General features: G+C 40.9%; 3 protein-coding genes across 5 annotated transcripts; 1 reads left to right on the forward strand and 2 right to left on the reverse strand.

Moving 5' to 3' along the window:
- The first annotated feature begins 9,907 nt into the window (after positions 1-9,907).
- On the forward strand, positions 9,908-11,010 carry LOC121978498 (60S ribosomal protein L7-4-like). The gene is made up of 6 exons (XM_042530839.1): positions 9,908-10,027; positions 10,110-10,207; positions 10,305-10,362; positions 10,438-10,517; positions 10,596-10,698; positions 10,795-11,010. Exons 1-6 carry the CDS (start codon positions 9,908-9,910, stop codon positions 11,008-11,010), a joined length of 675 nt encoding a protein of 224 aa, XP_042386773.1.
- A 2,602-nt stretch (positions 11,011-13,612) lies between these two features.
- Positions 13,613-42,175, reverse strand: LOC121975853 (galacturonokinase-like). The gene is made up of 15 exons (XM_042527745.1): positions 42,098-42,175; positions 25,067-25,151; positions 24,757-24,870; positions 22,945-23,016; positions 22,639-22,682; positions 22,191-22,299; positions 21,587-21,649; positions 20,030-20,109; positions 18,729-18,828; positions 18,020-18,201; positions 16,522-16,562; positions 16,404-16,432; positions 15,399-15,468; positions 14,995-15,084; positions 13,613-14,028 (listed from the first exon to the last, which is right to left on the reverse strand). Exons 2-15 carry the CDS (start codon positions 25,097-25,099, stop codon positions 13,784-13,786), a joined length of 1,272 nt encoding a protein of 423 aa, XP_042383679.1. The 5' UTR covers positions 25,100-25,151; positions 42,098-42,175; the 3' UTR covers positions 13,613-13,783.
- On the reverse strand, positions 41,818-49,571 carry LOC121975851 (YTH domain-containing protein ECT4-like). Of its 3 annotated transcripts, none has more exons than XM_042527744.1 (11): positions 49,422-49,571; positions 47,464-47,540; positions 47,340-47,372; positions 47,090-47,267; positions 46,364-46,440; positions 45,954-46,284; positions 45,743-45,858; positions 44,173-44,697; positions 43,783-43,995; positions 42,554-42,950; positions 41,818-42,197 (listed from the first exon to the last, which is right to left on the reverse strand). In XM_042527744.1, the coding sequence occupies exons 2-10, from the start codon at positions 47,509-47,511 to the stop codon at positions 42,576-42,578; spliced, it is 1,896 nt and encodes a 631-aa protein (XP_042383678.1). In that variant the 5' UTR covers positions 47,512-47,540; positions 49,422-49,571; the 3' UTR covers positions 41,818-42,197; positions 42,554-42,575. The 3 variants fall into 3 exon arrangements, with proteins under 3 accessions (XP_042383678.1, XP_042383677.1, XP_042383676.1); XM_042527743.1 differs by having other exon boundaries at positions 41,968-42,185; positions 49,406-49,571; XM_042527742.1 differs by having other exon boundaries at positions 41,968-42,197; positions 49,406-49,571.
- Positions 49,572-144,179: the final 94,608 nt, after the last annotated feature.

Consider the following 144,179-nt stretch of genomic DNA (forward strand, 5'->3'; position numbering starts at 1 on the left):
GTTCTAATGGCCTTATAGATAGTTGACTCAAACTTAATCCTAAGTTCATCTGTGGGAAACCTAGGGTCTGTGCTAGCATTGGAGGGTCCAGCACCAGTGTTTGTTCGTTTCCTACTGTATATATAAGAAAATATTCTAAGAACACAATAGGAGGACAAATTCTAATAACATTTTAGGAGGGAAAGAAATTTTACCGAGGAGCCATCGACAAATAAAGATATGACGACCTCGGTTGAATCGCAACAGCGTCTTCACCGCTAGAAAATTTTAGTTAAAATACTTCCGCGCGGAGGTTCGGAGTGAACCTTAGCAAAAGAGAAAAGTTGGTGGTGCAAAGGTTGGGGGCGCCTGCTGCCCCTTATTTATAGGGGATTCCGGGCGCCCGGGATTCCGGGCGCCCGCCCCTGGTTTTTGATTTTTTTTTTTTTTTTTTTTTTTTAGGTTTGAAGTTTAAGTTTGAATAAAATTTTGAAATTAAGTTTAAAGTTAAAATTTTGAAATTAATTTTTAAATTAAAATTACAAATTTTGAAATTAATTTTTTAAGTTAAAATTTTGAAATTAAAATTAAAATTTTGAAATTAATTTTTAAGTTAAAATTAAAATTTTGAAATTAATTTTTAAATTAAAATTAAAATTTTGAAATTAATTTTTAAATTAAAATTTTGAAATTAATTTTTAAGTTAAAATTAAAATTTTGAAATTAATTTTTAAGTTAAAATTAAAATTGAAATTAATTTTTAAGTTAAAATTTTGAAATTAATTTTTAAGTTAAAATTAAAATTTTGAAATTAATTTTTAAATTAAAATTAAAATTTTGAAATTAATTTTTTAAGTTAAAATTAAAATTTTGAAATTAATTTTTAAGTTAAAATTAAAATTTTGAAATTAATTTTTAAGTTAAAATTTTGAAATTAATTTTTAAATTAAAATTAAAATTTTGAAATTAAGTTAAAATTAAAAATTTGAAATTAATTAAAATTAAAATTTTGAAATTAATTTTTTAAATTAAAATTAAAATTTTGAAATTAATTTAAAAAATTTTGAAATTAATTTTTTTTTTTGAGTTAAAATTAAAATTAAAATTTTGAAATTAATTTTTTTAAATTAAAATTAAAATTTTGAAATTAATTTAAAAAATTTTGAAATTAAATTTTTTTTTTTTAAGTTAAAATTAAAATTTTGAAATTAATTTTTAAATTAAAATTAAAATTTTGAAATTAATTTTTTTTTTTAAAATTAAAATTAAAATTTTGAAATTAAATTTTTTTAATTTAAAATTAATTTTTAAGTTAAAATTAAAATTTTGAAATTATTTTTTTTTTTTAAGTTAAAATTAAATTTTTTAAAGCTTTATTCATCTCACCCGAACTATATTATCAATCAGGAAATCCTATGATTTTGTGAGATGAAATTGGTTTGATTACAGACTTTTGGTTTAACTTGTGTTAGATTCAGACTTAGCTTTGGTTTCCACAAATAGGCATTCTTCGGATAAACTTCTAAGCTTGGTGAGTCACAAGGACATCATTAGGAGTAACCAACCTTTCGAGGTTTTCCGAATAGTTCTATCCACGGAACTTAGTACTAAATCTTGGTCTAACTGGTTAGGATTCATTTAAGGGTAGCTTCGGTTAGTTCCACTTGGCCAAATGCACCAGATCGAAACCATATCTTTCTAGACATGCGATGCCCAAGTTTCCCTAACGTACTATCATCCAAAAATTTCACCAATACCATGATTCAAGTTAAACTTGGTCTCTAATTCTAATTGCCCTGCCGGGTTTGTTAGTTTTGGGTTACCCTGTCGGGTAAGTTAGTTTTGGAGGTGCCAGCTATTCTGGAGCCTCCCCCTGAATTATTGGCCATTAATTTAAGTTTTAATTTTAGGCTTGTGTCGATTCTTTTTATAGTTATAGTTAACTTGGTGATAATTTTGTTGTTTCTTAAACTGTTTAGATTTTGAATTTGATTTAGGTTTGTATTTTGGATTTTGGTTTGATTTATTTATAAAATGTATTTTTTTCTTTAGGTATATAGAATTGATTAAGTCCTACTTGCGTGGTTAAGCACGCTTTCGGGACCCAAGCTTGTTTAGTTGCTTTGTGTTGGGTTAATAATGATTTAAAGGTTTTGTTTGAGTTTGACTTATATCCAAGTCCAGTTTTATTATAGCATGCCTTTTGGTTATTTAGAATTAAATCTAAATTTTTAGATCTTGTTGTGAATTTTTCCAACATTTCCTTTAACTTATTAAGTTCATTTTTTAATGATAAATTCTCCTCCTCAAGTGTTCGATCTTGAGTTGGATTCGAATTTTTTAATTGTTCCTTGAGGTTTTGATTTTCCTCAAGAAGCGATTTATTTTTATTTTCCAATTTAACTAATTTTTTATTCAAACACGAGATAATTCTAAAGAATTTACGATTTAAGTTTAGGTATACCTCTTTGGAACCTTCGGAAACGAGTACGGACTCGTGGCTCGATTCGGGTTCGGACCCGTCTTCCGATTCCTCTGATTCGTCTTCCGTTTCAGCTTCGCGAGCCATCAGCGCGAGGTGACTTTGGTGCTTTTCTCCTTCCGATTCGTCTGAGGAGGAATCGTCCCATGTTGCTTTGAGGGCTTTCTTCTTTGTTGACTTTGGTTTGTCAAGTTTCAATCTTGGGCATTCGTTCTTGTAGTGCCCCTTTTTGTTACATCCGAAACATGTGACATTTCTTGAGTCGGCTGGCGAACTGATCTTCTGAAGATCCTGTTTGCTGAAGCTTCTCTTTTTCCTGGTGAACATTTTCCTTACCAGGTTCACCAGGTGTTCTTCGTCTTCAGAGTTTTGATCGGAATCTTCTTCGGATTCGGGCTTGTTCTTCTTTTCTTTAGAGGAACCTGCAAATAAAGCTACACTTTTCTCGACCCCGGCGTTAGTTTGCTCATGAAGTTCTAATTCACAAAAGAGTTCGTCCAATTTTAATTTAGATAAATTTTTTGAAATTTTGTAGGCATCTACGATTGATGCCCACAAATTGTTTCGCGGAAAAGCATTTAACGCGTACCTGATTAAGTCTCGGTTCTCCATTTGGTGGCCTATCGCGTGGAGACCGTTGAGGATATCTTTGACCCTTGCGTGGAGCTGACTTGCCGTTTCTCCTTCCTGCATTTTTATATTAAAAATTCTATTTAACAGCAAATCTCTCTTTGTTACCTTCGCGTCGCTTGTTCCTTCGTGCAGCTCGATCAGTTTATCCCAAAGCTCCTTAGCGTTTTGATGCGGTCCGACCCGGTTCAGTTCTTCTCGTGTTAGTCCGCAGTGTAGTGTATTGATGGCTTTGTTTTCAATTGATGCCTTTTTCTTCACATCATTTGTCCAGTCTTCAGGGTCTAGTACGTTCCCGGAGTTGTCTACTGGAATTTTGTAAGCCTTTGTGACGCTCATCCATTGGTCGTAGTCTGTCTTCATGTAGACCTCCATTCTCCTCTTCCAGTACGAAAAGTCATCCCCGTTGAATAGAGGAGGACGTACTGTGCTGAAGCCTTCTTGTTGAGACATTATAACCTACACACACGAAATTAACTGGAAAAATATCCCAAGACTTCGTCTTGGATTAGCAGTGCTGGAGAAACAGAAACTCTAAGTTGGTGTTGCACCAATTTAGATTTTAAATGAAAAAAATCTTCCAAAAAGATAATAATATCAGTTTTTAAAAAAAAATTCACCCCCTATCTGTTTGGTGGTTGCACCAAATCAGAGCAGAACCTTGCTCTGATACCACTTGTAAGACCGTTGAATTCGATAGAGGGGGGGGGTGAATATCGATTCGAAAATCTCGAGTTAAAACGCAGCGGAACAGTAAAGTAGATACACGGTGATTTTACTTCGTTCGGAGCCTGTGACGACTCCTACTCGAAGGCCCGTACTCCTTGAGTACTTTCGTTGGGCAATTCACTAGCAATTCGGATAATTACAATTTACGTACAAATATTGCTAATGAAAGAAAAACAAAGCTATACCGACAACTAATGAATTAAAGGAAACCGGAGTGAGTCGTCGAAGCTTTGTGAACGTCGTTAGAGCGCAGAGTAGCAGAGTGATTGAGCTCAGAGTTCTCAGAAAGCAGATATATTGAAGCTCCTGCCTGGGGCTTCTTTTATATGCTGCTCCGGGCGCCTGAAATGTGACGTAACACTCCCAACCAGCATGCTCCAAGTGTCAACGTCGTCCTGGGGATAAAACTTGCCTCCGGGCGCCCGGATCCCCTCCGGGCGCCCGGACCCCTCTTCTCTAGAAAGTCCTTCTCCTGCAAGAAAAGGTTAGTCCGAGGCAAGATGTACCCTGCAGCAAAGATTGTTAGCACAGTTTTATAGATAAGCAAAGTATGACTTAGATTCCGTCTTTCCGAGACCGAAATCTAGTCACGATCTCGACTTAGATATCCGAAATGGATCTAAGCCGGATCGACGCCTAATGTTCCCTTCCCGGGAACGCGTCCTCGCAGTCACTCCCCTCCAGTGACTTACCTTACTTACCTGCCAGACGTCCGGTCAGCCCTTCGACCCGTCTGGACTTCTCACCGTCGACCTAGCTGGACTTCTCGCCAAGCGTCCGGTCAGCCCGTCGACCCGCTTGGACTTCTCGCCAGCTATCCGGTCAGCCCGTCGACCTAGCTGGACTTCGTGCCAAACATCTGGTCGGCCCGTCTACCTGTCTGGACTTCTCCTGCGCACTTTATCAAAGTGTCAGACAACAACAGACTAACTTAACCTGATTTGTCATTCATCAAAACCTGGGTTAAATCGTTAGTGCTAACCGCACCAACACAAGTAAGGTTCTATTTTTTCTTTCTACAATCCCATTTTGTTGGGGGGTTTTAGGGCACGAAAATTCGTGATGGTAGCCATTTTCAAGACAGAATTTGGTAAAGTTATAATTTTTAAACTCTCCCCCGTTATCACTTCTAATTCTTTTAATTTTAAGGTCCTTTTCATTTTCAACTTGTTTGCAAAAGTTTGAAAAAAATTCAAAAGTTTCATCCTTATTTTTTAAGAATTTTACCCAAGTGAACCTAGAGTAGTCATCTATTATTATTAGACAGTATAAGCTTCCATTTATTGATTTGACTCCATGGGAGTCAAATAGGTCTAGGTGTAGAAGTTCCAAAATTGAGTTGGTTTGTGGGTGGATTTTGTTTGCTTACCTTGTTGACAAACATTACATATGGTTGAATCTAAGTTAGCTAATTTTGGTAATCCTTTAACTAATCCATTTAGTCTGCTTATATTTCTGAAATTCGTGTGTGACATTCTTCTATGCCATAACTAGGTTTCTTCTTTTTGTGTTAAATAGCACTTAATTGAAGAAGTGGTTAAGTTGATTGCATAGATGTTGTCTTTTCTAAACCCTTTCAGGCTTATGTTAGGGTTATCTATGTGTTTGATTAAGCATTCTGTAGATAAGAACCTAATCTTATATCTAGTGTCACACAATTGACTGATACTTAGCAGATTATACTTGAAATTTTCAACGAGTAATACATTTGTAATGATAAAGTCAAGTTGTAGTTCAATATTACCTATGCCAATTACCTTTAGTTTGCCATTATTTCCAAAGGCAACTGTTCCTAGGCTTTTGTAAGTAAGCTGAGTGTTTACCCCGCCATGCGCCTATGGCCTGTGTACCTGCATGAACCTCCCTCCATATCCGTGGGGCCGGCACTAGGGGGGCCGCTAAGGTAGCGGATCTACCTTTTTTGTAAGTAAGCTGAGTGAACTTGGTGTGATCTCCAGTCATATGTTTGGAGCAACCACTGTCCAAGATCCACCTAGTTCCCTCTTCGGAACCTTCGGAAATGAGTACAGACTCGTGGCTCGATTCGGGTTCAGACCCATCTTCCGATTCATCCTCTGATTCTTCTTCGTGGGCCATCAGCGCGAGGTAACTCTGGTTCTTTTTTTCTTCGGCTTCCGATTCGTCCGAGGAAGTGTCGCCCCACATCGCTTTGAGCGCCTTCTTTTCAATCAGCTTCGGTTTGTCGTTCTTCAGTTTCGAACACTCGTTCTTGTAGTGACCCTTTTTGTTGCATCCGAAGCACGTCATGCTCCTTGATTCGGGGGAGTTGATTTTCTGAAGGTCTTTCTTGCTGAAGCTTCTCTTTCTCCTGGTGAACATTTTCCTTACCAAGTTCACCAGGTGCTCTTCATCTTCAGAGTCCTGGTCAGAATCTGCTTCAGGCTCAGGCTTGTTCTTCTTTTCTTTGGAGGGACCTGCAAACAAAGCAATTCCTTTCTCGGCCCCGACGTTAGTTTGTTCGTGTAGTTCTAATTCATAAAAAAACTCTTCTAATTTAAGTTTCGATAAATTCTTAGAAATTTTATAGGCATCTACGATAGATGCCCACAAGCTATTACGTGGAAATGCGTTTAATGGATACCTTATCAAGTCCCGGTTCTCCATTTGGTGGCCGATGGCGTGGAGCCCATTGAGGATGTCCTTGATCCTCGCGTGAAGTTGACTTGCAGTTTCTCCTTCCTACATTTTTATATTAAATATTTTATTTAATAATAAGTTTTGTTTTGTTACCTTAGCATCGCTCGTTCCTTCGTGCAGCTCGATCAGTTTGTCCCACAGTTCTTTGGCGTTCTTATGTGGTCCGACCCGATTTAGTTCTTCTCTGGTCAATCCGCACTGTAGGGTGTTGATTGCCTTGTTTTCTGTTGACGCCTTCTTCTTTAGGTCTGACGTCTAATCTTCTGGATCCAGTAGATTTCCGGAACTGTCTACTGGTATTTTGTAGGGTCTGGTGATGCTCATCCACTGGTCGAAGTCCGTTTTGAGATAGACTTCCATTCTGTTCTTCCAATACGGGAAGTCATCCCCGTTGAAGAGGGGAGGACGCACTGTGCTGAATCCTTCAAGCTGTGACATTTTAGTCCTGTACACAAGTAAACAAATAGACACAAAGTCCCAGGACTCGGTCTTGGATTAGTAGTGCGGAAAAAGAGAAAAAAAAAATAGTAGAAAGATCTAAATTGGTGTTGCACCAATTTAGATTTAATTGCTAAAAAAAACTTTTCAAAAAAAGGCAATGATATTAATCGTAAAAATGAAAGCCGAAAAAAAACTAAAAAATATTTTACCCCCTTTTCTGATTGGTGGTTGCACCAAATCAGAGCGGTACCCGCTCTGATACCACTTGTTGGATTGTGATGTTTCGATAGAGGGCGGGTGAATATCGATTAAAACTTTCGTTCGAAAAGAGTTAAGCGCACAGCGGAAATAGAGTAAAGACAAAGTAGGAAATCAAGGCAAGGCTAACACAGTTCGGTTTTACTTGGTTCGAAGCCTGTGTCGACTCCTACTCCAAGGCCCGCACTCGTCGAGTGCTTTCGTTGGGCAATCCACTAGCAGTTCGAATATTTGATTACAGTAAGTTAAGTACAGAAGTGCTAATGAAAAATAAAACCAAGCTATACCGACAAGGGAGGAAAATTAAAAGAACAGGAGCGAGTTGTCGGAGCTTCGTTAGCGTCGCTGGAGCGTAGAGCAGCAGAGCAAGCAGTATGAGAGTTCTAAGTTGTGTTTTTTTTGTGCTCCGCCTTTGACCCTCCTTATATAGGAGGCTTGGGGCGCCTGGATCCCTTCCGGGCGCCCTGGTGGGACGTGGCAGGTCCAACCAGCAAGCTCCACGTGGCGACGCGCGATCAGGATGAGTTTTGCCTCCCGGGCGCCCGGACCACCTTTCTCCAGAAACCAGCTTTCCTGCAAGACAAGGTTAGTCCGAGGCAAATAAATGGTGTATATCCTGCAAAACAAAGTGTTAGCACAGTTTATAAGTTTGACATAAAAAGTATGACTTAGATTTCGTCTTTCCGAGACCGAAATCTAGTCACGATCTCAACTTAGATATCCGAAATGGATCTAAGTCGGATTGACGCCTAATGTCCCCTTCCCGGGAACGCGTCCTCACAGTCACTCCCCTCCAGTGACTTACCTTACTTACCTGTCAGACGTCCGGTCAGCCCTTCGACCCGTCTGGACTTCTCGCCAAGCGTCCGGTTAGCACGTCGACCCGCTTGGACTTCTCGCCAGCTATCCGGTCAGCCCGTCGACCTAGCTAGACTTCGTGCCAGACATCTGGTCAGCCAGGCGACCTGTCTGGACTTCGTCTGCACACTCGGTCAAAGTGTTAGATCACAACAAACCTAACTTAACCTGATTTTTCATTCATCAAAACCTGAGTTAGACCGTTAGTGCTAACTGGACTTCGTGCCAGATATTTGGTAAGCCCGTCGACCTGTCTGGACTTCGTCTGCACACTCGATCAGAGTGTTAGATCACAACAAACCTAACTTAACCCGATTTGTCATTCATCAAAACCTGAGTTAGACCGTTAGTGCTAATCGCACCAACAGGTCTAACCCAAATTGACGGCTCTAGTAACAATGATGAAGGCTTTGTGAGAGTTATTTTACTAAAATCACAAAATTGAGAATAGTAAGCTTAAATTATCCAAAAAGAGGGTTAATGAAAGTTTTCAGATAATAGATCAAGCTCACTTAGTAAAAACTAAACTTAAGTCTGACTCAATAAGACCTAAGTGGATGTCAAAATAGATGAGTTAGAAAGATTACATTATCTATGTTGCAAGTGACTAAGAAATTGAGTCAAGTGATGTATACTAGGCATTATCATGGTCGGCACTCCAATCAAACGACTACAGCTATGATTCAACAAGATTGAAAGACCAAGTGATGTATACTTCTTGAGTCGAGTATCTCTAGAAGAGTAATACAATCCTGCTCAGGACTTCAATCAGATGACCGCAACTTTGGCTCGATGAGATTGGAAGATCAAGGGATATATACTTCTTGAGTCAAGTATCTTTCAAAGAGTAATACAATCTTGGTCAGCGCTTCAATCAAACGACTGCAGCTTTGGTTCGATGAAATTGGAAGCCCAAGGGGTGTATACTTTTTGAGTCAAATGTCTCTCAAAGGATAATACAATCATGATCATCACTTTAATCAGACGATCACAATCATGACTCAACAAAATTGAAAGGCCAAGGGATGTATATTTCTTGAGTTAAGTGTCTCTCTAAGAGTAAATACAATCTTGGTCAGCACTCCGATCAGATAACCACAGTTTGACTCGATAAGATTGGAAGACAAAGGGATGCATACTTCTTGAGTTGAGTAAATGCAATCCTGGTCAACATTCTAATTAAATGATCATAACTCTAGTTCTATGAAATTGGAAGACCAAGTGATGCATACTTTCTAAATTGAGCACTTTTTTTTTTTAGAACAAGTGTAATTGTGATCATCATCTTGATTAGACAATCAGAGTTTTAACTCGTTGAAATTAGAAGATTGGAATTATAGAGACTTGCTTTTAAGCAAAATTGAGGCCGTTGAAGTGTTTTAAATAACACTAGAAATGTGGTTGGAAAAATCAACCAAGCAAAATCATCTTTGGTATTGAGAGATAGAATGAAGGATATTGCTTAAAGAATGTTTCTCAAGGATGAGCAACATTCAATAATCGACTATATCACTTTACTTCAATTCAACAATGGTGATTTAAACATTGAGAAGATGATAAAAGATATATTGATAAGTTTTGGATTTATTCTAAAAGTTGTGGAGAAGTTGTCCTATCGATAAACCACAAGCCCCAGTGAAACAGAAATAAAAAATCCCTATAACGCATTGAAAGGTCACAAACCTTCTAATAAAAAAAATATAGATTCGCTACATTAACGACCCCCCTAGTATCGGTTCCACGGAAATGGAGGGAGGTACATGTAAGTACACATGCGTCAGACGTATGGTGGGAGTTAACAACCTTCTAATAAAACTTATAAATGTAGGAGTTAACCAATAAATGTGGGAGTATTTGGATATAAATATGTAAATGGAGGTGCAATGGGCTATGGTGAAGCACCAGGAGCTCGCTGCCAAGAAGAAGTCCCAAGCGAACCGGAAACTAATCTTTGCCCGTGCCCAACAGTACTCCAAGGAGTACGAATCCAAGGTGCAATTTTTTTATTTTGGGAAAAAAAGACATGTAGTAATCTTCTTTTGTTCTAAATATTCGATTTTTATCTATTGGACAGGAGAAGGAGCTCATCCAGTTGAAGAGGGATGCGAGGAAGAAGGGTGGGTTCTATGTCAGCCCAGAGCCTAAGCTTCTGTTCATCATCCGAATTAGAGGGTATATGATCTATGACACCATTAGAGAATCAATTATTTGATTTGCAATGCTTCTTAGGCTGTCGATGACAATAATGTCTATTGTTATTCTTGTTTAGTATTAATGCTATGCATCCGAAAACACGAAAGATCTTGCAACTTCTCCGACTAAGACAAGTAAATACCGATAACCCTATTTACTATATTCTAGCAATTTTCTAGTGCATACATTTACTTAATACTTTGGCGCAGATCTTCAACGGCGTGTTTTTGAAAGTTAACAAGGCCACAATTAACATGTTACGAAGGGTGGAGCCCTATGTCACATATGGGTATTGACATATTCCTTTACTTTAGGAATGTGAGACCTTCAATACTTCATATTGTACTTGTAGTTAGTATTGTTCTAGGTATCCTAATCTCAAGAGTGTCAAAGAATTGATTTACAAGAGGGGATATGGAAAACTAAACAAACAGCGGATTCCTTTGACCGATAATTCAATCATTGAGCAGGTACGTATTGAGTGGCATTCTTTCACTTTTTATATTTGTTTCATTCATGTTGTCCTGATCATGTTCGAGTTATATTTCAATATTTGTGTGTTTCAGGGTTTGGGTAAATATGGTATTATCTGTATTGACGACCTCGTTCATGAAATCGTGACCGTCGGCCCTCATTTTAGGGGAGCAAACAATTTCCTCTGGCCCTTTAAGTTGAAGGCACCTCTGGGTGGCCTTAAAAAGAAAAGGAATCACTATGTTGAGGGAGGAGATGCAGGGAACCGTGAGGACTACATCAATGAGCTAATTAGGAGGATGAACTAAGTAAGCATCATGAGATGAGAGAGGTCATGTTAATCTTGGTGCAGTTCAATCAAAATTTTTGGCTTGTAAATATGTCAATACCTGCATTTTTTTGTTTCCTCCATGATGAGTTTTTCTTTCACTCTGCATTATGTTTTGCTATAACACAGTTGGTATGAAGTAGTAGAATTGGCTTATTCTCTCTTTGCGTGAGCCCGATATGAACATCTGAGGGGGTATTTAGTTGATAAGTTTGGAAATGAAGGAATGGAATGATAGTAAAAGATAGTGTTTAGATTGTGAGTTTGGGAATGACATTTTGGAAATGATTACTAGATTTATGGGAATCAACCAAATCTATATAACTTGATGAATTTCATTTCCATTCCTATTCCTATTCCGTCCTACTATCAAACTCATACCCATAGTCATTTCCATCATTTAACCAAACACCCCTTGAGTTTAACAAGTGTATGATCTCTTGAAGAAATGATCTTTTTGATGGTCGTAGATGAATTAGACACTCCTGTGTCAGGCGTTTTTCGTTGGCCTTGAGCTCATTCGACAAAACTTCAACATGAAGGTGAAGTTGAGGATAATCAATTGCAAATTGTCACCATGTCACTTGGACAATCTCCATCCTATTTGACCTATACCTTCATCTCGAATACTTCGCACGTCTCAACATATCGAAGAGAACCTCCAAGTTTCGGTTATTATCGAGCAAGGCAGATATTTGACACTGGACCGTTCTGGTCTGGTTCACATTTAAATATGCACCATGTGCTTTGAGGTCCTTCGGTATGGAACCTCTATTATGAGGCCTCCCCTAAGCATCTAAACATGCCCAGGATTAATGGCGTCATTTTATGAGATTTATGAATTAATTCGTCATTTTAAGGGATGAAATGACGAATGGACGGTTGGTTAACTACATTGCAGATCTCGTTCCTTGTCAGACTTATCGTACCTTAATTTTCCGTTCAAGTAAACGGACCTCCTCAATGCCCAACAAAGTCTGATAGAGTTGCTCTCTTAATGCTCATGGAGAGAGGATTCTTCTCAAATATGACACCTAACTCATCTCAACTATAATTCAACAAGTAAATCAAAATTTGTGATAGTTTCATCAACATCTATAGAAACAGTGCATATGAATTTTAGAATGTGTCATCGCTAACCAGACAAACCGTGATCACCATCAACATGGCTTTGCATGAGAAGAAGAGAGCCATATATAGCCAAGGACAAACTCGCCGACAATGAGATGAGCTTGTTGTAGCACGAATGCACATGTATATGCCGGCAAGTCATCCTTGGCTGCACACCACTCTCTGCCTCATCAGGCAAAGCCCTTGCCGTGCGACTAGTCACCGTCTGCCATTCACATTTCTGCTCTATTTTTCTGGCTTCATAGAACTTGGTATATATAGGCAGCGCCTAGTTAAGACATCAAACAAGGTGGAGATTTTTTTTCGCACCTTCATATTTCAGTGCCAAGTAGAATCTTTCCTATTGCACTATGATGATGAATGAGCTTCAAACAAAGAAAAAAGAAAGTGGGAGTGTTTGTGATGATGATCTGTTTAAGAGATTTAGTGCTCATTGTAAACTACTCTAAACTCAGATTTTTCTTTCTATTGTCACTGTTTGGAAGAGAAAAATATGTTGAGAGCTTGTAGATATGTTCCAAAAATGATCAATTATGAAAAGAGAAGTTTGAATTGATGAAAGTTAGCTGCACAAGAAGAGAAAACATATTAGAAGTTGATTAGGTAGTTCAATATGATCAATTAAAGAAGTCATATAGATAAGAGGCCCAAAGGACATTTAATCTAGTGTAGTAAAATATGACTCAGTCAATTTTACTACTGTTATATAGAATTTAAGGGAGAAATAAAATCTATGTAATTAAATTTAAAGTAAGTGGAATAAGTAGTACAATTTGAATTTGATGGAAGGAAAAGAATCCTACTGTTGACTGGCATTGACTCATTTCAGGCGATTTATTCTTGCCAGTTTGCATGCTTTCTAGGTGCATTGCACTTGTCTTTTTCAACTTAATAATGATGGGGCTATGACTGCTAGTCAAAGTATAATGTCATACCAGTAACTAGATTCTTGATTTGTGTTTCTAAAAGAGATGGAAGAACTGCAACCAAAGAACAGATGGAAGATTTTACCTTCTCTCTTTATTTGAGATGTGCCTGTCGAGTTTTTTATGAGGTATCTGGTTCTGTGGAAGAAAAATATAACTGGGAGGTCCACCCACCTAAATGTTCCACCAGATGTTGTTCATAAGCTTATGTTTTCCCAAATAGCATCACAAATGGAGGAGAGGAAAGTTCAGTTGGTAGTGCTAATGATGATTTCTGTATTCTAATTTATTCAAAAGTTTCATCAGTATGTACCTGGTTTTTCAGCAGGTTCTGGAAAGACTGATGGCAACTAATGGAATGACCATTGGCATGGTTCATGATCTTTCTATTACCAACCTGGTAGGATCTTCAACAAAAACAAGTGAGGTTTAAAATGAATTGGAAGCTGTAAATTGCTTCAATTTAATTTTCATTCGATACACATATAAGCATGCACATCAGAGTTTATGAGAAAAATACAACTATTGGAAACCTCAGTCTGTGATCATGCTTGGATCTTTTTATTCAAGGTAACAAACAATGATACATTGCAAAGCTCAAGGGAATAATGAATTGAATGTGTCCGTAGAGACAATGAAATAATAGGATGTAGACTCTAGTTAGTACAAGCCAGACTTCCAAGGGTTGAATTTCATCTATATGACATGAGCAGCATCTCCTGGTTCACATATCAGTACAAGCCTGGCTGGCGAGATCTTGCTGGCAAATGCGGGTTGAACCTTCTTGTATTCCTGTTTAACAAAAGCAGCAGCTTCCTCAGCACGATCAGCATCAACCAGAGCGAGACAGCAGCCTCTAAATCCAGCACCACTGAAGCGTGCTCCAAATACACCAGGAGCCTTCAAAAGGATTTCATACAGATCTATCATCTCTTGGCACCCTGCAACAGTAAGAGTTTGATTATGTTTGGTTCTGTTAAACTCGAAAATTTAAAAAAATCTAATATTTTCTATTGCATTCATTATGTGATAATCATTACATGGGTATAACATAAGAGTCATGATTGAGCTCCAAATATAAAGTACGAACATGGACCTAGACACAACTACACCATCTAACCCATTAACTCTAGTATTCTTCAACACTTCCTTGAGCCAGAAGATAAATACTATGTGTCTAATTGATTACATAAATTAGAAAAGTAAACATAAAAAGAATAACATTGACTAAGAATAACTATCATACACAACTAAGTAAAGTTCTGGAAATTATTGATACAGCACATAGGCGATGAATTTTCAACCTCAAACATGCATCGATATAGAGGAAGAGAGATATCTCAACAAAAATCTTGAGTTTCTCCCTCAAGCGGCACATAAAAGAGCATGCAGTAGATAGGGGGAAAAGGTAAGCCCTAAAGGATCCCAGAGGAAAGACCAATAGCACAGCTTAGCTTAATTCTTTCTCTGGTTTGGTCTTCATTAGAGATACATAGCATAGCTTGGCCCTTGGCTAAAAGCTCCAGTATCATGTCTGTTTTCTACATCTATCCTATGCTAAGTATTACTTTTTCAAGCACATTAAATATTTCTGGTTCCAGCTAGTTGCAGCTAAATCCTACTTGTGTTCAGAATATGTTTTTTCACGCAACGCATTATCCTTTTATTTTCACTTCCTCTTTTATTTTAATCCGACACATCTTTTCTCTGAAAGAAATTAATCAGATTTACCTATCCATTTTATGCCACCAATACGTAAAGAAGGTGAGGGCTACAAGGATATCTTGGTGTACATCAAATATTCTTAATAGTTGCATACTGAGAAAGCAAGCATAACAGGCAAGAAATATTGATCAGCAAAGAGTTGAAAATAATACAAGTTGGTATCAATTTAAGTATTTAGTTACCACACTCGTAATTCTTAATAGAACTGCGACCAGAAGCAGACACAAGCCTCCCAAAATCTTCCAAATCTCCAGAAGCCCATGCCTCAAGTCCTAAAATTAACAAAAATGAGTAAAAATTGCTAAAATGCCCAAAAATATATTGCAGACATTACTGCAACTGCAACAGGTAATGCATAGCTATAGGAAGTTCAGTTGTACTGCAATTTCATGTATCAAGTACCATATTGCATCTTCACTCGTTGATTTCACTTAATCAAGTTTATAAATTGTCTCTTTTATCTTTTAGTTCATTATGACGATTTTCATTAATTGCATAAAATAAGTTCTAGGATCTCATGAATAATTATTTGGACAATACTGCTACGCCAAAGAAAAACAAGGCAGACATGGGTAAGAGAAACAACCTTGTTTAACCCGCTTATTTTCTGAGAAGTAGTGAAGAGCTCTTTTTGCCTGATTAGGCTTTAACAAATCCTGAAAATGGATAAGAGAAGTAACTTTAAAAAACCATAAGAAAACACTAGCTTATCATATCAAACAGTTTATTCTCTTTTTTTTTCACTTCCTAAGCAAACTAAGAGTAACAATGCAAGTTGCCTTAAAATGTTTTTTTTGTCCAATCTGCCATAAACTACTCAGTTTCTGATTTATTCTGAATGCCAAATATTAATTTATCAATTAAAAACCAATCAAATAGACTGATTATTGATAATATGGAACTATGGGGAGATACCAAACAAAAGGCAAAACTTGGATATATTAGATTCAAAGAATAAGAACTTTACCTTCTAGGAAACAGCAATTGTTAACTGCTTCATATTATTAGAAGATGTTAGATTAGTAATTAGGGAGAAGGAAATAAAAGTGACCATGGTTATTGATTGCTAAAATACCAGAGTTTTAGAATATTGAGAACAGATTTTCAAAAGTAATCAGATACTCAATGACTGTAAAGGTTAAAAAGAGCCAGTTGAATAACAACAGCAATGACAATAAACCTTATGTGATGAGTATTTGAACAGCTGCATGGAGAATTTTCCCATTGTGATGTTGAACTAATACCACTAAACATTTTTTGTTTAGCCAAGTTTTATATGCAATCAAAATATGCCATAGCACATTATGAGAAAAATGCTTTGGCAAGATTATAAAGAACAGTGGACCACTAGTCACAACCATCTGTGCTGCCTGTATGAATTTTATGACACCATTGAACTCTGCATAGGATTATACCTCATGTGCTATGCAGCTCTTTTAATTTAATTTAGGTTTTCTTTTAATTATGTTAAGAAACTTAAGAATGATGTCAATTGACTTAATGAAATATCTCAAGAAAAACAGAAATTGCAGCTGTCAGGAATAATTATTAATGACCAATATGATATTATCGTACAAAAAAAGGAGCATACCTTGTGTGCTTCAAAGAAGACTGGATCAACTGTAAAAAGCAAAATCAGCTAATATTATTTGATATATTATATTCTCCAGGTAAATAATCCACCCCTCCCTAAAACATTATTTTCTTACCGTTGCAAAGAAGAGGTTCCATGTATCCATTACCTGCAGCACTGTAAATGTGGAATTAACACTGAAACATATGACTTCCAAAGAATTAATGTTCATTTGAACTGCTGTAAGTTTAATTAAATATTTTAGATTCTTCTGCAAGGATTTGTTGTCTCATTCAAGAACATTTACAACACAACATGGAACACCATGCTAATGCTAGGATGTCTGTCATGTATGTATGCATACTACCAGATCAAGGATACAAATTGCATGTCTTGTGTATGGTAACATACTTATCCAACTTCACCATCAATAATTGGAAGTATACCCTTCATCAAGATGCCCATATATATTCTGGTATAGAAAAGACCAACAACTGAAGTTGACTAAAGGACTTCACGAGGTTTGCATTTAAAAATTTGTTGCATAAGTTGGGTGATGGAAAATGAAAGAGAAAGCTTTAATGTGGCTTTGAGCTTTCCTTATTTACATAATTCCAGAAAGATATTAAAACTAGCTCTTAAGACAGCAAATTTCAAGGGCATGACAAGCTAAGTAATATTATTAGGTATTTCTTGCTAACCTTTAAATACAGCATCATCCACTGAAGGAATTATCAAACAAATAATGTCATCCTGTGGAACTCTAAAGAGGATAAATTTTTAGGCCATACTCGACTAGGAAAAATTGACAAATTTGTCAAGTATAATCAATGAGAATAAATAAATATAACAAAGTTCATAACTTCATTGATCTGGTCTGGTCTTTGATGAATCTTCAACTCTTACATTTTGGCAATAAAATACAGCCTTCAATCCAGATGCTAGGAAGATGAAACTTCTTGGATTAACAAATATCTTCCATCAATATACAATGCAAGTTCAAGGATGCTTTCATACAAACTAATCTTGATGTTGTGCATGTTCAGATGCACCCTTAAAATAAGACAAGAACCTAAATTGCAATGAGGACTACAAAGTGTGGAAATCATGATGCACAGAACCGTGCCCAATGGAAGGAGTTGCTTTTTGTTATTGCTGGGGTACCAAACATCACTGAGATTGTCTCAATGGTACTTCGAGGAGCCAATAGGATGGGACACTCATGGGGAAGAAGCTTCATTTGTTAGAACATAAGAGAGAAGATAGCAAAGGAAGAAGGAAGAAAAGGATGTAGGAGAGAGACAAGGAAATAAGAGAAGAGGAAGACTCAAGCATCAGTTGATGAAAATGGTCTTGTGAGCAAAGAGATGAAAGAAGGGGAAAGAGAGGACACATTTAATAATAGGTTACTGACAATACAGAAGCCTTCCAAAACACTAAGAAATTCCTCCTAAATTGCTAAAAGTCAAATTAAGGGCACATGAATATATGCAAGTAGAATTTTCCTTTGAAAACAATGTATCTTTCTGCAGAGAAAAAGGAATCATGTAGAACTAAGATACTTTATGAAATAAACCCAACATCCACATTCACATGGTGCACAATACCACATAATGCTTGGCAAAGTATCTTACTCTAAAAGAATTTCTGCTGCTTCCTTGCATTCTGAAACGCGAGTATTGTATCCAGAATTTCTTATTAGAGGTTCCTTTAAACCTGAAAATGCCAACAAAATCTTGTATGTAGCTTGTCCGTGAGATCGCTGACATTGTCCATTTTGCAGATTTGAGAAGTAGACAATGTCGTGTTTCCTTGTCTATTCCAATAAAAGCAGTTAGCAGATAAAGCCATTGAAACAGAAATGACTTCAATTAGTATCAAACAAAGTTGTTTCAAGAAAATGTTGAACATACTAGTTTAAAAAAAATCAATATTAAACTAGGTATCAAAGGGTACAATATGCTAATTTTGTTCTAAATACCTAGTTGTTGTGTATACCCACAATAGTAAGAGTAAGAAACGATAGGATTGTTGATTTCAAACTCCACTAACCAAAGCTGACTACTTAAAACTAACTCCAGGTTTTGAGAGAACATAAAGACAAATCCCTTATTTCTCCTGTTTCTGTGGCCTCCTATGCCCTCTTCTTTAACTTTTTACTCCCTCACTTTACCCTTCTGTTTACTTTCCAAATGTCTGCCTAGAGAAAATGTCATAATTTGAGGACTCATATAATAGGAAAAGTTCATCCAGCAGAAAACTAAGTTGCATCTAGTACTGTAAAACTATAACAAATATATACTCAAACAAAAATAGAGCTCCATTTGCCCCACTTGGACTTACCTTACAGTCAATCCATGTAAGATGCCCATACTTTGAAAGCAAAATGGCTGACTGATCCAGAATTCCATTTTGCAATAGTAAATATCCATTCTCAATTAACCTGCATGATGTAAGTTACCAAGAGCTTGTTATGGCACAAATCAAAAAGGTTCTAAAATCAATTACATGTGTGCATTTTGTGACTATAGCCAAAGTCTAAAAGACCAGCACATAACCGCTTAAAGTCCTAGACCGGAACAGTTCTGTAATGGGACAGTGGCACAAGTTGACACTAATCAGTTTGTGTCAATATAGCAGCAGGGGAGGAAGAGGAAGAATAGAATATGAGGGGGAGGGGAAGGAAGAAAGAGAGGGAAAGGGAGAATAAGAAGACTTACCTCCATTGATCATCCACCTACCTCCTAGAGTTAGCAATTTTAGAGAGAGATCATAAAAGAGATTGGATTGCCCAACATTCAAGTTCATTGATTTGTGAAGAAGTTTCTTCATTGATGAGGGCTTTGATGTATGCCCACCTTGCGCACTTATCGATGATTTGAAATAGGGCTACAATGTCATGAAGTTGTGACAACTTGTTCCATATACCAGGACTGATTCAGAACTGTACATCTTATCCGTATCATGCAAAATGGGAGGAAATTTAAAAACTTCACCATAGATTTAAAAATAAACACATTGACAAATGTAAATTTATAGGAAGTGTTTTCATGATTTGCATCTTCTAAGCATGACAAAGGTAGGTGATGCAAATAATATGATAAAATAAAGCAGATCATGGTTTAATTTAAATTTTAATTTTCTTTCTTTAAAAAATATTAGTATGTTCATATTTTATACTTTGTCTATAACATCTAATCCATGCTGCATCAAGTCTTAAAGACTGGGGCTGGGCTACTGAAATGCTTATCTATAAGTCTGCTTCTCTGTAGTTATTTGTTCTTCCTTGCCAGACTGGTGTAGGCACACAACCTTGTGAAATTGTGAGATTTGCCGACTGAGGCACATAGACTTATCTCATCCAGCTCATGCTGTATCAGCAGATTTTCATGATTTCCATTCACCAATTAGCTCTGTGCTAAACCTATTGCTAATGCTTTTGATGTTGTAGAACTTTTGTCCTAGAGAAAAACATGACTCTGTAGTAAAAATAAAATTGAAACTACAGAAATCAGTAGAAAAATTTTAACTCTCAAAGAAGTCTGTCCACACATTAAAACCAAGAAATCATAACTGTAACAGAGAAACTAACCATTACAAAATCTTGAATTCAATTTTAAATACACTATTTTGGAAGAGCTTACCGATCAAGTTCAATGTTATCTTCAGGGGATATAGTGTTACCATTTACACTTTCTAAAGCTAAAAGGTAAGCAATGCCAACCTGTTCATAAAAACAATGCAAATATATTAGCTAACAAAACATGCTTTAAGACAAGGAATATAATTAAAAAAAATGCAGTACCTCTGGTTTATAATACATATCACACAAGACAAAATTAGTTTGCTTTATATGTCATGCTGCAGGTCAAACAATTTAATTGTTGCAAAAAACTGTAAAGCAACACATTCTAGCATAAGTAGTACAGGCGTTATCCAACTCTAAATTTACAACATAGCTTGTTCAATGGCCTCTGGCAGACATATAATTGAAATTTTCACCTTGAAAGATGGTTTACATGCAAAGTTTCAAATTGATAAATTTACAAGTGCATGTCCGTATTGCACACTAAAGTTTAATGCTTCTATCTTCATGGGATCATGCTTAAAACTTAAATGAAAGATAAAATCGACACTGTTGACTTCCTCAATTGCAATGGTAACCAGCAGGTTAACTCTGCCTATTATCATGCAAAAGACGAACAACTTAAATGAAAGGCAAATCCGCACTGTTGTTCATCCATTCATATCTTGCATGTTTGCTCTGTATGGATGGTCTCAATTACAATTTACGAAGGCCTCCAACTTGGTAAATGTTCTCATCTAAATGGCCAATCCACTGCTGCACCTGCATGAGCTCATGGTCTCTTCAATGGAAGGGCATGTGTAATAATTGAATATTTTGTCACACATGCTCACTCTCCTTAACTAACCTTTTCTAGTATCTCACAATGAGAAAAAATCAATGTTAACTCTTCTAGTATCTCATGAGTCAAAACACTAGGGATTCAGTGCATCATAAAGCATAATCTTAGTATTTCTAAAATCTAACTACCAGTCTCTTCAATGGAAGGGCATGTGTAATAATTGAATATTTTGTCACACATGCTCACTCTCCTTAACTAACCTTTTCACACTTCCGCAATGACACCTCTTGACGAATAACTACTTGAAATTTGATATATTCACCTTTCTGGGACTGTCCTATCAACATAATGTTGTCTATCATTCCTCTCTCTTCCTTTGGATATAGTACAACTGTGTAAAGGCTTGTGGTTTTATCACTACCCTGCCCTTCAAGTTTCCTTTTGTATCTAAAAAAAGTGTGCTTGCATACTTCTTAGAGATATAATGTATACCAATAATCAAATTGCAGTCTGACTACATGATTTCTAGCATGTTATTAGTATTATCATAGTAGAAACAATCACAAAATATAATCCAAGCATTTTGAACCCTAACCATCAAGGATTAGAAACATAATTAGAAATAATATGTTGGACAACACTAGCAATAATCATGTATGAATAGATTTTAACATGCAAAACATACACATTTAGCTTTGTTTCATCATGATAGATTGATAGTTTTAAGCTATGTACTAATTATATGAAATTGTAGAAGGTGCACTTGTTCTCTTTCAAAACACAAGAAATTCAAAAATACAAGGAATAATGATATATTTATACAAGTTAACATACAGCTGCTGAAGAGCTAAGTCCTGAACTGTGTTCCTCTGAGCCACAAATGAAGCCGATGAAACCCTGGTGCACCAAATTACAGTTCAGTTACTTCAGGGACAGGAATTTCAATCATAAAAAATGCAACAAAAGACAACGAAATAAGATGCTTAATCACATGAAAAGGGTCTAGCTAGTAGCAGTCCACAGTCGTCATTTATGAATCCCTTCTACAAGAAAACATCACTGGCTAATGAAAGAGTAGATTGCAGCAACATCATATGAAGATTTTTGATGGATAAGATGAGAGATCGAGTAATCCTTCGAAGCATTTCAAAATTTAACCTGTATTCCAATAATTGCATCGCATAAAAATATTCAGTTTTGGCTCCACAAGATCCACTAGTAAATACATGGACTAGCACATGGTCCCCAATGGTATCCTCAACACAAACAAATAAGAACAAGCACTGTGTGTCAATAGAGGCATATTGGTCTGAAAAGCAATGTCAATTAAGATTTACATCTGTATTGCCAGAGAAAAATATACATTTTATGATCACATCCTGCTAAGCCAAAAACAAATCCATTAACACATAAGAATGAGTGTTGTATAATTTTTGACCTTAGTCAGATGATGTCCTTTATTTTGCAATGCATAAAGTGCACCTCTTGGGTAACGTGCCCAATCTGGTTCCTCACGCACTTTATTGGGGCATTGAACTTCATCAACACTGCAATAACCAGGAGCTACAATATTGCTTACTCTCAAAACAAGTTAGAGGAACTACTACAGAAATAAGTTACTCAAGCTTAGGTGGAGCAAAATGCACGAATAATCTGGCAACAAAGATAAAAAGGTACACAAAAACATAGTAAAACATTTTTTATAATTGGACAGTTAGAAATTTAGAGAATCACTACAGTTAATGTTCCTAATGCCAATGTTTTAAGAAGTAAATTGATATATTTATTAATTATTTCAATAACCAGATTTGACAGAAAAAATAACAATAATATCAATCTATTTTATCTCAGATATTTTATCAGCAATATACTGAAAAGTCCCTCACCTGAACTTAACTTCTCCATGGAACTGAGCCGACTTTACTGATACCTATAAGTAAATTCAGAACATCAAGATCAACGTAAACAATAGCATTGAAGTTCTATGCTGTTAGACATTCTCCTAAAGTAGTTGCAATAAACAACCAATCAATGTATCAAATGCAGAAAAATATGGGGCAACAAAAATTGTAAGAATAACATGTTAGTAGAAACTCTCAAAATTACATAAAGTATTTTACTTTTATAAGCAGAAAGAGAGATGTACTCTGCACTAAAATAAACCACAATGACATCAAGAAATTTTCTCTTACCTGAGCATCACGTGACGGAACAAAGCCCAAAAGTAAGCCCATGTTGATGGTCATGGCTGTAACAATTCCTCCCTTAAGAAATTGAAATAATCACATTCAGGTTCTCAATATCAAAGAAAAAGATCCCTTCAAGCACCCTTACTATTGACAGAGATTGAGCAGAAAATTAAACAGAAGCTTCAGCAGCTATTAATTGCATTGTTTGCAAAATGTTGAAAATCTATGAGAGAGAGGAAACCCATTCACACATCAGTTCTATATATTATAAAAAAAAATACTAGCAATGGGAATATTTCCCAAATGAAAGTTAGGAAAGTTCGAGAATTGTTGTTATAAGAGGAAAAAAAAGACCACCTAGACGATTATTGTAGTGCAGTGAGTTTGGAGGAGCTTCATGCATCGGGCTGCCCTTATTTAGTGAGTTTAGAGGAGAAAAAAATTCTAGTAATTATATTGATCTCACATGTATGATAATGTAATCAATTGTGTTAGAGCTTCTAAGAGTGCATCAAATGATTTTTTAACTATAGGTTTCGATCAAGGGTCAACCTTAAGTCATTATTCTGCTACATTGGTACTAGATGATCCCAACCATAATTATATGTAAGATAAACTTCTATAATGCTGTAATTATAGGTTTCCATCAAAGGTCACCCTGTGTCATTGCAGATGACACATGGAGCAAATTGAAGATGCCCTTGAATCCAAGCGAACAGAGCAGGTACAGTTGAACGACATGTAGGGATTTATTGGTTATTTATATATCTTGGATACGTGAGGTTGAGACCATGGTTGTAGCTCTTAAATCTTGGCGCCGGCCAAGTACTCTACTGACATCGACCCTATTGCATACATATTATGGCACTGGTCTATAGCATGCATGAGTGTGTCACACTTGGCGCTAGTTGAAACTTGTACACATGGATTGGATGGCTACCCATATGCATTTCTTTTCTATATGGTTGCATTGTTGCATGGAAGCACTATCATGTTCGTGAATGCTTATATTATTTCTATATGGAGAATTAATCACTATTGTGTTGTTTGATGGTTTTATTTTAATGTTGCTAGAATTACTTCTTGTTCACATTCTATATTTATTGTCATTGGTTTTGATGTATTGTGGATTGACACTCTCCTTATTGTTGTGTGGTCCCTAGATCCCCAGATAGGGAGTGCTCACACCCATGATCAACTCAGAGGGGTCTATGTGATGCCAGATTAGTTTCTACTCATGGAACAAAATTTTGAGACCAAGGTAAATCATGTATACTGGTACATGTAAGAAAGTAAAATTAAATATATTATATGATGAATTTCAATTAAAAAGTTAAAAAATAATATAAATTTTTTCATTAAATTGAAATAAAATGAATTGGGTTGGACAAGTTTTGGGAGCCAATCAATTCCAATTTTAGTTAAATTTCAGCTTGGAATTTTTTAACTTCGAATTTTCAGTTTTGTTCAGTCCATGGTACATCAGTAAAACAGAATTATATCAATTATAGTGAGCACGCATATATATGAATGTGTTTACATGTGTACATACATTCATGAAGACAGTAAATTTTAAAATATTATACGAGACGTTTATGTTTAAAAGTCACAACTAGATGGGTCCAATTTCAGTTAAATTCCAATTTGAAAATGTTCAACTTTAAATTTTCAGTTAGTTTTTCAACTTATAATGAGTATAATTCAATTCTAACACAAATACAATTGAACAAGCCCCCATCATCATGGCTCACATCTATTCCAGCACAACACAGAAATTTCTCAGAGAAGCAGAAAGAGCAGAGAAACGCATCGAACCTGATGATCAATGTGCGCTCCAAGCGGGCAAATCCTATACGGCGAGACCACAACACTCACATCCTGAATGTCCGCTCCACTCATCTCCACCACCCTTTCCTTCACCGCATCAATCTGAACAAATAAAACAACAGAAAAGAAAAACAAAAACATAACTATCACCCTACTAATACAAGCAAACCAACAACAATGATCCGCAATGGCGAAGCCCAAACACCCCCCAAAGACAATCGAAACAGAAAAAAAAAAAAGTGAAAGATGATTAGGAGAAATCGTGATCCAGAGCGAGAAGATGAGATTCGAGGATTACTTCCTCCAGAGATGGCCACGAGGAAGCCCCCATCGTCTGTCGTCGTGGTAGCTCTCCCAGGCGTCGACGAAGGCGGAGAGGAGATCTGCGAGAGCGAGTGGAGACTTACTTGAAACGGGAAGCTGTTAATTATATCCGAGCCTTACAGCTATTCATTTGTCCGTGCAATCAGGGAAACTTTTGGCAATTAGGGAGGTTTTTTTAATGTAATTTTCAAAATGCACCCCACCTACCACTCCATTTTACCAGTTGTATTAAGGTAATTTTCTAAATACCTTCCTATAATATCATATATTATTGATTTATATTGTAATTAGAAGGTAATAAGTATTTATAAATAAATAAATAAAATTTTCTAAGTGAATAAAATTAAAAATAATCAATTGATCTAATATAATATGTTAATTCAAATCTTAAATTTAAATTTAGCATATTTGTAATCGGTAAAATGATAATGTAATATTGATGTCCCATATCTCACATTTATATAAATTAAGACTTGATTATTTTTAATAATCAAAAGTTTAAGCAAAGCATTTTAATATGCATGTAGCGTAATATCATTTTATTATTTTAATAGTTAAATATGTGAATTCAATGCATTTGAACCTGTGAAGATTATCCGATATTAATTAATAAAATTGTCGCTTATATGAGGTGATTATATTCATTCCCACTTTGTTTGTGCTCCGCCGTCCGATCTGCCTCAAAATTCGTGTTCTTCTTCGCCGGTTGGTGGTCCATGCCTGGATAAGAATAGTACGCTAGTCACATCGCGTCGTACCTCCTTATTTATACTTCTTGTTTGGTAGTTGGGGTGTTACTGGTAGAACGTCAATGGAAAGGACCAAGTCGAGGTGTATTCGGGCTTTGATTATTATTATTTTTACAAAAACAAAAAAGGACGCCTTGCGTTAAATGAAGGGAAAATTTACCTATAGTCCCTATTACCAAATAAATTAATGCATATAGCTTCCATTCATCAAATTTTTATTTCCACTCCCAAAACAAATATATTTATCTAATTATTCATCTTATATGCTAGTCACTATTCTAAAAGCTAGTAACCACCCATGATTTACCTCCTCCGTATTGACCCTGGGACGGATTAACGGGGGCGCTGGGAGCGAGCGTATTCACCTTTTACCACCATATTTATCTAATTATTCATGATACTTTTAGATATAAAAAGTCCAAAAATCATTATAATTCATCTTAAATTCAATACATTAAATTAGAATCTAATATATTTTCTATCAAATTTAGTACGATTTTTTTTCACCTCAATTGGATGAAAAATATACTAGATTTTTGTTAAATGATATTCAATTGGATGAAAATATATTAGATTTTTTTTTAAATAGTAAATGATGCTGAATTTATAAGGAATTATATTAAATAGGAAAAAAAAATCTCAATTTAATAACAAATATACTCAATTCTAGTTTAATGTACTGAATTTAATAGGAATTATACTCATTTTTAGATTATTTGTATCGAAAAAATATTAGGGTTAATTTTAATAGAAAATATACTCGATTCTAACATAAAGTACTGAATTCTAGTATAAAGTGCTGAATTTAACCGGAAAAATTCTGAATTTAATCAGAAATATACTCATTTTTAGACTTTTTATACCTAAAAAATCTGAGGGGCAATTTAGGTAACGATATTTGCATGAAGGAGTTGAAACAAGTAATACTTTGCATGCAGGGAGTGGAAACAAATTTTTTATAATTGGGGATTACATGCAAAATTATGATTATGATTAGGGATTTTTCTCTACTTTACCGTTAAATGAACGGACCCTTTATAAAAAATATTTTTTAAAAAAATAAATCATTAAATATCTTAATTTGTACCTCTAATAATTAATTTTTAATACAGTGATCAGGGGTCCACCTAGTTCCGATCAAGGAAGGAGATAGCAGGCGGCGTAAATGTCAAAATCAAAATGATCAACGCAGAGAACCAACGGGCTCACCAAAAATGGCCTGAGTGGAGGTCGACTTCAGCTGCCGATCGAGCTTGAAGGGTCTGATCGGCTAGGAAACTCATCGAGGTAGATCGCTCACTTGGACAGGATCATATAGAAAGAACATCAGATGGCGCACAACTGACCGAATGAGCGTAGGTCGACCAGAGTTTGTGTCCGGTCAGACAATAAATAATCTACTGAACCGAGGTACTACGAAGAAGGCAGCTGCAGTCGACCGAGCGAGGTGCCCTGGTCGAGTGACTACCCCACTCGGCTACACAGTGGGCCCTCTCATATCTCTTGATATCCTTCCAGGAGGTAATACCGCTGACAATAGGGCATGGTCAACGTGCAAATCGTACGTCGGGAGCTTCTACTGTCATGTTAAAGATTGGTATGCCCTGTTAAGGTATGGTGTCAAAGACACTTTTCTGACATGTCCTTTTATTGGACGGTTTGGGGAACGTGTCCACACCTTGGGAAGCGTACATGTCGCCTACTGTAGCATTATATAAAGGGAGGTCCATGCACCGGCGAAGGTATGTGCTATTCAGTATTCACGCTTGTGCTTTCGCTGCTACTACGTTGCTCCGTCTTCTTCTACTGTTTTAGTGACTAACTTGAGCATCGGAAGACCAATGTCGGGGACCCCTTTCCTAGCCCGGCACTGACGTTTCTTGTGTTGTAGATCGAAGCCGAATCTTCACACGGACAGCTAAGGAGTCACATCTCCATCCAACCTTCTTCACGATTTTCAGACAGGATCATATTGGAGTTGTTTATGGAAACATATCATGTATTCGAGATGTGGAGATGGAGGGCGCTGGATGACTCATGACGGTGACACTGACGCGGGAGGAGTTGGATATGCTGATACAAGCCCGGGCGCCCAAAATGCTGGAGCAGCAACAACAGGCGATGGCCGAGCGACACGTAAATGAACCTAGGCATCAGCAATGGGACAACAAGTCAGATATAAAGACCGAGCGGAGAATATATCCATTCAGGGGAAGAATAAGAAGTTAACCAGCACACACGGGAATGTGCCGAATGCGTCGATCCCTTTTCATTCGGCATTGTTCCACACGCCCTCACCGGGTAGATAGTGATCAAGGATCTTCCTCGGACGACGCACCTATGAGGGACGCACGGAAAGGAAAAGCACCAAGAACCGATGATTTCCCCGAACAGATCAACCAGCAGTTTTCTCAGGGGATTCTGAACAACTCGCTACCCCAACATTATACCACATTGACGATCAGATAATACAATGGGTCAACCGATACGGAGGACCATCTGGTCAAGTTCGATAACGCGGCTACACTCCATCAGTACACCAACGGAATGAAGTACCGGGTCTTCCTCACCACGCTCTCTAGATCGGCACAGCGGTGGTTTAGGCACTTGTCGATCGAATCAATCCGCAGCTTCATAGACTTCCGGATGATATTTCTACATCATTTTGCCAGCAGCCGCCGCTACTAGAAGACGAACGTTAATTTGTTTGCTCTGAAGCAAGGGCCCAAGGAGGCAATAAGAGCATATATCAAGAGGTTCAACCAAGTGGTCATAGGCATACCATCGATCTCTTCGGATTTATTAGTAAGCGCCTTCTCCTAGAGACTTTTAGAGGACGAGTTCTTTCACTCGCTCATCCAAAGCCCGCCGAAAAACTTCGACCACCTGCTAAGCTCGCCAACGAATACATCAATGTGGAGGAAGCCCTGGCGACACGAAGGAAGGAGGCACCCACTGAACTTACCGCCGCCCCCGAACAACGATCGGACAGAAGCCATCAACCCCCAAAGGGCCCCCAAGCGAGTGTAGCACAGCCGCACCAGGAGCCCTGAACACATGCCATGCAACACGTAGCAGTAGATCAGCCTAAAGCTGCTAAATGCAGGACTTGGACGTCGTTGTTTTGCTCATTCCATCAATCGACGACACACAACACCTGAGATTGCTACGACTTGAGGCCAATTTCAAGTTGGTCACCTCCTCCAAGATATCGTTGTCGGTCACTATCTCCCGATCAGCATCATCACCGTCAATCAGACGGGCGGCGGGAAGAAGAAAATGTTAGGACCCTTGGCGGTCGGCTAGAAGGGGAGTGAATATCCCCTGCATAAATCAAACAAAACAACCTTTCTCGGACAGTTGCATATAAAAATAATTAAGAAACTAAAAGACAGAGACTCAGCGGATTTACTTGGTTATAACTAGGGAGGTTGTTAATCCAAGATGAAAAAGCGCACTCACAATTCTCCTTCAGACGGAGAAGCCTCTTTAAAGTAAAGAACGCTCAGAAACAGAAAGTTAAACAGAAAATGAAGTGCATGCAAGTGTTGTATTGATCTTTCTTGTTATACTAAAGCTTTGGGAGCAAAGCTGCTTATATAGCTTTGCTCGGGGCGCCTGGAAGGGTTTCAGGTGCCTAAAGGGGGATAAAATTTTATCCCCTTCGCAACGGATTGCGGTTAAACGCGATCGGGATAAACTTCGATTCCAGACGCCCGGAAGGGTTCCGGGTGCCCGGACCTGAAAAGTCAACCATGTTGACTTTTTCAGTCTGGGCCTTCCGCTCCAGTTTCGCTCGCCTTGGTCTAGGTCTCCTGCTCCGGTTCCTCTTGCTTGGGTGATCTCGGCCATCCAAAATAGGGCTCACCCGAACCCAACTTCCAGCCTTCTCGAGCAAGCTTCCGCTCCTGGCTTTTCATCCCTCGGAAACGTCGCGCGCCTCCTTCTCGTTCGCCCGCGTACTATTCCGCAGCACCTTGTACCTAAGACACTCTGAGCCCATCGACCCTCTCCCGTGCCGTCCTTCTCGCTAGCTGCGCCTTTTGCTAGACGCCCTGTGCTCCTAAGTTCCTGTACACTTAGACACAAGGTTAAACACAACAAGACCTAACCTAACTTGTTTGATCATATCGAAACAACCTTGGAGTACCAACAAAAAGAATGACGGTCGAGCGACGTTAGCGTCAGCCTCAACGGAGAAGTAACACAGGTCCTGCCCGAGCTTCCGCTAAGCAGACTATACCCTCGGCTAGGGAGGAGGAAAATCGAAGCAACGCCGCTCAGGGTGAAATCGGAATGATCACCGGGGGCCAACCGACGGTGATTCCAACCGAGTAAGGAAGTCACACGACCGTCAACTAGAGATATATGCTGTGGGGTGCAACAAAGAGAAGACCGAGGGACCAGAGATCAGTTTTGGCCCTTGGAACCTAGAGGGAATGGAGATCCCTCACGACGATGCCTTGATCATCCGAGCGTTAATAGCTAATTATATTATTCACCGAACTTTTGTGGACACAGACAGTTCGGTGAATATCATTTTCAAGAAAGTGTTCGACCAGCTCCAGATCGATTAGAGCTAGTTGCAGCCCATGACGACCTCGCTGTATGGGTTTACAGGCAATGAAGTATTACCGATAGACCAGGCTTGGCTAGCTATATTGCTCGGAGAAGAGCCTCTCAAGAGGACAAGGACCACAAATTTCATCGTGGTTGATGTGCCGTCCCCCTATAACGTAATATTAGACTGACCGGCCCTAAATGAGTTCTATGTCGTAGTGTCCACCTTTTTCCAGAAGATCAAGTTTCCGGTGGACAATGCGGTAGGTGAAGTCAATGGCGACCAATTGGCCATTTGGCGGTTCTACGTCGAGATGGTCAAGTCAGAAGCAAAGGTCGCTCGAAAGACTTAACGTCTGAAGGTGAACACAATCATAGAGGAACTGCCGACGTTGGTCTACGATGAAAAAGATGAGGTTTAGATACGTCATTGCCAATCGAAAGCCACAACATTTGTCGCCGCCGATCTGACGGACGAGAAGAAGACATAGCTGGTCGCCTGCCTTAGGCAAAATCATGACATGTTCGCCTGATCAACGCACAAGCTCCCGGGCATCTCGTCAGGCGTGACTCAGCACGAGCTTCATATCCGACTGGACGCTCGGGCGGTGAAGTAGAGGACCAGAGACTTCAGCTCAGAACAGAATCAAATTATCTAAGTGGAGATAGAAAAATTGCTAGAGGCCAGTCACATTCGTGAGGTACAATTTTTGAGCTGGCTGGCCAACATCGTGTTGGTCTCCCAGCCGAGTAATAAGTGGCGAATCTGTATCGACTTCCACAATTTAAACAAAGTCTGCCCGAAGGACTTCTATCCCCTACCCTAAATAGATCAAATGGTGGGATCCACGACAGGCTGTGAGCTGATCTGTATACTCGATGTGTATCAGGGCTACCACCAAGTGTCACTCACTCGTGAAGATTAAGAGAATGTCAGCTTTATTACGATCGACGGGACCTACTGTTACAATGTCATGTCATTCGGACTGAAGAACGTCGATGCCACTTATCAAAGATTGATGAATAAGGTGTTCCGACAACAGATCGACCGCAACATGGAGGTATATGTCGATGACATCTTGATAAAATCTCTCCGAGCCGCTGACCTTTACACAGATATTGAAGAAACTTGACGAACTCTGAGGGCATATGGAATAAAGCTGAATTTGAACAAGTGTCTATTTGGAGCAAAGAGTTGTCACTTTCTTGATTATAACGTCACCGAACGGGGAATCGAGGCAAATCCGAGCAAAGTGAAGGCATTGCAGGACATGCCCCCACCCTACAACTTGAAGGAGGCCCAATGACTGACCGGACGGATTACTGCATTATCAAGATTTATCTCCAAATCGTCTGACCGAAGCCACCTGTTCTTCAAGGTATCGGGTCATGCAACGAAGTTCCAATGGGACGCAGAGTGTGACAAGGCGCTGGAGGAGCTTAAGAAATACCTTATGTCCCTACCTGTATTGGCAAAGCCCAATTCCGACGAGGCGCTCTGGATTTATTTGTCATCCACAGAGCATGCGATTGGCTCGACGTTGGTGCGGCAGAATAGCTCTGAGCAACTGCTGGTATACTTTCTTAGTCATATATTGAAAGATGCAGAATCCCACTACACCTGTCTCGAAAAATTGACGTATGTGTTGGGGTTGCAAGTTGCAAACATAGTCCCATATTGGAAACACATGGGAAAGATCATGGGTTTATAAGAGAAAAGATATCTCCATTGGCATGAGGCCTTTTGGGGAGAGCCCAAGAGCAAAGCCATGAGGGGCTAGGCCCAAAGTGGACAATATTATGTTATTGTGGAGATATCTAAATTCTTTTCGATCCAACAATTGGTATCAGAGCCCGGACTGCCAGAAGGTTTAACCGCCGACTGTGCACAAGAGCTATGGTCTAATTGAGCCATGTGACTACAATATTGACCTCGAACAAAGAAAGTGGGGGCTCCTATGTTCGGATCAAGAGGATCAGACACCAGGCAGGAAGTCCTAGTTGCGACTAGGCAAGGAAGTCCTAGTAGGTCGGGTGGACAGAGGGGCAGGAAGACCTGGTGGGTCGAGGATCGGACGTGGGAAGCCTATGGTCCTTTGTTTGAGGGGGGGATTGTTGGGGTTGCAAGGTTGCAAACATAGTCCCATATTGGAAACACATGGGAAAGATCATGGGTTTATAAGAGAAAAGATATCTCCATTGGCATGAGGCCTTTTGGGGAGAGCCCAAGAGCAAAGCCATGAGGGGCTAGGCCCAAAGTGGACAATATTATGTTATTGTGGAGATATCTAAATTCTTTTCGATCCAACAGTATGCGCTAGTACTTGCAACCCGGAGGCTTTGCCCATATTTTCTCTCACATCCAATCGTGGTAATGATTAACAGTGCATTGGGAAGGGTCCTCCTCAACCTAGAAGCATCCGAATAGTGATCAAATGGACCACCGAGCTGAGCGAGTTTGACATATAGTATCAACCGCGGACAGCGATCAGGGCCCAAACCTTAACTGATTTTATCACGGAGGTCCAGAACGCTGAGCTTGACGCAACCTGGAAAATATATGTGGATGGTTCATCCACTCGGTAGAGTAGTGAAATCGGCATCCTCTTAATATCACCGCGAGAGGATATGATGCAATTGTCCGTACGGCTAGATTATTGGGCCACAAACAACGAAGCAGAATATGAGGCCCTGATAGTCGGCTTGCAGGCAACTCGGCATGTAGGAGCCACAAGAGTCCTCATCTACTCAAATTCTCAACTAGCAGCTTAGTAGTTATCAGCCGCATTCGAGATAAGTAACGCCCGACTCAAGCTGTATGCCGAAGCTTTCGAGAAATTGAAGATAAGTTTCCAGGAAGTGATTATACAGAAGATCCCCCGGTCGGACAACTAGGCTGCGGACGAGCTGGATAAGTTAGCCAGTGTATTATCGCCGATCATTATAGATAAGTCGATCGAACATGTCTCATTGGTGGCCCACATCGACAGGAAGGAATACCCTTCCTGAGCAACTAGAGGGCTCCACTGATAGAGTTCCTCCGATCGGGCGTCACACCAGCCGATCAGGAAGAAGCTCGCCTGTTAAAAAAGAGGGGTAGGCAGTTCATTCTGATTGGAGACTAGTTATATAAGTGTTATCTCAAGGTCGCTGCTCAAATGCATCGAATCGGAGGACATTTAGTACATATTGAAAGAGGTTCATCAAGGCTCCTGCGACAGTCATCCAAGCGGCAGATCACTGGCCTGAAAGATCTTGCTGGCGGGTTACTTTTGGCCCACATTGCAAGATGACATCACTCAGGCTATGACCACTTGCTTGTCATACCAGAAGTATCATAACATCCCGCACCGATCTACTGAAAAGATGAAAGCATCCACGGTGTCCTGGCTATTCGACCAGTGGGGCATGGACATCGTTGGACCATTTTCCATAGCGACCGGTCAACGAAGATTCCTACTCGTAGCAGTAGATTATTTCTCAAAGTGTGTGAAGGTCGAGTTGTTAGCCATGATAACTGAGCATATGGTTATCAAATGTATATGGCAAAACATCTTGTGTCGGTTCGAGATCCCTCGCCGACTCATCTTGGACAACGGAAGACAATTTGTAGGGTGGAGGCTCAAGGAGTGATGTGAGGACTATGACATTACACATGCTTTCAATTCAGTGGCTTATTCGTAAAGCAACGACTGGGCAAAAGTCACCAATAAGGAGATCCTTAGAGGACTCTAAGCTCGGCTCGACCACGCTGGAGACAGTTGGGTCAATGAACTGCCCAGTGTATTATGGGCTCATCGTACCACACAAAGAGAGGCAACCGACATAACCCATTCCATCTAGTGTACGGAGGTGAAGCTGTGGTTCCGGTGGAAGTTGGAGTAGAGGCCGACCAGGTGCAGCTTTATGACGATGAAAACGCCGACCGGAGGCTAATGGAGCTCAACTTGATAGATGAAGTGCGAGATAATGTCATTGTTTAACTGATAGCATACTAGCAGCGCATGAAGCAGAGCTACAACCCAAGGGTGATCCCAAGGTCATTCCAGGTCGATGACTTGGTATGGAAAAGAGTAAAGTCGGTCGGCGACGTCACTAAGCTAGAAGCCCCGTGGGGGACACTATAGAGTTATTCAGAAGCTTTGATCATGAGCTTACTATTTACAGGACGGAGATGGGAGAAAGCCCGAGCGGCCCTAGAGCGCAAACCACCTCCAACCCTATAAGGTTGGGTGAGAGGTGCGTGGTTAAATTTAGATACATTTGTGTAAACATACATCCTGTAAATGCAGGGGAACGATAAATAAAAATCCCAAGTGTCCAGACTCTTGCACCTATCGGCCAAATTAAAAGTTGAACGATGATTATAAACCCTTAATACGAAATTACTCAAGAAAAGTACAACAACCGAGCAGCGGCTATAAACCCAAGAGTCTACGCCAAACAAAGTCAAGCGGCGACTATAAACCCTTGTGTCGACGCAACAATCGAGCGGCGGCTATAAAAAAAAAGTCTACGCCAAATAAAGTTGAGCGGCGTCTATAAACCCTTGAATCTACAAAATCAACAGTCGAGCGACGACTATAAACTCTTGAATCGACAAAATCAACAATCGAGCGGCGACTATAAACTCTTGTGTCGACGAAATAACAGCTGAGTGACGGCTATAAACCCGAGAGTCTATGCCAAATAAAGTCGACCGACGACTATAAACCTTTGAGTCGACGAATTCAATAGTCGAGCGGCGACTATAAACCCTTGAGTCGACGAAACAAAAAGTCGAGCGGTGGTATAAACCCGAGAGTCAACGAAACAACAATCAAGCGGCAACTATAAAACCCTTGGATCTACAATGCAAAAGCCGAGCAGCGGCTATAAACTCGAAAGTAGACGATAATAAAAACCAAGCGCCGACTATAAACCCGAGCAAAATGTTATAAGAAAGTCGAGCGACGATTATAAATCCCGACTCCACCAAGCGACGGATAAGGTAGCCAATAAAGAGAGCAAACTGGCCATTCGACCTGCGCTTAGATGATCAGTGGGATGGTGAAGCAACCGATCACGAGGAAGATCAGGAGCGCAAGGATTCATACTTAGAAAACTTCCGCAAAGCGTTAAAAGATGGTACAACGCTGGACAACCTTAGGAGCTGAGCAACGTTGCATGGAAGGATACTTGGAATATTTAATAATATGACTTAGAACAAAAGCTAGGAAACCGCTGAACAAGAGCATCTTCATTGATACTTAGAAAATTTTTACAATCAGGGAAGTACGAGAGGCAGCTTAAAGAAGCTAAAAAGAAAGTTACTCGAGATAGTCGAGCACGTCGTCCGACAACGACTCGGTGAGCTTCTCTCTATTTATGATCTTATTGGTCAGAACAGGAGAAAGATAGTCGTTGTCTTTCAGCTGTTGAAAAGTCCTATCGATGCCATAGTTGAATAAGCGAAGAGCCCGATCGGTAAGCCTATCGTTGAAAGGGCCAAAATAGAGATAGTTGTGCTTGAGCACTTCAAACCGTCCAGGCTCTTCCTCTTGGTAGGTTTTGAAGGCCGCTCGGGACACCTCCAATTCAATTTTCAACGAAGCCAGCTCAGCATCTTTGGTGTCAAGCTGGAGTTTTGTTGCATCTTGCTCCGCGGATCGGCTATCCCGTTCAGTCATCAGAGCAGCCTCTGCCTCCTTCAGATTTTGGGCTAAGACCCGAGCCTCTTTATTTTTTATGTCTAAATTTTTGATGGCTCAGAGCTTTCTGGCGTTGGCAGAGTTGATCTTAAATTCAAAACTACTAGCATGCTTGGTGAGCCGATCGATCTATAGGACTTAATCATTATTCTTGCCCCTCTCTGCATTGAGTGCCCATTCGAAGCCCATTAGCCACTCGGAGCTCCTTTCCAGGTCGTCCTTTAGCTGAGTCATCTCTGTAGTTAGCTGCTCAAAATGAGCCCGGGAGGCCTCTGATGGGTCGCTTGAGGCACGCAGCTGTTGCACTTCGTGCTCCAGAAAGGCCAACATCTAGCACATGGTCAGACTTTCAACCCAGAATTGCATTAAAAATAGGTTAAGGAGTGCCGAGCGGGGAATACGCAAGTGAACACAAGGCTGATATACATACCCCAGTGGATTTCTGAGTGTAGACATCCGCAAGCTCGCCAGGAGGAATGGTCGCCGCGCGGGCCCTAGCATCAACCTATACTTGCGCCAGCGGTCCTTGAATTTTGACCTGGTGCTGGGGGAGTGCGGCTCGGTGTCATCCGGATGGCACCACTCGTCCGTAGGTAGATGGATGATGGTCGTTATGTGCTTACGTCCGCTCGGCCTAGATGGCTCGGAGGTAGCCTGTTTCGTGTACCTGGACATGGGGGAAGAGCAAATGGTGGATACCTGGGCAACTGGCAAGGACGATGGAGGGGGAATGAACACGACAAGCGACGTGCATATGGTCCCCAGGGGTAGGGCGGACAATGAGGGTGTCTGGTCGGATGATAAAGGAGTGGAAACAATGGCAACATCTCGCTCGAGAGAGGCAAGAGAGGGGGTTTCGCCCAGCTCGAAAGGTGGACGAATGACAGTAGGAACAGAGGTTTGTAGGGTAGAGGTTGCCAAACGAGACGATCCTTCCCCTCGGCGCCTCTTGTGTAGGTTCAAGATATGCTATAAATATGTTAAGTTCATGATATGCTATGTCCATACTCATGTATGTCCATGTATATGCTCATGATAAGGTTTATTCTTATGTATATGTTTATATCGTGCAAGTATGCTTATATATATATGCTCATGATAAAGTCTATTCTTATGTATATGTAATATGTTTATATCATGCAAGTATGCTTATATATATGCTCATGATTAAGTCTATCCGTATCCCCTTGGGACGGTCTAGTGGCTACCGCATGAGGTGTTGCCACCATGAGATCTGAGGTTCAAATCTCGACAAAGCCGAGGTAAATGTCTCCCTTATATACTAGTTACTATTCCAAAGGCTAGTAGGCGCCCGTGATTTACCTCCTCCGTGTTGGCCCTGAGACGGGTTGGCAGGGGCACTGAGGGCGAGCGTATTCGCCTTTTGCCACCATGATTAAGTCTATCCGTATGTTCATGTTTATGCTTATGTTATGCTTGTGTACATGCTCATGATTATGTTTGTTTATATGCATGCTTATGTTTATTCTCTCTTGCTTATGTACGATGACAATGCTTACATTCACGGTATGTTAGTAGGAATGCCCTAAGTTACCTGGCATGGGTTTCTCTTAGTACACTAGATTATAAATGCTAACTATTGCATGACATGGTTTTGAATATATTGAGTCTCTCGACTCACAGACTTTAACCTTTTTTTTTTTTTTTTTTTTTTCAGAAAATGGAACAATCGAGACAGGAGGCGTTGACTAGTGAATCAGCTCGGAACCATGACAGTACAACCTGAAGACCTTCCAATTTAAATTCCGCATTTAGTTATGTTGTTTTTGAACTGTCTATATAATTTTATTTGAACTAAAAAACAGCTATGGAAGTATGAGAAAGTGACGTCCGTAATTTTATTTATGAATTGTAAGTAAAAAAAACTAGGGGTGTTACAGTTTATGTAATTTTATCAAAGGCTCACCCGAGGTGGCCGACTCTGACAGTACCACAATTAGTGCCATTGACGCTCGCTCAGGAGGGAGTTTGGTTGTGACGGCTTAGGCATCGCTGGCTGCCGTTCGGCTTCCGCCCACCTCACTCGCTGCTGCGTGGCTTCCTCCAGCTTCGCCTATCGGATCGTCGGATTGGTCGACCGACAATAGGCCCCTACTCTCCATCTCGACAATGCCCTTGGTATTAATCTTCGCATCGACGATTCTGCTCTTGTCGCTCAGTCTTGCCCTCAACATGATTTGAATTGCAAGAAAGAAGGAAAAACTAGTTAGATTCAAAGATGAGGAAAAGAAAGAGTATACCTAGAGTAAGGAGTAGTCGCGTGCAGATCGAGCTAAACTCGAACACATAAAGGACACTCTCCAATAGCAGTCGGTGGATATGATATTTCTAACTGGATAGACTGGAAGCTGCTTGGAGGTAATTCGATTGTCTTTGATATCTCCCGAGCAACAAAATCTTCATCACTTTGCCAGCCGGTCGGGAAGTCTCGCCGAACGGGAAAGCGAACAAAAAAGTAATGCTCTCTCCAATACTTATTGGAGGATGACATTTTGTCAAAAAAGACAACACCCACTCGGGCTTAGAACAGAAACGTCCATGACTCGGACAACTCAGGGTAATAAAAGTAGTGGAACACCCGAGGAACTAAAGGAATGTCGTGCAGATGAAATATCATGATCACCCCGCACAGCAACCTAAAGGAGTTGGGCACCAATTGGTGTAAGGATATATGCAAATATTTACACACGATGGAGAAGAAAGGGTGAATAGGAAAGCGGAGGTCGGCGCAAAATTGCTCCTTGAAAAAGGGTAAAAAAATCATCGGGAGGTAAATGAGGTCAATCGTATGCAGAGAGGATAGCGATTTGATAATCGGAGGGGAAACAGTAAGTGAGTTTCAGCTGATAGATTTCATCCCCATTGAACTTGGACCCGATAGAAGTATACCAAAGCCCGGGATGGACACAGGAGGTTGAGGAGAAACGACCATAGAAAACAGGAAGAGAAGAAGATCAACGACGCGACGAGAAGGAAAAAGAGAGCTTACTGATAGAGATTGTCGGTGATGAAGAAGAAGGAGGAAATCGACAAAGTGTGTGCACAGAGGAGGAGGCTGACGAAGTAGGAGAACGACGATAGTAAGGGCCTATAAACCCAGTGAGCGATCGCGTTCGAACGAGGGTTAAGGGAAACGAGCCCAAGATCTGGCCGTTGAATTCGAAACAGCGTCTGTCACATCAACCTCGGATATCCGCCTATCACATCAGGCATGTGACGGTAGAGGGTGAGACACGTGGCGGCGGCAACAGGGGAGCATTAATGAGGCTTAATTAAAAGGCATGGCGTGCTCAGCAATAATGACTAGAGATTTGCACAATCTTCCAGAAATTGAGAGCACGTCAGCAACCAAGAAAAGGCACTCGTCCGAGAAAGCGACGAGGTGTGGAAAAATTTTTAAGTGTTGTCGCCAACCATCCCGACCAACACAGATCTCTAACTAAGTGATAGCCAGCGACGCCATTAATCCAGGTCGGTAATTAATTAGCCGAGCGGTGGCTCTAAACCCAAGTGCGTAAAGGATAGTCGAGCGGCGACTTTAAACCCAGGTGCCTAATTAGTCACCGAGCGACGCCTCTAAAACCATGGGAGAATCAACGTCAATGTTCACCATAACCGAGATGTGGCTCTAAGCTCAGGTCAGTAAGATAAAGTAAAACGACGACTATGAAAATGATATGAGCTGATCAACACCTCTAGAACAGAGAGTGCCCATTTAGGGGAAGGTCAACGAAGACACTGCTCGTCCAGTCAGTCGGACTTACAGTCACCTTCAACTAGACTTGAGGGGAAGGTTTGTGATGCGGTGATAAGGGAGTCCCACCAAGTGCGGGTCAAGGGTGGAGATAGCAACCGACGTAGAGGTCAAAGTCAAGGCGGTCAACAGCAGGGGACCAACGAACTCACCAAAAATGGCCCGAGCAGAGGTCAACTTCAGCTATTGATCAGGCTTAAAAGGCCCGATCGGCCAGGAAGCTCATCGAGGTAGATCGCTTGCCCGGATGGGATCATATAGAAAGAACATCAGATGGCGCACAATTGACGGAACGAGTGCAGGCCGACCAGAGTTCGTGTTCGGTCAGATAATAAACAATCTGCTGAACTAAAGTACTACAAAGAAGGCAGCTGAAGCTGACTAGGCGAGGTGCCCTGGCCGAGAGGTTACCCTGCTCGGCTACACAGTGGGCCCCTCCCATATCTCTTGATATCTTTCTAGGAGGTAATACCGCTGACAACAGTGCATGATCAATAGGCAAATCGTGCGTCGGAAGCTTCTACTGCCGTGTCAAAAATTGACATGCCCTATTAAGGTATGGCGCCAAAGATATTTTTCTGACATGTCCTTTCATAGGATGATTTGGGGAACGTGCCTACGCTTTGGGGAGCGTGTACGTCGCCTACTGTAGCACTATATAAATGAGGTTCATGCATCGACGGAGGTATGCGCTATTCATTATTCACGTTTGTGCTTTCGTTGCTACTGTGTTGCTCCGCCTTCTTCTACTATTCCGGTGACTGACTTGAGAGTCGGAGGGCCAACGCCGGAGATCTCTTCCCTGGCCCGGCACTGACGTTTCTTATGTTATAAATCAGAACCGAGTCTTCACATGGTCAACCAAGGAGTCGCATCTCCAGCCAACCTTTACGATTTTTGGACATGATCAATTTTGATAAAATTTAAAATTAAATTATGTTAATAATTTTATTTTTTATGTTAAAAATAAATTTAATACTTATTAGCAACTTTCTCAGGTCATTTTTATATAAATAATATACACTACCAAGATTATGAAAAACTTCTCTAAATACCTTGGACCAACGACAATATAAAATATATCTTTCTCGGTCTTATGACTAAATTCAAGTGTAATATAACAATTTAACAGCTACTGTAGCATGAAAAATTAAATTATTTTATTTCAATTAAAATTAATATATAAAAATATTATTATATTAAAATATTCTTTATTAACTTCCAAAATTACTTAAATTTTTTAAAATCTCTCAAGTCCATCAAAATTATTTTAAAATAATTATAATAACTATTTAAGTATTAAAATAACTATTTAAGAAATTATTATGAGAAGAGAGCCTACGATGAAATTATTATTTTATTACTTAAAAGTCACGAATTCAAATTTTAAAAATAATCTCTTATAAAAAAAAACATTCTAGAACTAACTGCATTTATCATTATAACTACCCATCATTTAATGATTTTTACAAAAGGTCAACCCATCAACCTTTTGATTTTTTATAATTTTTTTTTCTAAAAAGCAGCAAACTAAATCCAATAAGATTATAAATTGAATTAAAAATTCAAATCAAATAAACCCAAACCGGACTGACTCGGCTATTCATTATCAACCATGACATTGAAAAAATTAATTAATTCAATAACTGATTAAATTAATCAATTTTATATCGATTCAATTTGTTCAATTTTAAAAACAAAATTGGATCCGTTCGGTTTATCCAAAAAAAAAAAAAATTAATTTAATTTTGATTTATTCGTTTGTTTTTTTTTAAGTAATGTTCACCCCTAAACACGTGTGATGTAACATATTGTAAGCTCTTCAATATCAAAAAAATTATCCAATTCGATCAAAAACACAGTAGCAGCTTCACAGGGTGCTCCACAATAAGAAGCTTCCAAGGGATTTCACAAAGAATCACACTTGTTTCTAAGAAAAATTGCTTTCGTATTGAAGGAAGATATTTATTCCATTTAAACATGTACTCAGCTTAATCACATTTTCCTTGCTTTGGTAGATCATTTACCATGATAAGAAAAAAGAATAGACTTGTATATTTTTTCACCATTCTAGAGTATCATAATCCTACGAGAAACGAGATAATCCTCAAAAAATATGAAACTATGTCAACCATAGGCATGTACACATCAATGTGTTGTTTAACCAATTGCACAATGTGTAACGAGAAACAATGTTATACAAAGTAAATCTATGGGAAATGAGAATTTACCTCTTGGCGAAGCACAAAAGAATTGAACATAGATAGGCTCGGCTCAGCTTACTTTCGTCCCTACTCGAGCCAACAAATTTAGGCAAACCTGAAAAGCAACCTTCAACATACAAAAATTAGGATTATAACTTAAGCAGCAAAAAGAGCCTCTTGAAAATATCAATATGAAAGAACTTTCATCTAAAGCTTCTTCGAAGTAATTAATGTACTGTAATTGCAAGTACTAGGATCAGGAGGAATTGCAACTAATACGAGCCAAATTATTATTCTCTCATTAGAATGACTTTACAGAGGCTGGCAGACGTCTGCTCATGGTTGCAGTAAAAGAAAATAAATAACAGAAGGGAGGGAAATGGACAGCTGATGTACTTATTTCACCCTTTTTCTTTTTTTATTCCTTTTCCATTATCAATGACCGATGAAATGTACAGCTGCTTAAGCAATACTATAACTTACCTACTCAGCAGCTCATCAATTCCTACTTCACTGAACCAAGGCTTGTAGTCACAATGGCAGTTGCTGGTTTTATCATATCATCAGACTTTGGAGCAATGCCAATGCTCAGGGAATTATTTTTATCTTTTGACAGATCAGCGTCACCTCTTTCTTCCAATCTCAGAGCATGAGCAAAGTTTTTTGAAAATTGATTGATAAGGCTGCTAGGGTTCCTTTGGTCATCCCTAAAAGCTGCTGGAACAGGCCTTGCTGAGTTAGATAACCGATGCTGGAGGGCCTTCCTTTCCTGCATGGCTTTCTCTCTCTCCTCATAAAACTCAAAATCATCAAGAATTGATGCTTCATATTCGTGCTTCTTAAAAATACTTAGCATCTCTAAACCCTGTTCCAGTTTCACCTGTGTATATTAAAACAAACTAGTCTTACTACTAGAGCAAAAGTGTGCATAATTCGTGCAAAAGATAAACAGCTATAGATAATGCAGAAGGAAACCTAGATTAAGATTTAAATATGGAAAATTAGAAAATGACTTACAGCAGAAATTAAGTGTCTACAAGACCAGTGTTTTGGAGAATCACAGATTATGTGTGGGTGTGCTTTTCCTACACAAGGTTTCCTTGTGAACAAAAATTATGTCAACTAAGATTTTAAATTGCAGTATTTGATTCCACCCAAGCAATGTCACTGAGTTACATTACAAGCAATGGGTATTGGAGCAAGCAATACATAATAAATCAAAAGAACACTCTCAATTACTCACTCCCCTTAAGAAACATACTAGATTTCAGCTGTTTTCTCTAAATCTTATGAACCCTGTCTCAGCATCTTGATCAGACCTTTGCTTGTGTTGAAGAACTCTAATGGAGTATGGATTATAAATATCTACAATGAAATGCTTGACAACTCCTAACATGTTACTATATTTTTGGTCTCAACTACGAGGTATCCTCGCACCATATTGGATGTGACACCCAGTTCAGCGAGGTTACACCTTCTCAACAGTGCTATTATACAAATTTGAAACCGCGACCTTTGGTGAAAAGTCATCCGGATCTAATTCACTTAGCACCAGATCAAACAACTGTTGCTAAAGTGTTTCTATATTTAATGTATATAATAAATAGCTTTGCTAAATTTAATACTTTCAAATATACTTTGCACGAATTTTGCTTGATTCGAGTACCTAAAAATTAGAGTTGGTGGTTGTTTAGCCAAAATAAGAATCTTACCTCTTGGGTGTCTCTGCTGTTGGTGACAGGCTTATTGTCATTATTTTCAAGGGTAATATGTCGAAACAGATTGTTCGCAACATCTTTCACAATATGCCACTTGACTGGGAATTGACCATTCCACTTGTCTTGTTGCCAGTAATCCACACTTTTTTCAAAATCAACAGGTCCGATCATTTCAGCTACCCCACAGAATTGTGCACTTGCATTTACCTGTTTATGATTGGCAATTTTGTGCAACAAGAATTAGAATTCAGCAAATATACTAAATAAAAATAAGTTATTTGATGGAAAAAGTCACCGCAAGGAGTTAAGCAAGGAGTCACTGCATAATGAAAATATTTAATAAAGAAATTTAATAGAGTAAACAGGACATAAGCAAGGAGTTACCGAGAAAAAGAAGAAAACTGGGCAAGGGTCTTCTTTATTTTTTGCTTCATGGTATGAGGAATCTAACTTTCTGTTGCCATTGGAAGAACTAGCCCAAACACCATATTTGATGCTTTTGTGAACATTATCCTCAGTGTAAGATTTAATTATAAAAAATTTGGCATCCTTGTATTCTGTAACAAAGTCAGGACTATTATATAGATTATGATCAATCCCTCCAGAACTATTATTTGGATTCTCCAACAAAGGAATCTTTTCAGTCATCTGATTCTTTGTCCTATTAGCCCGTGGCCCTCTATTTTGTTCATTAAGAAAATCAAGAGTGCCATTGCAACTGCACAACAAAGCATTTCCTAATCCTTGCCTCCTACCTTTCTGGACAGCAACAGCTCCTTGATCCTTGATCTCTGAGTTGGGGAAAGATGTACCATATCTGTTACTGTGATGTACTCCATGAGGATAACCTCTTTCAAGAGAACCCACAGAAGACCCAAAACCATATGAAGATTTCTGTTGCAGTGAACCCTGGAAGTAAAGAGAAAATAAAGTGAGTATGCCATAAAGAAAGTCAGTATCCACAAATAGTTAGAAGAAAACACAAACTACTAGGTGTTCCATAAATTTAGTTTGAACCAGCTTGAGGCCGAGCATTAGAACATATGTAAAAATATGGAGGGGATATTTGTAATATTTTTTATGCAATCAATAATATATATATGTGTGTGTGTGGTGATATGCTACGGACCGTTCACTGTGGAACGGTCCGCAACCAGTTTTTCATGCGCCTGGAATTAATCCAAGCACCCTTAATTTTTTTTAAATATTTGGTCATGGCACCTGGATTTAATCCAAGCGGCTCGATTCTCTTTTTTATTATTATTTTTATTTTTAAAAATAAAAAAAATTCTTAAATCTTTAATCCAAAACATCCTAAATACATATATTATACCCCGTGAGCACCTAAAATTGTTTATCTGAACACTATAACCCAAGAGGGAAACCTGAACCCTAGAGGAAAATCTTATTAACTTAAATCCATTATAACCAAACTCCTAAATTCTAAAATCTTAAACTCTAAATATATATAATATACCCCGTGAGAATCTAAAATTTTTAATCTTGAGCACTATAACTCAAGAGAGAACCTGAATCCTAGAGGGAAATCTTATTGACTCAAACCCATTATAACTCAACTTCTAAATCCTAAAATTTTGAACCCTAAATATATATAATATATCCTAAAATAAAAAAAATAAAAAATTACTAAAGGAGTCCAGGTGCCTGGATTTATTTCACGTGCCTAGACCATGTCACCCACGGGCGCCTAGATCAATTCCAAGCGCCCTGAGTCAAATCCGGACAAATCCGCAGGCAAAAGTCTGCAGTGTATATATATATATATATAGATAAGGCAAAATCAAATAGGAACAAAGGTTCAACCTGCAATACATAGTACAAGAAATGTGACACAACACAAATAACTGAGATATCATAATATGCTTTCAAACACAATGGTATAACTATATAGTTTCCATCTTATCCAATATGACAAAGAATGAGAAAACACTACCAATCCAAAAGGCATGGTACTTTGTCCAAAAGAGAGAGTAGCAATGGCTTGTGGTGATGCAACTGATGATAATAATGGAGTTGCAGACCCTATACCTTCCGAGAATCTCAAACAATCTGAGCAGAACCAAACAAGAGTCAAAACATTAGCCCTCAATGAAGATTAATTTTTAAAACATATATATTATCTATATATATATCAATAGAACTACCTCCACCAGAAGAGTTGTATGACAGATGATACCCAGGTGTTGGAGTGAATAGGTTAGCATTGAAATTCAGTGTATCAGCAGGGAATGATCCTTGTTGATCAATTGACATTGTCCAATCAGCCTGTGAAATTGGAGTTGCAGAAGAGATATTGGTAGGAGATGGCTGTTGGTAGTATGCGCCTGAGAACTGGAATTGTTGAGTGGAATAAAGCTGACCATCTCCACTAATAGAAGGGAGTGCGGTCATGACAGGCGAATATGAGCCATACAGCATCTGAGGGCTATAACCATAACCAGGGTATACCAGTGAAGGGTTCTCATTATAGACACCCTATTTAGAAAGAAAGCTTCATTAGAACCAAACAAACAAAACATAGAGATAGGGTCATCATTTGGTAATTCATACTCACAGTTTGACCAACATCCAGGCTTTCAAGATTTAAAAGGTGAGAGTGGCCTTCCCAGTCAATAGCTGGGTTCTCATATCCTGAAAAAAGCATGAAACTATTGAAACTTTTGTGCCTGAATTCAAATTCATAATCAAGCAATATGATTTTTGATTGGGGCAAAAATGTGTTTGTATCCAATTTCAATTTCATAGTCAAACACCAAGGAGTTAGATTGGGACAACACAAACACAAACACGGAAAATAAAGATAAAAGTAATTAATAGCATAAAAGTACTATTGTGCTTCTTAATAATAAGGTATTAAGTACTGCATGCATTGTCTTATTCATCCTCCAAATAAACTAACATATCCATCATTTTACTATTTAGAATGAAACAAATGTGCACATCTCATATAGGTCAGATAACAACATCTGCACAACTATAATGAAGAATAAGAAACATTTTACTATTGTGCTTTTTAATAGTAAGGTATTACGTATTGCATGCATTGTCTTATTCATCCTCCAAATAAACTAGCATATGCATCATTTTACTATTTAGAATGAAACAAATGTGCACATCTCATATAGGTCAGATAAGGACATCTGCATAACTATAATGAAGTATAAGAAAACAACAAAAAATAATGTGGTAAAGCTTTGAGAATCTAGACGGTTCAACTTAGAATCAACTTATCATGATAATGCTAAAACACTCAAAAGTTGATAGTTTAACTAAAACTAACCTCCATAAAAGTATTGTGCTTGAGGAGAAAAGGTAACTTGTGGATACACCATGTTATTGTCACCAATTGCATCAGATAAACCCAAATTCCCTTGCATATCATCTTTTGTGATATACATGTTACTTGGATTATGTGAAGCATCAAATGTTGTCACTTTCTCATCTTTAATAGATGGCGACTGATAGAAGATTAAAGTTATCAGTGGCTAGAAATTGTAAAAAGACAAAATAAATATTAATGAAGAGGCTACCTGCTTCCTTGCAATGTCAACATTGACCGGCTTCTGTATGATGTTTGTAATTAACAGTGTCAATGGTTATATCAGTAACTAGAAGTTGTGAATGGAAAGGAATAAGTGCTAATAGAGAGTTTACCTGTCTACTTGAATTATCGATATCAACTGGTTTTTGTTCAGTGTCCATGGTCGATAATGATAGTGGCTCTATTGAGTCTATTAAATAAGCAAGACAATATATTAATTACATTCTAGCATGTTATGGAAGAAGGCAAATGCAAACTACTATAAATGCGCACATGTGCACAATTCAAAAGTTAAAGAATTGTGCCACAACCATACATGTGTGAGAGATATGCATGTAAAAACAAGTTCACAAATAGATAGGCTGTAGATTTCAATATGTCCCAAACCTCAAAGATTACATTACATCTCCAACATCAAATGTTGACGATACATACAAATTTCAAATGAAAGGTGACACTTGTTTAAAACTAGAATTTACTTTAGCTTAGTAGCTTAATAATGTGGCATCTTCATTGTATACTTATCTAAAAAATATTATAGGAATTGTAATGATGAAGTTACATTTTCAAAAAGATTCGAAAATTTATACTTAAAGAGAGTAAGATTGTGTTCCCTCTTATAACTAACTTTTCTAACAAAATAACAAGCAAGTTATATATGTACTCCATTTTGGAATAATTAAATAATATATTTCCACATTTATTTCACTTAATAATTTTGCTAAGCTTTTATCATCGAGTATGGTATACATGGTATTATGATTACATATTTGACCTCTATTTTTTTTAGAAAAAAAATGTGTATGCCATGTATCAGGCTTTATTCCAATTGCATTGAGCAATGTATCAGTCTTGACATATTATCTAGTCAGTATGTCTCATATGCATCACCCAAGGCGACAAAAGATTTAAATTTAACAAAGAATTGTGATGTTTCCACATATTGTAAAGTTTATGACTAACCAATGTTTAATTCAGATAGACTCAAATAGGTAAAACCCCTGTCATTTGAAGTAAATAGTACCTAACAATCTCAAGATAATGCATAACACTCTTGATCAGAATGGACGTTTTGATAAATAAAGAATTCAATTTATCCTAAATATTATTACTAGAGACCCAGTGAAACAAGGGTTTGGTGCCTAGTAAATATTTTTAAAATTTCCTAGTTCTTTCCTTCTATAAGTCTGAATGACAAACTCAATCCATAAGTAAAAGAAAAATTAATGGTCTGTTCCTGAGTTAAGAATTCAATATTCAGCGTGCAATTATTTGATATTTTATGTATCACAAAATTATATAGCTCATTGAATATGTATCCAAAATATTATCAAATTAATCAAATTGTATCTCTCAGTATTATGCATATTTTATTATATAACAATGGCGGACATTATTTAATATCTATATTGTTGTCCATCAGAACAAGTAGGCAAGCCATTATCCCATACAATCGTTGCCCTTGAGTTTCAGCCTCTCTAACAGGTCAAATAACAGACTCACATGATTCGTTGCAAACTATTCTGTCTCAAATAGTTACTGACACGTGGAATTCAAACTGAAGATTGATCGTCTACATAATCTCCAGAATTATGCAAATAAATTGCGGGCTTGTATCATAGACGATAAGTAAAACAGATTCTTCACACCATAACCGTATATCCAAGTCATAGCACCACCGAAACCCAATCATGATCACAGATCTCTCTTCTACCAATTAATCTCCTAAATCTAAAATACAGGGCAAAACTTAAACAAATAATACGAGCATTCAAAGGGAGATCTACGAAAACTCCCAAAAGGCAAACCGGATTACTCAACTATAAAATCCACCAAGTTACCCAAATCCTCAGATCGCACTATAGCAATAGCAAACAAAATAAAATCAGAATACGGAAACACAAAAAGGAAATCGTTTCCCACGTAGTTTAAACCGAAATACACAAACCGAACCCCAGAAGTAGCAATCTTTCAGAATCAAACATGCAAAAGATGCAAATTTAACGGACATGAAGACCCTGAAACCCATGAATCTGGTGAAAGAATAGGAGGTACCAACGCGATCCGGCACCTGTTGCGTCGCCGTCATCACGAACATCGATCTCCAGGCTGGTCTCCCTCGTCGATCCCTTCGCTTACGATCTCGTCGCAGGGACCAGCGGGGAGAGGGTTTTGACACGATGGAAGCGGATGAATCCAATAAGCGTTTTTTATTGGGAGAAAGGATAGTGAACGGAATCAGACAGTTATATTTATCGTATTTCGGCATAATATTTAACATGGCCCCTGAAGTTTAACAATATTTTTAAATATTTTATTAATGTAAAAATACTCGTAAATTTTTATTTAAAAACTATTTATTGTTAATTGATAAAGGCATTTTAATAATAAAATAAGAATTTCAAGAAATATTTTAGTATTAGTAAAATTTAAGGGTTTTTTTTTAAAATCTTCCTTAATATTTGTAAAAGATAAGGATAATTGACCAAATTGATATATTTTATGTTCAAAAATTATATTTTTGAGATGATAATGATTCTAACAAATTTGTAATTTTGATTTGTAAACATATTTACCAATAAATTTTTTTGATGAAAATATATAAAATCTATCAAAAACTATTTTAATTCATCCCAATTGTTAAATGTGTAATATTTTTTATATCTCTGCAATGCCGATTGAACGACAATTTACCAAAAGGCGTAGCTTGGATATTATATTTACCAATAGATGTATAGTAGTTTAGATTATACCAAAAGATGCAGATTTAGAAATTTAATTCCCAAATTACCCCTCTAGCTACATGGCAAACACCTTTTTCAATCACCATTATCCATGCATCCAAGCCACAAATAGAATTGAAAATTATATTGTGCTTCGGATGCACGTCCTCTCACCGTCTCTCTCCCTTCATCCCTCTGCGTGGTGTTATAAACACGAAAGAAAAATGAACCTCCTGCGCTTGTCATTCTTGCTCGTGTTGGTTGGCGGGATTGCAATAGACGAGTTAGGGTTTTGCGATATTACCGTAAGAGTTTCAAGAGGAAACCAAAGGACAACTATAGTTAAGAACGCCAACCGAGAAGGACAAACTTCTAGCAAGAGGGAAATTAGTAGAAGAATACATGTAAAGATTTAGCCATGTATGTTATAGATTTATTACTGAAAAATAGGGTAGTGATGGTAAAAAAAAAAAATACAATATTGTTGTAAAGGGTGATGGGAAAAATCGTTGTTATGGTTTCTTTTGGTTGTGTGGGAAATAAATATTCAACAACGCCTGCAATATGATGTAATCAAAAACGTAATTGATTTAAGTGTTGTTAGTTTCTGAGGTTGTTAGTTAAGTTGAGCTAACCATTTTTTATTTAGGCCTCGCATTCTGTCACTGGTGGTCCAAGTTTAAAGCAAGAATTGTCTGCTTCAATAAGGGCCCGATATCATTGATATCGGGCCCAACGTGATCTTTGGTTAAAACTTCGCTTTTATATCATATAGATCTTTTCCTCGCTCAACCCTTCCTAGTGGGTTGAATTGAGCAAAATTACAAATTAACAACAGCACCTGATTATGTAGTTATAAATTTTCTAAATTACTTTGTATTTTATTTATCAGGGACGATCATATAACTGAAGAAATTCTCTCTGAGATATGGAATACACTTGATACAAATTGTAGCATTGGACATGGAGCTAATGCAGGAGAATTATCCAGAACAAATAATCCATCATCTTCGCAGTATAGTTGTGTGTCTAACACAAATAGAAATAGAAGCAGTAATTTCACATTTGATCTAAATGAAGAAGCTAGTATTCAAGAAGATGATGTTCTGAATCCTTGTGCAACACTTGGTGATTACTTTGAGCCTACTTGGAGTGAGGAGGAAGGGTATTATAACCGAATTGGAGAGGAATTGCTATGTAATACAGATATACAAGAATTCTTAGCTGATGATATACAGATTGAACAATATAAAATATCTCCAGAGCAGTACAGTGACTTAGAGTTGGAGTTTCCAATAGCTGATGATCCATATATTCCAAATTCTTGATTGCTCTAAAGGTCAATTGAAGAGGCAACAGATGAGCATGAATTTTTTCTTGGACAGAGTTTTCCTTCTCGACAAGAGTTCAAGAATGCTCTTGTGAAACATGCCATGGTTAAACATATGAGATATAACCCAGTTGACACTCGAAAAAATAAAGTAAAAGTCGTCTGCTTTAATCAATCGTGTAAATGGAGAGTAGTTGCCCGGGGTGATATAGAGTTCATTGTTACGAAATATATAAAGGAACACCAATGTAGCACCATTAGGGAAAGTGCTGATCATCAAGCATGCTCTTCATCCTTTGTAGCTTCTTTTGTTGAAGAGCAATTTCTTGCTAATGAACAATACAAGCTAAGTATGATTATAGCAGATATAAAAGCTAGGTTTGGAGTGACCATATCATATAGAAAAGCATACATAGCTCGAGAGAAAGCGATGAAGAAAGTCGTTGAAGATTATGACCAAGCATATAGAGATCTTCCACTATATCTGCGTGAGTTAAGAGTCAGGGATCCTGAAACCTATATGGTACTACACAGGAATGAGGATAATCAGTTCCAACGATGTTTTTCGGGTTTTGGAGCTTGTAGAAGAGTATTCAGGTCTTATCTTCACAAATTGATTGGAATTGATGCCACACACCTAAGAGGCAAATATCCGGGTATGTTGTTGATGGCTACATCAATTGATACTAATGACAATATCCTCTCAGTAGTCTTTGGAAGCGCTGAAGTTGAATGTGGGTTTGTATGGGAGTGGTTTTTGGATCATTCGAAGAAATTCTTTGATGTTGAGGCAGAGTCAATGAGCATAGTATCAGATAGACATCGCGGCATTATATCAGTAGTTAGGAAAGTATACCCTACCGCCCATCATGCTTTCTCTTGCCACCACATATCTTGCAATATGGTAACTGATACTTGCAATAGGTCAGGTTTAGGCCTGTTTTGGGCTGTAGCTCGAGCAAACACAACACTTCAATATGATCTCATAATGCATTCCATGCTTGGAAAACATCCAGATGCTCAGAACATTGAGCCTAAAAGATGGGCTAATGCACACTTTAGTGGCAGAAGGTACATAATGCTAACCACCAATTGTGTAGAGAGTTTAAATGCTTTGTTCAAGGAGACACGTGTGTTGGTGCAAGTTGCACCAGAATCAAACCTAAGTTTTGATGTTGTCAAAGGTTCAAGTTAAGTCTTGTTATGATCTAACAAGTTAACTGAGTGTGCAGGATGTTTACTCAACCGGGAAAAACTTAGTTGGAGGCTAGGCAGGAGAAATCTTAGCAGATCGTGGAACCCAGGTGCAAGTCCAAGTAGGTCGAGGGGACCCGAAGCTTGGCAGTGTGATCGAGAGGTCTGGAGGACCGAAGATCAAGATAAAAGTCCTGGGGAGCCGATCAAGGCTGAGTGAAAAGTCCAAACTAGATCTGGAGGATCAAAGTTTGGCAAGTAGGCTGAGGTAAACAAACTGGAGGAGCGATAGTGAGGTCGGGTTCCCGAAGGGAACAACCTTAGGTCGCTGATCCAACTAAAGAAATCGAGAAATGTTTCCAAGTTGAGATCAAGACAGTTCTACTATCTTTCATATTACTCTTGCTTTATAATATTATTGTTCTAACATCTGTTTTGCAGGAGATATTTTGTCTTAATACTGTTTTATAGGTTCGGCTGGATCGGTCGACCGAACAGTAGTATCGGTCGACCGAACCAGGCAAAATCAGAACAACATTCAGATTAGACCAGAACAGATCAGAGTCCGATCAAAGTATGATCGGTCGACCGAACAGTAAGATCGGTCGACCGATCCATGGTGACTCAGCATTGGCCAGCTCATTAGCACCGATCAGAAGAAGAAGGAAAAAAGGTTGATCGGTCAACCGAACCGGAGGACCGGTCGACCGATCCAATCAACATTAAATACATCATTAAAAGAATACCTCAGCTAATTGTGACGAACAGGGAAAAGATCCTGTTCGATCGACCGAAAGGCATGATCGGTCGACCGAACCCTTAAAGAGCATTGATTGTCGGAGATCGAGCCAGCGTCAGACTCCAACCAGGAAGGAAGGGAGCGGGTTTGGTCGATCGAACAGAGGGATCGGTCGACCGAACGCCCAAGGCACCTGTAAAATGAGGCTCAAAGTTTCAGGCCAGAACAACTCTTCTGATTATCTAAAAAGCTCTTCTTCGCGTACGGATTGTGCTACACATCTTCAACAGCTCAGCAAGTCACTCCGTCCGGAAGTACCGACCAAGCTACATCCTACGCATACGATTGTCGGTATATTTATTTTCATATTGCACTTAAATTAAAATAAGATAGTAGGAGTGTTACTATCTTATTTCATTGTACTTGTACGATCTGCTTCTTTCCGAAGATTTCGGAAAGAAGGGTTTTAGTGCTTTGCCCATCGATGTGGTCGAGGGCCGCGGGCCTTCGAGTAGGAGTCGAGCTAGGCTCCGAACGAAGTAAACGACTTTGTCTCTTTTCTTATTTCCGCTGCACGATTTTGATTTAAAAAGTAAAAGAAAAGTTTTAAAAGAAGCGATATTCACCCCCCTCTATCGCTCGCATCTGATCTATCAATTGGTATCAGAGCCTCGTTAGGTCTGAAGTAACTTAACCGTTTTTCAAAGCATTTTTTAAAACTTTCTCTTTTCTTTAATTTAGATTTTTTTTTTGTTTTTCTTATCCTCTCAAGTCTGGGAAATACTTTTCTTTTAATTTTTTTCTTGCAAGGATGTCAAACTCATATAAAGAAGGATATAGTACTGTCCGATCTCCACTATTCAAAGGAGAAAATTTTAGTTATTGGAAGAATAGAATGGAGTGCTATTTGAAATCCGACATCGAGCTCTGGTTCACAATCTTGAAAGGCTACACTCCCCCGATGAAAGATGGAAAACCTCTTGAACCTGAAGATTGGACTCCCCCAATGATCAAGAAGGCGCAACTGAACTACAAGGCAATCAACACCATTCAGTGCGGGCTTACAATGGAAGAATTGAATCGAGTCGGCCCCTACGACAATGCTAAAGAATTGTGGGACTCTCTAGTCAAACTACACCAAGGAACCGACGACTCGAAGGTAACTAAACGGGGCTTACTTTTAAATAATTTATTTAATATAAAAATGTTTCCCGGAGAGATGGCCTCACAACTACACGCTCGACTGAAGGACATACTTAATGGTCTCCACCTGATCGGACACAACCTGGAAAACCGCGACACGATTAGGTATGCCTTAAATGCCTTTCCGAGGAATGCTTTGTGGGCATCAATTATAGATGCGCACAAAGTCTCCAAGGATCTTTCAATTCTTAAGTTAGATGAGTTATTCTGTGAATTGGAATTACACGAACAATCTAATATAAGCCATGTCGAGAAAGGTGTAGCTCTGTATGCAGATCCAAGCAAGGAGACAAAATCAAAAACCAAAATCGAGTCTGAAGGCGAGTCAGACTCTGACTCAACAAATGAAGAAGAGTTGGTCAACATGGTGCGAAGACTTCTGACGAAGAAGAAGTTCAGAAGAAATGTCAAGAAGACTCCGCTCAACCAGACCCAAAACAAATCAGAAGTGATTTGTTACGGGTGCAACAAAAAGGGACATTTCAAAATCGATTGCCCGAACCGGAAGGAAGAAAAGCCCAAATCGACAAGACGAAAGAAGGCTCTTCAAGCAACTTGGGATGAGACTTCTTCCGACGAATCCGACACGGAGCAAACGAAGCACTCGAGCCATCTTACATTTATGGCAAGAAACGAAGATTCTGACTCCGAGTCCGATGAAGAGTACGAGTCCGAGATCGACCTCAATTCCGAGAGAAGCCCCAGATCGGAAGATCCAAATATGGTAATGATTTATTCTAAATCTAATTTGCTTAAAGTAGTTAAGTGTTTATTTAAAAAATTATCAAAATCGGAAAAACAAAATGACTTGTTACTTAAGAAAATATACCACCTTAAGCAATAAGTTAACTTGAGTGACTCGACTAACCAAGTTCAAGTCGGAACTTCAACTCAAGTTGAAAAACTTGAGGAAGAAAATTCCGACTTGAAAGGACAAGTTGAGCGACTCAAGAAAACGTTGGAAAGGTTCGAACTGGGATCCAAGTGTCTAAATATGGTACTTGGGTCGCAACGAGCCGTGTACAACAAATCAGGACTTGGCTACAACCCTAAGCAAATAAACAAATTATATTTGTCTTTAATAGTCAAAAAGTTAGAAGTCAAGTCCAATCATGGGTCCAAACAAAACATTTAATCAAATCAATTAAATCAAACCTCTACTTGGTCCCTAAGAGTCAAATCCATTACTTAGATAGACCTTATCTAAGCTATGACTTAGGGGGAGCAATTAGAAAAACAATTCAACCAACTTGATTAACCAAACTCATATACTTAGGATTGTTGGGATCTTAGATGGTTAGAGGGGGGGTGAATAGCCTCTTTGAAAACTTAAACAAAATCTTTCTTAAAGAAAAACTTGTTAGCACAGCGGAAGTTGAAAACTAAAACGAAAATGAAGGAAGAAAAGCACACACAGCAGACACAAAGATATACGAGGTTCGGGGATAACTTGCCCCTACTCCTCGGCGTGTCCGTAAGGAGGACGACTCCTTGATCTTTCGGTAGATCACACGCCGGACAAAATCCGGCTAAAGATGTCTCCTTCTGGGTGGAGCAACCTCTCAACAGAGTCTCAGTTGATTATAGAATTAAGCACAAGACTTACAGTGGCTGAGAAGAATAATCAGATGAGCTTACAGCCACGCGGAGAAGAAAACGGAGCAGAGAGCGCACAACAACCTTCTTAGCAAGGAGCTCACAGCTTCACCAACTTGCTTTCTCAAAGGATTGATCGCAAAGAAACAGAGAATCGGTTCCTTTTCTGAACCTCTCTTCTTCCTTCTTATGTCTCTCTGCTTCACTGGCTCGAATCACCACTGCCTGTAGAATCGCTGCTGCCAACAAGACGTAGCCAATCACCTCTCCTCCTCATCTGGTTCTCTGAACCCATGCCAATGGAAATCTCTGGCATCTCTGGATACGAACCAATGAGTAGAGGTCAAACTGAGCGCAGCCCAATCGCAATCAGAAACCCAGTGAACGTTGATGCCTCAAATGCATCTGTTGCAGCAAATCACAGTGTAAAGAGCACTTGTCTTCTTCTCTTAATGAAGCTTAATTTGAATTCAACCATGAGAGTGTGACCTGCAACCTGCAAGCTAAAAAGACTTACAGCAGATGGTTAAAAACAGACGGGTGAAAACAAATACGGCAATCAGAAAAAGTGCATGCAAAACAAACAATACCGTGGGTCGGTCTGCAGACCGATCCATGCTTTCTGAATCACCGCTGATTGGTCTCCAGACTGATCCATGCTTTCTGAATCATCGCTGATCGGTCTCCAGACCGATCAGATGTTGCTCTTTCCGAACGCTGCGGACCGATCAGCACTAATCTGATCGGTCCCGGACCGATCGGATGTCGCTCTTCCCAGCGCCTTACGACCGCGGTCTCCGATCGATCAAACTCCTGAGAGCTGCGATCGATCGATCGGTCGCAGATCGACGAATGTCGCTCGGTAGCCATCGACGATTCTGATCGGCCGGCACCGATCGGTGTCCAGCCATTGGATCGGCCGCCGACCGATCCGGTTTCTGATCCGGCCGAGCCCTCTCGACCTAGTCCGGAGAAACGAGCTCGCCCTCTCCGACTTCATCTCGTCCTAGAGAACGAGCTACCGAGCCCTCTCGACTCGCATGCCAAGCTTTCTTCTTGGACTTTTCAACACCGGATGTCCATCACCCTTGATCCATCTGGATTTTCCTGCCCGGCTTCACTCACGGGACTTCCAATGCCCGGCTTCACTCACGGGACTTTCCAACCGCCTAACATCCCGGTTAGGACTTTCTCAATCGGTCAACCAAGTCAACCTAGATTAGTAATCAATCTGAGTTAAATATCGATACAAACTTAAATCGGTGTCAACACAAAACAACATCCATGTCAGATCACAATCTCCCCTTTTGTTGTTTGACAACACGATTTAAGTTTAGATCGAAATGCTCATATACCCATAATTTTAGGGAAATCGGATCCTCCCCTAAGACGGATATACCTTAGTTATCTTCTCCCCCTTTTTCATATTGACTCGATGAAGTCAATTCATCGCTTAACTTAACTTAGTCAAATAGGTGCGAATTAGGTAAGAGGATTCAAAACGACTCAAAGTCATCCTCTCCCCTAAAATAAACCTTTCATTCATTTCTAAACTTAGTTATCTTCTCCCCCTTTGTCAAACACCGAAAAGGAGCGAACAAAGTAAGATAACTTTAAAGAGCTCCCCCTTAATCCATACTGTCTTCTGCTTAATCCCCCTAGAATTCCTTCTAAGTGTATTTTAGGACAGTAACTGAATAAAGAAATAAAAGACATATGAAGAGTATAGTAACAACCAAGAAAAGAACAGCAAATATATAAAGAAGAATGAGTAGCATAACAGTAAGTAGCATACAACCAGGTCAGGCATAAGTATCTAGCAACCATCATCCAAAATATACAATCAATATGATCATAAAAAAGTATCAGTCATCTTCCTCAAGACGAGGAACATCTCCAGTGTCGGCTGGAGGAATATCTTCCGGAGGCGGGATGCTGCTGCTCGAAAGTGTATGGTCCGGGTGGTGCTGCGGAGGTGGGTACCTGGCCATCCACCCTCGAAGCAGTTGCTGAGTCACCAACTGCTGGCTGCGTAGATCGTCGTAGCGCTGGTCAATCCGTATGCGTAGTCCATCGAACTCAGCAGCCATCATCTCCTCGTGGCGATCAAAGCGACTCTCCAGCTCGGCGATCTGCCAGCGCAGATCAGGATCGTCCTCGCCAAATGCAGCAGCAGCAGCAACCTGTCGTCGAGGTAACTCACCTAGTGCCCTCCCATCCTTCCACCTAACTGCCCCATCCTGTCCTAAGATTCCATACTTGGAAAATGCACGTTTCCCAAGTCGACAATCCTACCTAACCATCTTGACCATCCTCCCCCTAGAGACGTCAACACCCAGGGTCTCAAGCCAATCAGTAATTACATGCCCATAAGGCATATAGATGGTGTAACCGCTCGGGTCGCTATGGGATATGATAGAAGTATAGACACTCGACATGACATCAAAGTCAAGATGCCTACGCAACCTGTAAAGCATCAGACAATGATACGGTCGAATCTCTGCCAATGGTTTAGAAGTAATAGGTAGAAGACAGTTTGTGATAATTTTGAAAAGAATGTAATCAGGAGCAGAAAGGCCAAGGGCTGCAAATGTAGGAAAGTCGACATCTAACTCATCTAATCCATCCGGTCTCGGATGTCCAAAGAAGTACTCATAAATCGAGTCAGATGAGACATCAAGAGGATGAGGCACGGGTTCAGGCAAAGAAGGATAGAATGAGAACACCGTCCCTGAACACATACGACAGCCTAAATAACCAAAGAGGGCAATTAAGCTGAAATCAACGTTTTGCTTAGCCACTCTTGATCTATAACTACCATCAATAGTCTGATGAAGGTTGTTATAGAATTCAGAAACTAGGTCAAGGTTGATATCCCTCTCTAAATATACCAAGGAATCAAGTTTATAGTAGGCTATGGTCTCCGTAATTGTTGGACAAAACTCATTCATGTATTTTTTATCGACTGATCTACATGGGAGCAACTTGAAGGTCCTTTCCTTAAAGGATTGTTCAAACTGTTGGTTGGGGAATCTCCCCGAACTGGATGGTTGAGGTCGGGAAGGAGCAGCAGGAGATTTGGATTTGGATTTCTTGGTTGGTTCCTTAGAGGTTCCCTCACCACCAGTGGGTTTCTACCTAACAATAAGGACAATGGGAACAAGGAAAGAGCACCGGTCATGGGCAAACCACCGAGCACAAACCGAGCACCACCCCAAATCACTGAATCAGTGAGAAATGAAACAAATGAAGTACTAACGAGAAATAGAGCTGATGAAGTTACCTTGGAGCCATTTCTCTGGTTTTCGGAGAAAGAAGGAAATGCTGAGGCAGGAGGGAGTCGTCTAGGGTTCGGCGATCAAGGGGAAGAAGAAACGGGGGAAAAGAGAGTCGGCTAGGGCTTCGTAGGTAATGGAAAAGGAGGGAGTCGGGAGGAGTTAAAGCCAGGGATCGATCTATTCCCTGATCGGACGACTGTTCGATCAGGAGAAATCCTGAACGATCAGATTCACCCGAGTGAATCGGCGACACCTGATCGGTCAGTGGACCGATCAGGGATCATCCTGATCGGTGCCCGGACCGATCAGTGGGCTTTCTTCATGCGCTGATCGGTCACTGGACCGATCAGATACCAAACAGAGAGTTTGGCTTCGTTCTGGATCGGTCGACAGACCGATCCAGACTTTCCTGATCAGTCTGTGGACCGATCAGTGTCTGATAACCCGATTTCAGTAATTTCAGTAACTGAAATACTGAGCCATGAAGTCTGAAGAATCCAGAATCCAAGAATTCAGAACTTCCCTAAGACATACCTTAGAACTTAGGAATCACCAAACACTAATATATTTGAAATATGATTTCTTATGGCCTGAAATTGTTCATAATCCAAAAGTTTCAACTCTTATCAAACAAAACCTCACACTAACTCAACCATATGGAGTTCTGTCTTCTTGGTCCTTAGAAGTTCAAAACATATTTTTGCTAAACTCATCTCTATGATCAGGTTCAAATTTGTCAAAATATAAACAACTTGTCCTAAGTTTTTCAATCAAGGCATGAAAGCTGAAATTTTTGATCCTTGTTATGTTTAGTTTCAAGTTTGTCAAAATATATCCAAGTTGCTATTATTTCCTTTAACAACCTATCGTTTTATCAATCAAAATCATGAAATGAACCAATCAACAATAGCAATCAACACATCAACCATCAACCATAATTATATAATTTCTAGGCAAAAGTCCAACCAAGATTCCTTGGTTGGAATATATGAGTAAGATCTAGGAGCCAAATACACATGAATTATGTAATGGCCTTCCCCATACTCAATTTATGTCTCTTCAACCTAATTATTCAAGGGATGCATGATACATTTTGAATAATTTGGTTGATCCTAGCATCTCACCCCATATTTAGCAAACAAAAACAATTTGTTAAACCTTATAGTTTGTGTGAGATGTCCCCAAGTTGCCCAAATTAATTTCCCAATTTCTCTTGTCATTTTAACGGTTCTTATTGATCATGATGTGGTCAAAATGACTTATTGAGCCAAACACATTCCCAATTCCCTCCTTAAATGACTAAATTCATTTTCCGAAAGGGGTTTTGTGAAAATGTCGGCTAAGTTTGACTTTGACTCAACATATGTGAGTGCAATGTCTCCCCTAGCTACGTGATCTCTAATGAAGTGATGACGCACTTCAATGTGTTTGGTCCTTGAATGATGGACTGAATTTTTCGTTAGGTTTATTGTGCTAATGTTGTCACACAACACTTGCACTCCCTTATACGAAAGTCCATAATCTTCTAGAGTGTGAATCATCCACAACAATTGTGATACACTCTCTCCCATGGCAATGTATTCAGCCTCGGTCGTGGATAGAGCAACACAATGTTGCTTCCGACTTGACCAACTAACTAATGATGAACCTAAGAATTGGCAACCCCCACTAGTGCTTTTCCGATCCAATTTGCACCCAGCATAATCGGAATCGGTATAGCCTATCAAGTCAAAAGACTCTGTACGAGGGTACCATAGACCTACTCGAATTGTGCCCTTAAGGTATCTCAATATTCTCTTAACTGCAATTAAATGAGATTCCTTGGCACAGACTTGATATCTAGCACACATGCCCACAGCAAAAAGTATGTCTGGTCGACTAGCTCTGAGATATAGAAGACTACCAATCATGCTTCTATATTGCGTTAGATCAATTGGTTTTCCACTCTCATCATTGTCAAGGCGAGTGTTTGTAGCCATTGGAGTGGACACTTCCTTAGAGTCACTCATATTGAATTTTCTAAGCATCTCTTGAGTGTATTTTGTCTGATGGACATAAATTCCATCTCGAGTTTGTTTGATTTCAAGTCCGAGGAAGAATGTCAACTCTCCTACTAGACTCATCTCAAACTCACTTTCCATGTGAGAAATGAATTCATTCAAATAACCCTTGTTATTTGAGCCACAAATTATGTCATCGACATACACTTGGGCTACAAAAATGTTTTCACCATCTCTACGCAGAAATAGTGTTGGGTCTATTTGACCTCTTACAAAGCCCTTTTCTAATAGGTAAGTTGACAACCTTTCGTACCATGCTCGAGGTGCTTGTTTAAGCCCATAAAGAGCTTTCTTGAGCTTGTACACGTGGTTTGGAACTTCGGTATTCACAAACCCCGGTGGTTGTTCAATATAGACCTCTTCTTTGATGAATCCGTTTAAGAAGGCCGATTTAACGTCCATTTGATAGAGCTTGAAACCTCTATGTGCAGCAAAAGCTAGCATCAAACGAATGGACTCTAATCGGGCAACGGGAGCATAAGTCTCATCATAATCGAGACCTTCGACTTGACTATAGCCCTTGGCTACAAGTCTTGCCTTGTTTCTTACAACTTCTCCCTTTTGATTTAACTTATTTTTGAAGACCCATTTAGTTCCAATAATGGTGGTCTTCTTAGGTCTAGGAACTAAGTCCCACACTTGGCTCCTTTCAAATTGACCTAACTCATCTTGCATAGCTAAGATCCAATCAGGATCGTGCAATGCCTCATCAACTATTTTTGGTTCAATCTCTGAAATCAATGCGACTTCATTAGACTCATTTCTAAAGAATGACCTAGTCCTAACCCCTTGTTGGATGTCTCCCACAATTTGGTCTTGGGGATGACTAGTGGCTAACCTAGACTGCCTTGGTGTTGGCGGTGCCTCATGAGTGGTCTCACTCAGCACAGGCAAGGACTCAATATCAGGCAAAGGATCAGATTGAGTTCTTTGTTGCCTTTGCTCATCAACATCAGAGTCAACTTCGACTCGTTCTTCATTTTGATCATTCAAACTTAGCATTCTAAGTTCAAATTGAATTTCTCCTACATCCCTTGGTTGATCATTTAAGTTAGGGATTTCTTCAAAAGCTACATCAGAGGACTCTTCAATCAATTTAGTCCTATTGTTGTAGACTCGATAGGCTTTGCTGGTAAGAGAGTACCCGACCAGTATCCCTTGATCAGCCTTAGCCGTGAACTTCCCAAGATGATCCTTGGTGTTCAAGATAAACACCTTACAACCAAACACCCTAAGATGTTTAATTGTAGGCGGTTTCCCAAACCAAAGTTCATGGGGAGTCTTTCCTAAAAACCTATGTATTAAAACTCGATTTTGCACATAGCAAGCTGTATTCACAGCTTCAGCCCATAAGTAGCTCGGTAGTGAGTACTCATTGAGCATGCAACCTCTTGTAGGACTCGGTTCTTTCTCTCCACAACCCCATTTTGTTGTGGGGTCCTTGGAGTAGAGAACTCATGCCTATATCCCTTTTCTTGACAAAACTCTAAAAACCTATGATTTTGAAATTCCCCACCATGATCACTTCTAATGGTTTTAATTGTTGTCGATTTTTCATTTTCAGTTCTTCTACAAAAAGAAATAAAAATATCTATAGTTTGGTCCTTATGTTTCAAGAAGAAAGTCCATGTGTATCTAGTAAAATCATCAATGATTACCAAGCAATATCTACTTCCATTCAATGATATTACACTACTGCAATCAAATAGGTCCATGTGCAATAAATCTAAAGCAATAGATGTACTTACAGTGCTTTTACCTTTATGAACAACTTTTGTTTGCTTACCCTTTTGACATGCATCACATAGTTTGGTCTTGTGGTACTTGATGCTGGGTAAGTCTCGCACTAATCCTTGGTTGGCCAACTTCCGGATGTTCTTCATGTTTACATGTGCCAACCTTCTATGCCATAGCCAAGACTCTTCTTCTTTCGACATGAAACACTTAATCAAAGCATTAGTAGCACTTTTAAACGATACTTGATAAATATTATCAACCCTTGTGCCTACTAGTACCGTGTCAAGTGTGTCAATGTGTTTAACCAAACATTAACTTGAATGAAATTCAATTGTGTAACCCGTATCACACAATTGACTGACACTTAGGAGATTAAAAGTCATCCCCTTGACTAGAAGGACATTCTTGATATGGAAACATTCGGATATATGAATGTCTCCAACTCCTACAACCTTAAGGCTACCATTATTACCAAAAGACACATTACCTCTACTTTTATTTTGAATGGTTGTAAACAGTGATTTGTCCCCGGTCATGTGCTTGGAGCATCCACTATCAACAAACCAAGTTGATAGATGCTCTCCCTCGACCAATGCCTACAAGACACGGAAGATAGAGGTTTTAGGTACCCAAATCTTGGGACCTAATGCTTCTACAACGAAAGACCTAGGAACCCATGCCTTGGTCATACCTTTCCTAGTTCCATGAGCCCTAGAAACATGTGATCTACTATTTTGAGTTTTAGACATTAGAGAAATGAAACTCGACTCCTTGGGTTGATACCCTAGGTCGGCCGTGTTGTAGACTGCCCTTTGGGCATTTAGAATCATATCTAGAGTCTTAGAGCTAGTTGAGAACTTCTCAAGCATTTTCTTGAGTTTCTCAACCTCACCCTTTAAAGCCTTGTTCTCATCCTCAAGGACTTCTAGATGTAGATCATCGACCTCATCTTCCCTAAGGGTCCTTAAGGTTTTTACTTCTTCTTTTAACAATTTATTTTCTGTTTTTGACTTTTTAAGCAATGTAGATAAGTGAGTGATAGTCTTATAACACTTTTCTATATGAGAAGAGGTTACCTCTTCATCATCCGACGATGATGAAGCGTCGCTCGAATCTCCCTCACTTCCGGAGTCCGAAACCTCCCTTGCCATGAGTGCTAATTGTCGTGTGCTCTTTTCCATCTTCTCTTCTTCCTCCGATGAGCTTGATGAGGACTCATCCCAAGTGGTCTTGAGAGCCTTCTTCTTCTTGACTCTTTCCTCCTTCTTTTTGGCTCCTTCCTCCTTCCTCTTTAATTTCGGACACTCGCTCCGAATGTGTCCTTTCTTGCTACACTCATAACATATAACATTAGATTTATCAAAATTTTGATCATTAGTTTTACCTTTTCCTTTGTATCTTCGGCTTCTTCTCATAATCCTTCTTACGAAGTTCGCCATCTCACTTGATGATGATCCACTTTCATCATCGGATTCGGAGGAAGAGGTGGATGAGGAAATCTCCTTTTCCTTCTTCTTTTCCTTCTTCCTTCTTCCATCCTTGCTCTTTGGTCCTGCAAATAAAGCAATACCCTTCTCTTTTTGACCTTTGTTAGCAAGCTCATGAAGTTCCATCTCACAGAAAAATTCATCTAGTTTAATAATGGAAAGATCCTTGGATACCTTGTAGGCATCTACCATAGATGACCACAAGGCATTCCTCGGAAAAGATTTAAGAGCGTACCTTACTAGATCGCGATTCTCCACTCGTTCGTCCACAGAGTGTAGACCGTTGATGATCTCCTTTAATCTCCCATGAAGTTCACTTACCGTTTCATTGTCCTTCATGGTTAGATTTTGGAGCTGATTTAAGAATAGGTCCCTCTTGGCAATCCGAGAATCTCGAGTTCCCTCTTGGAGCTCGATGAGTTTGTTCCATAGGTCTCTTGCACTCGAGAACGGACCTACCTTGACGAGTTGGTCCTTGGCGATTCCACATTGCAAGGTGACCATAGCCTTGGCATCGAGTTTGAGCTTTGCTTTGTTCACCTTAGTTTCTTCCTTTTTTCATCCTTTGGTGGTGTGAAACCTTCCTTGACTGAGAACCACATGGCAATGTCGGTCTTGAGGTAATACTCCATGCGGCCCTTCCAATATTAAAAATTTGCTCCTTCGAAGTAGGGTGGTCAATTTGTGCTAAAGCCTTCCTTCATAGCCATCCTTGTTTGCTCTTTTGGGTGTTAATCCGAATCAAAGAGCCCCTTGCTCTGATACCACTTGTTGGGATCTTAGATGGCTAGAGGGGGGGTGAATAGCCTCTTTGAAAACTTAAACAAAATCTTTCTTAAAGAAAAACTTGTTAGCACAGCGGAAGTTGAAAACTAAAACGAAAACGAAGGAAGAAAAGCACACACAGCAGACACAAAGATATACGAGGTTCGGAGATAACTTGCCCCTACTCCTCGGCGTGTCCGTAAGGAGGACGACTCCTTGATCTTTCGGTAGATCACACCCCGGACAAAATCCGGCTAAAGATGTCTCCTTCTCGGTGGAGCAACCTCTCAACAGAGTCACAAGACTTACAGTGGCTGAGAAGAATAATCAGATGAGCTTACAGCCACGCGGAGAAGAAAACGGAGCAGAGAGCGCACAACAACCTTCTTAGCAAGGAGCTCACAGCTTCACCAACTTGCTTTCTCAAAGGATTGATCGCAAAGAAATAGAGAATCGGTTCCTTTTCTGAACCTCTCTTCTTCCTTCTTATGTCTCTCTGCTTCACTGGCTCGAATCACCGCTGCCTGCAGAATCGCTGCTGCCAACAAGACGTAGCCAATCACCTCTCCTCCTCATCTGGTTCTCTGAACCCATGCCAATGGAAATCTCTGGCATCTCTGGATACGAACCAATGAGTAGAGGTCAAACTGAGCGCAGCCCAATCGCAATCAGAAACCCAGTGAACGTTGATGCCTCAAATGCATCTGTTGCAGCAAATCACAGTGTAAAGAGCACTTGTCTTCTTCTCTTAATGAAGCTTAATTTGAATTCAACCATGAGAGTGTGACCTGCAACCTGCAAGCTAAAAAGACTCACAGCAGATGGTTTAAAACAGACGGGTGAAAACAAATACGGCAATCAAAAAAAGTGCATGCAAAACAAACAATACCGTGGGTCGGTCTGCAGACCGATCCATGCTTTCTGAATCATCGCTGATCGGTCTGCATCGATCGATGTTGTCACAAGATAGCTTCCGATCGGTGCGGCCGATCAGACTAATCTGATCGGTCCCGAGACCGATCGATGTCGCCTTCCCAGCGCTTACCTCGATCCTCGGGCCGATCAAGAACTCAGAGGCTATCGATCAATTTCGATCGGTGCGGATCGATCGCAATCGCCGCAGCTATTGATCAATTCGATCGGCGGACCGATCGTGTCAAGCCACCGATCGGTCCGCCGACCGATCCAGCCTCTGCTGGATCTCTGACCTAATTCGGAGAAACGAGCTCCCCAGCCCTCTCCGACTTCATCTGGTCCTAGAGAACGAGCTACCGAGCCCTCTCTGACTTCGCATGCCAAGCTTCCTTCTTGGACTTTTCAACACCAGATGTCCGATCACCCTTGATCCATCTGGATTTTCCCTTGCCTGGCTTCACTCACCAGGACTTCCAATCTGCCTGGCTTCACTCACCAGGACTTTCCAACTGCTTAACATCTCAGTTAGGACTTTCTCAATCAGGTCAACCAAGTCAACCTAGATTAGTAATCAATCTGAGTTAAATATCTGATACAAACTTAAATCAGTGTCAACAGCAAAATAACATCCAGGTCAGACTGTATCAACAAGGATTAGGTTTACTTTTTGCTTAGAATGGTTAGATGAAAAAGGTTTACTAAACCCTACAACATAGCATCGGAATAGATTGGGATGATAGTACGTCAAGGAACCTTTGTCGAAGGCATGTCTAGGATGAATATGAAATTCTACCTGGTGCACTAGACTCAGTGGATCTGACCGAAGCTACCCCAGTCAAACATGGGCTAGTTAGACAAAAATTTAGTATTAAGTTTTTTGGGAGGGAACAATTTGGAAGTCTTCAGCAAGTGGTCCACCGTTGATACACAAGAAGGTCATATGCCTCGCCACTGAACTGAAAGCTTATCCTTATGAAGCCTGCTTGATTAACCCAAAGCTAAGTTTAAATCTAACATGGGTTCAATAACCTTTTTCAAACTTAATTAAATTCTAAACCTAATTAAATTCTAAACCTAATTCTAAACATAATTAAATTCTAAACCTAATTAAATTCTAAACTTAATTAAATTTTAAACTTAATTAAATTTTAAACCTAATTCAAAACTTAATGAAATTTCTAAACCTAATTAAATTCTAAACTTAATTAAATTTCATACTTAATTAAATTCTAAACTTAATTAAATTCTAAACTTAATTAAATTTCAAACTTAATTAAATTCTAAACCTAATTAAATTTCATACTTAATTAAATTTAAAACTTAATTAAAAATTAACTTAAAACTTAATTAAAAATTATTTTAAAAACTTAATTAAAAATCATTTTAAATCATAATTAAAAATTATTTTAAAACTTAATTTTAAATTATTTTTAAAAAAACTTAATTAAAAATTATTTTAAAACTTAATTAAAAATTAATTTAAAACTTAATTATAAATTAATTTTAAACTTAATTAAAAATTCTTTTAAAACTTAATTAAAAATTAATTTAAAACATAATTAAAAAATTAATTTAAAATTTAATTTAAAATTATTTTAAAACTTAATTAAAAATTATTTTAAAACTTAATTAAAAATTATTTTAAAACTTAATTAAAAATTAATTTAAAACTAAATTAAAAATTAATTTAAAACTTAATTAAAAATTATTTTAAAACTTAATTAAAAATTATTTTAGAACTTAATTCAAAATTATTTTTTTTAAAAAAAAATTAATTAAAAATTATTTTAAAACTTAATTAAAAATTATTTTAAAACTTAATTAAAATTATTTTAAAACTTAATTTAAACTTAATTATTTTTAAACTTAATTATTTTAAACTCAATCATTTTAAAACTTAATTAAAATTTTTAAACTTAATTATTTTAAACTTAATCATTAACTAAATTTAAATTATTTTAAAACTTAATCTAAATTATTTTTAAACTTAATTAAAATTATTAAAAATTATTTTAAAAACTTAATTAAAAAAAGGGGGGGTTCCGTCGACCGAAAAAATCCATCGGTCGATCGAATCGTTGTTGAACCGGTCAATGTTAATTAATTATTCGGTCAACCGAACAAGTTAATCGGTTGATTGGACCAATTAATTCTCATCTGTTCATCTATTCTGCACCTACCCTGTATTTGTACCGAAGTTAATATATCGGTCGACCGAACGTATGTCCGGTCGATCGAACGTTGGCTCTCGGGTCAAAAAGGCCGAGGATTTAAATGGATCGGTCGACCTAACCCTTTATCGATCGACCGATCAACCTCTATAAATACAGATTCGGGCAAATCACAAGACTCATCCAATCCATCCTCTCCTCTTCCACTTCTTAATCTGTTTGCCGATCCTAGCCTCCCTCCGTGCCCGATAATGCCTCGGTACTTCTCTATTCTTTTCTTATTTAATTATATGTTGCAGAATTAATTTTATTTATTCTTTTTATAGTGAGAAAAGTAGAGCTATTGTACAATGAGAGGCTAGCTCTCTTAATCCCAGCCAGGACCCTAGGTTTTTATCTGAGGAATTAAGGCAATTTTTTCTAAATAAAAAATTTAAGGTGATAGGTACTCGTTGTCTAGATCTCCAATTCTACCAAACATTCTGTCCTGAAGCCATAGAGATCAATCAACACTATCAACTAGATAGCATTATCTTTTGCAGGCATGCATACAATCCTATCCTCTGTTCCGAATTTTATCACAACTTGTGTGAACTTGATCATCATCACTATAGGACTAGGGTCGCCACCAAAGAGATGCTATTTGATCTAGATATGTTTCTTCGGTTTTTACGTATACGACTCTCGGTTAACCATATCTTTTTCAGTGCCTCACTTCCCGATCCACTACCTACTCCTTTTACCCATCTAACTCTTGATCTTATGTATGCCGAATTCTTTGAAGGGCGACGCCCTAAAAAGATGTCTACTGTACCCCTTAGTCCGACAGACAATGCTTTTTATAAAATGGTTGTTGCATGCATTCATCCCCTGTCATCTAGAGATCAGGGTGTTTTACGACCAGTTCATCTTTTTCTGATGTATGCACTGCGACATAGACTAGATTTTGACTTAGGATACTGGGTATTCCGATCCATCATCTATTTTTTGGGGTACAACACCTCGAATAAAGTTCATATGATCTAGTGTCATGTTCTCACTGCCTATATTGCTTCTTTAGGTGTCGGAGTTCATCGAGGCGAGTTGATTGAGTTGTTAGATTTTGATCTTGTTGGAATTAGGTAATTGTCCTTGGATGGGATTAAGACTAGCGCCGAGGGTCTGGTATATAAACGAACTCATCCATACTACATACCACCGGCTGTTGAAGAACCCGTTGCTAAAGATGATCCGGTCCTAGCTACTGAGCCTCCTCCGGTGTTTATTGATCCAGGATTTGCCATGACACTTTACTTTGATTTTCCTCAGAGCAGTTCATATGCTCCTCCTCCTCCGACTAGTGACTTCTTTATCCATCTTCGTGATGATATTTTTAGTCGATTTACCTCCTTGGAGACGAAGATGGATGATCAATACAACTCCCTTCAGGGTCAGATTGTAGATTTTCATCAGGAGATGATGGATCGTGTTGGTGCTTTAGAAAAGGAGCAGCAGAGGATATTTGACTATCTTAGAGATAATGAGGATACGGAGGAGTGATCTTAGTGTCTCTTACTTTTGATTTGCTGTATCTATTCACTACCTTGGACTATGACTATGGATGATCTTGAGTACTTTTCAATTATGATCTTTGTTAGTAGCATTCTGGTCATAATTATAGAATAAGTTTTTTTTTTGAAAATTATTACTTAGATTATTTTTCAAAATTATTTTTGTAAAAATCTCTCTTTCAAAATTTTGGTTTTCAAAAACTCTTTCAAAATATTTTAATTTTCTGGAGTAGCCTAGGTTCTACCGTAGAACTGCATGTTCCTATAGTTCTAGGAGCCAACATCTCACAAGCACAGTAGGATTCCTTGCTTGATAACTTAGAATAGGTGAGATGCTTAGGACCTAGACTAAGATTTCAGATGCTTATGTCAGTGCATCGTTATAAATCTATTTTAAACAACATACATGAATCAATTTGAGTTGACTAGCAAGTAAAAACCTGGTTAGTCTAAACACTCAAATTGACCAACCTAAATCTATTGCTACTATCTTATGGTAGTTAGCTTTGTACAAAGGTTGGACATTTCATCATAAGGACATTTTTCCTTAGTCTTTTTGCCCATGCTTGGACTTTTAGGTTGTCATCAATTCTAGGGGGAGCCTTGAACTATGCATTTTTCACATTTTTATCCTAATTTTTGAAAATCCTAATTTTTTTTTACACTTAGTAAAATTCTTTCATATTTTTTGACTTTTAAAAATGTTCAAAATTATTTTTGAAAAATCTTTTTCAAAATCTTTTTATGTTTAAATTAAAAAAAACTTTTTACAAAATTCTTATTTTTCATATTTTTAAACTTTTAAATTTATCATCTTTGCAAAATTCAGGTAAAATATTATTCTGAAAACTTAGTAAGATCTTTTTAAAATTTGGTAAACCTTTCAAGATTACTATATCTTGAGAATCTTAATTATATTAGCTTGTTAGTGTTCTCTTTATAAACCTAGTTAATCTTTTTAAGGTGTTAATATTTTCAAACATTTGAACCAAAACATTTTACTTACTTATTTTTTAATCACATTGAAAGTTACTTTTAGAAATTTTAACTTAGTAAAATTTTTGCTTTTTAAATATTTTTTTCAAATAACTGTTTAACTTAGGAAAATTATTCTTTTCAAAATTCTTTTATAGCTTTTTAACTTAGTAAAAAATTTCAAAATATTTTTAAATTTTTTGTAGCTTTTTAACTTAGTTAAATACATTTTCGAATATCAAAATTAACTTTTTCATTTCAAGTAATTTTTGAACACTTAGTTAAAATTGTTATACATTTCAACCCTTCTGGTTTGTTGGTCTTCCCCTATTTTTGATGTGTGTCAAAGGGGGAGAGATAGTGAATTCAGGGGGAGTTGTTTAACTTAGGGGGAGTATTTAAAGTTAAATTGCTTGTTTATTTAATTGTTGATTGTTGCATATTTTTAACTTAACTTTGAACCTTGGTTGCCAAACATCAAAAAAGGAGAGATTGTTGGTGCAAGTTGCACCAGAATCAAACCTAAGTTTTGTTGTTGTCCAAGGTTTAAGTTAAGTCTTGTTATGATCTAACAAGTTTACTGAGTGTGCAAGATGTTTACTCAACCGAGAAAGACCTAGTTGGAGTCTAGACAGGAGAAATCTTAGCAGATCGTGGAACCTAGGTGCAAGTCTAAGTAGGTCGAGGGGACCCAAAGCTTGCTAGTGTGATCGAGAGGTCTGGAGGACCGAAGATCAAGAGAAAAGTCTTGGGGAGTCGATCAAGGCTGAGTGAAAAGTCAAAACTAGATCTGGAGGATCAAAGTTTGGCAGGTAGGTTGAGGTAAACAAACTGGAGGAGCGACAGTGAGGTCGGGTTCCCGAAGGGAACAACCTTAGGTCCCTGATCCAACTGAAGAAACCGGGAAGGTTTCCAAGTTGAGATCAAGACAGTTCTACTGTATTTCATATTACTCTTGCTTTATAATATTATTGTTCTAACATCTGTTTTGCACGAGATTTTTTTATCTTAATACTGTTTTGCAGGTCTGGCTGAATCGGTCGACTGAACAGTAGTATCAGTCAACCGAACCAGGCAAAATCAGAACATCATTCAGATTAGACCAGAACATATCAGAGTCCGATCAAAGTTTGATCGGTCGATCGAACAGTAAGATCGGTCGACCAATCCATGGTGACTCAGCACTGGCCAGCTCATTAGCACCGATCAGCAGAAGAAGGAAAAAAGGTTGATCGGTCAATCGAACCGGAGGACCGGTCGACCGATCCAATCAACATTAAATACAACATTAAAAGAAGATCTCAACTAATTGTGACGAATAGGGAAAAGATCTTGTTCCGTTGACCGAAAGGCATGATTGGTCTACCGAACCCTTAAAGAGCATTGATTGCTAGAGATCGAGCCAGCGTCAGACTCCAACCAAGAAGGAAGGGAGCAGGTTCGGTCGACCAAACAGAGGGATCGGTCGACCGAACGCCCAAGGCACCTATAAAATGAGGCTCGAAGTCTGAGGCTAGAACAACTCTTCTGATTATCTTAAAAGCTCTTCTTCGCGTACGGATTGTGCTACACGTCTTCAACAGCTCAGCAAGTCACTCTGTCCGGAAGTACCGACCAAGCTACATCCTATGCATACGATTGTCGGTATATATTTATTTTCATATTGCACTTAAATTAAAATAAGATAGCAGGAGTGTTACTATCTTATTTTATTGTACTTGTACGATCTACTTCTTTCCGAATATTTCAGAAAGAAGGGTTTTAGTGTTTTACCCATCGGTGTGGTCGAGGACCGCAGACCTTCGAGTAGGAGTCGAGCTAGGCTCCGAACGAAGTAAACGACTTTGTCTCTTTTCTTATTTTCGCTGCACGATTCTGATTTAAAAAGTAAAAGAAAAGTTTTAAAAGAAGCGATATTCACCCCCCCCCCCCCATCTATCGCCCGCATCCGATCTATCAACGTGAACTTCCTATAAACAAGTTAATTGATAATACCAGAAGAAAGGTAGCTCAATGGTTCTTTAACCATAGGGAGGAAGTCTCGAAATGGTATTTTGTATTGACACCTCATGCTACCAAAGATATGGAATTAAGGAGGGAGAAAGCTAGACGATATAAAGTCCACTCCTACTCTCAATCTGAAATGGAAGTAGAGACATGGGATGCTGCATACATTATTGATTTGGAGAGAAAATTTTATAACTGCGGGGAGTTTCAAATTTCAGGATTGTCTTGCTAACATGCAATTGTCGTCATCATTCACCGGAACATGGATACACTCCCATATTGTGAACATTATTTTCATTCACAAAATTAGAATGCGACATACATGGATCGTATTTACCCCTGTCAAATCAAGAAATTTTGGCCTAGGGGAGTAAACAACATTATAGTTCTATGTCCCCGTAGCCTTGTGCAGCCGAGTAGGCGAAAGAAGGCAAGGATCGAGTCGAAACATATTGGAAGGTAAAAATCAAATGCAGCAGGTGTAAACAACTGGGCCATAATCGGAGGACCTGTAGAATGCCGCCAGCCCTTGGGTCTTGACTTGAAAAGTGGAGGAGTTGATTCATATGTTTTGTATGTAGTACATACATAGAATTGTAAGAAAAATAGGTCTGGAAAGTGATGTTATTGTTATATCATTTTATGTAGTATTTATTTTATGATACAGTGTTATTATATGTATGAGAAGTGTAAACCATCACCTGCAAGGCATAACTAATAAATCACACCATATCTCCATTTAGTAAAATAAAAATGCGTTACCAGTTGTGAATATTCAGAAACATAATAGGTTTATTATATCTCTGCAATTTAATTTAATAAGAAGGGGTTTATAATTTCAAAGTCATGTAAATATGTTTTGAAATATAAATGAGTTAAAACTCGGACAAAGGGATTATAGTGATCCTTGAAAGATATAATTGGACAGCAGTTCTCATTCATTGAAAAAGAAAAGAGGTGCACCGTTGCGTGCCAAATGGCACAGAGCAAGAACTTATTAGCCAGGGGGTATAAATAAGGTTTGACACCATATATAGCTCCTCCCAACTCAGACCTTCACAGGGAACGTGGTTCCAGGTAAATCCAAGTAGGGGAGGGCCATCAATGGGTTTTGATCAAAACCCACTGATGGACCTAGACACCTCTGATTGGACCCATTTCAGTTCGAGTTGGATCCTGAAATTGCAAGGACCCCAACGGTGGTAGCAAATCCTGAGTTACAACTCTGTATGTGTGGTAGCAAGTATTGAAAAAAAAATCAGCCTCTGTTGGGCCTGATAGGTTTCGTTTCAGAAAATATGATTCAATCTTCCCCTTCTATAAACTCAAAATGTGCTACCATATGGTTTAAGTCTACAGCATTTCACTTACAAAATTGAAAACATGATTCACTATAATGTTAACCATATCAGTTGTGAAAATTCAGAAACATAATAGGTTTATTATATCTCTGCAATTCAATTCAACAAGAAGGAGTTTGTAATTTTAAAGTCATGTAAATATGTTTTGAAATATAAATGAGTTAAAACTCGGACAAAAGGATTGTAGTGATCCTTGAAAAATATAATTGGACAGCGGTTCTCGTTCATTGAAAAAGAAAGAGGTGCACCGTTGCATGCCAAATGGCACGGAGCAAGAACTTCTTAGCCAGGGGGTATAAATAAGGTTTGACACCATATATAGCTCCTCTTAACTCGGGCCTTCACAGGGAACGTGGTTCCAGGTAAACCCAAGTAGGGGAGGACCATCAATGAGTTTTGGTCAAAATCCACTGATGGACCTAGACACCTCTGATTGGACCCATTTCAGTTCGAGTTGGATTCTGGAATTGCAAGGACCCCAACGGTGGTAGCAAACCTGAGTTACAGCTCTGTATGCATGGTAGTAAGTATTAAAAAAAATCAGCGTATATTGGGCCTGATATGATAGCATATCAGGCCCAACGTGGGCCTAATATGAGAATATATCAGATCCAACGTGGGCCTTATTCTCTACTAAGTATTAGTCTTAAAAATAAAATGGTGGTTGTTGGTTCTCCTAAATTCAGATAAGATATAAGTACTATATATATATATATATATATTTATTGGGGTGTTATGAAGGTTCGCCAAAAAATTCTGCCTCTGTTGGGCCTGATATTAAAGACTAATATTAAAAATTAATAATAATTAATCATACAAATAAATATGGGATATCAGACCCACGTTTCAATCAAAGAAAAAGCGCACACTCTCCTACTTCGGCTGTCATCTTCTTCTCGAAGGTATTATATGTAGCTCCGTTCGAGGCGTGACTCTACCATCACCGACGTGCTAGAATCAGGTTCATACATAGCTCCATTGCTCATTAAGTGGTTCTTTCTATAACAGTTGCGCCTAGGGTTTGTGTTAAGTTTATGGGCATCTTAGAATAACAGTATAGTTCTTATTACAGAATCTAAGAGTAGTTTTCCTGTGTGTGGTTATATGGTAGCTAGGTTTGCAATGGCTTCAAAAGGGGCATTGACAAGTGTGAGTGTTGATCGACCAAGTTATCCAAGTTACATCAACAGAGGAAGAACTAAAAGAATGAACTGGAAAAGTACCATTTGTCACTTCAGAAAATTTATTTCTTTTGTTAAATCGACTATAGAACAAGAACATAAGATTCGAGGCACACCTTTTTCTTGGATCCTCGACCTCCCTAATAGTTCTTTTGTAAGAGCTTAGGTCCAGAATATGTTTGATAATTGGGATCAGGAGGAACAAAATTATATCTTCCATGGTAAGAAACTGAAATTTACAAAGGTAGATGTGGCACTGATTCTTGGCCTACCCGACAATAAAGAGATAGTTCGTCTCGATTTAAATGAGGCCTCAAGCGCTCTGTACATGGAGTTTTCCCAAGATTCAGATTGTTCTGCCAAACATTTGGAGAAACTGATTATGAAGTCGAGATCAAATGACAAGCTGTACTATCAGCTGTATATCCTATATTTTTTTACAACGGTTCTGTTTTGTGGTAGTAGCAGTGTTCTTAGAATACATGTGCTCTCTTTAATTGACTGTGTAGATGATTTTGACAACTTAGCTAGGTTTAACTGGTGCAATGCAGTATATAGTTTCTGTTGGAGTGTGATACGGTTAGTGATGGAGGGGCCCAAGAGGAAAGGATTAGAAAAGTCCAGGCTATGTGGCGGTCAAAAGTCACGAGGAGGTGGCGGTCAATAGTCATGGCGACTTGGCGGTCAAAAAGGCAGGCGGGACGGGTTCCTAACAGAAAGATGCTTTCACAACAAATAGCAGCGCGACAGGTGTCCAGGACTAGAGGACAAAGCCGGGCGTCTAACGTTTTCTGACAGAGGGGTAGGTTCTAGCGGGAGGACGCATAAAAGGGGAGAAATCCCTCGTACGCAGGTACGCGCACACACTCCCTCGTCACTTTTTTCCACAATTGTTTTCCTTTTCTTCTTCTGTCTGCTTTTTTCTGGGGAAAAAGGACCTGACTTGAGCATCGGAGGGCCGGATCCGGGGACTTTTTCCCTGGGTTTTGGTCTCTAACGTGAGAGGGGGGGATCGTCTGAGTGTGCGCACTGCAGCCGCATCAGCCACCCGTGGGGAGCCTGCACCGCCCGCGACTTTCCGTCAACGCCCAGTCCACCGCGACCGGCCTTCGTCCGACTCAGCTTCCGGACGGGATCAAATTTGGCGCTGTCTGTGGGAACACAACAACCTGTTCCGGAGCATGAAGATGGAGGACTCCGGTCGAAGCTCTAGCCGGAGGATCAACGTAACTATGACTGCGGGGGAGTACGAGCTTTTCAAGGAGGTTAGGAAGCAGGCCGCCTCCGAAAGACAAGGCACAGTTTCACGACCTCGCCTAGCCCTTGAGGTATCCAAAGAACTAGCTCCCGCTTCCGACAGGAGCTCAAAGAGGAAGCAGCCGGAAGAACTTCCGCGTGCTTCATTCCGAGAGCCTCGCCGCGATTATCATCGGGCCGGACCTCGCGGGCGTAGTCCAAAGAAGGAGGAGCCGTCAGCCTCAGTGGCGGAAAGCTCTCTACACCCGCCTCGGGATTCAGGAAAGGGGAAGACCGTGATCATGGCTGAAGATCTGCCCGAAGATCCTGACGATAAGGTACCTTTCTCCACCCAGATCTTGAAAGAAAGCCTGCCGAGGGGTTACCGAGCCCCAAACATTGGAGAATATGATGGGAGCAAGGACCCAGAAGAGCACCTGAGAAAGTTCAAGAACGCGGCTATATTGTATCAATATAGCGATGCCGTCAAATGCCGAGTCTTCCTGCACACTCTGTCTGGATCGGCGCAAAAGTGGTTCGATGGATTGCCCCCAGAATCCATCAGCCGCTTCAGGGACTTCAAAACGGCCTTCCTACGCCGTTTCGCCAGCAGTCGTAAGTACCAAAAAACCGACCACTGTCTTTTTGCTCTCAAGCAGGAGTCAACGGAGCCCCTGCGAAGCTACATCAATCGATTCAGTCAGGTAGCTAACGACGTCCCCTCTGCCACCTCTGAGATACTGATGAGCGCCTTCTCCCACGGATTGCGAGAAGGAGAATTCTTCAGGGATCTCATCAAAAACCCCGCTCGGAGTTTTGACGATATGGTAGAGAAAGCTTCGTGCTACATCAAAGTGGAAGAAGCGCAGGCCGCTAGGCAGAAAGCCGAGAAGACGGTGGCACCAGGCAACCGACCTGAAAGAAGAGCACCACAGCCAGCCCAGCCCTTCCAGCGCATTCAACCCAAGCCTGCCCCCCAGCCCGCTCAGGGAGCCAGACCAACGCGGCGGGGCTGGCCGAGGCGCCATAGGCCCCTGCCAGAAAGATCGCGACGATATCGCCCACCCGCCCGGACGGCAACGCCACCCGGTCGCCCAGCCCAGAGAATGGAGGAAGAACGGGCTGCAGCTGGGCGTGCTCGGCAGGCACGGCCCGACCTAGCTGGCCCATCTAACCAAGCTGGTCCCGGCGAAGACCGAAGAGACGCTGGAGAACTCGATAATCGGGGCAACGTGGCTGTGCGAGAGATTGGTATGATTTCAGGAGGGCCCACTGACGGAGACTCAGGCCGGGCACGTAAAGCACATAGCCGGTGACTATATGTGGGGTCCGTGGGATGCAGCTACGAGCAGACATCTGGCCCTGTCCTCAGCTTCGGGCCCCAAGACTTGGAGGGTTTAGAGCTGCCCCACGATGATGCCCTCATAATCAGGGCCGTTATTGCTAATAGCCGAGTGGCTCGGGTCTTTGTGGATACCGGGAGCTTGGTCAACATTTTATTCAGGGCTGCGTTTGAGGAGATGCAGATCGACGCCGCTGAGCTACAACCTGTAACCACTTCCTTGAACGGATTTATAGGTAATGAAGTCAAGCCCATGGGTCAGATCAAGCTGGCCATTTCCATGGGCACTGAGCCATTGGTGCGCACGCGGAGGAGCACTTTCATTGTGGTGGATTCGCCTTCCTCCTACAACGTTATCCTGGGAAGGCCAGCCCTGCATGAGTTCCGGGCTGCCGTTTCCACCTTTCACCAGAAGATCAAGTTCCCGGTCGGCGAGCAGGTCGGGGAGGTCAAGGGGGAGCAGAAAGCGTCTCGTAGCTGCTACATAGACATGGTTCGAGTAGAGGCACGCAAAAGTCGGAGGACGCAAGATGGGGGAGTACACGCTATCCAAGAGGAACCGTTACCTATTACTGAAGAACCGATCTCTTGGGAGGAGGTCCAGCTACACCCCGACAGATCGGAGAGCATCACTCACATCGCCAGTGACTTACCTCGGGGGCTTAAAGTGGAGCTGATACAGTGTCTGAGCCGCAACCGAGACGTCTTCGCTTGGTCGCCAGAGGAGTTGCCCGGGGTCAGACCAGAAGTAGCCGAACACAAATTGCATATTATACCCGAGGCTAAGCCAGTCAAGCAGAAGAAGAGAAACTTCCCTGCCGAGCAGAATAAAATTATCCGAGCTGAAGTAGAGCAGCTCCTGAAGGCTGGACACGTCCGAGAGGTGCAATTCCCGTCTTGGCTCTCTAACGTCGTGCTGGTAAAGAAGCCAAACAACAAGTGGAGGGTGTGCATAGACTTTCGCGACCTCAACAAAGCCACTCCCAAAGACTGTTATCCTCTCCCGCGTATCGATCAGGTGGTGGACTCAACGGCTGGTTGTGAAAGGATATGCATGATGGACGCTTATCAGGGATATCATCAAATACCCTTAGCCTAGGAAGACCAGGAGAAAGTCAGCTTCATAACGGCTGACGGTACTTTCTGCTATACCGTCATGCCATTCGGACTCAGGAACGCTGGAGCTACCTACCAAAGGATGATGGACAAAGTCTTTCGGGCTCAGATCGGGCGGAACGTAGAGGTTTATGTTGATGACATCCTGATCAAGTCCCTTCTGGCGTCCAGTCTGATAAAAGATGTAGAAGAAACCTGTGAGACTCTGAGGCAATATGGGGTGAAGCTGAATCCCTTGAAATGTCTATTCGGGGCCAAAGGAGGGAAGTTTCTGGGCTATCTGGTGACCGAACGAGGGATAGAGGTCAACCCTGAGAAGGTGCAAGCACTTCGGAACATGCAGATCCCTCAGAATCTGAAGGAGACGCAGAAGCTGGTCGGCAGGATAACAGCCCTGTCCCGATTTATCTCCAAATCTGCAGATAGAGCGGCGCCCTTCTTCAAAGTGTGGACGGAAGAATGCACACAGGCCTTTGAAGAGCTGAAGCAGTACCTGGAATCTTTGCCATCACTGTTCAAACCTGTTGTGGGAGAGCCCCTTTGGGTCTACTTGTCGGCCACCCCCGAGGTCGTGGGGGCTGTGCTAGTTAAGGAGCAGGATAATGTACAACGGCCGGTGTATTTCTTCAGTCATCTATTGAAGGGGGCCGAATCTCGGTATACGACCCTGGAAAAGTTGGTCTATGGACTTGTTCTCATGGCTCGGCGTCTCCGACCGTATTTCTTGGCGCACCCCATTACCGTCTTGACGAACAGTACAATGGGCCGAGCTCTCACCAAGGTGGAAGTGGCGGGTCGGCTTATCAAGTGGGCAACTGAGCTAGGGGAGTATGACATACAATATCAGCCTCGAACCGCAATCAAAGCACAGGCTCTGGTAGATTTCCTGACAGAAGTATACCCAGCGGACTCAGAAGAGGTCTGGAAAATCTACGTGGACGGGTCGGCTACCCATCGGGGGAGTGGCGTAGGAGCACTGCTCATATCCCCACAGGGAGATATCATGCAGTTGGTCATGTGGTTAAATTTCAGAGCCACCAACAATGAGGCAGAATATGAAGCTCTACTAACAGGCCTGCAAGCAGCTCGGCATGTGGGGGCGAGCCGAGTCATCATATATTCCGATTCCCAGCTGGTAACGCAGCAGACAACCGGGCAATTTGGGGTGAATAGCGAGAGGATGCAAGTTTATAAGGAGGCTTATGAAAAGATGAAGGGAGAATTCAAGGAGGTCACAGTCACGAAGATTCCTAGAGCTGAAAATGAAAGAGCGGATGAGTTGGCTAAAATGGCTAGTTCCCTGAGTACATAGACGCTCGACCGATCTATAGCGCAGATCTTCCTTGTAGCCCAGATAGATTTACAGAATAACGCGGGAGAAGTAATTGATTGGAGAGCGCCCATAATGAGCTTTCTTCAGCAAGGAGCCATACCCACCAACCCCGAGGAAGCGCGTATGATCAGGAGGCAAGCCCACTCTTATGCAATGATTGGGGATCAGCTGTACAAAAGGTCTTTCTCCAGACCTCTACTCAAGTGCCTGAATATGGAGGAAGCGGACCAGGCCTTGCGAGAGATACATTCGGGGTGCTGTGGTAATCACGCTGGGGGAAGAACGCTGGCTCGGAAGGTATTGCTGGCTGGTTATTTCTGGCCTACCTTGCAGAAGGACGCACAGAGGTTGGTGAATACTTGTCTATCATGCCAGAAGTACCAGAGCCTGACGCACAGACCTACAGAGCTGCTGAGAACTTCTACAGTATCCTGCCCTTTCGACCAATGGGGTATGGATATCGTGGGGCCTTTCCCGATGGCTACCGGGCAGAGGCGCTTCTTGTTGGTAGCAGTAGACTACTTCTCCAAGTGGGTAGAAGCAGAAGCCCTAGCCAGAATCACTGAAGATGCGGTGATCCAGTTCCTATGGAAAAATATCTTTTGCAGATTTGGCTTACCCCATAAGTTAGTGTCGGACAATGACAGACAATTCCAGGGGCACAGGATACAGAATTGGTGCAGGGGGTTCGGCATAACTCAGGCCTTCACCTCAGTGGCTCATCCTCAAAGTAATGGTCAGACCGAGGTGGTCAATCGGGAGATAGTACGCGGGCTTAAAGTCAAGCTGGATCACATGGGAGGCAGCTGGGTGGACGAGCTCCCAGGCATTTTGTGGGCCTACCGTACGACGCCCCGAGAGAGCACAGGTCTGACACCCTTCCATCTGGTCTATGGTAATGAAGTGGTGGTTCCTCTGGAGGTCGGGATACCTTCTGTAAGAAGGATGATTTACAGAGCTGCAAAGGCCAGGTAATTCAGTAGGGTTGTGCAGGGAACAGGGCTGATCAGCGAAGGTTAGGAAGGCACGGGTTGGCAGTCAGGGGAGCTGCTTACTCGGAGTAGCTAGGCAAGCATCTCGGTGGAGACAGCCCCCAGGCCGGTTCGTTAACCACATCAGCATGCAAAGGCACGCGAAGCTCTCACAAGCTAGAAGAGCGTTGCGTGCCCAGGGCCGAATAAGGTTCATGTTCCCTCTCTCCCGCCCACATCCTATACTATGCATGATATGCTTGCAGGAAGACGAGGGACGCGGCAGAACGAGCGCAAAGCTGGCGAATAACGCCCAGCCCAATAGAAGTAATTAAGGCGGTTCAGATGAGGCAGATGGGGGCTGAAGAGAGCATCACGTCTGTGCTACTAGCGAGGAGGGTCCAGCAGGTCTCGGACCAGCGCCATCGCCACCGGTCTCGGACCGGAGTATCATTACTGGTCTCGGACCAGCGCCATCGCCACCGGTCTCGGACCGGAGTACCCAGACTCTCGCCCCAGTGCGAGTTATAAGTGAGCTCTGTCCTCACGCCCAACGACCTTCTTAGGTCGGCTCCCATGCGAGAATCAAAAGTGAGCCCCGTGCTCACGCCCAACGACCTTTTAGGTCGGTAGTCTCAGACTCTCACCCCAGTGCTAGTTATAAGTGAGCTCTGACCTCACGCCCAACGACCTTCTTAGGTCGGCTCCTATGCGAGAATTAAAAGTGAGCCCTGTGCTCACGCCCAACGACCTTTTAGGTCGGTAGTCCCAGACTCTCGCCCCAGTGCGAGTTATAAGTGAGCTCTGTCCTCACGCCCAACGACCTTCTTAGGTCGGCTCCCATGCGAGAATCAAAAGTGAGCCCCGCGCTCACGCCCAACGACCTTTTAGGTCGGTAGTCCCAGACTCTCGCCCCAATGCGAGTTATAAGTGAGCTCTGTCCTCACGCCCAACGACCTTCTTAGGTCGGCTCCCATGCGAGAATCAAAAGTGAGCCCCGTGCTCACGCCCAACGACCTTTTAGGTCGGTAGTCCCAGACTCTCGCCCCAGTGCGAGTTATAAGTGAGCTCTGTCCTCACGCCCAACGACCTTCTTAGGTCGGCTCCCATGCGAGAATCAAAAGTGAGCCCCGTGCTCACGCCCAACGACCTTTTAGGTCGGTAGTCCCAGACTCTCGCCTCAGTGCGAGTTATAAGTGAGCTCTATCCTCACGCCCAACGACCTTCTTAGGTCGGCTCCCATGCGAGAATCAAAAGTGAGCTCTGTCCTCACGACCAACGACCTTTCAGGTCGGCCCCATGCGGGAATAAAAAATCAGCCCCTCTTTGAAAATCATAAGCGAGCTCGGTGCCTATGCCTAACTACCTTGCTGAGAGATGTGTCTCACCTTGAGCAGGGCGTTTTCCATAATCAGGTCAGCTACATCTAACTTTACTTTGCGCGAATTTTAAATATGCAGCAAATACGCAGGGCAAGGGATGCAGAGCACCATCTACCCTATTCCTACAGTGCCAATATTAACTACGAAATCAAGTTTTACACGTTCATCACAGTTGCAATTTTTAAGCACTATATTGACTTTATTATCCAAAATACATGCATGAAAAGAAATCATGAAGCGACTCTAGGCTCTTACACAAGGGCCTATTTCTAAAAACGTGTTTGCTAGATGAAAATTGAGCAGGAGAAACTGGGCCAAAAGGGGACGGATCTACAAGCGTAGCAGCGCAGTTCAGCAAGGGAGGGATACAGCCAAGGCTACAGGCAGAAACGCCTCCTGACAAAGGAGCCACCGCGACAACTATTCCCCAGGCCAGCTTTGACTCGTGGAAGGAATTGGCCCTGGGGAACGAGCACTCCCGCGTGAAGACCTGTCGGGAGATTCAGGCGTGCTCACGGCCCGGGCCAGCTCCGCGTGAAGGGAGTCGATGACTGTTTGTTGCCGGGCGAGCGTGTCTTGTTTGTCCTCAAGAACCGCACGGAGGAGAGATAACTCTGTCTCATGCTCTCGTTGCAAACGGTCTTGGCGGCTAATTTGGTGCTGCAGATCAAACTGGCAGCCAGCAGACGAGCTCGGTCCCTGGACAGGCGCTCCAGTTCGCATTCTTTCTCGGCAAGTTGCAAGGTGAGCTGATCTATCCGCATTTGGGAAGGTAGTTGATCAACTTCGTCAAAGGAAGGAGAATGCATTTCGGGGGAAAGAAGCAGTTAAAGCGCAGGTGAACAAAAGATAGTAGGGGAGCAGGAATGAAGAAGGATAGAGCGAAGAAGTGACCGTGAGGCTCTTTATAAAGAAGGCGGGTGGCCAAGTCAAAGCAAAGGCATGGGCGCGACACCCTAAGCGACTGGTGACATAAGGAAGAAGGCATGGTATCCCAAGCAACGTGACACAAAAGCTGATGCATGACGCAGGAAGCAGGGTGCGCAGAGATATGCTGAGATCATAGAGATACGCTGAGGTAGATACAAAGAGATCTGCTGAGATCACAAAGATAGGCCGAAGTCACAGAAAGCTGCGGAGGTCTAGTCAGTCAGACTGTCATCCTCCTTCGACTAGACTTGTGGGGGAGGCTTGTGATACGGTTAGTGATGGAGGGGCCCAAGAGGAAAGGATTAGAAAAGTCCAGGCTATGTGGCGGTCAAAAGTCACGAGGAGGTGGCGGTCAATAGTCATGGCGACTTGGCGGTCAAAAAGGCAGGCTGACGGGACAGTCAGGGCTCAGCATAGGCAGAAGCGGGTTGGGATCGGCAGAGCTGAGAGGAGTCAGCTCGATCCATAGGCCTGCAGTAGAGGGCCCAGAAATACAGAGCACATAGGCCAATGGGTCGGAAGCGGCAGAGCTGATCAGAAGCAGCCCGAGCTACAGACCTGCAGTTGAGGGCCAGGAAGTACAAAGCGCAAGATGCAAGTCGGTATCGGCAGAGCTAAGCAGAGGTCCAGAACTGGAAGTATAGGCCAATGGGTCGGAAGCGGCAGAGCTGATCAGAAGCAGCCCGAGCTACAGACCTGCGGTTGAGGGCCAGGAAGTACAAAGCGCAGGATGCAAGTCGGTATCGGCAGAGCTAAGCAGAGGCCAATGGATCGGAAGCGGCAGAGCTGATCAAAAGTAGCCCGAGCTACAGACCTGCGGTTGAGGGCCAGGAAGTACAAAGCGCAGGATGCAAGTCAGTGTCGGCAAAGCAGAGGTGAATCGAAGTATAGGCTAATGGGGCAGAGCCGATCGGCGGCCGAGCTCTGACCTGCGGTTGAGGGCCGAAGTACAAAGCGGGAGCGGGTTGATCTGGGGTGGGATGCAGCCCGAGAGGTCGTCGTTGAGGAGGATGATCTCGTTGAGCGTCCCCGCCATGCCGCCGGTCGAGGCCGGGATGCATCCGCCGAGGAGATTATTAGCCAAAACTAGGACAGAGACAGGGGAGGCGCCTAGGGTTTCAGGGATGCCGCTGCGGAGGCGATTGTCGTTGAGGAAGATGCCGTCGAAGGGGAGGCGGAAGAGGGCGGGTGGGATGGGACCCTAAGTCGTTGAAACGCATCTAGGAAGCGAAGGGCGGGGAGGCGGAGGACGACAAAGGGGAAGCGACCGACGAAGCGGTTTTTCCTCACATCGAGTTCGTGGAGGCGGAGGAGGCGGCCGAAGGTGTGGGGGAGGGTTCCACAGGCGGTCTCAGAGGGGGGATCGTCTGAGTGTGCGCAGGGTCCTGCAGCCGCATCAGCCACCCGTGGGGAGCCTGCACCGCCCGCGACTTTCCGTCAACGCCCAGTCCACCGCGACCGGCCTTCGTCCGACTCAGCTTCCGGACGGGATCAGAGTGTATACTAAAAGCCTAGCTTTTGTAAACATTTATTTTTGAAATAAAAGAATCACATTGGTCAATATCTGCATTTATTTGTTAAATGTTATTGTTCAATTAATTTATATAGTAGATAACATGGAGTGTGGTGTCACACTCAGAAGATCATGTTGTCGGTTCTCTATAAATTATAAACAATTGTTCACGACTAAGATGGAAAGAAACAAACCATCAGAATAGTCGTAGTGTAATTAAGTATTAGTTTATCTTGACTAATAAATTACACTGATACACTTTAAGTGTATTGAGTAGGATCATTTAGGTAAGTTCTTTTTGTACTGACTTAGTAAAAGAACTAGACCTTAGTTATTATGGAAGTGTGTGCTCTTAATCTAATATAATAACAAGCACATATATTTAATATTTATTTCTTTAACTTATCAAAGGGTGATGTGTAGCTCGATAAATCAATATGTCCGATAAGTTGAGAAATGATATTACTTATAGTGTGTGTTGTTAATTATAGAAGAAATTTGTGTCCTAGTTATCTAGGTTGAGAATGCCCCCAAGAGGAGCTCATAAGGATTGCCATGTTAAACCCTGCAGGTGGACTTAGTCCGACATGACAATGAAGTTGAGTGGTACTACTCTTGGAGCTAGATATTAATTAAGTGAGTTGTCAGTAACTTACTTAATTAGTGGACATTCGTAATCTTATACACAGGGAGACTAACACACTCATGATAAGAAGGAGCCCATAATGTAATTTGGGATTGGTGCGGTAGTGCGGTAATAACTCTCTAGTGGAATGAGTTATTATCGATGAACTTGAGTTGTGTGTTCGGGGCGAACACGGGATACTCAAGCTCATCGGAAGGCCAAAACCAATTTCTCCTCTAGGTCCCTGTCGTAGCCTCATTAAAGCCTCAAGTCCATCCAAAGAAAGGTCCGTCTTGGTGTCCAAGAAGGGTGCCGACCCATTGCTTGGTGACCAAGCAATGGCCGGCTACATCTCCTTTTAATAGGGCTGGCCCTATTGCTTGGTGACCAAGCATGTAGGGGCCGACCACAATTATTTAAAATAGGAGGGGTGTTTTGAATTTTTAAAATCTTCTCTTTGTAGAAAACTATAAGTTTTAAAAGAGAGATTTTAATTTTTAAAACTATCCTTATTTGAATTCGACCACATGTTTTAATATAGAGTTTTAAAAGTTTTAAAACTTTTCTTTTTTTAACCATCCTCATGGTTTAAGAAAAAAAGGGGAGATAAGTTTTAAAATTAAAAGTTTCTATCATCATGTTAAAAAAATAAATTTTGTTAGAGAAGTTTTAAATTTTAAAACATGGTTTTAATTTTTAGAACTTTCCTTTTTTAACTCTAGGAAAGAGAGCATGTAAAATTTTATAAGAGTTTTTTCTTCTTGTAAAATTTTATAAAAATTATTTTTCTTTCCTAAATATGGTGGTCGGCCATCTTGCTTGGTGCCCAAGCAAGGGGTCGGCCAAAACACAATCCTAATCCTAATAGGATTGATCACAACCATTGATTGATGATTGATTCAATCAAGAGGAAAGAAAAGGAAAAATAAAAAGGAAAAAGGAAAAACTCTTGGATGATTTTATTTTTTGTAAAAGGTTTTTCCTTATTTACCTTGGGCAAGTAATATAAAGAAGGGGTGAGGGGGCTTCATGAGACACAACTCTTATTCTCTTGCTTGGAGATCTCTTGGTGGCCGTCCCTCTCCCTTCTCCCTTTCCCTTTGCTCTCTTCTCCTTGGAGGTGGTGGTGGCCAGATTTTAGAAGAAGAGGAGGAAGCTTTTGAGTGGTGTTCATCTTGGAGGATCGTCGCCCACACGACGTCCAAGGCGAGGCAAGGAATACGGCAGAAGATCTCGAGGTCATTAGCTTACAAAGAGAAGGTATAACTAGTAATTTTCTTCCGCATCATACTAGTTATTTTCTTTGTAAGAATTCTAAATACAAGAGGCAATTAGATCTAGTTTATCGAATTTACTTTTCGAGTTTGTGTTTTCTTCTTTTTCGAATTTGTGATTCGATTGTTCCTTTTGGTTAACCTAGAGTTATTTAAGGAAATAAATATTAGCTTTCCTTAAAAGGCTTTGTCTAGGCGGTGGTGGTTACTTCCATATCCAAGAAGGCCATGTGCCTCGTCATGCAGTCCTGGAAGCCAATTTTGGAAATTAATATTTATGGAATTAATAATTTAGGTAGATTTGAATCAATAGTGTTAAGTTCCGCTTGCGATTCAAATCTAAACCATTAAGAACAGATAAGTTAAATTTGGAATCAATGATGTTAAGTTCCGTCTGTGATTCCTAATTTAACTTCTAAAGAACACAATAGGTTATTTAAGGAAAGGTTCGACACTTGTATAAAATTTTTTTGTACAGTGGAACTGGTACGTTTTCCTAGGACTAACCAACAATTGGTATCAGAGCTAGGGTTTGCCTTTGTGTGTTTAGAATTCAAATAGGTTATGCACATGTCATGCATAATTTAGGCAGGATAGTAATAGGATGTGTTAACTCTTTGGTTATAGGCTCCAACTATTATGGCTTATTGATATTGTGTGTGATTGGACCCTTGGACATGTCAAGGGCATTATTTGTGTGCATGATTGTATGTATAAAATACAGCAGGAGCTGTATTATTTTTAGAATTTTATTTTTTGTTCGATCTAGAATATATGTGCATTCCCTCGTGGAATATAGGATCGATATATGTAAAATTTTATTTTTGTCGCAGATCGGATTCTTGCGAGGTGTGGTACTTTTGGAGCACCAGAGGCGCAGCGGAAAAAGAAGCAAAATGGATGCGACGACTCGACCCGATGGCGATGGCTAAAGATGGCAGCAGCTAGGGTTGGAGCACATGGAGGACAGTAACAGAAAAAGACCATAATAGTTGGAAAATAATTTCCATATTTATTGCTTTTATTTACTGTGATGTGTGTGTATGCATGTGATGTATGCTAGCATAGGTTAAAATCCTCATTTTTAAATAACTAAGTGGAAGAGGGATTTTAATAAATCCCATGGTCTCCATTACTGGTTTGTAAGTGATGCAACAAGCTTGTGTGTTGGCTCTGAGTGCCTCCCTCCATAACGGATGGGTTTGTTGCGGATCACTAGATCAAACTTCCTTTTATGGATGGTTATAGGAAATTATTTAGGAGCGTATGATCTTCTCCAACTGAAGGGGTACAATCCTATTTAATAGACTTAGTATCAAGTAATGGTATACACTTAGACGCATTCAATAGTATCCTCCCCAACGGAGTCACTGCTATTATTTTGTGTGACCAAAGTGAAACCAACTATTAATTTTATTTGTCATAAAGTTAGGATGACAAGATAATAAAATTAATGGGTCACACCCTCCTCTTACAAATGTTGAATTTGTATACGTTCATACTAACGTGGCATGCAATATTCACGGTGATTTGAGGTATTGGTTAATTTAAAATAGTATTGTTTGAGGAATCAATATTATTCTAAATTTAGAGTCTTGACCAAAGTTTATTTTTGTGATTCTTAGGATGACTTTAAACCCACTGGCCATTATACTGAAAGAGAACAAACTTACTGGTCCTAACTATATTGATTGGAAAAGAAACCTAGACATTGTTCTTACTGCTGAAAGCTATAAGTTTGTACTGACTGAGGCTTGCCCTGATGCACCTGACGGTGACTCTACCCCAGAGAAGATTGAGTATCATAAGAAATGGGTAAAAGCTGATGAGATGGCGCGGTGTTACATTTTGACATCAATGTCAAATGTATTGCAACATCATCATCAAGATTTACCAACGGCTTATGATATAATGAACAATCTCAAAGAACTCTTTGGGCACCAAAGTCGAACTGCTAGGCAAGAGGCAATGAGAAAGCTAATGACATCAACCATGTCTGAGGGGACACCCGTAAGAGATCATATCCTCAAAATGATGACCTATCTGAACGAAATACAAGTTCTTGGAGGAGAAATCGATGGGGAAACCCAGGTCGATATAATTCTCCAAACGCTACCCAGAAGTTTTGAGCAGTTCCGTCTGAACTATAGCATGAACAAAAGAGAGTATACGTTGGCGAAACTTCTGACAGAACTACAGGCAACAGAAGGTATTTTTCGTCAAAGTTCTCAGATTCACTATGCTGAAAATGGTTCTACTTCTAAGTCGAAAGGCAAGAAAAATAAGAAACAGGTCTTTTCAGCAAAGAATGTGAATAAACCTCAGGGTACAGGACAGAAAGCTGGAATGAAGAAGCCGAAGGGCAAGTGCTTCATCTGCAAACAGTCTGGACATTGAAAAGCGGACTGTCCTCGTAGGAACCAGAACAATAAAGGTATATCTCATACTCTAGTAGTTGAAACATGTTTAGCGGTGTTATCTACTAGCAGCACCTGGTGTGTAGATACGGGAGCCACTGATCATGTCTGTAATTCTTTGTAGGGGTTCCAGGAAACCCGACGACTATTTGATGGAGAGATAACTGTCTACATGGGCAATGCCACTAAGGTGGCGGCTGTTGTAGTGGGAGATGTCTACTTATCATTTGATAGAAATAGAAATTTGATTTTAAGAAATTGTCTTTATGTACCTAGTTTTAGAAAGAATTTAATTTCAGTTTCTAAACTATATTTGGATGGATATTCAGTTTCCTTTAGTAATAATGTCGTTATAAAGAGAAATAAGGTGATTATCTGTTCTGGTGCATTGGTTGGCAATTTATACACTTTAAATCTAATTTCTCCCACAAAGCAAAATATAAAAATTAATAACATATCTTCTAACTCTAATAAGAGAAAAGAACCTTCGGAAATGAACCAAACGTATCTTTGGCATCTAAGACTTGGACATATTAACTTAAGTAGGATTCAAAGGATTGTAGCCGATGGACTCTTGGGTTCATTAGAGTTGGAAAACTTTCCAACATGTGAATCTTTCTTGGAAGGTAAAATGACCAAGAGACCTTTTAAGGCCAAGGGGTATAGAGCCAAAGATACGTTAGAATTGATTCATTCTGATTTGTGTGGTCCTATGTCTATCCAGGCAAGAGGTGGTTATGAATACTTCGTCTCCTTTATAGACGATTATTCAAGATACGGATATATTTACCTGATGCACCGCAAGTCTGAATGCTTTGACGAGTTCAAAGAATATAGAGCTGATGTGGAGAAACATCTTGGTAAAAGTATCAAGACACTACGGTCTGACCGTGGTGGCGAATACCTCTTTGGAGAGTTTAGGAATTACTTATCAGAAGTCGGGATTCAATCCCAATTGTCTGCACTTTGTACACCTCAACAGAATGGTGTGGTAGAACGAAGGAATATGACTCTTATGGAAATGGTTAGATTGATGATGAGTTATTCAGAATTACCAAATTCGTTTTGGGGATATGCTTTAGAAACAGCAGTGTACATTCTGAATATGGTACCTTCTAAAACAGTTCCTTCTACTCCCATGGAATTATGGAATGGGCGTAAGCCTAGTCTGAATCATATCCGGATATGAGGTAGTCCAGCACATGTGCTGAAGGGAGATACTGACAAGTTGGAATTACGTACAGAAGTTTGTCTATTTGTGGGATATCCTAAGGGAACGAAAGGTGGTTTGTTTTATAATCCTAAAAATCAGAAGATCATTGTTAGCACCAATGCTCGATTTTTAGAAGAAGATTATGTAATGAACCATAAGCCCATGAGTGAAATAGTTCTAGAAGAAATTAGAGAGGACACGTCTACTTTAGTACCAACAGTATAAGATGAAGTACCACAAGAAACTACAACACGAGTCACACATGATACACAGCCAGAGACAGTGCCTCGTCATAGTCGGAGGGTTGTGAGGCAACCTGAGAAATTCATGTTTTTGGGAGAGTCTTCAGACTTAATCCCAGGTAAACATGAACTTGATCCCCGAACATATGACGAAGCACTCCAAGATATAGATGCAGTATCTTGGCAAAAGGCAATGAATTCTGAAATAGAATCTATGTATTCTAATAAGGTCTGGGAGCTTGTAGAACCACCTGATGGTGTAAAAGCCATTGGATGCAAATGGATCTACAAAAGGAAAAGAGGTATAGATGGGAAGGTAGAAACCTTCAAAGCAAGGCTTGTTGCGAAAGGGTATACTCAGAAAGAGGGAATCGATTATGAGGAGACTTTTTCACCGGTAGTCATGCTTAAGTCTATCAGGATACTTTTATCCATTGCCGCTCATATGGATTATGAGATTTGGCAAATGGATGTCAAGACAACTTTCCTTAATGGAAGTCTTGAAGAAAACATCCATATGAAGCAACCAGAGGGATTAATTGAAAAAAGCAAAGAGCATCTAGTATGCAAGCTCAATCGGTCCATTTATGGACTGAAGCAAGCTTCAAGATCTTGGAACATTCGGTTTAATGAAGTAATCCAGTCATATGGATTTATTCAGTGTCCAGATGAGTCTTGTGTATACAAGAAGTGTAACGGAAACGTGGTAGTATTACTTGTACTATACGTAGATGATATTTTGTTAATTGGCAACAATGTCAAGGTATTATCAGACGTAAGGGTATGATTGTCCAAACAATTTGATATGAAGGACTTAGGAGAATGTGCACACATTCTTGGGATCAAAGTTATAAGGGATCGCAAGAAAAGAATGTTGTGTCTATCCCAAGCTTTATATATAGATACAATCCTTGCTCGTTTTAGCATGCAAAACTCCAAGAAAGGTTTCTTACCTTTTAGGCATGGAGTAGCTTTATCTAAAGAGATGTCTCCGAAGACATCAAAGGAGATAGAGGACATGAAGGCAGTTCCTTATGTCTCGGCTGTAGGAAGTCTTATGTATGCAATACTGTGTACGAGATCTGATATCTGTTTTACCGTGGGCATGGTTAGCAAATATCAGAGTAACCCTGGACAAGGACATTGGACTGCGGTAAAGCATATATTAAAGTACCTGAGATGGACTAGAGACTATATGCTAGTTTAACAAGCAGATGATTTGCTCCTTGTGGGTTACACGGATTCGGACTTCCAATCAGATAGGGAGAATAGTAAGTCTACGTCAGGCTATGTGTTTACTCTAGGAGGTGGAGCCATTGCATGGAGGAGTGTTAAGCAGAAATGCGTCTCGGACTCAACCATGGAAGTTGAGTATATAGCAGCCTCTGAGGCAGCCAAAGAAGTTGTATGACTCAGGAACTTTCTAATGGACTTAGATGTGATTCCTAGTTTGCCCAAGATCTTCACAATTTATTGTGATAATAGCGGTGCAGTTGTAAACTCGAAGGAACCACGAGCCCATAAGGCAAGTAAATATATAGAGCGCAAGTACCACTTGATACAAGACATCATCAAGCGAGGAGAAGTTGTCGTCGCCAAGATTGCATCAGCAGATAACCTGACAGATCCTTTCACTAAGGCTCTTCCGACGAAAGCTTTTGATCGGCATGTGGAGAGGATGAGAATCAGATGTATGGCAACAGATATGACAGCTTAGTCTTTTAGTATAAGTGGGAGATTATTGGAGTGTATACTAAAAGCCTAGCTTTTGTAAACATTTATTTTTGAAATAAAAGAATCATATTGGTCAATATCTGTATTTATTTGTTAAATGTTATTGTTCAATTAATTTATATAGTAGATAACATGGAGTGTGGTGTCACACTCAAAAGATCATGTTATCGGTTCTCTATAAATTATAAACAGTTGCTCACAACTAAGATGGAAAGGAACAAACCATCAGAATAGTCATAGTATAATTAAGTATTTATTTATCTTGACTAATAAATTACACTGATACACTTTAAGTGTATTGAGTAGAATCATTTAGGTAAGTTCTTTTTGTACTGACTTAGTAAAAGAACTAGACCTTAGTTATTATGGAAGTGTGTGCTCTTAATCCTAATATAATAACAAGCACATATATTTAATATTTATTTCTTTAACTTATCAAAGGGTGACGTGTAGCTCGATAAATCAATATGTCCGATAAGTTGAGAAATGATATTACTTATAGTGTGTGTTGTTGATTATAGAAGAAATCTGTGTCCTAGTTATCTAAGTTGAGAATGCCCCTAAGAGGAGCTCATAAGGATTGCCATGTTAAACCCTGCAGGTGGACTTAGTCCGACATGACAATGAAGTTGAGTGGTACTACTCTTGGAGCTAGATATTAATTAAGTGAGTTGTTAGTAACTTACTTAATTAGTGGACATTCGTAATCTTAAACACAGGGAGACTAACACACTCATGATAAGAAGGAGCCCATAATGTAATTTGGGATTGGTGCGGTAGTGCGGTAATAACTCTCTAGTGGAATGAGTTATTATCAATGAACTTGAGTTGTGTGTTCGGGGCGAACACGGGATACTCAAGCTCATCGGAAGGCCAAAACCAATTTCTCCTCTAGGTCTCTGTCGTAGCCTCATTAAAGCCTCAAGTTCATCCAAAGAAAGGTCTGTCTTGGTGTCCAAGAAGGGTGCCGACCCATTGCTTGGTGACCAAGCAATGGTCGGCTACATCTCCTTTTAATAGGGCTGGCCCTATTGCTTGGTGACCAAGCATGTAGGGGTCGGCCACAATTATTTCAAATAGGAGGGGTGTTTTGAATTTTTAAAATCTTCTCTTTGTAGAAAACTATAAGTTTTAAAAGAGAGATTTTAATTTTTAAAACTATCCTTATTTGAATTAGGTCACATGTTTTAATAGAGAGTTTTAAAAGTTTTAAAACTTTTCTTTTTTAACCATCCTCATGGTTTAAGATAAAAAGGGGAGATAAGTTTTAAAATTAAAATTTTCTATCATCATGTTAAAAAAGGAAATTTTGTTAGAGAAGTTTTAAATTTTAAAACATGGTTTTAATTTTTAGAACTTTCCTTTTTTAACTCTAGGAAAGACATGTAAAATTTTATAAGAGTTTTTTCTTCTTGTAAAATTTTATAAAAATTATTTTTCTTTCCTAAATATGGTGGCCGGCCATCTTGCTTGGTGCCCAAGCAAGGGGCCGGCCAAAACACAATCCTAATCCTAATAGGATTGATCACAACCATTGATTGGTGATTGATTCAATCAAGAGGAAAGAAAAGGAAAAATAAAAAGGAAAAAGGAAAAACTCTTGAATGATTTTATTTTTTATAAAAGGTTTTTCCTTATTTGCTTTGGGCAAGTAATATAAAGAAGGGGTGAGGGGGCTTCATGAGACACAACTCTTATTCTCTTGCTTGGAGATCTCTTGGTGGCCGACCCTCTCCCTTCTCCCTTTCCCTTTGCTCTCTTCTCCTTGGTGGTGGTGGTGGCCGGATTTTAGAAGAAGGGGAGGAAGCTTTTGGGTGGTGTTCATCTTGGAGGATCGTCGCACACACGATGTCCAAGGCGAGGTAAGCAATACGACAGAAGATCTCGAGGTCATTAGCTTACAAAGAGAAGGTATAGCTAGTAATTTTCTTCCGCATCATACTAGTTATTTTCTTTGTAAGAATTCTAAATACAAGAGGCAATTAGATCTAGTTTATCGAATTTATTTTTCGAGTTTGTGTTTTCTTCTTTTTCGAATTTGTGATTCGATTGTTCCTTTTGGTTAACCTAGAGTTATTTAAGGAAATAAATATTAGCTTTCCTTAAAAGGCTTTGCCTAGGCAGTGGTGGTTGCTCCCATATCCAAGAAGGCCATGGGCCTCGCCATGCAGTCCTGGAAGCCGATTTTGGAAATTAATATTTATGGATTTAATAACTTAGGTAGATTTGAATCAATAGTGTTAAGTTTCGCTTGCGATTCAAATCTAAACCATTAAGAACAGATAAGTTAAATTTGGAATCAATGATGTTAAGTTCCGTCTGCAATTCCTAATTTAACTTCTAAAGAATACAATAGGTTATTTAAGGAAAGGTTTGACACTTGTACAAAAAAAATTTATACAGTAGAACCGGTACGTTTTCCTAAGACTAACCAACAGTTTCATGGCTCCTCAATTAGACTCCATTGGCTTGGAGCTTACATTGAGACCAAAATCACAGGTTGCTGATTCAACGCCCAAGGCCCCCTTGCTTAAGGGATTTCCAAATATTTTGGTTGTAAGTCCGATTACATATATATCACGATATTTGTAATGAATATGATTTATTTTTCTAATCTTATTGTAGGTATGGGTGTGTGAGCACATTAGCATTATTGATCCAGACCATCCTGATAAATTGCCTAGGATACTATAGTGGAGTTGGCCTAACTATCATGTTGACACAGTCAAAAAGTTGATAGACCGTGTAAGTGCAGATAAAATTTTATTGGATTTAATTCCGGTAGAGTCTGAGTTGGATTTACTACCAAACTGGGCTCCACTAACTGAAGAAGGTATACTGCAGTGTGTAGATACAATAGATTGTAGTCAGTGCAAGGAAAAGGGAGAACAAATTGAAATTTTAAAGCAACAATTATGTAAAGCTACTAAAAGTTTGGAGGAAGTTAATAAAAACCTGGCAACGGTCATAGATGAAAATGATAGTCTCTTAGCAGCAAAGGATATTATAATTGCTGAGATGGATTCTATCCTTAAAGAAAAATATCTAGAAATAAGTAAATTGCGTAAGGAACGGGATACGAGTGGCAACAAGGCTACCACTATCAATTCTGACGTGGATAATAGAATTTTAAATGTCAAGGACAAAATCATAGCCGATGTCGAAAATAAAATTAAAGAGCTCCAACAAGTCATACAAAGCAAGGTATCAGGGGAGCCATGAGCATCAGAAGGCATAGCTCCTAATCTGCCTATACTTCCAACTGATTTTCGTGTAGGCCCCAAAAGAAAGAGAACTCATAGAAGTTTTAAATCAGATGGTACAAAAATAAAAGGCAAACAGATTATTCAGGATGTCCAACCAGATGCTCCTGTACCATCAATGACCGAAGATACAAGTTCATCACAAATAGAAATAAAATGTGATGAACTTAACAAGGTCAAGACTAAAATATTGAAGGTACGGGCGAGAGTAGGTAAGTCATTATTTTTTAATCCTTAATGATAGTAGTATTTTAATTATCTCAGCAAGCTAAGACATTTTTTAAGAAGACAAAGATGGTGTGATAGCCGATTCATTATTGAAGCTCAGCCAGTTAAGGTAAGGTAGTTGATAGCCTAAATGATTATTATTGGAGTTTAATAATATTTATTATACATTTAATTTATTAAATGTATAATGTCTGTATCTTTGTGTGTAGGGTGATGGTGCATCCAATATGGTCGAATGATACTTTCTCTTTAGATATGCAATCTTTTATGACAATTTTTGATTGGACGCAATACACCAATGGGGATTGCATTAATGTTTATTGGAATATTCTTGTTAATGAAGCCAAAAACTCTACCTCACCGTACCACCCATCCATATTTTGTGGGGTTGGATTTCGAGTATGTCACTTATCTCATTTTAAATTGTTTTTACTATATATTGGTTGCAGTCAATTCATTAGCTATATTGTTTGCATAGGAATTGTTTGGAATGATGCGCGTCGATGCATTGAAACAAACTACAAAAATTGATGAGGACAAGCCCATTAGATATATTTTCTATCCTCTAAATAATGAAGATGATCATTGGCATCTATTGGTCATGGACCTGGAGAAAGGTCGTGTAATTCATTATAACTCTCTTGGCTTCATAGAAAATTACACTGCTATTTTTGATCAAACTGTAAGTATCACATTTCTTATATCCAATAAGCGTTGGTTATATATTAATTATTATTGTCTTTTATATGTAGGTGGTGTTTTTTAAGGAGTTAAACTGGTCATACAATCACATATGGCATAAAGGATTAGCACCTTTCTCCGGGAGAGAGTTTAAAACCATTCAAGTTAGTGACCCCACACAAAGCAAATCGTAATTATTTGTGTATGTTTCATCATCTTTGCCTCATAATAGACTCTCACAATTATAATACTACTTCTATTTTGTAGGTTGGATTGTGCTTTTTTTACGATGCGCTATGCAGAGAGTTTGATGGTTCAGAGATCTGTAGACTTTAAACAAGCTGATATGAGAGCTTATAGATTTAGACTTGGACATAAAATCATATCTAACAAAAACTTTATACTGTAGAAAATGAAAATTTGTAATAGACTATTCTTGTAATGATTTACTATTTATGTAAATTAACATTATGGTGAATCATGTTTTCAATTTTGTAAGTGAAATGCTGTAGACTTAAACCATATGGTAGCACGTTTTGAGTTTATAGAAGGGGAAGATTGAATCATGTTTTCTGAAACAAAACCTATAAGGCCCACGTTGGGCCTGATATGCTATCATATCAAGCTCACGTTGGGCCTGATATGGTCTCATATCAGGCCCAACAGAGGCTGTTTTTTTTCAATACTTGTTACCACGCATACAGAGCTGTAACTCAGGATTTGCTACCACCGATGGAGTCCTTGCAATTCCAGGATCCCACTCGAACTGAAATGGGTCCAATCAAAGGTGTCTAGGTCCATCAGTGGATTTTGACTAAAACCCAGTGATGGCCCTCCCCTACTTGGATTTACCCGGAACCACGTTCCCTATGAAGGACTGAGTTGGGAGGAGCTATATATGGTGTCAAACCTTATTTATACCCCCTGGCTAAGAAGTTCTTGCTCCGTGCCATTTGACACGCAACAGTGCACCTCTTTTCTTTTTCAATGAACGAGAACCACTGTCCAATTATATTTTTCAAGGAACACTACAATCCCTTTGTCTGAGTTTTAACTCATTTATATTTCAAAACATATTTACATGACTTTGAAATTACAAACCCCTTCCTGTTGAATTGAATTGCAGAAATATAATAACCCTATTATGTTTCTGAATATTCACAACTGATATGGTTAACATTATGGTGAATCATGTTTTCAATTTTGTAAGTGAAATGTTGTAGACTTAAACCATATGGTAGCACGTTTTGAGTTTATAGAAGGGGGAGATTGAATCATGTTTTCTGAAACGAAACCTATCAGGCACACGATGGGCTTGATATGCTCTCATATCAAGCCTAACAGAGGCTGATTTTTTTTTTCAATACTTGCTACCGTGCATACAGAGCTGTAAATAGGATTTTCTACCACCGTTGGGGTCCTTGCAATTCCAGGATCCAATTCAAACTGAAATGGGTCCAATCAGAGGTGTCTAGGTCCATAAATGGGTTTTGACCAAAACCCACTGATAGCCCTCCCCTACTTGGATTTACCTGGAACCATGTTCCCTGTGAAGGTCTGAGTTTGGAGAAGCTATATATATGGTGTCAAATCTTATTTATACCCCTGGCTAAGAAGTTCTTGCTCCATGCCATTTGACATGCAACGGTGCACCTCTTTTCTTTTTCAATGAACGAGAACTGTTGTCCAATTATATTTTTCAAGGATCACTATAATCCCTTTGTCCGAGTTTTAACTCATTTATATTTCAAAACATATTTACATGACTTTGAAATTACAAACCCCTTCCTGTTAAATTGAATTACAGAGATATAATAAACCTATTATGTTTCTAAATATTCACAACTGATATGGTTAACATTATGGTGAATCATGTTTTCAATTTTGTAAGTGAAATGCTGTAGACTTAAACTATATGGTAGCACGTTTTGAGTTTATAAAAGGGGGAGATTGAATCATGTTTTCTGAAATGAAACCTATCAGGCCCACGTTAGGTATGATATGCTCTCATATCAAGCCCAATTAGGCCTGATATGCTATCATATCAGACCCATGTTGGGCCTGATATGGTCTCATATCAGGCCCAACAGAGGTTGTTTTTTTTTCAATACTTGCTACCACGCATACAGAGCTATAAACAGGATTTGCTACCACCGTTGGGGTCCTTGCAATTACAGGATCCAATTCAAACTGAAATGGGTCCAATCAGAGGTGTCTAGGTCCATCAATGGGTTTTGACCAAAACCCACTAATGGTCCTCCCCTACTTGGATTTACCTGGAACCACGTTCCCTGTGAAGGCCTGAGTTGGGAGGAGCTATATATGGTGTCAAACCTTATTTATACCCTCTGGCTAAGAAGTTCTTGCTCCGTGCCATTTGGCACGCAACGGTGCACCTCTTTTCTTTTTCAATGAATGAGAACCGCTGTCCAATTATATTTTTCAAGGATCACTTCAATCCCTTTGTCCGAGTTTTAACTCATTTATATTTCAAAACATATTTAATGACTTTGAAATTACAAACCCCTTCCTGTTGAATTGAATTACAGAGATATAATAAACCTATTATGTTTCTGAATATTCATAACCGATATGGTTAACATTATGGTGAATCATGTTTTCAAATTTGTAAGTGAAATGTTGTAGAATTAAACTATATGGTAGTGTTGGTGCGGGAAGCATCCGACGATCGAACCTAAGTTTTGATAATGGCAAAGGATTCAAAGTTAAGGTGCTTTGTTGTCTGACAGCTTTTACTGAGTGTTTCAGGAAAGTCCTAACTGCAGTTAGGCAAGGCAAAACCCTAGGGGGTGGTAACCCTAGGTCATAGGGGGTGGTAACCCTATGAGGAAAGTCTTGGCGGGTCGATGGCTTCAAAAGTCCTAGGGGTGGTAACCTAGGTGGAAAGTCCCGTGTCGCGAACTGTGAAAGTCCGATCGCCGAAGCGGATGTTCACAGAAGTCCTAAGCATCGAGTGCCGAGCAAAGTCCGGCCGATCGTACTGACAACATGTAAATCTCCCGAGTGGAGTAGGTGAGGACGCGTAGAGGAAATCCGAAGTCAGACCTGGACAGTTCGAATCTGTCAAATCTTTTATTCATTATGTTTCTGTGCTAACTTTGTTTTGCGGTATGTGTTTGGGACTAACACATTTTGCGAGAACAAAGGAGCAAGTTACAACTGATGTGTCCGAGGCGCCCATGGAGCTTGAGGCGCCGTAGCCAGAAAAGGCCAACAGCAGATCGAGGCGCTGAATGGAGTTCAAGGCGCTTGAAGAGGTTGAAGGCGCCTGATAGGTCAAGGCGCCTTAAACCGATAGAGTTCGACCAGTGTCCGTCTGATCCACGCGGTGACTCGGCTCAAGGCGCCTTGGTGGTAAGGCGCCTTGAACCCCTTTATAAGGGGTCTCGACCAGCCTTCAGACACGACTTCCAAGCGATCTCAGGTCGCTCATTCAACGACTCGGCGTCATATAAGTCCACGACGGGGAGCTTGAGATTACGATTCTCATCGGTATACTTGTTTTTAATTCGTACTAATTGTAAATCTTGTACTTTTTCGTACTTATAAGTGTTGCTCAAAAGCGATCAAGGATCGCGGGCCTTCGAGTAGAGTCGACAAGCTCCGAACAAGTAAAACTACTTGTGTTCTTCTCATGATTCATTCTATCTGCTGCGTAAATTTACTTTGATAGTTTTACGATTCGATAATCGAACAAATAGCCATGAGCGCTATTCACCCCCTAGCGCGTCTCGATCCAACAATTGGTATCGAGGTGGTCGTTTTGAATTGGTGCAACCACCTTTCAAAACAAATTTTTCGCAGTTTTTTTTTTTTGAGTCGAATTAGAATTTAGCCTTATAGCTATATTCTAATTTTTGTTTCTCTCGAATCGACTTTTGCTCAAGTAGGTGCAACACCACTCGAGTTCGCTTTTATTATCCTTTACTCTCGACTACTAATCCAAGACTCGGTCTTGGAATAGATTTTGTTGTTTTGTTCTTTAGATCTAAAATGGCCCAACAAGAAGGATATAGCACCGTTCGTCCCCACTATTTTCCGGAGAAGACTTGATTGGAAGGCGAATGGAGATATATCAAGATCGATTCGATACGGATGATCATCAAACAGATCGAATCGCTAACGGTACCGACGAAGCCTACACCGTGAAAATTGGGAGCCAAGATTTATCAAAAGGTGGAAGTCGACGCAAAAGCCACCGCACCATCCAATGTGGTCTTACCAAAGAAGAACTCAACAGAGTCGGTTCTCTTCGTAAAGGAGCTCGGGAAAAGCTAATCGAACTCCACGAAGGCACCGACGACACCAAGGTAAGTAAAGAGATCTTTACTTAATAAATTATATAATCTAAAATGCAGGAAGGCGAACGACGAGTTCTCTTCACGCGAGAATACAAGACATCCTTAACTCTCTTCACGGAATTGGCGGAAAGATAGAAAATCGGGACGTAATAAGGTATGCCCTAAACTCGTTTCCAAGGAATACATTGTGGGCATCAATGGTAGATGCCTACAAAGTTTCCAAGGATTTATCTTCTTTAAAACTAGATGAACTTTTTAGTGAATTTGAACTTCATGAGCAGACTAATGCACAGCCAACCGAGAAAGGTATTGCGTTGGTTGCAGGTACAAGCCGAACCCGGGAACCGAGACCACGACGGAGAACCGAACCAGCATCGGAAGCTGAACCAGACTCTGATGATGAAGAAGGTGACATTACAACCGAGCTGGTAAATCTCGTGAAGAAGCTCTACAAGACGAAAGGATTCGACAAAAGAGATTTAAAGAAGGCGGTGAAATCAAAGGAAGGCCCACAAAATACAAAGATGAAGTTTGAAGTTACATGCTACGGTAACCAAAAGGGCACATCAAAACCAACTGCCCTAACCTTGAGAGATCAAAAGCAAAGAAGGAAAAGGTCCTTAAGGCAACATGGGATGGATCTTCATCGAGGACGACGACGACGAGCTCGAACAAACGAGTCTACTCGCATTAATGGCCCGGAACCAGTCGTCGAATCCGGATGCGAGAGCGAGTCCGAGGCGAGTCCGAGCAAAGCCACGGATCCGTATCCGCTTCCGAAGGACCGAACCCCCTCGGTTGAGCAGTTTAGTTAGCTATTTATTGCGCAAATTAGCTAAGTCAAACCTGAAAGTTAAGTCACTTCTAAAGGAAGTAAGTGTCCTTAAAGAAGTGGCTAACACCAAACCCTTACCTGACCAGAGTCAGACTGAATTTCCAACTCAAGTTCAAAAACTTGAGGAAGAAAATTCAAGTTTAACAAATAAGGTTAAAGATTTAGAAAATACCTTAGAACGGTTTACTTTGGGCTCCAAGAATTTGGACTTGATTCTTGGGACACAAAGAGCCGTCTACAACAGAACTGGGTTGGGATACAAAAGTAAATATAGATCTTATTTATCACTAATAAACAAACAAAGTATTAAATCAGTCCAAGCATGGGTCTCCAAGTCTAACTTGGTCAATCAAGTTGGACTTGGCCAATACTGGGTTCCGAAGGATCAAATATACTACCTCGATAGACCATATCGAGGCCATGATCCAGGGGGAGCAAAAAGAAAAACAATCCTAAAAATTTAAAATTCTAAATTCTAAATTGAAATTAAAGTTAAATTCAAAATTCGAAATTAAAATTAAAAATTATAAATTCAAAATTAAAATTTAAAATTAAATTCAAAATTTAAAATTAAAATTAAATTCAAAATTTGAAATTGAAATTAAAATTAAATTCAAAATTCAAAATTCGAAATTAAAATTAAAAATTAAATTCAAAATTTGAAATTGAAATTAAAAATTAAAGTTAAATTCAAGATTCGAAATTGAAATTCAAAATTAAATTATAAATTCAAAACTCAAAATTAAAATCAACTTCAAAATTAAGTTATAAATTCAAGATTTGAAATTAAATTAAAATAAAGATGGAGGATCCAGACTCGCTGGCACCCCCAACTAAACTACCCGGCAGGGTAACTGAACCTAATCTACCCGAAATGGGTAAAACAAGAGTAGATTACCCGGCAGGGTAATTAAGGTTAGATTAAAACGGACTAAGGTTAACTTGAACCACAGTACTGGTGAAGTTTTTGGATGATAGTACGTTAGGGAAACTTGGGCATCGCATGTCTAGGAAGATATGGCTTCGACCTGGTGCATTTGGCCAAGTGGAACTGACCGAAGCTACCCTTAAATGGATCCTGACTAGTTAGACCAAGGATTGGTATTAAGTTCAATGGGTAGGACTATTTGGAAAACCTCAAAGGCATGGTTACTTAAATGAGCTCCTTGTGACTCACCAAAGCCCAGAAGTTTATCCAAAGAATGCTTACTTGTTGAACCCAAAGCCAAATCTGATTCTAACACAAAGTTAAACCAAAACTCCTGAATTCAACAATAAATCATCTCACATCAATCATAGGATTCCCTGATTGAAAATTTAGATCGGGTGAGATACTAAGTTTTAAAACTCAATTTCAAAATTATTTTTAAAACTCAATTTCAAAATTATTTTTAAAAACTCAATTTCAAATTATTTTAAAACTCAATTTCAAATTATTTTAAAACTCAATTTCAAAATATTTTAAAACTCAATTTCAAAATTATTTTAAAAACTAAATTTCAAAACTATCTTTAAAAACTCAATTTCAAATTATTTTAAAACTCAATTTCAAATTATTTTAAAACTCAATTTCAAAATTATCTTTAAAAACTAAACTCAATTTCAAAATATTTTAAAACTCAATTTCAAAATTATTTTAAAACTCAATTTCAAAATATTTTAAAACTCAATTTCAAAATATTTTAAAACTTAATTTCAAAATATTTTAAAAACTTAAATTTCAAAATTATTTTAAAACTCAATTTCAAATTATTTTAAAACTCAATTTCAAAATTATTTTAAAACTCAATTTCAAAATTTTTTAAAACTCAATTTCAAAATATTTTAAAAACTTAAATTTCAAAATTATTTTAAAACTCAATTTCAAAATATTTTAAAACTCAATTTCAAAATATTTTAAAACTCAATTTCAAAATATTTTAAAAACTTAAATTTCAAAATTATTTTAAAACTCAATTTCAAAATATTTTAAAACTTAACTTCAAAATTATTTTAAAAACTTAAATTTCAAAATTATTTTAAAACTCAATTTCAAAATATTTTAAAACTCAATTTCAAAATATTTTAAAACTTAACTTCAAAAACTTAAATTTCAAAATTATTTTAAAACTCAATTTCAAAATATTTTAAAACTCAATTTCAAAATATTTTAAAACTTAACTTCAAAATTATTTTAAAAACTTAAATTTCAAAATCATTTTAAAACCTCTTCAAAATTTATTTTAAAAAAAAAAACGCGTGAAGTCGATCGGAGGCGCCTCCCATCATCAACCCAAGGCGCCTCCAATCTTATATAAGGCGCCTTAACCTTGGTTTAAGGCGCCTTCAACCTTTATATCAAAACGAGCAGAAGCTTTTCTGCTCGTTTTCTGTCGACGCCGAGCACGCGATACTCGTCTTTGTCTTCCCAACTAAGGCGCCCTCAACCGATTTTTTTTCCCTCTCTACGTGACAATGCCTCCTAGGTATAATCCTAATCCCTTCCGATCAAGTTTTACTTAGAATTTTTGCTTATTTCTGTCAATTTTTGGTAAAATCGTTCAAAATAGGAAACGCCGACATGTTGATCTTAATCCAGCTAGAATTCCATCAGCAGATATCTGATTCCCGACTATACATCTTAGGGATACCTTTGCTAATTACATCTTTGAACCTATCAAGCCTAGATATGTGAACAAGACTTTTTATACCCAGTATTGTCAGCCAACTATTCAAATGATAGAGTACTATCAACTGGATCAATTGGTTTACTGCACCGATATAGTAAACCAGGAGTTATGTGCACAGTTTTATCACAATCTTGAGAGGATTGATGATAATAGGTACAACACCAGAGTTTCTGGCGTGGATATTGAGCTTACTCCCGCTCTGCTACGCACCACCCTAGGACTTAGGGCTTCTGAGTCTACCTTTCTATGCTACCCCAGTAGGGATCTGCCATTTGGCGATCCTTACTCCCACATTACGTTAGATACTATCTATACGTATTTCCTCGGGGGAGAGACCTGACCTGACGGAGTTCAGGTCGGTTACTCTTCGGATTGGGACTACATGATGTATAGGGTCCTGACAGCATGTATTCTACCGATCTCATCTCGGGATGTCCCGAAGATGAGATCTTCACACTCATTCTTTTTGTATGCCCTGTGTCATCGATTTGACATCGATATTGCCCTGCATATGTTCCAGAACATTATCTGTGCATCTGGGACAGTCACCTCCAAGATAGTCCACATGCCCTATTGTCATATTCTGACACGTTTCTTTTCGACGATAGAAGGTATAGATGTGACCAGAGGAACAGTCATTCCTCTTACTATATATGATGAGCTAGGATCCCGTAGTTGTAGACTGGCCAGTGCTGATATCACAGCTGATGGAGTTCTAGCGTGGATAGGACGACCACAGCAGGCAGCTGCCCCTATCGCTCCAGCAGCCGATGATTTACCAGGCGAGGGAGAGGAGTGGGCTGATTTCTTAGCTGAGGATCTTTTCGCGGATCCCTCCCCGTCTGCCAGACCATCCACCTCGGCTGGACCTTCGACCTCTTCCTCACTCTCCGTCGAGGACAGACTAGCTCGACTCGAGGTTGAGTCCATCCAGACACGACGGATAGTTCTCTCTATTTGATCCGAGATGGCTGCCGGATTTACGTCCCTCCGTGACGAGATACGACGGCTAGGTCAGCCAACACCTGAGCAGCCCCATGATCCTCCAGCTAGTTCTCCTCAAGCAGATGATCCTGCTATTTGATATGACTCTGTTATGCACTATTCTGTGGATTATTGTCTCACTTGTTTAGACTCCCTTATTCTGTGGATGTACTTATTTGCATGCTTATTCAGTTTCACAAAATCTGAGTTTACTTATCACTCATTCAAATTCTAGGTAAAATAGTTTTCAAAACTCCAATTTTGTTAGATTTCCAAAATTTGGATCTAGCCTAAGTTTTCCCCTAGAAATCATGTTCCCCTAGATTAAAGCCAGAGCATCTCATAAACACCTAGGTCTACCTTGCTTGTGTTTGAAAAACTTAGAAAGGCGTGAGATGCATAGGGTACAGCCTGGACTCAGGAATGCTTATATTTGTACATCAATATGAGTCTGGGCGTTAAACACATCATAAACATTAATCAAGTTAAGTTTTCCAGCTCTAGCCAACTCTAACTGGACCAAATGGACTTAATTTGACTAACCATGTGAAAGCTACTGCCCTCTAGGCAATCAGCAAGTAGCTAAAGGTTAGACAATTGGGAAAAGTGTGTTTCAATTTGTTGTTTAAGCATGATTGTACTTTAAGGTTCTAATCAAATTACTTTACCTGATTATTTTAAAGGCTCTGATACTTAATCAAATTAAACTCAATAATTTAATTTGACTCATGCTTGGACTAGAAAACAAACTACTGCTACTCCCTCTGTCCTAAAACTAAATATTTTTTAATATCAAAGTTTCTTCAAAATGAGTGTTCAAAACTTAATTACAGTTTTTTCAAAAAACTTGTCCATGTAATTGAGTATTCAAATAGTTTCAAATCTAGTAAACTTTTTATAACGTGTTAAAGTTATTTTTTTCAAGTGACCTCATATTTTATAACTTCTAAGCAAATCCTTTTATTGAAAATTCAAATGCTCATATTTTCAAACTTAATTAATTTTAAGACTATTTGAACTAGACTTAGTTAGATTGTATGATCATGTCCGAACCAGGAGTCAACGGACACTGGGCACGTGGCGCTCCCTGCTGGATCCTCGAGCGCTCCGGCGAACCTGCAGCAAAACCGAGCCGGGAGGGGTGTCCCGGCGACGGCCCTCCGACGCTCAAGTCAGGCGAGGAATAACGAATAGGTGGCCTCAAGATGAAGATTTTTCTCATACCTCCGGTGAAGAAATGGAGGCCTTATATAGACCTCTCGAAGAAGCCTGGGCACGCCAGTCAAAGCAACCACCTGCCTTTGACCATGCCCAGGTATGGGTCTGTCAGAAGGGCCATGCCCAAATATGGATCTGTCAGGCAGACGTCCATGAGACCATACTGCTACTGTATCAACCTTTCCATGATGTGACGGCAAGATCCTCCATCGTGCGATCTTGTGTACGGCCTAATCATCCTTCTGTTGATATCCCATATCCCGAGCTGAGCGCATAGGCCGCTCGGCGACCTTTGTACCCTCGCCCCTATCCTGGCCGAATGGACCACCCGATCGGCCCTTCGGTCCCAGCCGAGCGGACTTCCGCTCGGCCCTTCGGTCTTCCTGCCTTGGAGTTATCTCTAGCTCCGCTCGGACCATTACCCGCTTGGCCAGCCCTCCATCCGTCCTTAGGTTGGGGGCCCCGCATTCTTACCGCCGGATCACTTGCCTTCCCTTCAAGTCTAGTCGAAGGAGGAAGTGAGTCCGACTGACTGGACCATATGTGTTCGAGCGGGCGATCGTCGCCTTTCCGTTGCTTATAGTATTCGTGGGGCCGTTCGGCCCTTCCTCCAAATTCAGCCGCTCGGCTCTTCGTTATGGTGGTCTTGTCGCTCAACAGGAATGTTTGCTTGTCTAAATCTTCTTGAAAATCACACAAATCCTCTCCATTAAGTCGAAGCATGCGCAGTATGGGCGCATTAATTGCGCTCGGTGACAGAGCGCCACGTGTCGACCATTGTGTGACGGCGGCGTCACTTAATATGGGACGCCTCCGTTTAAAATGAACGACCCGATGGCGTCCTTGTTTCCCGTGACCTGGATCGGACGGTGGAGGCCCATCGACTTCGGCCGTATAAAGCCTTAGCCCTCCTCCGCCTACGCATCTTTGCCCATGCTTTGCCCCCCTGCCTCTTCTGTTGCTGCGGCCTCCGTCGATCCAGCTCCTGTTCTTCGGCAGCTACCATCTCACCGGCGATCTTCTCCGCCCATCCCCTTCTTAGTGAGCCTTCTTTCCTCGCTTACCAGGTCTTTCCTAACCGTTTTACCTCTCTTTCGTTGCTATCCTTTTGTCTCTTCGAGATGGCGAGCTCTTCTGACCCCTCTACCCATGTTCACGGTCCATGGTATATGAGTATGGAGAGTCGGTTTGACGAAGAGGGCGCTCGGCGTCTGGTTCGGACGTACGGGATCCCAGATGACCATGAAATAATTATAGCCGGTCCAGCCGATCGGCCCCATGACCCGCCGACCGGCACCATTTGTTTCTTTCTGGACCAATTCCATGGCGGCCTTAGGTTTCCCACCCATCGATTTATTTTGGAAGTTTGTAACTATTTTCGTATCCCGCTCGGCCAACTAGTGCCAAATTCCTTTAGGCTGCTGAGCGGAGCGGTCGTCCTCTTCAAGCTGCACAGTATCCCTCTGGACCCCAAAATATTCCACTTCTTCTTCTACCCCAAACAATCCGAGCCGGGCACTTTTATTTTCCAAAGTAGAATTGGCTTTAAATTTTTCGATAATATGCCGACCTCCAACAAACACTGGAAGGAGTTTTTCTTTTACATCCGACTTCCCGAGCGGCTAGCATTCCGAACCAGATGGCAGACCGCTGTGCCGACTCAGCCGGAGCTTGGCAAGTTCAGAAGCAACCCAGCCTATCTTCATGCGGCGAACTGGTTGTCCGGTCAGCGATACAAGATCGACCAGTTGCTGCTCAAGGGGGTGTTGTATATTTTCGGATTGTCTCCCGTTCGGGCAAATCTCCCCTTCCGCATGAGTAAGGACCCTTTACTCCCTTGGTCTTTTTTTGTCTAATTGATTTTAATTTCTTTTATTGCAGCTGAAGTCATGTGGCGTTCCAAGGCTACCGCTAACCTGAAATTGAAGTCCGTGGAGATTGAAGCGGCTACGAAAAAAGAGCTCACCGAGCGGGGACTCATCCCCAGCCGCTCGGCGGATGCAGGAGAGGGGGGCGCAGTCCGCCCCTGAAACAGAAACTGCCCCATCCGCTTCAACGGAGGTTGAGGCGGATCCTGTTTCCTCGGCTCCCGCCGAGCTGGGCGTTCCCCAGGTTGGAGATCCACCATTGGAGGTTCGGCGGAAACGTCGAAGAGACCCCAGCCTTCCGCCGACCCAAGAGGGGGAACCACAGGCGCCGATCAGCGTAACTTCGCCTGACCGCACGCCCCCGCAGGTCGGGACCCCTGTGGCTTCGCCTATCGCACAGCCCTCCGGCTCTCCTCCCCGAACTCGCCGCCGCTTACGTCGGTTGGGCGAAACTTCCACCATAGGGGAGCCTTTGCATCAGGCGGCCGCGACTGAAGAAGCGCCGTCCGGCCACCCTACCATCAAGACTACCCTCCGATTCCCGTCAGAGGAATATTTACTGTCTACCGATCGACTATCGAGCCCCGTTCACGAAATAACCCTGACTGGTCCGCTCGCCAAGCTCTTCGAGGACGCCCAGATTCAGGTGGCCCTTATGACGCCCAAGCAGCTCGGCGATAACAATATGGGCCACTCAGGTAAACCCATCTTCATTCTCGTGTCATGCTGTTGTTTGATTCCTGATATTATTATTTCCCTTACAGCGCTGGGCTGAGCAAATTGCCACGAGCCATCGGCTAGCCGAGTTGGAGGATCTCCTAGAAAAACTCCAAGTATCGGGAGGTCCCACGGCCGAGCGGGAAAAACAAGCTCTTGAGGCCAAACAGAAGGGCCGATCCGCCGCAGAGGTGGTCCGACTCGATGACTTGGTGAAGAAGCGGACGGGACGTGAAGCGCCAATGGTCGGAAGAGGCGGCAATTGCTGATCTAGATAAAATGAAAGTCAAGTCCGGCCCCTAGATCGCCAGCCTAGAAGCTAGGGGCCGAGCTGGATGCCGAGCGAGAGATCCGTTCGGCCGAACGCACAAAAGCTGAGATGGACTTGAAGGCTGTCCAAGATACCTTAACCGCTTCCCGAGCGGCACTCAAAAAATATAAGGAGGGCGAGCCAAGTCGGCTAGCAGCAGCGCGCCAGGAATACCTCCGCTCGGAGCGCTTTGGCGAAAAGTTTGGTGGCAACGTCTCCTCAACCTTCCTCGAGGCGGTCAAGGTCACCACGGCGTACTTCAAGAAGGGGGGGGCATCTTCCTGCTAACCTGAGTATTCCCCCTCCCGAACTGGCGGCCATGATTGACGACATCCCGGACACCTTCTTTAACTTTGAAGACCCCGAGTGAGGCGAGTTTTTTGAGTACTTTCTGTGTTTCATCCGCTCGGCGGATGTAAAATTTTTGTATGTGCCATTCGGCATAATTTTTCTTATAATGAAACGATGTCCCTTTGCTTGTCTTCTTACTCATTGTGCATAATATTCTTCTGTTTGCTTAACGTTGATGCTTAGCGTCAGTCATGTTCTTAAGCATTCTCCCTCACGCGTCCGATCGGCTTGGCTCATTGCATAAAGTCCGAGCGAGGAGGCCTACTCGCTCTGCACGTATCCTGCCTGCGTGAAGTCAACAAATGCCGAGCATCGAAGGACCAACCCCCAATCGGGCCTGAATATTTTAATATTTGTAGTTTCCGCGGTTTCTTACTCTGATATTCGTTCTTCGGCGCGGATGTTTATAGCCGATCGGCGCGGATGTTTGTAGCCGATCGGCGCGGCTCTCGATTTTTAACGACGGTGCTCGTCGGCGCGGATGTTTATAGACGCCCTCGATTTTTAACGACGGTGCTCCGGATGTTTATAGCCGATCGGGCGGCTCTCGATTTTAACGACGGTGCTCGTCGGCGCGGATGTTTATAGCCGATCGGCGCGGCACTCGATTTTAACGACGGTGCTCGTCGGCGCGGATGTTTATACGGCGCGGCTCTCGATTTTAACGACGGTGCTCGTCGATCTCGATTTGAGACTGCACACCCCGGATCGGATTATGGTCGGCGCGGCTCTCGATTTTAACGACGGTGCTCGTCGGCGGATGTTTATAGCCGGTCGCGCGGCTCTCGATTTTAACGACGGTGCTCGTCGGCGCGCGGATATTTATAGCCGATCGGGGCGCCCTCGATTTTAACGACGGTGCTCGTCGGCGGATGTTTATAGCCGATCGGCGGCTCTCGATTTTAACGACGGTGCTAGTCGGCGCGGATGTTTATAGCCGATCGGCGCGGCTCTCGATTTTAACGACGGTGCTCGCCGGCGCGGATGTTTATAGCCGATCGGCGCGCTCGATTTTAACGACGGTGCTTCGCGCGCGGATCTCGATTTTAACGACGGTGCTCGTCGCCGGATGTTTATAGCCGGTCGGCTGCGGTCGATTTTTAACGACGGTGCTCGTCGGCGCGGATCTCGATTATTAACGACGGTGCTCGTCGGCGGATGTTTATAGCCGATCGGCGGCTCGATTTTAACGACGGTGCTCGCCGGCTTTCCGCTATAGCCGGTCGGCGCGGCTCTCGATTTTAACGACGGTGCTCGCGCGCGGATGTTTATAGCCGATCGCGGCTCTCGATTTTAACGACGGTGCTCGTCGGCGGCGGATGTTTATAGCCGATCGGCGCTCTCGATTTTTAACGACGGTGCTCGCCGCGGATGTTTATAGCCGATCGGCGCGCCTCAATTTTAACGAGCGGCTTCGCCGCGGATGTTTATAGCCGATCGACTCGATTTTAACGACGGTGCTCGGCGCGGATCTCGATTTTAACGACGGTGCTCGCCGGCGCGGATGTTTATAGCCGGTCGGCGCGGCTCTCGATTTTTAGGTCGCCGGCGCGGATCTCGATTTTAACGACGGTGCTCGCTCGGCGCGGATGTTTATAGCCGTCGGGCGGCCTCGATTTTAACGACGGTGCTCGTCGCCGGATGTTTATAACCATCGGCTCGATTTTAAAGACTCGCTCGGCAGGATGTTTATAGCCCGTTTCGATTTTAACGACGGTGCTCGTCGGCGCGGATCTCGATTTTAACGACGGTGCTCGGCGCGGATGTTTATAGCGGTCGGCGCGACTCTCGATTTTAACGACGTTGCTCGCGCGGATGTTTATAGCCGATCGCGGCTCTCGATTTTAACGACGGTTGCCTCGGTCGCCTCGATTTTAACGATGGTGCTCATCGGCTCGGTTTTATAGCCGCCGGTCCGTTCCTCGATTTTTAACGACGGTGCTCGTCGGCTTTCCGCTCGATTTTTAGCGGCTCTCGATTTTTAACGACGGTGTTCGCGCGGATGTTTATAGCCGATCGGCGCGGCTCTCGATTTTTAACGACGGTGCTCGTCGATTCGTCCGCTCGGATTATTTATAGACGCCGGCTCGTCTCTCGATATTTAACGTCGGAGCTCGACGGCACGGATATTTATAGCCGGTCGGCGCGGCTCTACGGTTTAACGTCTGGGCTAGACGGGCTTCCAGCCTAACTCCTTACCAGGTCGAGCGACCTTGGCCTTCACCACTTATCTCGCGTTTGGACAGTCTTTGTGCCCGGCCGAACAGCACGGGTCATTTGCTTGCGAATATAATCGGCTGGGGGGCCTTCGCTATTCGGGCGCCTGGCTCGGATAATCTATATGCCCCTTCCACCCAGCTCGGAGAACGTACTCCTGGCCGAACGGCCCAGGGTCTGCTGCGTCGAGCATTTTGGCTCGGATAATTTACCTCCGTCCGACTGGTACGGGGCCTTCAATTTTAGAGCGCTTGGCCCGACCCATTTACCTCCGGCCGCGCGGCTCGGGGCCTTCGTTCTTTTGTTGGCGATGTCTTATTTGTTCTCTTGATTTTTCGTTTCTGCATTTCAAGTATTCAGTCGAAAAAAAGTACATAAGATGATTTACATAGGCACACCTTTCACCCTGCCCGGTAAGGCTGGAGGTGGTTCGCGCTCCACGGTCTATCTAGCTGTCGACCTTCCTCATCCTCCAGATAATACGCGCCCGAGCGGAGCTTTTCGATGATTCTGAAGGGACCTGCCCATGGAGCTTCAAGCTTGCCGACGTCGCCGACCGGCTTGACTTTCTTCCAGACAAGGTCGCCGATCTGGAATGATCGGGGAATGACGCGCCGGTTATAGTTTTGCTTCATTCGTTGTCGATACGCCATCAGTCGAACGGACGCCTTTGCCCTCTCCTCTTCTACAAAATCCAGCTCCATGTTTCTCCATTCGGCGTTGTCCTCATCGTAGCTCTGGATCCGGGCGGACTCCACGCCGACTTCAACCGGAATGACGGCCTCGCCACCATATACCAAATGGAACGGTGTGACTCCTGTCCCTTCTTTTGGCGTTGTTCGGATGGCCCACAAGATGCTCGGCACTTCATCCGGCCAACTTCCTCCCAAATGGTCGAGCCGAGCGCGCAGAATACGGAGAATTTCCCGGTTGGCCACTTCAGCTTGACCGTTGCTCTGAGGATAGGCCACGGATGTGAAGTGTTGCTCAATGCCGTAGCTCTTGCACCAATCCTCTAACATCTTCCCTGTGAACTGCCGCCCGTTGTCGGACACTAGTCGGCGAGGGATGCCGAACCGACAAATGATGTGTTGCGAGATGAATTTTTAACCATTTGTTCGGTGATCTTTGCTAGCGGCTCGGCCTCCACCCACTTGGAGAAATAGTCTACCGCCACTAGTAAGAATTTCCTCTGCCCACCGCCATCGGAAATGGACCGACAATATCCATTCCCCATTGGTCGAACGGGCATGAACGCTGGACGCTTCATTTCTTCAACTGGTCGGTGGGAGAAGTTGTGATACTTCCGCATGAAAGGCGTGTAGATACCGTCCGAGCATCTGTTTGTAAGTTGGCAAAGTATCCGCCAAGAGGATCTTCGCCAATGAGCCGCCCTGATGACCCCCGCATGATCCTTGATGTACTTCTTGGAGGATGTGTGAGTCCTCCAAGCTTACACATTTCAACAACGGGCGCGAGAATGCTTTCTTGTAAAGCTGATCTCCGATGAGTGTAAACCGATGGCTCTTCTTCCGAGGAGCCGGGCTGCATATTCATCGGAGGGTGTGGTGCCCGAACGGAGAAATTCTATAATAGGTGTCCTCCAGTCGCTTGGAAACGTGAGGCCTTGCATCCGATCGACGTGCGCCACCAGCAGTACTTTTTCAATTGGTTGCTGAATGGCAACGGGTGTTATTGAACTCGCGAGTTTGGCTAACTCGTCTGCTGCTTGGTTCTCCGTTCGGGGAATCTTCTGTATAAGAACCTCTCGGAAAGTAGCTTTGAGCTTTTCGAAGGCCTCAACGTAGAGTTTAAGCCGAACACTATTGATTTCAAAGGTGCCAGAAAGTTGTTGAGCGGCCAACTGCGAATCCGAATAGAGAGTCACCCGACCGGCACCCACATGCCGGGCTGCCTGCAATCCGGCTATGAGGGCCTCATACTCTGCTTCGTTGTTGGTAGCCTGGTAATCCAGCCGGACGGATAGGTGCATCTTTTCTTCCTGAGGTGAAAGTAGTAAGATTCCGATCCCACTTCCGAGCCGAGTGGAGGATCCATCCACATATATTCTCCACATAGCTTCCTGCTCTGGCCTTTGCACTTCAGTCACAAAATCAGCCAAGGATTGGGCTTTGATCGCCGAGCGGGGCTGATATTGGATGTCAAATTCACTTAATTCTGTCGTCCACTTGATGAGCCGTCCAGACGCTTCTGGATTCAACAGTATTCTTCCGAGTGGACTGTTCGTCCGGACAATGATGGTGTGAGCCAAGAAATACGGTCGAAGGCGCCGAGCGGCTAGAACCAAAGCAAAGGCCAACTTCTCGAGGCCCGTGTAACGAGATTCAGCATCTTTCAAAATGTACACCGACCGCTCTTCGTCGCTCGCCTTCACAAGTGCCGAGCCTACAGCATGCTCAGTTGACGACAAATAAATATAAAGTGACTCACCCCCGATCGGCTTGGCTAGCACTGGCAGAGAATTAAGATATGTCTTCAATTCTCCGAACGCTCGGTCACATTCTTCGTCCCACTGGAACTTAGTAGCCTTGCGCAGGATCTTGAAGAATGGAAGGCTCCGGTCGGCGGTTTTGGAGATGAATCTGGACAAAGAAGTTATCCGACCGGTCAGCCGTTGTACTTCCCTTGTATTTCTTGGGGGCGGCATGTCTTGCAGAGCTTTCACCTTGTTGGGATTTGCTTCGATTCCCCACTCGGTCACTATGTACCCCAAGAAACGCCCTCCTTTTGCTCCGAACAGGCACTTCTGGGGATTTAGCTTGACTCCATATTTGCGCAGTGTTCGGAAGGTTTCTTCCATATCCTTGAGAAGATCGACCTCTCGGACAGACTTAATGAGAATATCGTCCACATAGACTTCCAGATTACGCCCGATCTGCTTCTTGAACACTTTGTTCATCAAGCGTTGATAGGTGGCCCCGGCATTCTTCAATCCGAACAGCATCACATTATAGCAATATGTGCCGTCGGCCGTTACGAAGCTTACTTTTTCTTGATCTTCCTGGGTGAGAGCATACAAATTAATTCGCAGCCGGCCGTAGAGTCCACCAACTGATCTATCACGCGGGGATAAAAATTCTTGGGGCATGCTTTGTTTAAGTCCCGAAAGTCGATGTAGACTCTCCACTTGCCGCCCGGCTTGAGACTAATACTACGTTAGCCACCACCAGAATTGCACTTCGATGTGGTCGGCCTCCGAAGTTTCTCTACTTCCGGGATGATGGCGCTCGCTCGACCAAATCCTTTCCTCTCGCTTCATCGCCGAGCGTCCGGTCGACATGCAATTCATGCTGCGCCAGGCTTGACGAAATTCCGCAACTCATGTCGACCAGACGAAGACATCATGATTTCGTTGGAGGCATTGGATCAGCTCCTCCTTTCTCCTCCGGATCGAGGCGATAAAGTCGTGGCCTCCGATCGGGTCGGATGAATGAACCTCCTCCTTTTCATCATAAATTAAAGCAGGAGGTTTCGGTAATGGCATTTACCTCGATTCGAGGCACCTTCCGAGCAGAGGTGGATTCTCGGACCATCTCGATATAGCATCGCCGAGCCGCTAACTGATCCCCGCATTTCTCCCACTTTGTCTTCGACGGGAACTTCATCTTGGTGGAAGGTTGAGACGATGGCTCGAAATTCGCTAAGCGCCGGTCGTCCCAAAATGACGTTGGACGAAGGAGAGTCGACCACCACGAAGTTTATTGTCCCGGTCCTTCGAGCGGCTCCTCTCCCGGTAGTAGCCACTGGATCGTCAACCGGCCGGACCTCGTTGCCAGAAACCCATAGAGCGGGTGGTCATGGCGGACTCGGCTCGATCAATTTGCACCGATCGAACGCTTTCTTGAATATGATGTTGACCGAGCTCCCTGTCAACAAATATGCGGTGAATAGTGTAATTTGCTATTACCGCTTTAATGAGCAGAGCGTCGTCGGGGCACTTCAACTCCTCTAAGTCTCCGCCCGAAGTGATTTCGTCCACTTGCCGCTTGGCTACACCGATCGCGTGGATCTGAATCACGGACGCCCGCCTTTTCCGCTCGGTTGAGTCTCCTCCGGTCGCCCACCAAGAATAACGTTGATCTCACCTCGGAATTATTGCTTCTATTTTCCTCTTCCCGCGGACGGGACCGCTCTCGACGCCCGATTCTCCTGCCTTGGGATCGTGCCGACGGCCCGTGATGTTGCCTCTCAGTGGGTCCGGTCACTTCATGGGTCCTTTGTCTCCGCCTATGGGAGGGACCGTCGTTCGCTTTCCTGAACGAGATTAGCCACGGGAAGACTTGACAATCCCTCGTGTTATGCGATCCGTCTGTGGAAGGAGCAACATAGGGGTCCACCTCTTCTTTGGTTTGGGCCGCCGGCATCTTACGTGCGATCCGGGTGTGGGGATCGAATTGCTTCGCCCTCGGTCCTCGTGGTGGCTGCTGAGCGGTATGCTGTTTCCGCTCGGCCGGAGGAGCCCGCTCGGGAGTTTCCTTTTTCCAAGCGGCTTGCGCTTCTTCCACATTTATGTATTCGTTGGCTCTGCAAAGCATGTGATCATAATCTCGGGCGGCTTTCGGATGAGCGACCGGAAGAAGTCCCCATCTACAAGGCCTTGCGTGAAGGCATTCATCATCGCCTCCAATGTGGTCGTTGGGATATCCATCGCCACTTGGTTGAACCGAATGTAAGCTCAAGTGATTCTCGGCTCTTGTTTGATGGCGAACAAGTCGACACTTGTCTTCGATAACGCCGATCGCTAGCGAAGTGGTGGAGGAAGGCCTCGGAAGTCCTTAAAGCTAGCGATGGATCCGTCCGGCCCGAAACCACCGCTGAGCCGATCCCGAGAGAGTTGTAAGGAAAACGCGACTTTACTCCATCTCGTATATTGATGCAGAAGTCAGTTATCAAACTTACCAGATGATCATCCGGTCCGTTGTTCCGTTGTACTCGCCGATCGTCGGAGGCGTAGTGCTTGGTAGAGGGTCTCGTAGAATAGCCTCCGAGAATTGGCGATTGATCCGCCGAGATGAGTCCGGGGCTTTCCTTTTTCATCCCGCCTGGCATTTTTCAAGAAGAGCCTCTATCTCCGGGTGGCGCGCGTGGGTGCGAATAAGGCCGGTGGAATGCGACGGTGGGGGCGTGCTTCCGCCTACCGACCGACGCAGATGTTGTTGTTGCTCCTGCTCGGCCGCTTGCTTTTGTTCCACAAGTTTGGCCCTTATCTCGACTAGAGCTTGAGTTCTTCCGTCGAAAGCGCCACCGCAGTGTTGTCGCCCACCGCCCATCGTTCTTGTTCGGATGCAGTGCGCCCACAGACGGCGCCACTTGATCTGTCCAACCAGAGTCAACGGACATCGGGCACGTGGCGCTCTCCTGCGATCCTCGGCGGGCGAACTTGCAGCAAAATCGAGCCGGGAGGGGTGTCCCGGCGACGGCCCTCCGACGCTCAAGTCAGGCGAGGAATAACGAATAGGTGGCCTCAAGATGAAGATTTTTCTCATACCTCCGGTGAAGAAATGGAGGCCTTATATAGACCTCTCGAAGAAGCCTGGGCGTGCCAGTCGAAGCAACCACCTGCCTTTGACCATGCCCAGGTATGGGTCTGTCAGAAGGGCCATGCCCAAATATGGATCTGTCAGGCAGACGTACATGAGACCATACTGCTACTGTATCAACCTTTCCATGATGTGACGGCAAGATCCTCCATCGTGCGATCTTGTGTACGGCCTAATCATCCTTCTGTTGATATCCCATATCCCGAGCTGAGCGCATAGGCCGCTCGGCCACCTTTGTACCCTCGCCCCTATCCTGGCCGAATGGACCACCCGATCGGCCCTTCGGTCCCAGCCGAGCAGACTTCCGCTCGGCCCTTCGGTCTTCCTGCCTTGGCGTCGGAAACCCAAGCCCATGGATGAGTTATCTCTAGCTCCGCTCGGACCATTACCCGCTTGGCCAGCCCTCCATCCGTCCTTAGGTTGGGACCCTTCAGAAGGTGGGCCCCGCATTCTTACCGCCGGATCATTGTACTCTAAACTTAGCTATTTGGCAAAATATTTTCTCAATACAAATCATTTTGAAGCTGAATATATAACTAAGTATTTTCAAATTTGGCAAATTCCAAAACTCAAAAAGCTAAGTCATTTTTGCTAAGAAGAAAATTGTTCTTTTTCCCTCTTTTGAAAATTTTCCTTCAGAAAAATACAAATCTACTCTCAAACTGGTTTATTTTTGATATATGGCAAAGGGGGAGAGTAGGTAAATTAAAGTTAAAGGAAAATTCAAAGCAGAGAGTAGGTAAAGTAAAGTTAAATTCAAGTATTTAATAAAAGGAGGGCTTTTATTAAGGGGGAGTCTTATATTACAAAGTTAAAAGTTTCCAGCTTAACTGTTATTGCATTTGAAGTTTATTTACTTAAGCTTGGTTAACTTTATACAGTTATTACATATGTTGTTGTTTTTCTTTACTTTGAATTACGTGTTGCCATAATCAAAAAGGGGGAGATTGTTGGTGCGGGAAGCATCCGACGATCGAACCTAAGTTTTGATAATGGCAAACGATTCAAAGTTAAGGTGCTTTGTTGTCTGTTATGGAAAGTCCTAATCGCAGCTAGGCAAGGCAAAACCCTAGGGGTGGTAACCCTAGGTCATAGGGGTGGTAACCCTATGAGGAAAGTCTTGGGGTCGATGGCTTCAGGCAAAGTCCTAGGGGTGGTAACCCTATGTGGAAAGTCCCGTGTCGCGAACTAGGTGAAAGTCCGGATGAAGCGGATGTTCAAGAGAAGTCAGGAAGCATCAGTGCGAGCAAAGTCCAATCGATCCGGAGGATCGTCGGCAATGTAAATCTCGAGTGGAGTAGGTGAGGACGCTGTAACGAGTCGGATCGACCTAGGGTTTCCGAACGGAAATCCGGAATACTGTCAAATCTTTTATTCATTATGTTTCTATTTGTTTTGCAGGTATGTGTTTGGGACTAACACATTTTGCAGAACAAATGAGCAAGTTACAACTCGGATGAATAGTGTCAGGCGCCTCCATGGAGCTTGAGGCGCCTCAGGCGGAAAAGGCAGACTGGAGGTGCCTTGAATGGAGTTCAAGGCGCCTGAACCGGAGGTTGAAGGTGCCTTGGATAGGTGAAGGCGCCTTCACGAGATAGAGTTCGACCAGTCCGTCGATCCACGCTGGCTCGCTCAGGCGCCTTGGTGAGCGTAAGGCGCCTTGAACCCCTTTATAAGGGGTCTCGACCAGCTTCAGGACACGACTTCCAAGCAATCCTTGTGCTGCGTCTGCTCATTCAACGACCCTGAAGTGCTCAGGAGCTGCGAGATTACGATTCTGTCGTCGGTATACTTGTTTTTAATTACTGTACTAATTGTAAATCTTGTACTCCTTTTTCGTACTTATAAGTGTTGCCCACCGAAAGCGATCAAGGATCGCGGGCCTTCGAGTAGGAGTCGACCTAGGCTCCGAACGAAGTATACTTGTGTTCTTTCCGCTGCGTTAATTACTTTACGAAAATTTTACGATTCCGATAATCGAACAAATAGCCGCGAGCGCTTTTCCCCCCCCCCCCCCCCCTCTAGCGCGTCTCGATCCAACAGGTAGCACGTTTTGAGTTTATAAAAGGGGGAGATTGAATCCTGTTTTCTGAAACGAAACCTATCAGGCTCACGTTGGGCATGATATGCTCTCATATCAGGCCCACGTTGGGCCTAATATGCTATCATATCCGGCCCACGTTGGGCCTGATATGGTCTCATATCAAGCCCAATAGAGGCTATTTTTTCAATACTTGTTACCACACATACAGAGCTGTAACTCAGGATTTGGTACCACCGTTGGGGTCCTTGCAATTCTAGGATCCAACTCGAACTGAAATGGGTCCAATCAGAGGTGTCTAGGTCCATCAGTGAGTTTTGACCAAAACCCACTGATGGCCCTCCCCTACTTGGATTTACCTGGAACCACATTCCCTGTGAAGGTCTGAGTTGGGAGGAGCTATATATGGTGTCAAACCTTATTTATACCCCCTGGCTAAGAAGTTCTTGCTCCGTGCCATTTGGCATGCAATGGTGCACCTTTTTTCTTTTTCAATGAACGAGAACCGCTTCCCAATTATATTTTTCAAGGATCACTACAATCCCTTTGTTCGAGTTTTAACTCATTTATATTTCAAAACATATTTACATGACTTTGAAATTACAAACCCCTTCCTGTTGAATTGAATTACAGAGATATAATAAACCTATTATGTTTCTAAATATTCACAACTAATATGGTTAACATTATGGTGAATCATGTTTTTAATTTTGTAAGTGAAATGTTATAGACTTAAACCATATGGTAGCACGTTTTGAGTTTATAGAAGGGGGAGATTGAATCATGTTTTCTGAAACGAAACCTATCAGGCCCATGTTGGCCCTGATATGCTCTCTTATCAGGCCCACGTTGGGCCTGATATACTATCATATCAGGCCCAACAGAGGATGTTTTTTTTCAATACTTGCTACCATGCATACAGAGCTGTAACTCAGGATTTGCTACCATCGTTGGGGTCCTTGTAATTCCAGGATCCAACTCGAACTGAAATGGGTCCAATCAGAAGTGTCTAGGTCCATTAGTAGATTTTGACCAAACCCACTGATGGTCCTCCCCTACTTGGATTTACTTGGAGCCACGTTCCCTGTGAAGGTCTGAGTTGGGAGGAGCTATATATAGTGTCAAACCTTATTTATACCCCCTGGCTAAGAAGTTCTTGCTCTGTACCATTTGGCACAGAATATGTGAAGCTTAGAGTTAACAGGATAACAAACAATTTTTTAGTTTTCAGAAGATAGATATGATGTGCAATATAATGATTTATATAAATTATGTCTCTTTTAACTGATAAGCACCGGCATGACAATTTGGATATTGTTATTTTTAGTTTACTAATCATTATGCAATAATATTATTATTCTTGTGATAATTTAGTATACCCTTCTCATACATACATACAATTGTATTAATCCACATAGACTACATACACAAATATAAAACTACAAACACGGTTGTAAATAGTACCTTTACATTGCCTACCAACTTTTTGGCTTACAACACTATGACTATTTAATCCAATGTTTTACAAAACTTATCCCTTAAAATCGATACAATTACATCAATTCTAATTTTGTTCATGTCTCGTTGCTTGAAGTCCATCTTCATGTCGTACTGAAGACATCGAATGTATTGCATCACAAAGAAGCCACAATCAAGACTGTAAATAACATCACCATTTTAATGTTCAATATTTTAAACTAATTTTTTCTGTTCAGACTATTTGCTCAACTTATCTGGCTTCTTGTTGCGGGCATTCTATTATACGAGACATCCATTGATCGAAGGGATGATGCCTTTCAAATTTTGGATAAATAGCAAGATGCTCACGACTATAGAGTTTTAAATCTGATACCTGTAAGATTGAGGAGGAAATTTAACTTTGACATTAACTAGCATTTAGACTACAACACAAACATACACATGAACATTGGATGCTCACCGCTGCATCAAATTCATAGTTATATTTTCTTCCACTTGCTAGCGAATTGTAATGATTGAACATCAATGAATAGGTGTTGACCAGCAACAAGTGGAAGTGTGCATTATCATTGCATAATGGTATAAAAATATACCTAACATTTTCATCATCTGTATCTATCTTTATCACTTGTTGGAAGGCAACCTTGCTTGAAAATTTTATTAATGACTACAAACAAGCAAATTCATACATACTTAACCATAATAAATTATATTCAAATATTAACTATTCTCAAATAAATTCCTTACTGTGAAGAAGGTTGAACAATAAATAGACTTGTTGTATGTCCTACCAGACGAGGATGCCCCCCTAAATAGAATCTTACAATACATGTCAATTACCTCCCCATTTGTCAACATCTCTCCCTTCACACCAGAAAAGAGGGAATACACATTTAAAGCAAAGGGTGGCTCCTCCCAAATGAATTCTTTTGTAAACCTACAAAGTATAGCAATGATTATAATTCACAGAATTTAAATAGAGAACCATATAATCATCTAAATTAGAAAAGCATATAATTGTCTTGACTTATAAATTAATTAAATCAACTATGTAATTCACATACTTTAGTTTCTCCAACACTTTTAACAAGTACGTCACATCTTGATCTTGTTTTTTTTCTTCGAAGTCTTAAATTGCTTCTTCACAAACTATGCCCATCAACATAAAAGAATTTTAAATAGTGAATTAAATCAAACTAATAACTATAAATTTTGTAAATATCTACTTACATCAATGACTTGTTTTCTCATTTGGTTATGTGAGGCAATTCTATCTGCATCATTCTTTGCCTCTTCTTCAGATTCATCTTCCTTCAATTCTACAATCTCTCTTTCTTCTTCCATATCATCCACATTAATTTTTCCTTTCCCCTTCCAGGACATCATGTTCCTTTAAATTTTTTCCCCCTCTCCTTGTCTTGAAACGTTCTTTGCAGGCTCATATATTTGTATATTTCTCCGCTACCTCTTAGATAAAATTTGGAGCCACAGTGGACTATCAATTGGAGTATCCCTGTAATCATAGCGACTTCTATCACATCCTCTCCTACTTCTAGTTGCAAAAGCTACTGGTTCACATTGAGGATCGTCTACAGACTCGCTATATTGAGATTGCATGCCTTTATTTTCTATTATTTTAAGTAAGTCTTTCACCCTATCATTCAAATGTATGTTCTCCATTGTTAGCTCCTTAATTCTGTTTGCTTGAATAATGCAATTACAACATCCCTTATTACTTTGTCTTCCTTCTTCCTTTACTTCAAACTGTGATGTCACCATTGCACGTGTAATGTCATCAACGCCAACAAGGTTCTCAACCAATGAATTCTCATATTGGGTAGGGATTAGGTCAATCAGAACCTGTCAAAATATTAAAACACATGTTTAAAAAATTCCTTTTAACCAAACTTAAGTCACAGTAAAAAAAATATACCTCTTCAGATGAGACTCGATCCAACAAATCTTTCACCTTACTAATATGTGAAGGAATATTCCTCCACTTATTTATTCTTGCTCCTTCTATTTTGTATGATTTTTGGATTGGAATATGCTCCAAAAATTATGTCTGATTCACCATCACAAGTGTTAACTATTCATACATGTCCACAAATTATTGTTAAATTTACCATCATTTTTAAACTTATTGCCATAAGACCAGCAAAGCCCTTTAGGTAAGGGAGGTTGGTGTTAGGATGTGTTGTCCGAGTTGAAGAAAATATGCCCCCAATCTTAGGTAATTGTGGAGACATAAATTCATGGATAGTTTCAACCCAGTTGAATCTAGCAAGATTCTCAAAATCATCTACTATATCTATGAGACATAACGGGACCTTATATGTACTAGAAGAAAATAAGACACAAACAAATATATACAAAATATATAATTTGCAAAATAATACAACATCATCTTCTCCTTCAACACGATTGCCATAAAATTTAAGCAACTCCTCAATTCTTGATCTAGTAGCTTCTTTTTTGTTTGAGAAGTATGTTAGAACGAGGTCACCGCATGCTTTTTTTGAATTGATCGGAATTGAAGCTCCTCGGTCTGCAATACCAAGAAGCAATGAAACGTCTCTTCTTGTGAAGGCAACCGGAACGCCTGCCCAAGTTAAATGATTAGTTGACATCTACAAACATATACATAAGTTTTCGCCACACGATGGACCTGATACAATATCGTATCAAGCCCACGTTAGGCCTGTTATGATATTGTTTTAGGCATAAAACCCCTGGTTTACAATAAGAATCCACTATCAGTGCCATTAGCTGACTAAAATATTCACCTTTGCAAAATATTTGATTTTAAAATACAACTACTTTGTAATAAGATTACATTGTACCTGAGAATCTGAATGTTTGAGTACTTGAATCCCAATTTAGAAATATATTGGCCAAAATACTACGGATATGCTGCATATCTTGTATGCCCAAAAACACGCTAAAGGGTGACTGTTTGATCACTGCTATGTGTTGGTCATGTAAAATCACAGATCCATGATGCATTCCTTTCTTTGTGGATGCTTGAAAAAAACTTTTAAAGTGACCTAAAACACTGTTCCAATGCAGTTTCTGTCCAACATCCACTGAACCCTAAATTTTGAAAATTTAAAATTTTTTAAATCATACTCTTTGAGCTTTTCAAAATCACAGAATTTTAGATTTGCATAGTTTCGAAAGGTGATACCTTTACAGATAATTGAAGTGGAGAGGACGATCCACCCGATCCCCTTCTTTGCGCCATTATGAAAGAATATTATTGACGAAAACCCTAAAAGCCTACACCTGACCCTCGCAAACATTGCTTCGGAAGGTCTAAATGCTAGATGCCGCTTGATCAAGGTACGAAGACATTATGTAGGGTTTCACTAGGGGGACGATTTCCCCACAATATTGGAGCTGCAATCGGAGACTTATGAAGACCACCAAGGAGACGGAGGGAGAAAAATGATCGCAGTATTATTTTTAAATCTAACTAATTCAAATTGTGGTTCGGATGCCTAGAAACTCACAGCAAAGGAGGGGAGGTTGGCGAGAGGGTTAAAATTCGAATTCCACATGAATTGACTGCACCCTTTGGTAAATATAGAACTACTATACGCCTTTTGGTAAATACAATATCCAAGCTATGCCTTTTGGTAAATTGTCTACAAGTTTGAAAGGTTTCCAATAGTTAGACACGGTTACTATTTATATGTGATATTATTATAATAGATCATGAGATCAATCTATAGTATATGTGTAATGTCTTGATGGTCACTTGTACTTATACAAAAGGCTAATGTGCTAGACCAATCCTTTATGACTTACCTCCCTTCTAGATCATGTGGGGGCAGTGTTAGAGTGGCCCTCGAGCAGGGATGACAATTTCCTCCGACTCCTACCGACAGCATCACGGGCAGATCTCCGATCTCCCCCGCTTCATTGTTGTCCTTGTGTCATGGCCAACCAACACTGCCCTCTGATCGTCCTCACTGTCTGTCATTCCAGGCTTCAATCCACCGTTGTTGTGTTTCGGTCTTTGAGCCACTCAACTTGAGAACTACTGCTATATTTCGAGCTATGAGTTGTGGTTATGTTTTGACTCGCATGTCGTGTTTTAGCCTTCTCATCGTTGTTATATTTTAGCATGTAAGCTGTGGTTGTGTTCCAGCCTTCGTGTAGTGGCTATATTCTGGTTAGGTTCGTGCTAAATCTCTCCGGCTTCGCCTTGTCCTCTGGCTCTGCGCCGTCCTCCGGTTCCACATTGTCCTTTGACTCCGCGTTGTCCTCCCGCTCTGCGCCACCTCCAGCTCCGCGCCGTCCTCCGACTTCAGCTCTATTCCACCTTTAGCTCGCTCTTGCAGGCCTGGTATTCTTTGACATTCAGTCTTTTTATTATAATACTATTTATCTATTTTACATACTTCGTCAAATATTAACTTCAGCATCAGATTGGAAGGTCGCAGCAACCCGGACTCCCCTCTAACATTCTGTCTACCTTTACATGTCTTCCAGTAGCTTTGCAGGCACCATTGATGGGGGAACTTTCTGACACCTTTGGTTTCCTTTTCTTGGTATTTTTTAGGATCCAATGACTCAGTCAACTTAAAAGACAGCTCACCCCCTTCTCTCTTTGGGTAATGTGACTTGGTTCGCATTCCAGTAAGTATCATCGACAGTACCATATATATATATATATATCGTTCGTCCTCTGGCTCAGTCACTCGGTCCTTTGACCAGTCAACACTGCCCTCTGACCGTCCTCACTGTCTGCCGTTCCAGGCTTCAATCCACCGTTGTTGTGTTTTGGTCTTTGAGCCACTCGGCTTGAGAACTACTGCTATATTTCGAGCTATGAGTTGTGGTTATGTTTCAACTTGCATGTCGTGTTTTAGCCTTCTCACCATTGTTATATTTTAGCATGCGAGCTGTGGTTGTGTTCTGGCCTTCGCGTAGTGGCTATATTCTGGTTAGGTTCCTGCTAAATCTCTCCGGCTTTGCCTCGTCCTCTGGCTTTGCGCTGTCCTCCGGTTCCACATTATCCTTCGACTCCGCGCTGTTCTCCCGCTCTGCGCCACCTCCGGCTCCGCGTCGTCCTCCGACTTCGGCTCTATTCCACCTTTAGCTCGCTCTTGCAGGCCTGGTATTCTTTTACATTCAGTCTTTTTATTATAATACTATTTATCTATTTCACATACTTCATCAAATATTAACTTCAGCGTCAGAGTGGAAGGTCACAGCAACCCGGACTCCCCTCTAACATTCTGTCTACCTTTACATGTCTTCCAGTAGCTTTGGAGGCACCATTGATGGGGGGACTTTCTGACACCTTTGGTTTCCTTTTCTTGGTATTTTTTTAGGATCTAATGACTCAGTCAACTTAAAAGACAGCTCTCTTTGGGTCATGTGACTTGGTTCACATTCCAGTAAGTATCATCGACAGTTCCATATATATATATATATATATATATATATATATATATATATAATATATATAACGAATCTCTGCTGCGTATCGTGCACTGCAAGCTGGTGTGAAACAATGGTCCAAGCGTCTGGATTCAATTTTTATTTTTTTTAAAACAACATTTCCTTAAAGAAATAATATACCCCATCGCATAAGCATTTACAAATTTTTAATCTTGAACATTATAACCCAAGAGGGAAGTCTGAATCCTAGAGTGGAAATCTTATTAGCTTAAACTCATTATAACTCAACCCCTAAATTTTAAAATATTAAACTCTAAATACATATAATATATCTCGTGACTATCTAAAATTTTTAATTTTGAACACTATAACCCAATAGGAAAGCCTGGACCTAAGAAAAATCTTATTGACTCAAACTCATTATAACTCAACTCCTAAATCCTAAAATTTTAAACCTTAAATACATATAATATACCTCAAAAAATAAATAATAAATAAAAAATAATATTTTGATTGGATCTAGGCTCTTAGATTCAACGTCGGGCGCTTGGATTCAATTCAGGAGCCCGAAGTCCGTAGCAAAGCAAAATGGTGTATATATATAGAGAGATTTTTTTTCCAAAATACATTAACTATTTTTGTTAATATTAGGAATATGTTATATAGATCTCAATCTATTTTTTTAATTATATATATTGATATGGTGATAAAGGGGGCCCACTAAGTACGGGTTAAAGGACAGGGATAGTAGCCAACGTAGAGGTCGAAGTCAAGGAAGTCAACACTAGCAAACCAATGGGCTCACCTCGACTACACTGGTCGATCGGTGCAAGCAATGTTTGATCGACAAGAGACTGGTTTGAGCGAAGTGTCCATGTAGCTAAAATCATCAGATGTTCACCACGGAGCAGAGGAGCGTTGGGACGACAGGAGCGTTAGGATGGTTAGGTGGAAACAAACTATCAAGACTCATCACCACGTGAAAGAGCAACCAAGGCCAGCCGAGCGGAGGAGTATTTAGCCGAGCAGCTATCTCGCTCGGTCGAGCAGATGAATCACTGACGTATCTTTGAATATCCTTTTGGAAGATAGTGTCGCTGACACGCGACATGGTCAACAGGCAGATCGTACGACAGAAGTTTCTACTGTCGTGTCAGGGATATGCATGCCTTATTAAGGTATGGTGTCAGAGACATTTTCCTGACAGGTCCTTTCATAGGACAAATTAGAGAACATGCTCATGTCTCGAGAAGTGTGCACATCACCCACCAAGGCACTATATAAAGAGAGTCCATACACCGGTGGGGGTACTTGTTATTCACTATTCATGTCTGTGTCTACTGTTACTCCGTCTTTTTCCTCTGTTTGGTAACTGACTTGTGCATCGAAGGGCCAACGCCGGGGACCCCTTCCCTGGCTTAGCATTGACGGTTCTTGTGTTGCAGAGTAGAGAGGAGTCTACATCTTGTAAAATACCGTAACAAAATAATAATAATAATAATAAGGTTTAATGGACGAATAACCTTAACAAAATTTTTAGAAATTTTTAAAAAATTTCTGAGAATTTTTCGGAGCTCGTATAACGTATTTTGAGGGAATGAATTTATAGGGTTGGGAAAAACATGTTTGGAATACCCAAAAATGAGAGTTGATTGAGGAATAAACTTAGATTTTGATTTACGTAAACCTAAGTTCAAGTTATAAATACCTAATATCTCTCTCGTTTCTATCTCTTCCTTCCCTGATCGAGCGCCTCTCTCCCTTCTCCCCCTTTGTGTCGCTACCAACCACCACGACTTGACGCCGGTCACCGCCACCCATCTCCGTCCATTCGCACGGGACCCGTCGACGACGCTGTCAGCTATCGCTAGAGCCGTAGAGCCCCTCTATCGCCGAGGTCGTGCCCTAGCTTAAATCCCTTTCTTCTCGAGTCTTCTCCTTCAGTTTTCTTTGCCGACACCACAACCCGACCATCGCTGGCCTCTCATGCAAGACTCACCGATGACACAACAGCCGTAGCAGGAGGCGATGTCATCGGCCGAATGGGAGTCTTCATTGATCTCTTCTCCTCGCGTCTCATCTCCAGACGCCACCCATCTTCCCGAGTTCTTTTCTCTCATGCGATCCACGTAGAGGGAAGCATCCACCACTCGGAGCCATCATCACCGGGAGGGTGGAGTTGACGAAGGGGGGGGGGGGGGGGGGAACTCTTTCCCTCATTTGTGGATCTGTGCAAAGTAGTGACAGTTTCATCAGGGAGGTCCATCGTCGCCTCCTCTTCGTCAGGTTTACAGAACCTGTTCCTCGTCGACATAGACCTGCCACCGATCCTTTTATCTCCCCCTTTTGTCTTCTCTGATGTATCATTAAGTCGTGCCCTAGTGCCGTCGTTGCCCACATCTACCCTGGCACGACACTACAATAGCAGTTGGAGTTTATCAGAAAGGAAGATTCATATCTGATTTGGGGTCAGATGAGTTTTGTATTCGATTAGCAAGATCTGATTGCATTTACTATATTAGGATATTTAGCTTAATTGGTTGACCGACCTTTGTAGCTCTAGCCATCCCCATTGAGGATGATCTACAGATTGTGCCACTAATGCTCGGTAGCAAGGTTCTTCGGCTGTGAGTCGACGGAGGAGCAATCCAATTAGTGTAAGTTGGCTTTGGGTGCTAGATTTGGTGGATTTTATGTCTACATTGGATTGATTAATTGATATAAGTCGATGGAGTTTATGATCAATGGTGGTTTGTTGTAGATGATTACATGATCGTTATGGAATTAGATTCATGATGGGTAAACTTAGTGGTAATGGATTGTTACATGGATCCATTAAAGAGTTTGTAATAATGAGTTAGATCTAATTCAACTAATGAAATTGGGTGAATCAAGGTTGATCGTTTGATTAGGGTTTTCCTATGGGTTTGGGAACTAAGTTTAGCTAGTTGATGCATAATGTGATTAGCTAAACTATACATTATATGAATGTACATTATATGATTTGATAGGACTTTGATTTGAGACGAGCATCTCGACGTGGGATTGCTTAGCATGTTCGACATATAAAAGCGAGTACCTTTGACTTATCTTCTTTTGATATACTCATTATGATATGCATAGTATGTTATAGCTACTAGTAATTGTTATGTTTATACCTGCCTTGGTATGCCACTACTTGATACTTGAGGTATGCCTTTATTTTATCTAATATGCATTTAGGCCTATATCATCTTGATTCTTGCCATGTGTACTTATATTTATAGAAGTAGTGGCATACAATGCATTACTGGATACATGACTATGTACTAGTTATACCTGACTTGTGTACCTAGACATTATGATACATAGTTTATTGTTATGGATTCATTGTTCTTTTTGGTACATATTAGATGGAGGCACATATTGTCAGGTGTTACATGCTTTAGTGTCATGCACCATCTTGCATGATGAGCGATTGTCGGCTCCTTTGTGGTTGAGCACATCGCCAGTTACATGATCTGCACACACAACCACTCATGGGTTAGTGGCACATCAGGCAGGGTGTGTGCAGCTGCTCAGTCAGGACTCCGCTCGGCCGCTCATGGGTAGTGGTGACACAGGGTGGTAGCGGACAGGGATCCCTCCTCTTGACTATGACACAGGGAGATGAGAGCTTAGACTCCCCCATTTAGTTGGGGTAGGAGAATATGTGTTGAAACTCCAAGGTTGTTTTGATGTGATCAGCAAGTTAAATTAGGTCTTGTGATGTTTTAACCATGTGTCTAAGTGCAGGATCTTAGGAGCACAGGGAGTCGAACAAAAGACGTAGCTAAAGATTAGGACGGCACGGGAGAGAGCCGACGGGCTCGGTGCGTCCGAGGGACAAGGTGCTGTGAAAGAGTACTCGGGCAGACGAGAAGGAAGCACGTGGCATTTCCGAGGGACGAGAAGCAGGAGCGGAAGGTTGCTCGAGAAAGCTGAAATTGGGTTCGGGTGAGCCTTATTTCGGTTGGCTGAAATCACCCAAGCGAGCGGAGTCGAAGCAGAAGATCCGGACCGAGGCGAGCAGCACCAGAGCAGAGGGCCCGAACTAATAGTCAACTAAGTTGACTTTAGTGGTCCGAGCACTCGGAGCCATTCTAGCGCTCGGATCGTCCGGGCGTCCGGACCGTCCGGGCGCTTGGAGCGATTCCGAGCACCTGGAACTTGATTTTGACCGAATCGCGTTTGACCACGATCCGTTGTGAAGGGGATAAAACTTTATCCCCCTTCTAGGCGCCTGGAACCCTCCAGGCACCCCGACCAAAGCTATAAATACAACATTGGTCCAAAAGTTTTTCAACAACAACAAGAATTAGCAATACAACACTTGTGAGCTTCCATTTCTAGTGTAGCTTCTCTTTTTACGCTTTTACTGCTGTAAGAGGCTTCTCTGCCTGAAGGAGATCTTTTAGTGTATGATTCATTTCTTGGATTAACAACCTCCTCGGTTGTAACCAAGTCAAGTCTATGAGCCTCTTCTTTTAGTTTCTTTCTGTTTATTTAATTTATGTAAGTGTTGCAATAAAAGTTCGAGAAGGGTTGTGTTTGTTTTTTTAGAGCTATTCAACCCCTCTTCTAGTCGGGCCAATGGTCCCAACAAGTGGTATCAGAGCCAGGACGCTTCAGGAGGACTAACCGCTGATTGAAGCACAGAATCAATGGTCGGACCAAGCATATATCCACCGAAGTTCGAAGGGGAATTCGCTAGCTGGAAAAAGCGAATGCAGGTATTTTTTTTAAAACTGATTTTGAATTACTTTTAATAATGAAGTTTGGTTTTGTAACACCCGAAGGTAAGGAGGAATACCAGTGGAAGAAAAAGGAGCAGGCCAACTACATGGCAAACGATAAAGTAGAGTTTCATCTGCTAAGTGTCTTCCGCCACAATAAGTCAACTGGATCGACACCTACAACTTAGCAAAGGAACTTTGGGAGAAGTTCCTTGAGCTACACGAAGGGACGTCTGAAGCCAAGCTCACGAGACGAGATTTACTTCGTAACCAGCTTACCAACCTACAATTTGGAGAGGACGAAACCATTGCACATCTCCACTCGAGCATTAAGGAGCTCATCATCAGACTCTCGAATCTCAGAGAAAAGGTAAGCAACCGAGATTCACTAAGGTACGCTCTTAATGCCTTCCCTAGGAACACAAAATGGGCATCATAGTAGATTCTTTTATATATATCTAAAGACCTAGAAACTATTTCCTTAGAAGAATTATTTTCCACATTTGAAGTACATGAATCGAGATGTGCAGGTATGAAGGAGGCGAAGCACAACGTTGCCCTCAAAGCATTGAGAGACGAACCTGAGTCAGAGTCTTCTCTTGACAATGAGGAACTGGTAATGATGGTAAGGCGCTTTAAGAAATTATGTAAATCTAGAAAAACTAACCATCCACAGGGTAGAAAGAAAAGGATGATCCGATGCTACCACTACAACGAAGAATGGCACGTCAAGGATAACTGCCCCAAGCTAAGAAACAGGGACAAAGGAAAGAAGTCTGCCCAACTAAACAAATTCAAGACGCTAAAAGCGACGTGAGACGATACATCGTCCGAATTGGAAGTCGAGGCTTTTTCTAGACTTGCATTAATGGCAAGTCATCAAGACGAGGACTACAATTCAAGCTCGTCTGAAATGAGTATCGAGAGCATTGATGAAGGGGGAGCTATATCGGAAGAAAGCAGCAGTTCAGGGGGAGACACGGATAACGAGATCGACAAGATAAGTCTGGTACGATCTCTTCCTCCTGATAAATTATTTAAGTTCGTTAAATTATTAACTAAAGATTGCTGCAAATTTGAAAAAGAGATTAAAAATTTAAAATTAATTCTAGCTAAATCTTGCCCATTAGAAGAGTTAGACAAAGGAAAATTAGAAAATAAAAATTTGAAAAGACAAGTAGATAACTTGAAAAATCATACATGTTCATCAAATACAAGCTTTAGAAAATTCACTAATTTAAATTGGTATTATAGATATCACAAGGGACAAATTAGGAATATTTTAAAGAAATATGTCTCCAAAAAGTTCTTAGTTAATCCAGTTGGCTGGAACTTATATTGGGTTCCAAAGTCTTGTCTAACTTAAACTTTAATTAGACTTAGCGCTTTCAGTAAGAAAATTAAACATTTAATTTTTTTATGAGGCTTTGTCTAGAAAGTGATTGTTGCTCCAATAACCAAGAAGGTCTAGAACCTCACCACTGCTTGGAAGCCAGGTATTGAAATAAAAAATTTAATTGACTAACTAAAAAAGTATTAAATTAAAATTAATTAATGTTTTAAAAGGGTTACTCAATTCGTTTGTAAATTCTCAAAAATATGCTTGCAAAAATTTATAAAAAAAAATTGGATATTTTTTTTTGCAAAATTGTCTAAACTTAGAAAAAAAATTCTTCTTGAAAATTTCTTTTACTTAGAAATTTTTTTCTAAAAAGTATTGAAATAAGTTTCAAAATTTTTAAAGTTTTCAAAATTATTACCCTTAGATTTTTCCTTGGTATCCCATTTTTTTATGTGATCAAAGGAGGAGAAGGAAAAGGTTAAGTCTAGGGGGAGGTAGATTACAATTTCTTATTTTTTGTACTTTATTGCAATATTATCTATTTTACGTTTATGTTTATTTACCCTACCTTAACTTACATTGCTCACATAAAAAAAGGGGAGATTGTTGGAACCTCAAGGTTATTTTGATGTGATCAACAAGTTAAGTTAGGTCCTATGGTGTTTTAACATTATGTCTAAGTGTGCAGGAGCTTATGAGCATAGGGAGTTGAGCAAAAAACGCAGCTAGCGAGAAGGACGGTAAGGGAGAAAGTCGATGGGCTCGGTGCGTCTGAGGTACGAGGTGCTGCGAAAGAGTACGCGGGCGGACGAGAACGAGGCGTGCTGCATTTCCGAGGGACGAGAAGCCAGAGCAGAAGGTTGCTCGAGAAGGCCGAAATTAGGTTCAGGTGAGCCTTATTTCGGTTGGTTGAAATCACCCAAGCGAGCAGAGCCGGAGTAGAAGATCTGTGTTGGTTGATACTCGGAATATCGTACTGGTTCCCCTGTACAAAAATTTTATACAAGTCCTGAACCTTTCCTAATAACCTATTATGTTCTTTAGAAATTAAATTTGGAATCGCAAACGGAACTTAACATTATTGATTCCAAATTTAACTTATCTGTTCTTAGAGGTTTAGACTTGGATCGCAAACGATGCTTAACATTATTGATCCAAATCCACCCATGTTACAAATTCAATTAAATATTAATTTCAGAGATCGGCTTCCAGGTTAAACATGGCGAGACACTAGGCCTTCTTGGGTATGGGAGCATCCACCACTTCCTAGACAAAACCTTTCAACGAAATTTAATATTTAATTTCCTTATAGTAACCTTAGGTTTAACCAATAAGAACAATCGAATCACAAGATCGAAAAAATAAAAGAAACACAAATCTGAAACCTAGAATCACTAGCCTCTTGTGTTTGGTATTTCAAGATCTAAACAAAAGGATGAACTAGTTATGATACGGAGACTAATAACTAGTTATACCTTATATAGCTTATAGACCTCACGATCTTCTGCCGTATTCCTCTTCTTATCTCGGACGTCGTGTGGGTGACGATCTACCGAGATGAGAATTCACCCAAGCTTCCTTCTTCTTCAAGCAAGTTTCAGCCAATCAACAAACTCCTCGAGATGAAGAACTTCGACCACCAACCAAGCTTCAAGGGATGCTAAGAAACAAAGCCTCCTATCTCTCCTTCTTCCTATAGCAAGATCCGGCCACCTTGAGCTCCTTGAGATTAGATGCCGCCGGTCACCAATGGAAGAAGAATAGGAGCTGGAGAGGAAGAGAGGGGTCGGCCAACAACCAAAGAAGAGAGGAATAATAGAAGAGATATTGTTATGAGGTGAGGCACCTCTACCCTCTCTTTTATATTCATTGGTCTTGGCAAATAAGGAAAGTTTTATTAAAACCTTCCTTATTCTCTTTGCCAATGAAAGGAAAGTTTAATAAAAATTTTCCTTTTAAACTATATATAGTCGACCACCTTAATCCCTCCAAACAAGGAAAGTTTTAAACACAAAATTTAAATTTCCTAATTTGTTTCCGAAAATTTTTTAAAATAAAAATTTCTCTTAAAAAATTCCCTTCATGGTTGGTTATAAAAGGAAACTTTTATAAATTAAAATTTTTCTTTTAAAACATGTGGATGATTACCAAAAGGGAAAGTTTTCTCAAAATTAAAATCTTCCTTTTCAATCTACAAATAAGGAAAGATATCAAATCTTTTCTCTTAATCTTTTGTAGAAACTATAAAAGGAAAGATTTAAATTTTAAAATTCTCTTTTAAAACCATGAGGATGGTTACAAAAAAGAAAAGTTTTATCAAAAATTAAAAATCTTCCTTTTAACTACAAATAAGAAAAGATATTAAACATTTCTCTTAATCTTTTGTAGAACTACAAATAAGGAAAGATATCAAATATTTCTCTTAATCTTTTGTAGAAAGTTATAAAAGGAAAGATTTAAATTTTAAACTCTCTATTAAAATTATGGATTCCACATAAGAAAAGATTTAAAAAAAAATAAAATTCTTTTAATCTAATATGGCCGACCACCCTACTTGGACTCCAAGCTAGGGTCGGTCATCTCTTGAACCCATCTAGCCTTCGTTTGGTCAGCCCTAGCTTGGGCTCCAAGCTAGGCTTGGCCGGCCACCTTAAGGTAGGTAAGAAGTTGGGTTTAGGTGGGTATAAGACTTTATAAATAAGAGACTATGACAGAGACCGAGAGAAGGAATTGGTTTTGGTCTCCTGATGAACTTGAGCTTCCCGTGTTCGCCCCAAACACCCAACTCGAGTTCATCAATAATAACTCATACCACTAAAGAGTTATTATTGAACTACCGCACCAATCTCATATTACTATATGAGATCCTTCTTATTATGAGTGTGTTAATTCCCTGTGTTTAAGCTATCGAACGTTCACTAATTAAATGAGTTACTGACAACTCACTTAATTAATATCTAGCTCCAAGAGTAGTACCACTCAACCTTATTGTCATGTCGAACTAAGTCCACCTGCAGGGTTTACATGACAATCCTTATGAGCTCCTCTTGGGGACATTATCAACCTAGATTATCAGGACACAGCTTCCTTCTATAATCAACAACACACACTATAAATAATATCATTTCCCAACTTATCGGGTCTCTTGATTTATCGAATTAAATCTCACCCATTGATAAGTCAAAGAAATAAATACTAGATATATGTGCTTGTTATTATATGAGGATTAAGAGCACACACTTTCATAATAACAAAGGTCTTGTTCTTTTATTCACTCAGTATAAAAAGAACTTACCTTAAATGATCCTGCTCAATACACTCAGAGTGTACTAGTGTAATTTCATAGTCAAGATAAACTAATACCAAAATACACTACGACTATTCTAATGGTTTGTTCCTTTCTATCTTAGTCGTGAGCTACTGTTTATAATTTATAAGGAATTGATAACATGATCTTCTATGTATGACACCACACACCATGTTATCTACAATATAAATTAATTGAACAACTACACTTAGCATATAAATGTAGACATTTGACCAATGTGATTCTTTATATAAAAGTTTATACAAAAGCTACGCTTTTAGTATACACTCTAACAACCCGGACCGAGGCAAGCAGCACCGGAGCAGAGGGCCCGATCCGTTGCGAATGGGATAAAACTTTATCCGCCTTCTAAGCACCTGGAACCCTCCAGGCGCCCCGACCAAGGCTATAAATACAGCCTTGGTCAAGAAGCTTTTCAACAACAACAAGAATTAGCAATACAACACTTGTGAACTTCCATTTCTAGTTTAGCTTCTCTTTTTGCGCTTTCACTGTTGTAAGAGACTTCTTCGCCTAAAGGAGATCTTTTAGTGTGCGATTCATTTTTTGGATTAACAACCTCCTCGGTTGTAACCAAGTCAAGTCTGTGAGCCTCTTCTTTTAGTTTCTTTCTGTTTATTTAATTTATGCAAGTATTACAATAAAAGTCTGAGAAGAGTTGTGTTTGTTTTTTTTAGAGCTATTCAACCCCCCTTCTAGCTGGCCCAACGATCCCAACAAGAGGTATACTCCGACAGCATCCTGTTCACTCAGCCACTCAGGAGTAGTGACGACAGAGTACACAGTTGTCATAGCCATACCCATTCGACCTCATCATCGTGATGATAGTGGCTAACTAGAATCAGGGGTGACCATGTCATTTGTACCTTATGCATGGATTGCATTTATTTGTGTGTGATTGTTGTATTTTGGTGGCTACATATGATTGACATGCATACAGGAGATATTATATATTTGGTCTGACGACCCTGCATCTATGCGTATGGTTCACACTCTTATGTCAGGATAGGAGGTCCTGGTGAGTACAGTTCTTTTGTTGTTCAGTTTGCTTTACCTATTATTGTTCAGGAGACTGTACTGCATGATTATTACTGATAGTTATATTACTATGCATGTCTGCTAGATACCCGCTGAGTTCATTAAACTTACTCCGTTGATTTATTCCTATTTCAGGTTGAAGCCGTCAGGAGGTTCCAGCTGCTAGTCCCCTCTCCATATCGCAACGGTTTCTTTTTTTGGTCTTTTGTTACCTTGCCATGTGATCTACAGACTAGTGATATGTAGTTCTTACACTCATGGATTTTTATATCGAGTTTTGGGTATGCTACTCTCGTTTTCCGCTGCGAAGGTTTTCTAGGTGGGTTGGTTTTCCTCGTTATAGTGGAGTAGGTATTTTATATATCTGTGATGTTTTAAATATCATTGCATTTTTTATGTTTTATGTTTTATGTTGACAGCCAGAGGTTGTCTTTATTAAACTGTGTGGTTGTGATTTGATGTATAGTCAGCCGGAGGTTGTACTATAATAAACTGCATGGAATGTGTTATTTACTTTATGGTATATGTTCTGGCCGTGTTGGCTGAGGATTGTGAGACCCTGAGGGCTATGTATTTCAGGATTCATATTGTCACCGGTACAGGTGAGATACTGTCGAATTTTCGTCGGTAGGGACCCCCTGGGGGCGTGACACATTTAGTCAATGCAGCAGCTACATTCCCAACTAGCCATCTTTTGTTGGGTCCCTTAGCGACCGGCTTGCGGGAGTGAATTGCCTATCAAAAATAAAAAGTAATACCTTCTCGATCTTTCAACTCAGATTAGTAGCACACTTATAAAAAGAAATTGGACAAATAATTAAACAAGAGACACCAAGGAATTACTTGGTTACAACCTAGGAGGTTGTTAATCCAAGGCAAAAAAAAAGCACTGAAAAGATCTCCTTCGTATAGGCAGAGAAGTCTATTACACTCGTTGAAAGTCTCAGAAATGTGCTAGGAAATGAATACTAGAGTTGATATATATTTCCTAGGTCTAGGGGTCTTTTTATAGCCCCTGTAAAATCTTATCCGAGGCTGTAAGGCACCTTTAACAGGCTGGAAGGCGCCTCCAGTGAGGCGTCAAAGGACAAAGCTTTATCCTTTAGCAACGGCTAAACTCAACTTGGTCAAAGGAGCCTTCTATAGGGATGGAAGGCACCTTCGTACTGTTCATCAAAGGTGCCTTCCAGCCATGGAAGGCGCCTTCTAGTGTGAAGGTGTGGACACACGCGGAGGCGCCTCGGAGGCGTCTTCGACTCCCTTTGAAGGTGCCCTTCGGCAGTATTTCCAGCCTTCTTTTTGCTCTTTTGCTGCTCCAATCGCCTGGGTGATCGCGATAATCCCGGATAGGGCTCATCCGAACCCATTTTCTGGTCTTCTCCTCGAGCAGGCTTTCGCTCTAACTTCTCGTCCCTCGGAACGTCGCGCACGTCCTTCCCGTCTACTGGTGTACTCTTTCGCAGTACCTCGTCCCTCGAACGCACCAAGCCCATCAATTCCCTTCCCGTGTCATCCTTCTCGCTAGTTGCGTCTTCTTGCACACTTAGACACAAGGATCAAATACAACATGACCTAACTTAACCTGGTTGATCACATCAAAACTACCATAGGGTTCCAATAATCTCCCCCTTTTTGATGTGTATCCACCCAAGTTCAAGTTAGGGTAAAAACAGTACAATAAATATTATAAAGAAATTGCACAAATAACATTATAGAAACCTTAAGTATAATGTTGCAAAATTCAAAATTTTATAAGGTTGCAAATGAGTTAGCAAAATTCAAAATTTATAAAATTCAAAATTTTAAAATCTCCCCCTAAATTTGTACATATTCCTCCCCTTTGATCACATCAAAATAATAGGAAAATAACATAAAAAGTTAGAAAGTTTGAAATAAACTTTAGGGGACTTAAAAAATTTCCATAAAGTCATACTTTGTATTTGACAAGAAAGAGTTTTAAAGAAAACATTTTATCAATTCTAAAAGTTCGACTAATCCTTAAAGAATTTTAAAACTTGTTAAAATATTATAACAGTAAATCGTTTAACAGTTAGCTAATTAAATATTAAATTCAATAATTGGCTTCCTGACTGTGATGAGACACTAGGTCTTTTTGGATATTAGAACAACAACCACTTTCTTTGACAAAATCTTTTAAAGAAATTAATATTTAATTTTCTTTCTGACATTTTAACCTTATTTTTTAAAAAAAAAATAGTCTAAGCATGACTTTGGAATCCAATATAGGTTCCTATCTACTGGATTAATTAAAAATTTTAGAAGTATATAACTTCTGGGGATCTTTCTAATTTGACCCCTATGAAATCGTAAATACCAGTTTAGTCTATCATAATTTCTAATTTTTAATTTTTGAACGTTAATTTAAAACATGCATGTTCTTTTTCTAAAGTTTCGATTTGCATTTTTCAATTTATCATTTTATAGTTTTAAACTATATAATTATCTTTTTAAATCAATGTTCTCTTTTTCTAATTTTACCAAATTCTTGGAAAGAATCTTAATGAAATTAAACAACTTCTTGGAAGATAGTACACATATCTCACTTACCTCATGTTCTGATGCTCCCCCTTTATTGTAGCTTTCCTCTGATGATTCTCCCCCTTCATCGATGCTCATTTCTGAGCTGCTTTCATCTTCTTCTTGGTGGTCGGCCAATAAGGCTAGTCTAGAGAAGGCCTCCATCTCGAACTCAGAGGATGATGATTCATCCCATGTGGTCTTCAAGTTCTTGTGCTTTGGTCTGTTGCCCTTGTCTTTCTCTTTTTATTTAGTTTAGGGCATTCATCTTTGATGTGCCCTTCCCCTTGGCAGTTGTAACATCAGACCTTTCTTTTACTCTGAAAGTGTTTCTTTGCCTGTGACTTATTAAATTTATTAGATTTAATGTATTTACTAAATTTGCTTACTATTAGAGCCACTTCGTCTCCATCAATTGACTCTTCAGAGTCTGGATCATTCGTTCTTGCCTTTAAGGTAATGTTCTGACTTGGTCCTTTTCTTTGTCCTATACACCGAGATTCGTGTAATTTAAAAGTGGAGAAAAGATTTTTTAAAATACTCACCTTGAGATCTTTGGAGATATAGTAGGAGTCTACTATAGATGTCCATTCCGGTGTTCTCAGGAACGCATTTAAAGTATACCTTAGTGTGTCTCGATTGGTCACCGTTTCTCCGAGGTATGGCTGGTGATTAGCTCCTTGATTCTTTCATGTAGTTGAGCAACCGGTTCGCCTTCTTCTATTTGGAGATTGCTTATTTGGTTCTGGAGTAGATCTCATTTTGCGAGTTTGGCTTCGAATGTACCTTCGTGCAGTTCCAGGAACTTCTCCCAAAGTTCCTTTGTTGATTCATAGGCGTTGATTCTATTGACTTTTTGTGGAGGTAGCACGCTTAGTAGATGGAATTCGGCTCGTTCATTTGCTACAAAATCTGCTTGCTCCTTTTTGGTCCATTGATACTCCTCTTTGTCTTTTGGTGCTACAAATCCATATTTTAATATTAATAATAAATCAAAATCGGGTTTTAAAAAATACCTCCATGCGTTTCTTCTAAGACGTAAATTCTCCCTCAAATTTTGGCGGGTAGATTGTCGGTCCGACTATCGTTTCGATGGTTCGGTCGGCGGTAAGTCCTTCTGAGGCCGTTGGGCTATAATATCACTTGTTGGGTCCCTTGGCGGTCGGCTTGAGGGAGTGAATTGCCTATTAAAAATAAAAAGTAATACCTTCTCGATCTTTCAACTCAGATTAGTAACACACTTATAAAAAGAAATGACAAATAATTAAACAAGAGACACAAAGGAATTACTTGGTTACAATTTAGGAGGTTGTTAATCCAAGGTAAAAGAAAGCGCTGAAAAGATCTCCTTTATGTAGGCAAAGAAGCCTATTACACTCGTTGAAAGGCTCAAAAATGTGCTAGGAAATGAATATTAGAGTTGATATCTATTTCCTAGGTCTAGGGGTCTTTTTATAACCCTTGGAAAATCTTATCCGAGGCTGGAAGGTGCCTCTAGCAAGGCACCAAAGGAGAAAGCTTTATCCTTTGGCAATGGCTAAACTCAGCTTGGTTGAAGGCGCCTTCCATAAGGCTGGAAGGTGCCTTCATACTGTTCATCGAAGGCGCCTTACAGCCATGGAAGGAGGCTTCCACAGTGAAGGTATGGAGGCACCTCAAAGGTGCCTTCAACTCCTTTTAAAGGCGCCTCCAGCAGTATTTCCAGCCTTCATTTTACTCTTCTGCTACTCCGATAACCTGGGTGATCATGGCCATCCGGGATAGGGCTCACCTGAACTCATTTTCTAACCTTCTCCTCAAGCAAGCTTCTGGTTTGACTTCTCGTCCCTCGGAATGTCGTGCACATCCTTCTCGTCCATCGGTGTACTTTCCGCAGCACCTCGTCCCTCAAATGCACCGAGCCCGTCGGCTCCCTTCCCATGTCATCCTTTTTGCCTACTGCATCTTCCGCTCGACTTCTTGTGTTCCTAAGCTCCTACACACTTAGATACAAGAATCAAACACAACAGGATCTAACTTAACCTGGTTGATCACATCAAACTACCACAGGGTTCCAACATCTTCCCGATTTTCAGACAGGATCATATTGGCGTCGTCTGTGGGAATGTAGCCTGCATTCGAAATGCAAAGATGGAGGATGTTGGATGACTCACCATGGTGACTTTGACAAAGGAGGAGTTGGATATGCTGATACAAGCCCGAGCGACAAAAATGGTGGAGTAACAATAGCAATAGGCGTTGGCCGAGCGCCAGGTACAAGAGCCTGCGACCTCAACACGGGTCATTAAGCCGAATATGGAGATCGAGTGGATCATGTACCCATTCAGGGACAGAATAAGAAATCGACCGACACATAGGAAGACACGCCCAATGCGTCGATTCTCTTCCATCGAGCATTGTCTCCATTAGAGGAACTAGGTTGAGCAGATAGGAAACGAGGATCCTCCTCGGATGGCATGCCCATTCGAGACGTGTGGAAGGGGAAAGCACCAAGGAACGATGATTCACCCGAGCAGATCAATAAAAAATTCTCTCAGGGGATCATGGACGACCCTCTGCTAAGACACTACACCCCACTAAGATCGAGGAGTACAATGGAATGACCGATCTGAAAGACCACTTGGCCAAGTTTGATAACACGGCAACACTTCATTAGTACACCGACGGAGTGAAGTGCCGAGTCTTCCTTGCTACCCTCTCCAAATCGGCGCAACACTGATTCAGGAGATTACCGAACGGATCAATCCATAGCTTCAAAGACTTCCGAGTGACGTTCTTACATCACTTCGCCAGCAGCCGACTCTACCAGAAGATGAGCGTTAATCTGTTCACTTTGAAGTAGGGCCCCAAGAAGGCATTGAGTGCCTACATCAAGCACTTCAACCAGATGACCATGAATATTCCATCGGTCTCCTCTGGAATTTTGGTGAACACATTCGCCTAGGGGCTCACCGAAGGAGAGTTCTTCCGTTCACTCATAAAGAAGCCTCCAAAAGACTTCGACAACTTGCTCAGGAGGGTCATGAAGTACATAAACGTGGAAGAGGCCCAAGGTTGAGAATAAAGGAGGCGCCCGCCGAGCCCGCAGCAGCGCCTGAGCGGCGACCACCGAGCAACAATCAATCACCTAAGGGGCCCCGAGCGGGAGGAGCACAACAACATCAAGAGCCCATAACATATGTCGTGCAACATGTGGCAACCAGTCACCCAAAAACTGCAAAAGGCAGGTCATGGACGTAATTATTTTGCTCCTTCCACCAGTCGACAACACACAACACGTGCAACTACTACGACCTGACACCAATTGTGAGCAGACCGGCTCCACGGGGATGTCGCCATTGATCACCATCTCCTGATCGACGCCATAGGTGCCAACCAGGAGAAGGGATGAAGAAAGAACGACAGTTGAACAACGCCACCATAAGCCTCAAAGAAGAAATAATGCAAGTCTGGTTCGAGCTTCTACTGAATGGAACAGACCCTTGACTCGAGAGGAAGAAAATAGGAGCAATGCTACTCGGGGAGAGATTGGAATGATCACCGGTGGGTCGACCGAGGGTGATTCAAATCAAGCGAGGAAGTCACACGCTCGGCATCTAGAAATACATGTTGTCGGATGCAGCAAGGAGAAGGTCGAGGGGTCTGAGATCAGTTTCGACCCTCGAGACCTAGAGAGAGTGGAGATCCCTCACGACGACACCTTGATCATCCTAGCGGTAATAGCTAATTATATTATTCATCGAACCTTTGTCGATACAGGAAGCACAATGAATATTATATTAAAGAAGGTATTCAACCAGCTGTAAATTGACCGAAGTGAGTTGCAGCCAATGACGACCTCACTCTATGAGTTTATAGGCAATGAAGTATTACCTATCGATCAGGCTCGATTGGCCATATCACTCGGAGAGGAGTCGCTCAAGAGGACAAGGACCATAAACTTCATTGTGGTGTACACGTCGTCTACCTACAATGTTATATTGGGTCGACCAAGCTTTAACGAGTTCCGAACGGTGGTATCCACTTTCTTCCAGAAAATTAAGTTTCCAATGGACAACGAGGTGGGCGAAGTT

The sequence above is a fragment of the Zingiber officinale genome, chromosome 4B, assembly GCF_018446385.1.
Source record: "Zingiber officinale cultivar Zhangliang chromosome 4B, Zo_v1.1, whole genome shotgun sequence".
NCBI classification, from domain to species: domain Eukaryota; kingdom Viridiplantae; phylum Streptophyta; class Magnoliopsida; order Zingiberales; family Zingiberaceae; genus Zingiber; species Zingiber officinale.

Excerpts from the sequence above, each read along its gene's own strand:
- LOC121978498 (XM_042530839.1), top strand. The coding sequence starts at position 9,908 with ATGGAGGTGCAATGGGCTATGGTGAAGCACCAGGAGCTCGCTGCCAAG. Across the intron at positions 10,363-10,437 it reads AACTTCTCCGACTAAGACAA|ATCTTCAACGGCGTGTTTTT; the intron begins GTAAATACCGAT and ends ACTTTGGCGCAG. Across the intron at positions 10,699-10,794 it reads ATAATTCAATCATTGAGCAG|GGTTTGGGTAAATATGGTAT; the intron begins GTACGTATTGAG and ends TGTGTGTTTCAG.
- LOC121975853 (XM_042527745.1), bottom strand. The coding sequence starts at position 25,099 with ATGGGGGCTTCCTCGTGGCCATCTCTGGAGGAA. Across the intron at positions 18,202-18,728 it reads TTACATGGATTGACTGTAAG|ACAAGGAAACACGACATTGT; the intron begins GTAAGTCCAAGT and ends TTATTGGAATAG. Across the intron at positions 14,029-14,994 it reads TATTAAGAATTACGAGTGTG|GGTGCCAAGAGATGATAGAT; the intron begins GTAACTAAATAC and ends TTACTGTTGCAG.
- LOC121975851 (XM_042527743.1), bottom strand. The coding sequence starts at position 49,448 with ATGTTCGTGATGACGGCGACGCAACAGGTGCCGGATCGCGTTG. Across the intron at positions 47,268-47,339 it reads TTGACATTGCAAGGAAGCAG|TCGCCATCTATTAAAGATGA; the intron begins GTAGCCTCTTCA and ends ATCTTCTATCAG. Across the intron at positions 46,441-47,089 it reads AGCACAATACTTTTATGGAG|GATATGAGAACCCAGCTATT; the intron begins GTTAGTTTTAGT and ends TGCTTTTTTCAG.